General features: G+C 37.4%; 1 protein-coding gene and 1 pseudogene across 1 annotated transcript; both read right to left on the bottom strand.

Annotated features, from left to right (window-relative positions):
- Nucleotides 1–34,959: 34,959 nt before the first annotated feature.
- Nucleotides 34,960–123,265, bottom strand: HSD17B2 (hydroxysteroid 17-beta dehydrogenase 2). Its single transcript, XM_007476123.3, has 5 exons — nt 122,817–123,265; nt 88,966–89,178; nt 73,182–73,367; nt 49,270–49,407; nt 34,960–36,841 (listed from the first exon to the last, which is right to left on the bottom strand). Exons 1-5 carry the CDS (start codon nt 123,097–123,099, stop codon nt 36,510–36,512), a joined length of 1,152 nt encoding a protein of 383 aa, XP_007476185.2. The 5' UTR covers nt 123,100–123,265; the 3' UTR covers nt 34,960–36,509.
- A 1,871-nt stretch (nt 123,266–125,136) lies between these two features.
- Nucleotides 125,137–126,958, bottom strand: LOC100031811 (microphthalmia-associated transcription factor-like; annotated as a pseudogene).
- Between the last annotated feature and the right edge of the window lie 17,221 nt (nt 126,959–144,179).

Below are 144,179 nucleotides of genomic sequence, written 5' to 3'. Positions count from 1 at the left end.
TCCTACCTCTGATCCTTCTGGAACTATGGGACAACAAACTCTCCCCCTCAGTGTGCCCCACCCTTTCCTTTGTCATACCTACCCCATTGAGAATGGATCAAGAAGCTAGAAACAGAAACAGGAGTACCAAATAATTCAGATAGGTCATTCCCTTTAAGGGAAGTACCCACTTTTAATAAAAATGGAAACTTGGTATCTATACACCACCATACACCTTTTAACCCTGAAGATTTAAATAAATTCAAGAAAGATCTTCCATCATTTGAAGAAGAGCCAATATTAATTATAAAAAGATTGGAGAACATATTCAGAACTTTTGACCCCACTTGGATGGATGTTGAAAATTTATTAGAAAAATTTCTGACAAATAGAGAGAAAAATAATGTCATCTCTCTGGCTAATCAGAAGCAAGGTAGGAAAGGACATTACTGGCCAACTGAAGATCCACATTGGAATCCCAATTTTGAACCAGATTATACAAAACTAAACCAGGCCAGAGAAGCATTATTGACAGCCATGAGAGCATGCTCTGATAGACCTAAAAATGGTCAAAATTTGAAAGAACCCAACAAGAAATTGATGAGACCCCCTCCTAGTTTTTTGAAAGATTTATTGACATAGGGAATACATATATGGACCTTGATTTATCCAGAGAAAGGGACATTAGGCAAATATGTAGGCAATTCCTTGAGAATTGTTGTTTAGTGGTAAAAGACTACTTTAAAACTAACTGTCCTAATTGGGACTCTATGGACCTCGAGGAATTGAGGAGAATAGCAACCTATGTTTATAAGGGTCATGTAAAAAGACCCGAAGAACACAGTACATTAGTGGAACACTTAAAGAAAGAAATTGAAATGTTAAAGAGACAATTGAAATAAGGGAGAGACCATAGCCCCTTTGCAGGAATCCACAGATAGATCAGTAACCTGCCACTTCTGTGAGAAGAAGGGCCACAACATGGTAGAGTGTAGAGCTTTTCTCAAGATTATCAGAAGGAATACACAGTTTAATAACAACTACAGAAGTGATAGAAAGTTTTAGAAATAATAACTATAGAAATGACTGATAATGATCATAGAAACCACAATTTTAGAAATTATAGAAATAACTATAATGACTATAGAAATAAAAACTTTAGAAATCAAAATTATAGAAATAGAAATTGGGAAAATAATGACAATGCTCCAAATGAAGAAAATTATAATACCCAACACAATGCCCAACAACAATATATAAAAAATGGTGCTCAGCCAAAGAATACTCAAGGTGCTAATGCCCCTTGTAAACCTTAAAATTTCTTAGACTTATAAATGTTGGAAATTTCACCATTGGGAAATTTCATACTTGAAAAATTTCCTACTGATAGTCTATTGGAATGTGAACCCCCCTTGGCATGGGAGGGTCCTTCTCCTCCCTACTTAAGATTACTTTAGGACAGAAACCTTTTGCTGAACAATGGAAAGGGCTTTAACCTATACTTAAGCATAGAACAGGAAGTTCTTTGAGTCATGATTGATTTTAGAATTGATACTTGGAATAGAGATACTTGGAATGACAGAACCAGGTCTTGGAACTTACAATCTCCACCCTACTCAGTCCTAACAGGATTTAGGAAGGGCTGCAGCATAGATCAAAATTTAATTATTTGAGAATATGACCTTCAACAGACATGTGCAAAGGGGCAGACCTCTGGGAGGTCCTAGGTTAAGCTAGAGCCATCATTGGCACAGGGAAGACATGGACAGTGATTAGTAGATGTGAGAACTGAGGGGAGGGAACTTAGATGGTTTCCTTAAAGATAGCGGAGTCTGAGGACTGGAGGTGGTTGGAGAGGTTTTGCTCTGAGAGGTTGTGCTCTGAGGAGCTTGCTCTGAAGGAGGCTGGAGGTGGAGGCCCTGAGACTGTTTCTCCATTTTGGTCACGTGAGTGATAGGGACTGATCTCTTTTCTTTGCCTCAGCTATCTAAGGGCTTGGGCCTTTTGGCCCAGCCTAAACAGAGGGGGTATTTAAGCCCTATTCCCTTCTCTCCCCTTTCTCTCTCTCTCTCTCTCTCTCTCTCTCTCTCTCTCTCTCTCTCTCTCTCTCTCTCTCATACCTTTCTTCCTCCTGTTTGTAATTAAAACCTCCATAAAAGGTTGACTGCTGACTTGAGTTTCATTTAGGAATTACATAGCTGAATTCCTTGGCGACCTTAAATTAATATATATCAGTCTTTTAAAGTGATTTCCTTGTCACACCCTCAGGGGGCTGCCCTTCAGTGGGGTGCCCAAGGAACTTCCCAAACACAATGAAGGTGTCCAGGGGTGGGGGGCTGGGGCACAGGAATCAGAGGATTACAACCTTTGATTTTCCAGACCCTGATGTCCTACTACATGTTGTCCCTATCCACTGCCCTCCCCATACTAATGAACTCTATGTTACCTTAAAGGTGGGTAATACCTATTATTATTGTCTTTTAGACACTGGAACTACCAGGTCTGTATTAAAGAGTATACCTGATTTACATTGTTATTCTGTTGACTCACAAAGTATAGTGGGAGTATCAGGAATACCCCAAAGAGTTAAAAAAAACTTCCCCCTAGAATGGTACCTGTAGGACCCCTAGAGGTACAACATTCCTTCATTTTGATGCCTGACTCCCCTTTAAAATTGCTGGGGAGGGACCTTCTATGCAAACTCAGAGTCAAAAACACTTTCTTCCCAGATGATTCCTTATCATTGGAAGTACCAGAGGAATCTTTAAATTTACTCCCTGTACTTCTCTCAGAGAACCAGGAGGCAAAAGAGCCTTCCACCTTTGAAATATCTCCAGATATACTGGGGTCTCTTTGGGTCACATCTTCTTCCGATGTAGGTTTACTTAAGTTGGCTGTTCCTGTGCAGATTAAAACTAAATCTAGCCCACCTCCTTCCATTCCTCAGTAACCCCTCTCCAAAGAGGCAATTGAGAGTATTACCCCAGTTATTAAATCGTTAATTGAACAAGGAATAACAATCCCGTGTAAATATGAATACAACATGCCCATTCTGCCCATTAAAAAAAAAAAAAGAGGGCCTGATGGCAAGTACCTCTATAGATTCATACAGGATCTGAGGGCTGTGATAACAATCATGTTATAAAGAGACACTCTGTAGTTTCTAACATAAATACTATTATTTCCTCTATTCCTAGCACAGCTACATAGTTTACAGTAGTAGACTTGTGCTCAGCCTTCTTTTCCATACCCATATATGAGAACTCCAGGCATATCTTTGCTTTTATCTGGCAGGGCCTTGAGTACTCCTTGAGTCATCTGCCACAAGGTTTCATAGACAGCCTCAGTTTATTTGAACAAATTTTGAGCCAAGATACAGATAATATAAAATTTAAAAACAGCAAATTAATCAAATATGTAGATGATCTACTCTTGGCTTCAACAGATTCGGAAGCATGTCAGGAAGACAGCACACACCTTCTTTTGGAATTGCACAAAAGAGGACATAAGATACCAAAGCATAAGGTTCAGTGGTATCTCCCTAAAGTAGAATATTTGGGGTTCATCCTGACTGCAGGTGCTTATTATATTTCTCCCAAATGAATTGAAAATATTCAAAATTTTAAGCTCTCCTACTACTAAGAAACAGTTGAGAGCAGTTTTAGTAGCAACAAGGATGTGCAGACAATGGATTCCTTGCTATGGGGAAATTACTAAACCTCTTATAGCACTAACAAAGGATTTGGTCCCTGAACCCCTCAAATTAGAGCCTGAACACTTGTTAGCTCTATCAGATCTAAAACAGACTATCCTGTCTGCCCTTGCTCTAGGCATTCCAGATTACAACAAGCCATTTACTTTGTATGTACATGAGCAAAGAGGAGTAGCTTCAGGTGTTTTAACTCAGACTTTGGGACCTTCTCAGCCCCCAATTGCTTATTATTCTTCTCAACTGGACCCAGTAGCATCAGGAGCACCACCATGTCATAGAGGAGTAGCTGCTACAGCCTTACTGATGACAAAAACTGTTGATCTAGTATTGGGGTACCCATTAACAATTATGTTCCCAAATGAGATAGAAGCATTGTTACTAAGGCATATAACATAGGCATCCTCACATCAGAGAATTACAAGGTATGAAATAGCCTTGTTAAATAGTAAAAACATTACCTTGAAATGCTGTACAACCCTTAACCCTGCCACTTTGCTTCCAGATTTACCAACTTCAGGAGAACCATTACACAGTTGTGAAACACTAGTGTACATGGCAGAAAACCCTCAAGATAATCTCTTGGACACTCCTTTAAACAATCCAGATCTGGTGTTATTTACTGATGGTTCTTCTTTTATGAGGGATGGCATACGCTACACTGGAGCTACTGTAGTCTCAGAATTTGCCACTGAGTGGTCAGCATCATTGCTCTCTAACAGCACTCAAGGTGCAGAACTCATAGCTCTGAAGCACACTTGTATAAAAAGGAAACAATTTATATGGATTCTAGATATGCTTTTGGCATTTGTCACTCAGTCAGAATGCTATGGCTGTAGAGAGGATTTTTAACCTCAGCTGGAAAATCTATAGCTAATGCATAAATTATTGATGAAGTTCTTTCTGCTCTCTAGCTGCCTGAAGCCCTAGCTATAGTTCATTGTTTTGTCCATACAGGTGGCACTGACCCTGTCTCTAGGGGAAATGATCGAGCAGATGCCCCTGCAAAGCTAGCAGCCATAGAAGGGCCTGAATTAATTTTAACATTAACAAGTTAATGACTTAAATTTATCACTTTCTTATAATGAAAAGGAAGTGGAAAAATGGAAGCAAAAATTCAAAGCAAAACAGATTAATGGAGTATGGGTGTCATCTGAAGGAAAATCCCTACTCCTTAGAAGTTTCCATCACCAAATTTGCCAATCTATTCATAAAGATAATCACTTGGGTACCCAGGGCATCGTGGACTCTGTTAAGAGAGTATGGATAGCCCCTGGTATAACTACTATAACCTCTAAAGTATGTTCAGCCTGCTCTACCTGCCAAGCATATAACCAACATGCATTTCATGGAAAAGCCTTTGGTGGGCATCCTCTGGCTTCCACACCTCTTGAGCATCTACAGATAGATTTCATAACAATGCCAAAGGCTGGACGTTATAAGTTTTGTCTAGTCATAGTAGATCAACTAACCAGATGGCCAGAAGCATTTCCTGTGACCCAAGCCACAGAGGCTTTTGTTGCTCAGGTACTTTTAAAAGAAATTATTCCTCGCTTTGGCCTGCCAGCATGTAATGATTCAGATAGAGGAAGTCATTTTACTGATTCTGTCCTAAATCAGATATATTCTTGCTTGGAGATAATTCCCAAATTCCATGTTCCATATCATCCCCAAAGCTCAGGCCAAGTTGAGAGGATGAATAAAGAACTTAAAACTATGATTGGAAAATTATGTACTGAGACACATTTAAAATAGCCTGAAATTCTCCCTCTGGCCCTATTTTATCTTAGAAGCAGGCCTAGAGGAAGCCTACACATCTCACCATCTGAGATGCTTTTTGGACATCCACCTATACAGGATAAACCTTTCTCCTCTGCATATACATCACTATTAGGGGGAGATACTACTATTGCTACCTATATGCAGGAATTACAGCACAAACTGTGTGAACTTCATGAATCTGGAGCTGCAGTACAAGCCAGACCACTAGACTTTTCTCTTCATGACCTGAATCCAGGAGATAAAGTGTATATTAAGAATTTCCAGCATATTCCAAATATTGTTCACTACTCCAACATCTATAAAGGTTGGAGAGGACTCTTGGATTCATTGCTCATATGTGAAGAGAGCATCTTCTATTGAGACTACTGAGACTCTATCCTATCACATGAATTGGAGATAATAATCCATAGACAAGTGGATGCTGTTTTTTTGAGGACACATTGAATTACTGATTTTTTCCTTATATTTATTATTGCTTTTCTTTTCTTTTGATTAGAATATTTGATTTTCCCCCTTTTTCTCATTTCTTATACTAAAGGTATATACAACTAATATTATTTTTTCTGCAGTAATATAAGTTTAATATATTATACTTGCTATAATATCAATGCATACCCAAAAGCTTTAGACTTTTGAACCTGCCATTTATTGATAAAATGTTATGGGACTGTGATTAATGTTTGTATCTGATTCTCTGGAAAAGGGATAAAAGCAGGGAGCACAGACTTAACTTGAATAGTGCAAAAAGAGCACACAAAAAAACCTAATGTAGACTCGAGGTTGCAACGCTTGACATATGCTAAGTAGTAGGATTTCTTTGTATCTACACTATTTGTGAAGTACTCAGACAAGTACCAAAATTTGACTATTATGCTGGCTCCCTATATCCCTGAGAATGACAAAAAAATTGGACCAGGGAATGACACTTTCCTATCAAAATAGAATCCTAGTTCCTTTCCTTCTTATAGTATGGCAACTTCCTGTAATCTTGGCTGCAAGTGGGTAAATGAAATATTGCTGCATTCTGTCCTACAGACTTGTGGGATAGAAACTACTTTAAATTGGACCTATACAAGCTTCTGTTATAAATTAATTAAACCCAAATAAGGGCCTATTTTGGATTTTTTTCTTTTTTCTATCCATTTTTTCCCTTTCATTATGTTTTTGATTATTTTTCTATTCTTTTGATAATTGACTCACCCCCCCCCCCATAATTCAACCTTGCATCCTGAGCTGAACTGGATGTTTTAACACCCACTTCAGGGGGGGGGGTTGTATTTTAAGAAAATCCAAGATTTTGAATTTTTGGTTTGAGAAAAGATCTTCAAGGAAGAAGCTTGATAACTCCTAAATCCAGAGAATGAATTGTTGCAGAAAGATGCCAGAAAACCCACACTACATCAAGAAGATCCAGAACAAACTTTGGGTGTGGTTAATTGAACTGAAGTTTGATTGAAATTTATTTGTAAATATACACTTTTATGACAAGGGGGCTACCCCTAATTTGGCTTTCTGTCAATGCACCTAGCAAAACATTGGTTTTGCTTGCTTTATTTTCTGTTTCTCCCTAACTATTGTAATTCCTTCTTAGAAAATTGAATATTACATACATCTATAATTAGAAGTGTTTAGGACTATAAGATGATTATGTTAAATGATCAATGGGGAGACTAGTCTCCCAATGATCATCAGGGGGAATTGTGAACTTGGAAATTACTCCACCCTATTCAGACAGTGCCTTAGGGGAAGATAAAGTTGTAAACTCCTGATGGAACAATGAAAGTCCCTATAGTAAAGCTAGAACCTTAAGGTAGGTCTATTTTTAGATATAATACAAAAAGGTGTTAAGTACCTGTAAAGGTTAAATTAATCACAAAAAGGTCAAGTAACTTACAAAAGGCAAGCTTAACAGAAAGGTGTGAAGTACTCAGAAGATATAACCTAAACAGAGATGGTGAGAACCAAGGAAGATGAGAACTAAGAATGGGCAGTCCTGTGATTGGTAGACGTGAAAATTTAGGGGAGGTGACATAAGAGAAAATTCTCTTTAAAAGGAGGTCAGTTGAATTGAGGAGGAAAGCTGAACTCAATTCAAGAGATTCAGTGGAGGACTGGAGCTTGCTTGGAGACTGTCTTGTGGTGAGTAATAAGACTGACTCACTCTCCCTTAGGCTCAGGGAGGCCACTTTGGCCTAGGCCTTTAACTACTGCTTGGCTCAGTCTGAGCCAGAGAAGTTTAAATTAATATTCTCTCTCTCTCTCTCTCTCTCTTTCTCTCTCTCTCTCTCTCTCTCTTTCTCTCTCTCTCTCTCTCTCTCTCTCTCTCTCTCTCTCTCTCTCTCTCTCTCTCTCTCTCTCTCTCTCTCCCTCCCCTTTCCTTCTCTCTTTATTAATTAAAATATCCAGGGGACTTCCGGGTAATCATGGCTGCAATCTAGACGCGGCACGTTTCCTCTCCCCAGCACCGAACGAAATAGACTACATCAAAGGAGCATAAAATCACCTTTGGAGGAACAGAAGGACTCCCCAGTACCCCACAGAGGCAAAGGTACGTGGGGCTTGAACATTTCCACACTAAAATAAGAAGGAAAAGCTTGCACAGAAAAGTGAACTGAGCCGCCCTTCCCCCACCCCACCTCCCCCACTAAACCAGAGTGAGCTACCTGAGCGCTCACCGGGACAGCGAGTGAGTGGGGAGCGTCTCTGTCTGGGGGGGCACTCCAGGGTCCTTGGGATCTGGGGACTGCCAGGAAAAAACGTCTCAGGGCGCTTTCACTGGAGAAGCCAGCGGACTTCGGGCGGGCTGCGCTGAACAAGGCGCACGGATTATCTGGGCGGAGCTGAATACCTGGGCTCGGAGGCTGGGAAGAACTAGTCTGAAGCAACCTAAATTCACAGAAAAACCACTCTTATAACCCAGACCCCAGACCAAAAAGGAAAGGGAAATAAAACCACCAAAGGGATGGCTCACATGGCCCAAAATCAAGCCTCCAGGAAGAAAGGGAAAAAAGTGACTATTGAAAACTTTTATGGTGGAAGTACCCAAGGGAAAGAGGAGAATGAAGAGGAAATCCAAAAAAATTCAGAACACGCCTCCCAAAATGGAAACTATCAACAAGCTCTGGAAGATCTCAAACTGGAACTTATCCAAAAGATGGAAACCTTCTGGAAAGAAAAATGGGAGAAAGAGATCAGCTGTCTGACAGATAAGACTGCTCAATTGGAAAAAGAACTCGAAGCATCCAATACAAGGGCAGACAAGGCTGAAAAGCAAATCCAGTCCCTAATGACCAGAATCAAGCACCTAGAAGAAAGTGAGACGATAAAACAGCAAGAATCAATAAAGCAAACCCAAACAATTAATGAATTGGAAGAAAACATAAAATATCTCACTGAGAAGGTCACGGACCTGGAGAACAGAGGAAGACGAGAAAATCTCCGTATCATCGGTCTCCCAGAAAAACCAGAGGTAAACAACAAATTGGATTTTATTCTAGAGGAGATTATAAAAGAAAATTGCCCCCACGTTCTGGAGCAAGGGGACAAAATAGAAATAGAAAGGATTCATAGAACACCTTCTATACTAAATCCCCAAAAGACAACGCCTAGGAATGTAATTGCCAAATTCAAGAGCTTCCAAGTAAAGGAGAAAATCCTACAAGAAGCCAAGAAGAAGAGCTTCAGATATAAGGGGGCTCCCATAAGGATCACACATGACTTAGCGGCTAACACACTAAGAGACCGCAAAGCATGGAACACGATATTTAGAAAGGCAAGAGAGCTGGGTCTCCAACCAAGAATCAACTACCCAGCAAAACTGACTATATACTTCCAGGGGAAAGTATGGGCATTCAACAAAATAGAAGATTTCCAAGCATTTGCTAAGAAAAGACCAGAGCTCTGTGGAAAGTTCGATATCCAAGCACAGAAAGCAAGAGAAACATGAAAAGGTAAATATGAAAGAAAGGGAAAAGGAGATAAATCTTATCTTTCTCTTTAAGTCAAACTCTCTTCTATAAGGACTACATTTACATCTAATTATATATATTAATATGTGGGGAAAATGTTTTGTGTAACTCTCATAAATTGTATCATCATAAGAGTAGTTAGAAGAAACATGCATAGGGAAAGATTGGGGAATCAAGAAGATTTGGGGAAAGTTGGGGCAAAAAAAGGAAAAGGGAGGGGGGAACCGTGATAATACTAAGATTAACTTCAAGAAATAGGGGGGGAATCAATAGAATAAACTTTCCCATATAAAGATACACATGGGAAGGGGAGGGGAAGAACTCTCATATGAGAAGGAGAGGAAGAGAGCGTGAAGTGGAAGTACTTAAACCTTACTCTCAGTGAAATCAAATCTGAGAGGGAAGAACATCTAGATCCAGTGGGATCCTGAATTCTATCTTATCCATTAGGGCAAGAAAGAAAGGAAAATTAAGGAGGGGGAGGGGGGAGGGAGCACAAAAAGGGAGGGAAGGAGAGGGGGGAGGGGAAGGGAGCATAAAAAGGGAGGGGCTAGAAAGGGAAGCATCTCAAGGGAGGGGACTAGGGGGACTGACCTAAAGTAAATCACTGGTTCAAAAGGAGAAAGCTAAAGAAGAAAGGTCAGAACTAGGGGAAGACATCAAAATGCCAGCGAATCCACAAATAACAATCATAACTTTGAACGTGAATGGGATGAACTCACCCATAAAACGCAGACAAATAGCAGATTGGATTAGAACACAAAACCCTACCATATGTTGTCTTCAAGAAACACATATGAGACGGGTTGACACTCACAAGGTTAGAATTAAAGGTTGGAGTAAGACCTTTTGGGCCTCAACCGATAGAAAGAAGGCAGGAGTTGCAATCATGATATCTGACAAAGCCAAAGTACAAATAGACCTGATCAAAAGGGACAGGGAAGGTAAATATATTCTGCTAAAAGGAAGTATAGACAATGAGGAAATATCACTAATCAACATGTATGCACCAAATGGTATAGCATCCAAATTTTTAATAGAGAAACTAGGAGAATTGAAGGAGGAATTAGACAGTAAAACCATATTAGTGGGAGACTTGAACCAACCACTATCAAATTTAGATAAATCAAATCAAAAAATAAATAAGAAAGAGGTAAAAGAGGTGAATGAAATCTTAGAAAAATTAGAATTAATAGACATATGGAGAAAAATAAATAGGGACAAAAAAGAATACACCTTCTTTTCAGCACCACATGGCACATTCACAAAAATAGATCATACACTAGGTCATAGAAACATGGCACTTAAATGCAGAAAAGCAGAAATATTAACTGCAGCCTTTTCAGATCACAAGGCAATTAAAATATTGATCGGCAAGGGTACATGGAGACCCAAATCAAAAATTAATTGGAAATTAAATAACATGATACTCCAAAATCGGATAGTTAGAGAAGAAATCATAGAAACAATTAACAATTTCGTTGAAGAAAATGACAACGGCGAAACATCCTTTCAAACTTTATGGGATGCAGCCAAGGCAGTACTTAGAGGAAAATTCATATCCCTGAGTGCATATATTAACAAATTAGGGAGGACAGAGACCAAGGAATTGGAAATGCAAATCAAAAAACTTGAGAATGAACAAATTAAAAACCCCCAGAAGAAAACCATACTAGAGATCCTAAAAATTAAGGGAGAAATTAATAAAATAGAAAGTGACAGAACTATTGAGCTAATAAACAAGACTAGAAGCTGGTACTTTGAAAAAACAGACAAAATAGACAAAGTACTGGTTAATTTAATTAAAAAAAGGAAAGAAGAAAGGCAAATTAATAGCATCAAGGATGAAAAGGGGGATCTCACCTCAAATGAAGAGGAAATTAAGGCAATCATTAAAAACTACTTTGCCCAACTATATGGCAATAAATTTACCAATCTAGGTGATATGGATGAATATTTACAAAAATATAAATTGCCTAGACTAACAGAAGAAGAAATAGTTTTCTTAAATAATCCCATATCAGAAATTGAAATCCATCAAGCCATCAAAGAACTGCCTAAGAAAAAATCCCCAGGGCCTGATGGATTCACCAGTGAATTCTATCAAACATTCAGAGAACAGTTAACCCCAATATTATACAAACTATTCGACATAATAAGCAAAGAAGGAGTCCTACCAAACTCCTTTTATGACACAAGCATGGTACTAATTCCAAAGCCAGGCAGGCCAAAAACAGAGAAAGAAAACTATAGGCCAATCTCCCTAATGAATATAGATGCAAAAATCTTAAATAGGATACTAGCAAAAAGACTCCAGCAAGTGATTAGAAGGGTCATCCACCATGATCAAGTAGGATTCATACCAGGGATGCAGGGCTGGTTCAACATTAGGAAAACTATCCACATAATTGACCACATCAACAAGCAAACCAACAAGAATCACATGATTATCTCAATAGATGCAGAAAAAGCCTTTGATAAAATACAACACCCATTCCTACTAAAAACACTAGAAAGCATAGGAATAGAAGGGTCATTCCTAAAAATAATAAACAGTATATATCTAAAACCATCAGCTAATATCATCTGCAATGGGGATAAACTAAATCCATTCCCATTAAGATCAGGAGTGAAACAAGGATGCCCATTATCACCTCTATTATTTGACATTGTATTAGAAACACTAGCAGTAGCAATTAGAGAAGAAAAAGAAATTGAAGGCATCAAAATAGGCAAGGAGGAGAACAAATTATCACTCTTTGCAGATGACATGATGGTCTACTTAAAGAATCCTAGAGATTCAACCAAAAAGCTAATTGAAATAATCAACAACTTTAGCAAAGTTGCAGGATACAAAATAAACCCACATAAGTCATCAGCATTTCTATATAATTCCAACACAGCTCAGCAGCAAGAACTAGAAAGAGAAATCCCATTCAAAATTACCCAAGACAAAATAAAATACTTAGGAATCTATCTCCCGAGACAAACACAGGATCTATATGAACACAACTACAAAACACTTTCCACACAACTAAAACTAGACTTGAACAATTGGAAAAACATTAACTGCTCATGGGTAGGACGAGCCAATATAATAAAAATGACCATCCTACCCAAACTCATCTATCTATTTAGTGCCATACCCATGGAACTCCCAAAAATTTTTTTTACTGATTTAGAAAAAAACATAACAAAGTTCATTTGGAAAAACAAAAGATCAAGGATACCCAGGGAATTAATGAAAAAAAATACAAAGGAAGGGGGTCTTGCAGTCCCAGATCTCAGACTATATTATAAAGCAGCGGTCATCAAAACAATTTGGTACTGGCTAAGAGACAGAAAGGAGGATCAGTGGAATAGACTGGGGGCAAGCAACCTCAGCAAGACAGTATATGACAAACCCAAAGATCCCAGCTTTTGGGACAAAAATCCACTATTTCATAAAAACTGTTGGGAAAATTGGAGGACAGTGTGGGAAAGATTAGGCTTAGATCAACACCTCACACCCTACACCAAGATAAATTCAAAATGGATGAATGACTTGAACATAAAGAAGGAAACTATAAGAAAATTAGGCGAACACAGAATAGTATACATGTCAGACCTTTGGGAAGGGAAATACTTCAAAACCAAGCAAGAATTAGAAAGAATTACAAAATGCAAAATAAATAATCTGGATTACATCAAATTAAAAAGTTTTTGTACAAACAAAACCAATGTAACCAAAATCAGAAGGGTAGCAACAAATTGGGAAACAATCTTCATAAAAACCTCTGACAAGGGTTTAATTACTAAAATTTATAAAGAACTAAATCAATTGTACAAAAAATCAAGCCATTCTCCAATTGACAAATGGGCAAGGGACATGAACAGGCAATTCTCAGCCAAAGAAATCAAAACTATTAATAAGCACATGAAAAAGTGCTCTACATCTCTTATAATCAGAGAGATGCAAATCAAAACAACTCTGAGGTATCATCTCACACCTAGCAGATTGGCTAACATGACAGCTATGCAAAGTAATGAATGCTGGAGGGGATGTGGCAAAGTGGGGACATTAATTCATTGCTGGTGGAGTTGTGAATTGATCCAACCATTCTGGAGGGCAATTTGGAACTATGCCCAAAGGGCGATAAAAGACTGTCTGCCCTTTGATCCAGCCATAGCACTGCTGGGCTTGTACCCCAAAGAGATAATGGACAAAAAGACTTGTACAAAAATATTCATAGCTGCGCTCTTTGTGGTGGCCAAAAATTGGAAAATGAGGGGATGCCCCTCAATTGGGGAATGGCTAAACAAATTGTGGTATATGTTGGTGATGGAATATTATTGTGCTAAAAGGAATAATAAAGTGGAGGAATTCCATGTGAACTGGAACAACCTCCAGGAAGTGATGCAGAGCGAAAGGAGCAGAACCAGGAAAACATTATACACAGAGACTGATACATTGTGGTACAATCGAAGGTGATGGACTTCTCCATAAGTATCAATGCAATTTCCCTGAACAATCTGCAGGGATCTAAAAAAAAATACTACCCACAAGCAGAGGATAAACTGTGGGAGTAAAAACACCGCTGAAAAGCAACTGCTCGACCACAGGGTTGGAGGAGATAAGACTGAGGAGAGACTCTAAATGAACACTATAATGCAAACTCCAACAACAGGGAAATGGGTTCGAGTCAAGAACACATGTGATAACCAGTGGAATCATGCGTCGGCTATGGGAGAGGGAAAGGCGGGGGGGGGGGGGGGGAGGGGAGGAAAAGAAAACGATCTTTGTTTCCAGTGAATAATGTATGAAAACGACCAAATAAAATAATATTAAAAAAAAAAAAACTCTTTGGAATATGGACCTCAAAGTGTAACAAAAATAAATAAAATAAATATGAGATAAAAAAGAAAAAAAAAATATCCATAATCCCCAGCTGACTTGACTTGGGTATTTTCATATTTGGAATTTCCCATGGCAACCATCTACTTATAATTTAAGTCAAAACACTAAAATTATCCTCACAGTTTATATATTATATATATAAACTTATATATATATACATATATATATATATATATTAAGCTTCAATTGACTTTTATACTCGCCTCTTTCATCCTCATCAAGGGGCTTCTTAATTCTTCACTTTCTACAAGTTTGCTAAGGATGTGAATCAGTAATTATAACCTCATGATTATCAGTAATGTCAATATCTTTCTCGAATCTTTCTTCTGTGTATTTTTGCCAACTGTTCTTAATTTCTTCTACTTTTAAATCCCTACCATTTTTGTCTCATATGCCCATTTTTGCATAAAATGTTCCCTTGATGTCTCTGATTTTCTTGAAAAGGAGCCTCTTGTCTTTCCCATTCTGATGCTTTCTTCTCTTTCTTTTCATTCCTCATTTAAGAACATTTTCTTATCTCTCCTTGCTATTCCCTGAAATTCTACATTCAGTTCTATTCTGCTTAACCTTTTACTTTCCTTCTTTCCTCAGTTATTTGTAAAGCCTCATCAAATAGCCACTTTGCATTCTTGATCTTTTTATTCTTTGGAATTTTTTTTGTTGCTGCATGCTATAAATTATCATGAACCTCTGTCAATAGTTCTTCATACACTCTATCTACCTAATCTAATCACTTAAATTCTCTTCAACTCTTCGACTTCATATTACTAATGGATGTTATTTGGATCACACCTGCATGGTCTGATGGTTTTCCTATTTTTTTAAATTAAAACCCTTACCTTCCATCTTGGAATCAACACAGTGTATTAGTTCCAAGGCAGAAGAATGGTAAGGGCTAGGCAATGGCAGTCAAGTGACTTGCCCAGGGTCACACAATTAGGAAGTGTCTGAGGCCAGATATGAACCTAGGACCTCCAAGCTCTAGGCCTGGCTCTCAATCCATTGAGTCACCAAGTTTCCCCTCCCCCTGCCTACTTTTTAAAATTTTAATTTAAATATGAATTTTTCAATAAGAAGCTCATGGCCTGAGCCATAGTTGACTCTAGGTCTTGTTTTAACTCTTTAAAGGTTCTCAACTTTTGGCTGCAAAATATATAATCAAACTGATTTCTATATTGACCATCTGGTGATTTAGAGGTGTAGACTAGTGATTACAATCACATTAGGGAAAACAACACTAAAAAGCAGCTCAATTTAAATGTAGCAGGGGTAAGATAGTCAAATGGAAGAAGCAATAGATTTATAATTAAAGGACTTGCATTCAAACCCAACCATGCTGTTTACATTCTATGTGATGTTAGGCAAGTCATTTAATCTTTATGGGCTTCAGTGTCCTCCTCTGTAAAATGGAGTTATAGACATCCAGAGGCAAAAACTTTGGCCCCACTTTTCACCCATTTACCAGTTGTTGTTTTTTTAATTTAACATGTGCATAATTACTATTCCAATTTATTCTTTATATGCTATACTTAACGTCTACCATAGCATCCAGATTTACTGTTTTTGTCCTTTCCCTCCATTTTCAGTTTAAAGCTCTCTTGACTAACTACTTTGGCAAGCATCCAATCAAAGGTATCATTTCTAATTCTCATGAGATGCCAAAATCTCATCAATCATATCAACCTATAGTCTAAAAAATTGAATCCTGTTTCCCCATTCCACACCATAGACAAGAGTTCACCTCCCAAATCCTCTGATTTCTGATCTTTCAACTGGAAGAGATCATCTTTTTAAATCCTACCATCTACACTCCCCAAATCCTTTTGCTTCCTCTCCAGGATTTCGTTATCTCTACAGATATTATTAATGCCTACATGAAGAAGAATAAGTAGTACCTAGGAGGACCAAAGAATGCTGTGATCATAGATCCATGGTTGGAAGGGACTTAAGAGGTCATCTAATCCAATCTCCTCATTTTACAAGGGAAGATACAGCACCAAAGAGATTGAATGCCCAAAGCTGCATGAGAAATGTCAAATACAGGAAATGAAACTAAGTAATAGACCTCCTGAGAAGAGGAAATTATAGATGTGGGGTAGGTTCCCCTTCCAAAATGCTATTTACCTAATTTTTTGGTCATTTCCAAACATTATTCGTTGGAGACAAAGACCATTTTCTTTTCCCCCCACCCCCCCCCCACCTCTCACACTGCTAATGCGCGATTCCACTGGGTATCACATGTGTTCGTGATTTGAACCCATTTCCATGTTGTTGGTATTTGCATTAGAGTGTTGATTTAGAGTCTCTCCTCAGTTATATCCCCTCAATCCCTGTAGTCAAGCAGTTTCTTTTCCTCAGTGTTTTTACTCCCACAGTTTGTCCTCTGCTTTTGGATAATGTTTTTTCTCCTAGATCCCTACAGATTGTTCAGGGACATTGCATTGACACTAATGGAGAAGTCCATTACGTTCGATTGTACCACAGTGTATCAATCTCTGTGTACAATGTTTTCCTGGTTCTGCTCCTTTCGGTCTGCATCACTTCCTGGAGGTTGTTCCAGTCTCCATGGAATTCCTCCACTTTATTATTCCTTTTAGCACAATAGTATTCCATCACCAATATATACCACAATTTGTTCAGCCATTCTCCAATTGAAGGGCATCCCCTCATTTTCCAATTTTTGGCCACCACAAAGAGTGCAGCTATGAATATTCTTTTACAAGTCTTTTTCTTTATTATCTCTTTGGGGTACAAACCCAGCAGTGCTATGGCTGGATCAAAGGGCAAACAGTCTTTTAGCGCCCTTTGGACATAGTTCCAAATTGCCTTCCAGAATGGTTGGATCAATTCACAACTCCACCAGCAATGAATTAATGTCCCTATTTTGCCACATCCCCTCCAACATTCATTACTTTCCTTTGTTGTCATGTTAGCCAATCTGCTAGGTGTGAGGTGATACCTCAGAGTTGTTTTGATTTGCATCTCTCTGATTATAAGAGATTTAGAACACTTTTTCATGTGCTTACTAATACTTTTGATTTCTTTATCTGAAAACTGCCTATTCATGTCCCTTGCCAATTTATCAATTGGAGAATGGCTTGATTTTTTGTACAATTGATTTAGCTCTTTGTAAATTTGAGTAATTAAACCTTTGTCTGAGGTTTTTATGAGGATGCTTTCCCAATTTGTTACTTCCCTTCTGATTTTAGTTATATTGGTTTTGTTTATACAAAACCTTTTTAATTTGATGTAGTCAAAATTATTTATTTTACATTTTGTGACTCTTTCTAAGTATTGCTTGGTTTTAAAATCTTTCCCTTCCCAAAGGTCTGATATGTATACTATTCTGTGTTCACCTAATTTACTTATAGTTTCTTTCTTTATATTCAAGTCATTCACCCATTCTGAGTTTATCTTGGTGTAGGGTGTGAGGTGTTGATCCAAACCTAACCTCTCCCACACTGTCTTCCAGTTTTCCCAGCAGTGTTTGTCAAATAGTGGGTTTTTGTCCCAGAAGCTGGAATCTTTGGGTTTGTCATATACTATCTTGCTGAGGTCACTTACCCCAAGTCTATTCCCCTGATCCTCCTTTCTGCCTCTTATCCAGTACCAAATTGTTTTTATGACCACTGCTTTATAATATAGTTTGAGATCTGGGACTGCAGGGCCCCCTTCCTTTGTATTTTTTTTCATTATTTCCCTGGATATCCTTGATCCTTTGTTCTTCCAAATGAGCTTTGTTATGGTTTTTTCTAAATCAGTAAAAAAAATTTTTTAGAAGTTCAATGAGTATGGCACTAAATAGATGAATAAGTTTGGGTAGGATGGCCATTTTTATTATATTGGCTCGTCCTATCCATGAGCAGTTAATGTTTTTCCAATTGCTCAAGTCTAGTTTTAGTTGTGTGGAGAGTGTTTTGTAGTTGTATTCATACAGTTCCTGTGTTTGTCTCAAGAGATAGATTCCTAAGTATTTTATTTTGTCTAAGGTGATTTTGAATAGGATTTCTCTTTCTAATTCTTGCTGCTGAGCTGTGTTGGAAATATATAGAAATGCTGATGACTTATGTGGGTTTATTTTGTATCCTGCAACTTTGCTAAAGTTGTTGATTATTTCGATTAGCTTTTTGGTTGAATCTCCAGGATTCTTTAAGTAGACCATCATGTCATCTGCAAAGATTGATAACTTGGTGTCCTCCTTGCCTACTTTGATGCCTTCAATTTCTTTTTCTTCTCTAATTGCTACTGCTAGTGTTTCTAGTACAATGTCAAATAGTAGAGGTGATAATGGGCATCCTTGTTTGACTCCTGATCTTATTGGGAATACATCTAGTTTATCCCCATTGCAGATGATGTTAGCTGATAGTTTTAGATATATACTATTTATTATTTTTAGGAACAACCCTTCTATTCCTATGCTTTCTAGTGTTTTTAATAGGAATGGGTGTTGTATTTTATCAAAAGCTTTTTCTGCATCTATTGAGATAATCATGTGATTATTGTTGTTTTCTTGTTGATATGGTCAATTATGTAGATGGTTTTCCTAATATTGAACAGCCCTGCATCCCTGGTATAAATCCTACTTGATCATGTTGAATGACCTTTCTGATCACTTGCTGGAGTCTTTTTGCTAGTATCTTATTTAAGATTTTTGCATCTATATTCATTAGGGAGATTGGTCTATAATTTTATTTCTCTGTTTTTGACCTGCCTGGCTTTGGAATCAGTACCATGTTTGTGTCATAAAAGAAGTTTGGTAGAACTCCCTCTTTGCTTATTATGTCAAATAGTTTGTATAGTATTGGGATTAGTTATTCTTTGAATGTTTGATAGAATTCACTTGTGAATCCATCAGGCCCTGGTGATTTTTTCTTAGGGAGTTCTTTGATGGCCTGTTGGATTTCATTTTCTGATATGGGATTATTTAAGAATTCTATTTCTTCTTCTGTTAGTCTAGCCAATTTGTATTTTTGTAAATATTCTTCCATATAGCCTAGATTGGTAATTTATTGCCATATAATTGGGCAAAGTAGTTTTTAATGATGGCCTTAATTTCCTCTTTATTGGAGGTGATGTCCCCCTTTTCATCATTGATGCTGTTAATTTGCTTTTCTTCTTTCCTTTTTTTTAATTAGATTAACCAGTACTTTGTCTATTATGTTTGTTTTTTCAAAGTATCAGCTTCTAGTCTTATTTATTAGTTCAATAGTTCTGTCACTTTTGATTTTATTAATTTCTCCTTTAATTTTTAGGATCTCTAGTTTGGTTTTCTTCTGGGGGGTTTTAATTTGTTTGCTTTCAAGTTTTTTTTTAATTTGCATTTCCAATTCATTGATCTCTGCCCTCCCTAGTTTGTTCATATATGCACTCAGGGATATGAATTTTCCTCTGAGTATTGCTTTGGCTGTATCCCATAAGGTTTGAAAGGATATCTCACCATTGTCATTTTCCTCAATGAAATTATCAATTGGTTCTATGATTTGTTCTCCAACTAACTGATTTTGGAGTATCATATTATTTAATTTCCAATTAATTTTTTATTTGGCTCTCCATGTACCCTTCCTGGTCATTATTTTTATTGCCTTGTGATCTGAAAAGGCTGCATTTATTATTTCTGCATTTCTGCATTTGTATGCCATGTTTCTGTGACCTAGTGTATGGTCAATCTTTGTGAAAGTGCCATTAGGTGCTGAGAAGAAGGTATATTCCTTTTTTGTCCCTATTTAATTTCTCCATATGTCTTTTAACTCTAATTTTTCTAAGATTTCATTCCCTTCTTTTACCTCTTTCTTATTTATTTTTTGATTTGATTTATCTAAATTTGATAGTGGTTGCTTCAGATCTCCCACTAGTATAGTTTTATTATTTATTTCCTCCTTCAATTCTCCTAGTTTCTCCATTAGAAATTTGGGTGCTATACCATTTGGTGCATACATGTTGATTAGTGATATTTCCTAATTGTTTATACCCCCTTTTATCAGGATGTATTTGCCTTCCCTATCTCTTTTAATCAGGTCTATTTTTGCTTTGGCTTTGTCAGATATCATGATTGCAACTCCTGCCTTCTTTCTATCAGTTGAGGCCCAGAAGATCTTACTCCATCCTGTAATTCTGACCTTGTGAGTGTCTACCCACCTCATGTGTGTTTCTTGAAGACAACATATGGTAGGTTTGGGGATTTTAATACATTCTGCTATTCATCTACGTTTTATGGGTGAGTTCATCCCATTCACATTCAAAATTATGATCGTCATTTGTGGATTCCCTGGCATTTTGATATTCTCCCTAATTCTGACCTTTCTTCTTTAGCTATAACCTTTTAAGCCAATGATTTGCTTTAAATCAGTCCCCCTAGTCCCCTGCCTTGATATGTTTCCCTTTCTAGGCCCTCCCTTTTTGTTCCCTCCCTCTCCCCCCTCTCTTTCCCTCCCTTTTTGTGTTCCCTCCCCCCTTCACCCCCCCTTTTTTTTCCTTCTCCCTTACCCTGTTGGATAAGATAGAATTCAAGATCCCAATGGATCTAGATGTTCTTCCCTCTCAGAGTTGATTTCACTGAAAGTATGGTTTAAATAAAAACTTCCTCTTCTTCTTATAGGAGATTTCTTCCCCTCCCCTTCCCATATGTATCTTTGTGTGAGAATGATTATTCAATTTAGTTTTTTTTCTATTTCTTGGAGTATATCTAAGTACCATCAACAATTCCCCCCTCCCCTTTTATTTCTATCTCCCCCCTTTCTCCATATCATCTTGATGCCCCCAAACTTTCCCTATGCATGACTTTTCTTACTACTCTAATAATGCATACAATTTTTGGGAGTTACACATTACATTTTCCCCACATATTAATATATATTTTTCTCCTTTTCCCTTTCCTTCATATTTACCTTTTCAAGTATCTCTTGCTCTTTGTGTTTGGATGTCAAACTTTCCACAGAGCTCTGGTCTTTTCTTTACAAATACTTGGAAATCTTGTATTTTTTGAATGCCCATACTTTCCCATGGAAGTATATAGTCAGTTTTTATGGATAGCTGATTCTTGGTTGAAGACCCAGCTCTCTTGCTTTTCTGAATATCATGTTCCATGCCTTCCAGTCTTTCAGAGTAGAAATTTCTAGGTCCTCTGTGACCCTGATTGGTGTTCCTTTATATCTAAATTGTCTTTTTCTGGCTTCTTGTAAGATTCCAATCCGGACCAACCCAGTTGAACCTAATCCCATTAGGAACCCTCAGAGCTCAGGGAGGCCAGGACCCCTCCTCCCCAGAGTACAGGGTCTCTGAAAGGACAGGAACCTTGGGGTGGGCAAAGGCACTCAGATACCTTGCAGACAGTGCTGTGCCAGGCTCAGAGCATAGAACTAAGCCAGCAGAGAAGCAACTGGAGAAAACTGAGAGCAGTAACACCCAAAAAGCTGGCAGGCAGGGGAGGGCAGACCCTGGGCTTCCCCGGGAAGACAGCACAGATGTGGAGAATGGACAATTTGCCTGGTACTAAAGCCTCGAATCATCAGACAGATACACTGAGAGCCAATCCTCCTCACTCAGATTTCTGACTGGAAAGGGGAGGGAAAACCATAGATATGGCAAACAGTGCAGAGGTTCAACAGCCTCCAAACATCAAGAAAAGTAATAAGGGGATGACTTTGGACACATTTTATAGGGCAAAAATACAAAATACAGAGGAGATAGAAGAAGAAACACAAACAAATGCTCCAAAACCTTCCAAAAGAATTGGAAATACCCCCACAAGCTCTTGAAGAATTTAAATTGGAAATTATCAAAAAGATGGAAGCCTTCTGGCAGGAAAAATGGGAAACAATGCAAAAGGAACTCAGGAATCTGAGGGACTAAAATATGCAAATGCAGAAACAGCTCAAAGCCTCAAAAAACAGGTCAGACCAAATGGAAAAGGAAAACCAGTCTTTAAAGGTCAGAATCAGGCAACTGGAAGATAATGATCTTGCAAAAGAGCAAGAATTAATAAAGCAAAGTCAAAAGACTAAAGAATTAGAAGATAACATAAAATATCTCACTGACAAGGTGGCATACCTGGAAAACAGAGGAAGGAGAGACAATCTGAGAATCATTGGTCTACCAGAAAAGCCAGGTATAAACAGTAATCTTGATATTATAATACATGATATCATCAAAGAAAACTTCCCAGAGATTGTAGAACAAGGGGACAAAATATGCATTGAAAGAGTTCACAGAATACCCTCTACACTAAATCCCCAAAAGACAACTCCCAGGAATGTAATTGCCAAATTCCAAAGCTTCCAAGCAAAAGAAAAAATCTTACAAGAAGCCCTTCATGACTCTTATTAGATTTTTAAAAGAAATTAAAAGGTCAAAAGTTCTTAGCCTGTTGCTCTGTTATAAGGAATTTAGAGGAAGAAAATCAGGTTGGCAGCAAAGGGGAATGGAATTGGATGCACTTAGATAATCAGACATAAACCTGTTTAGAATTCTGGAAGGAAGGGATTTGAGGATTCGATCATCAAATTGGTTGGAGGCTTGAGGGTTGAAGCCAACTCTGGGACCCCACTCTGAGCTCCTGGTTATCTCTAACCTTCCCAAAAACCATTTCTGCTCTGTTTCTGTCATCAGCTGAAGCTGCTGCCTGATCCTTCTCTACTACTGCATACAAAGAGCTAACTTGAGAGGGGAAGAAGTTTGAACTGCTTAAGGGATCCTCTGAGAGGGTTTCCTCTCAGGGGTGAACCAGACCACTTGGACTCCGGGTTTCCTGAGCTACAAGTCTATTCTAACAAACTCAAACTCCTGTGTGTGTTTCAGTTAGGGTTAGACATTTAGCAAGGGGATCCATAGTTAGAGCAGTATTGAGTAGGCTTAGCCTGGCTAAGCAAAGAACAATCTTCCCTGAGAAGACAGAAAGGGGATATCAAGGTAGTCATTTTTAGACATACAGATTTCTCCTCAACCCACCTACCTAATAGCCTTCCCTAGCATCTTCCTGAATAAATCATTGTTATTCTAACATACAGTCAGGTCTACTTGTATTGGTCTAGGCTGAGGGCGACACCATCCCTGCTCTCAGCCAGTGGAGGGAACAGCCCCATCTGGCAAGATCTGTCAAATCCTTGCAATCCCTTACAACCATCATCACAGGATGGTCTCTGTCCCACATAGTTGTGTTACCCTTCCCACCAGATTGTACTAGCCTAGGACTGAGAATGTATTCATCTTTACTCTCTGCCTCAGAGGGAGTTACCTTGTGGGATCAGGTTATGCAAAATCCTGGTCAACTGTCTATTTTAATACTACAAGGTCTCCACCCCTTTTAACAGTTTACAGATTCCCAAAGTATTTATGGGTAGATTTCAAAGAGTCTATAATCTTGGGTGGGCAAAAAATTACATTTTTGATCACTAACTTCTAACTGAAATTTAGCATTTTCTTCAATTATTTGAAAACATTATCCTGAAAAGGTGTCTATTGACTTTCCCAGGCTGCAAATGGACCCATGACACACACCAGAAAAAGGTTATGAATTTAATTGATGCAAGAGAAGAAAATAAAGGCTGAATTTTAAAGAATGTCTCAGCTCTATAAGAATATTGTCAGGAGTTCTAAAGTTCTAAAGCTCAGAATAAATTGAGGCTGCTGATGAATTCTAAGGACAATAAAAAGGGCTTATTTCACTACTTTGAAAAAGAAGATGCTAAAAGTCTTGGGACCATTGCTCTGAACAGATTGGATGATAGGAGATAATATGATAATGATATGATATGAATATGAATATGATAATGATAAAAGGAGATAGAGAAGATCTAAATGCTCAGTTCTTTATTTCTTTCTTTTCTCTGCCAAGAAGAAAAATCTTTGAGCTGGAAAAGATAGAACAAAAATGGTTAATATAGAGGGTTAAAACCCAAATTAAGTAAGATACAGCAGGAGAGTACTTAGCTGCTTTTGATGAGTTCAGACCACCTGTCTTAGGTTCCACTCTCCTCCATCACCTTTCTTGACTCTTAATGAATCAGTTCAATTCTACATTGCCCTCTTAAATCCTTTGTCCCCAAATAATATCAAATCAGATGAAGTGAGATAATATTTGTAATTCACTTGTCACAGTTCTTGACACATCCTTGGTATTATATACTTATTTTCTTTATCCTTCCCGGTCCCCTATGGTCTAGTTTGCCCTTCCAAACCTCATCCATGAATTACTCCCACCATCCATTTATTTGCTCCTACTCAGGTGCTACAACTAAAGCTGGAGAATATACTGAAAGTGTGCTGACTGGAACTACTTCCAGTCTCAACTGGGTCCTCACTGCAGAAAGGTAATCCTTTATCCCTAATTGACTTACAATTCTAGTTACCAGGACCACTTTTCCAATTTTTTTCATTCCTCCTTAAATCTTCTAAAACTCCCCTTCCCAGGCCCTCTCAGCTTAGAACTTTGCCTCATATTTCACAGAAAAAAAATTGAGGCCATTCATCAAGAGCTTTCACTTATCCCTCTTCCTCATCTCAAATCTCTCATAAGCTTTCTACCACTATCTCCACCTTCACCTCTACCTCACATAACAAAGTGGTTCTTTTCCCTTTCAAGGCAAACTACTTTTCATGTACATCATTCCATTACCTCCTGTCTTTTCTAGAAGATCGTCCTTTTCATTATCCCCATTCTCTTGCTTATCTTCAATCTCTCCCTGTCTACAGTCTATTTCTCTGTTGCCTACAATCATGCCTGTCTCTCTACTATCCCAAAATCTTTATTTGATCTATCCATTTCTTTTCCTTATCATCCCAGATCTCTTTTCTGTTTTGTGGTCAAACTCCTTGAGGAGACTCTCTACAATCAATGGCTAAACTTCTTTTCCTCTCTCTTTAATCTTCTACAGTCTGACTTCTGATTTTATCATTCAACTAAAACTATTCTCTCCAGAGTTACTAGTGACATTTTAGTTGCCAAATCTAATGACCTTTTCTCTATGCATCCTTTTGTAAGATTTAAAATTAGGTTTGACTCAACATGAGACTTATAAAAGTAAGATTGTGGTGGATATTTATAAAATATTAGCACTTAAGTAAAAAATTACTGTTAGCAGCTTTTATTTACAAGAAGGTAGAGATATTAAAAGTGGAAAATGTAGGAAAGAGTCAGAGTCTTATCTAGCCTACTGGCCTAAGTGCTGATCTGGTGAAGTCCAGCTTAGCCCTGACAAGGGTCCCCTCGAGTCACAATATTCATGTGGAAGTGACAATGTCATTTTCAGTCAGAAATCCACCAATGTAAGCCTCTTCCTATAGCCTGAGTCACTCACCCAGCAAGCCTCTCCAGCACAGAATTAATCCAGGAAAAAGAGTGCCAGACCATGTTCAGGTTCACCTTTTATACCCCCTTTCCCACATCACTTCCTGTCTCTCCCCCTCTTCATAGGAAAAACCATAGCCTCCCAATTTGCCTATCACTGCCCAAGGGGAGGGTCAGTGCTTGTGGCCTTTGGGGGTGTGAACTAGTAAGTGATTCTAGTGACTTACCAAGTGCTAAGTAGGTGTGTCAGGGAAGTTCATCCCTCTCCCTCCTGGAGGGCCAACATACATCAATATAAGAGAGGGGGCAGGTCTTGTGGGGACCTTTGGATAAGCTCAGGGAGAAAGAGCAGGCAGGTAACAGGAGAGAGGAAGAGGTTAATAGAGACTAGGCTACATGTGGTCAGAGGGCCTAGAGTAAAGCATGAGATTTAAACTCTACTGATCTATTACTATTAATAAACTTTATGAAATTAATAACTGGGGAGATATGTTAATTTTCACTTATTACAGATGGCAAACAACGTTGGTTTTTTAGGACCTTTACTTTTCTTCTGAGACTTAAAAGTGTTTAGGATAGATTAAAGGGGTTTTTAGAGCAACTGCTCATCTGCTTTGATCACCCTGGCTGGGAGACAGAAGCCTGGTTTTCTTTTGAGTCAGCTTTCGTATGCAAAGCACACCTTGGCTACAACAGATGGCAGTTTCTCTTTTCACACCAGCCTCCCAATTGGATCTGATAGGTGAGACCTTCCTCCCTCACATTCCTTTACTTTAGCCCAGGGTGGGTTGGTAGAGTACAGGTCTGAGCCTTTTTTAACAGAACCAGGGGGTTTAGGACCCAGACAGGGAAGTTTGGCTTCTGTTTTTTCCAGATCCTTAAGGACTCTCCCCTCCAACCCCCCCTCCCATTTTAGAGGAGGGTGGGGTGGTAGAGGACAGGGAGGAAGCCTTTTGTGCAGACAGAAACTCAGCCCCTGACTTTCCTAGGTCCAGGGCGCTATCTGAGGCTGGGGGTTGGAGGTGGGGGTTAGAGTTAGGAGCTCCCTGCCCCTGAGACCAAGCACCAGTAACTTTGAAAACACGTGGCCACTGAAATTTCCCTCTGGGGGAGGGGAAAAAGACTAAATCTTTACAAGGAAGTTCTCTTTTGAATTTTCCTTCCTTCCTTCTCCCCATCAAACATTCTTTAGAACTGGGTTAAGAGGAAGAGCTTTTTGGGAGACTTCTCTCCTCTCCTTCCCCCCACCCTCAAACTTTCCACAAGGACTGGCTGCTCCCTCTAAGGCTTATTTGAAGCCACTTTTTAAATTTCTGTTCTCTTGTACTGTGTGTGTGTGTTTTTTTTTAAGTAAGACCAAACCCCTCAAGTGTGTTCCAGTCTACATGCAGTTATAGCACCACTCTGTGGTGAGAATTAAAACTGCAGGAAAATTAACAGTAAATTCCTCTGCCACTGCTAATAGTAATCCTGAATAATGGTATTAAATTGATTACATTTAAATAAAAGGATTATTAAAAATTAAATATTAATAATATTGAATTACAATTAAAGCCAAATTTCTAAAATTGAACAAAGCCAAAATTAATTCAAATTTAGTAAATGCAATATTGATACTTTTAGAACATAATAGTATTAATAATACTATCAATAACAATCATTATTAATTTTCCATAACTATTATTAGTCACTACCAACTATTATTGATTAATTATAATTATGATGGATAATTGATACTTGTTTATGATAATTTATTATTAATTATAACAATAATAATTATAATAAATACACATTCATTATTAGTACTATTTATTGCTGTGCAACATTTAGTTCCTTATATTAGCTTATTTTTTCTAAACCTATTCTCATTGCCTTCCACAATAACAATGAAGAAATTTATGTCACCACTTTTTATGTGTGTTTTAGAAACTTTTCATTGTTCAAGCTGACCATTTAACAATACTCAGACTAGCTTAAATAGGCAGATTAAGAGAGACAGAGTTGACACTTTGGGAAATACTACAATACATCAAGGGAAATCAGGAAAAATTCATCCAGATTCAACCCTGAATAAACTTTTTAATTGCTAGGGTTATTCTAATCTACCTAAGGAGAATTGGTTGACAAAAAATAAAGCTAAAAAATTTAGCAAGGATAGGATGGACATATCTTATATATGGCTAAAATGTGGCTCTTTTGACTTCAAGATCTTAAAAGACTTGAAGTTAGCCATTAAAATCAAAGATTCCAAAGATTTTAAATACTGGCTCTTGTGGGCATATAATGTTGACAAATCAACCATTCCCTCCAGTGAGGAAACCATTCTTTTTTTTGGAACCAAGCCATTCTAGCTTATCTCCTTCAGTTCCTCCTCCTGAACCCTTGCTTATGTCTAGCAAGAAACACACTCTATCATCCCACCTGGCCTGTGAGGAAGTTTATCCTCATATTGACCCAAACTAAGACTTGAACCCTTCAGTTCCTCTCCTTGTCACACCTCGCTTATCTCCTACTCCTCCCATCCCCTTTCCTCCCTATCTATCTCTCTACCCTCCTTTACCATCCCACTACTCATACCCTCCTTCTCACTATCCAGTGCCCACCCATTTTCCCTATAGCTACCTGAACCATTACTATCCTTATTCTCTTGACCATCCTTTTCCCTAACCTCCTCACCCTAACCTATCCCACCCACTTTACTATGACTCCTCCTCTACACCTCACCCATCCTACTCCTCTCCACCTCACCCCCAACCCCATACCCATTCCTCTACACCATGCCCCAGCCCCCTGGTCCTCTCCAACATACCCCCGAATCCCCCCAATCTTTTCAACCTGCCTCCCCATCCTCTGACCAACCCCTCCCTCTCCATTCACCCATTCCACCCCCCCTTGCCCTACTAGCCTCACTACAACCCACTCCATTGAACTACAGAAAACAGGCCACCAAGCAGCAGTTACCACAGTTGATTCAAATAAAGGTCTTTTTCCTCTAATGGATGTCCCTATCTAGGAGACATGGAGATTTAGTAAACATTAGACATCATACACCTTTCTCTCCATAGGACATTGAGAGATTCAAATAAAAATTAATTTCCTTTGAATGTGAGCCTATATTGCTCATAAATAAGGTTGAAAGCATTTTTTGCACATATAATCCCAAAATGGCTTGATGTGGAAGATTTGCTCCAGCCCTTGCTATCAGAAAGGAAAGAAATAAGGTTCTTTCTATTGTTAATCAGGCCCAGGGAGAGTGAACACCTAGTTGACCAACTGAAGATCCCAAATGGAACTCAAATTCAGAGCAAGATTACTTACCACTATGGCATACTATAAATTCATTGCTAAAAGCTATGAGAGATTGTTCTGGTAGGCCTAGTATGTGGACTAAATTTGAAAATCTTAAGCAAGAGGACAATTAAAATCCCTCTCAGTTTATGGATAGGCTTATTGAGCTGGGAGGAAGATACACAGAATTGGATCTTGCTAGGGAATGGGATATTAGACAAATCAGGATACAATTTATTTTTAAAACACAGTTGTAAGGTAGTTAAGAATTATTTTATGACTAGCTGTCCAAACTGGGCTACTATGGACCTTAAAGAATTGAAAAGTGTCAGTTTATGCTTTTGAGGGACATATGGAAAAGGAGAAGGAGAACACTGATTTAGTGGAAACATTAAGGAAGGAAATAAAGAAATTAACTGCTAAATACAGAGAGAAGGATAAAGAGAATGCTACTTTAGTGGAGTCATTGAGGAAGAAAATAAAAGAATTAACCGAAACAGAAAGATAAAGCAGGGAGAGGTCATAGCCCCCTTATAAGAATCCACAAAACAACCACGAACATGTTATTTTGTGGAAAAGTAGGTAATGTAATTATGAATTGTAAGAAGACGAATCAGAAAAATAGAACTAGTAGTTTCAGGAATAACAATATTGAAAGGAGGGATAGTTATTCAAATGAGACAAATCAGAACTCACACCCAAATATCTGTACTCAGTATGTGATCCCCCCAGTATGGGGGACCCCAGAAGTGTGGACAAAGGAATTTAGATGTCTGATGGTACTTGGGAGGGGAAGGAACCTCAAAGAGTCTGGAGGTTAATTTTAAGCCTTTTCAGACCTCATTGCTTTATTGATGCTAACTGTTTCAGTTTGTTCCCCTCCCCAGAATGAAGAAGTCTCTGTAACTCAATTCTTAATACAAGCTGTATGTAATATACTATTAAGTTTGATAACTTTATGTTATCAAAATTGAAATTTTGTTACACTGTCTTTATTTGTACCTCCCCTATGATTGTAGTGAAGAACATATTGTTGTAAAAAGCCCATGAACAGCCTTTTGTTCTTTTTTTTTTTACCTTTGTTAATTGTCCCACAGAGATGATGAATGGACTTGATCAAACTGGTTTCAACTTGTATAAAGGTTTTGGAGAATTTATTTATCTAATAATTTTAATTGATTTTAATGAGTTTTCAGAAGTGACTTTCAGATATCTGGGAGCATTCCTACCTCTGACTGATCATTTGCCTGCCTCTGAGTTGTTTGTAACAAGAAGTAAGGGTCCATTTGTAGCTGAGGTAGAGTGCAACAGAATTGTTGTATTTTCCCATCTCTGCATTTATTGAACATGTAATGGTTAATACATCTGAAGTTATTTTCACTTTTTGGTCCTCAGCTCCACATGAAAATGGGTGGGACATATTGGAGACAGTTCTGTTACATGGTTACAGTCTCATACCAAGAGGGAGGGAGATGCTCAAGTGGCTTGGGTACCCTGTGATGTGTTATGATCTCATCCAGGAGGTGGGAATAATTTTTCCTGTGAAGCCTAGTAGCTTCAAAATGGATTTATTATATTTGTAGATTTCTCTCCTACCAAATTTTGGAATAATGGTAATAATAGACTTTGTTAAAAAATATCTCATCCAAGGTTGAAAAAATGGCTAAATCTGTAGGACTTCTGACAAGTATTCATTTGTTCATAGGTTTTTTTGAATGTCACACAGTAACTCATGTGAACCCTAATGATAGTGAGTTTAGCTATTGTCATTAATGGGCTCTTATAATTTTGGTGATTTTTGGTACTTCTTAGATTCTGTATTAGTTGTTGTACTACTGTTTTTAAAAGGTTTTTCCCTGGTGAAAAAAAATTATGTACACTCACACTGTGGATCCTGGGCAAGTTAAGAGGGATATATATCTCATTTTTTTGAGTGAACACTTTTGTGTTGTGCCTCTGCTTGACTAACACATCGTCACATAGACTGTGATTTATGAAAGTATGATTTATTATTTTTTCTTTTCTCTCTGTATATTGCAATAGGATATTTGATTTTGTTTTCTTTCTTTTTTTCCTATCGTTGGTGATACTTGAAGTACATGAAATCAGTATTAATGCTTTTGACTTGAAGGATAAAGTTTATAGGTTAAGTTTACAATATCTATCAGCCCTAGTAACTATGCATACCTGAAAGCTTTAGACTATGGAAACCTGCTATTTATTAATAAATGGTATAGGACTAAGATTAATGATTGTGTCTGATTCCAGGAGAGGGGAACAAAAGAGCCAATATACAGTGCCAAGTAGCATGAGATCAAAAAGGACCAAACCAATTCAGGGAAGATTGTTGAACTTCTATGGCCAATACAAAAGGACTTGAACCTAGAGTGAGAATCGAGCTTGTAGCCCTTGACATATGCTAAGATGCAGGACTCCTCGAACCACACTCCTTGTGCAATATTTCGTCAAGTGCCTCAGGTTGGCTATCATCTTGGCTCCCTTTATCCCTGACAGTGAAGGTAAAATCAGACCAGGGAATTAATTTTCCCATTTGCTGCTGAAATATAGTCCTTTCTCTCTTACAGTTTTTTGTAGTCCTGGATGCAAATGGGTAAAGTGCTGTAATGCTGCTATTGTCCTACAGGCCTGTGGGACATAAGTCACTTTAATTGGACCTTGCTACTGATTCAAGGACCTGTTACAGGTTTATTTTTTACTCAGGATTTTATACACAAACGGTTTTTATTTTTTTTATCATTTCTGTAATTATTTTTTTATAGAATTTAATTTTTATTTTTTTTATTTGAGATTATTTTGGGGAAGTTTGTTTTTTTTTTGACAAACTCATAACTCAGTCATGTATCCCAGTGTGATTCTGATGTTGGTCAACACCCTTCTCAGGGGGGATTGTGTAATTCTCCTAAAATCCAAGATTTAGGAAAAGAAACTTGCCAACATCCCATATAAAGAAAGTGGATCCTTTTGGAGAAGATGCCATAAAGATGTCTGAAGAAGCCACACACTGCATCAAAAGATCCAGAATGAACTTTGAGATATAATGAACTGAACTGAAGAGGGTTGAGCATACTTATTCTGAATGTAAACTCTAATGCCAAAGTGGATTGTCCCCTAATTGACATTTGTGAATGTATCTATCAATCAGTTTTTGTATTTTTCTTCTCATATTTCCCTCTTATCTCTAACTATTGTAACTTCCTCTTAGTAAATGTAATATTGTATGTACTTTTAGCTAGAAGGTATTTAGAGGGATAAGATAGTTATGTTTAAATGATCCATTGGGGAGACTGGCCTCCCAAAGGATCAAAGGGTGATTGTGTCAGGGAAGTTCATTCCCTTCCCCTCCTGGAGGGCCAACCTGTTCATCCACATTCTCTAAATGCCAGTGTTTGTGTCTGTTATGTGCTGTACATCAATATAAGAGAGGGGCCAGGTCTTGTGGGGGCCTTTGGACAAGCTTGTGGAGAGAACAGGCAGGTAATGGGGAAGAGGAAGAGTTTAATGGAGACTAGACTCCATGTGATCAGAGAGCCGAGAGTAAAGGAAAATTTAAACTATGTTGGTCAACCTTCCTATTAATAAACTTCATGAAATTAATAATAAATATATTAAATAATAATCATTTCAACTAATAATAAGTATTTAGTAATTTTACTTCTTTAATAATAAATAATTATCAGTAATTAGTTAATAATAAAATAATAAATAAATATTAATTTTCACTTATTACATAGGGGCACTTCAAATTCTTGATTTGATTAAAGGTTGCTGACTGGTTACATTTTAAAATGAACTAAAATGGTCTAATTCTCTCTTCACACTTTGATACCGTCAATCACTCTCTTCTTGATCTTTTAAGTTTTGGAGCAGTATTTTCTCCTGGTTCTCTGATCTATCCTGTCTACTCCTTCTCAGTCTCCTTTGTTTAATCCTTGTCCAGGTCACATTCACTAACCATTGGTATCCTACAGACTCTATTTTGCTCCTTCTTCTATTCTCTCTATATACTTTTTTACTTGGTGATATCAGCTCCCATGGATTCAAGTATCTTCTCTATGCTGATGATTCTAAAATCTACTTATCCAGCTCTAGCCTCTACTTGTAGTCTTGCATCATCACCTGCTTATTGGACATCTCTAATTGGATGTCCCATAGATATCTTAAACTTAATACATCCAAAATTGAGGTCACTTTCCCCAAAAACTTTCCCCTCTTTCTAACTTCCCTATTATTTTGAGGATATTACCCTTTTCCCAGAGCCTGAGTCTTATAACCTCAGTGTTATTCTAGACTCCTCCCTTTCTTTAAACCCATGTCAAATCTATTACCAAATCTATCAATTTTTCCTTTACAACATCTCTTGTATATTTGTATTCCTTCTTTCCTCGGAAACTGCCACTACTTCTTGTCACTCACAACTAGGAAAGAACCTGCAGGTTTTTCTCTCTGCCATAAGATTCGCTAATCTTTTCTTTATTCAGCTGGCAAGTAAACTTCTAAAAGTTCAGACCAGACCTATACTTCCCCTACCCACTCTCACTCAAACTACAGGGGGTCCCTTTCAGCCCCAGGTTCAAATACCAAAACCTCCTATGTTTTGTGTTCAATGTCCTTCATAACCTGTCCCTCCATCTTTCCAATCTTCTCATCCCCTACATTTTTCAATATATTCCAAGATCACAAACACTGGCCTCCTCCCTGTTCCTTGAACAAGACACTCTGACTACCAACTCACAGAATTTTCACTAGCTTGGGATGTTCTTCTTTCCCATCTGTGCCTCCTGCCTTTCCTGGCTTCCTTAAAGTTCCACTTATTTACCATATTCTACAGGAAGTCTGTCCCAATTGCCATAAATGTTTGTGCTTTTCCTCTTTTGATTATCTCCAATTTATCCTGTATATAACTTGTTGGTATATAGTTGCTTGTACATTGTCTCCCCATCAAACTAAACTTCTTGAGATCAAAGGCGATCTTTTGCCTTTTTTGTATCCCTAGCCTTTAACATCGTGCCTGGCACATGGTAGATACTCAATAAATTTTTATCAAGTGACTCTCCTTGTGGAAAAGATGAAAAAACATATAGAATAAATTACCAAATAGAGCAATTCAGAACTGGTCAAAGACCAACTCAAAAAAAATTTAATGGATTGACCTGAGCTGAGGAGCTCTCTGCTGAAGTGATTTGTCCTTGTATTTACATTACTCAGTTGCTCAGATAAAGGTATTGATAGCACATTTACAAAATGTGCAGATAACACAAAGCTGAAAGGAATGGCAAACATATTGGATGACATAGTCAGAATCCAAAAATATTTGAGTAGGCTAGAAGACTTGACAGACTAAAATGAGAAGAAATTTAATAAATATTGATTTTAAGTACTATGAAACTAAAATTTTTAAAAAATATATCTGTAAATTTTGAGCACGCTAAGTAATGCAGTATATAGGGTGTCAGGCCTGGAGTCAGGAAGACCTCATTTCAAATCCAACCTTGGATACTTATAGCTGTGTGATCCTGAGTAAGTAATTTAATTTCATTTGCCTCCGTTTCCTCATCCATAAAATGAGCTAGAGAAGAAAATGACAAACCTTTCCAGTATCTTTGCCAAGAAACCCAAAAATATCACAAAGAATTGGACACAACTGAAATTACTGAACCATAACAACAACAAATACTATCTAGTCCTTCATTTCTGTAGTGGGAGCTTCGGTGGACTTCTGGGGCTATTACTCCTATTGAGGACATATCTTTGGTTCATCCCCACCAGGTACTTTGCCAGGCTAATGATTTGAATTCTAGAAATACTGGCTTAGCCACAAAGAAGACTGTCAGAAATATTGTCCTCAGCTGGAAATGACCTTCAGCACTTCCCTCAGTTCTTGACTATAGGCATATTTTATGTTTTTTAATTCCTGTATTTTTATACATTGGATTTTTCTTTTTTGTTAATATTTATTAATTTATTATTTATTTTATTTTCAATATTTTTTCTTTTGAAATTTTGAGTTCCTATTCTCTCCCATCCTCCCACCCCTCCCCTGAAAGGAAACGATGTGATATTAATTATTTATATGAAATCATGTAAAACATTTCCATATTAGCCACATTACAAAAAAGGGCCAAAAAATTAAAGAAAGTAAGAAAATCACATTTCAGTTTTCCCTCAGAACTCATTAGTTCTCTCTCTGGACGTGGATGGCATTTTTTGTCATGAGTCTTTTGGAATTATCTTGCAACATTGTATTGATCATTACACTTTATGGTTCATAAGTGCCTATTGCTAGCCAAAGAAACAAAACCAAAAATCCAAACCTCCTAAACCTACTGTCCAAATTCAGGCTTATCTCACAAAAACTTGGATTCAAAAAATCAGTTTCATAAATATAAAAATGGAAAAGCATCAGTAGAAAACAGTTCCTATGGGAAAAAATCTAGGAAATTTTTGTGTTCTTTAAGTTCAAAATGGGGGACTGTGTGATATAGCAGCCAAAAACTTTTTAACTTAAGTAGTATTGAGATGCATAGTGTCCAGAATGAAAGAGGTGATAATATCATTGAGCTATGATTGGTTAGAACACCACTGGAAGTACTGTGCTCTTTTCTGAGTGTGACATTCAAAAAGAACATTAGAGTAGCTGGGCATGGTGTAGAGAATTCTCTTTCAAATATGGGATGGACTGGGTGGTCTCTGAGGTTCTCTTCATTTGAGTATTTTTATTTCTATGAATTTATGATTGTTCTAGGCCAACTTGAACCTTTGGTAATGAACATCCTCCTTCCTCATAGTTGGTAGATCCAGTGTCTATGGATTTCTGCCATGAGTTCACTGGTATAAGACATTGGTGTGTTTATTTATGGTGGCCCAATTTCAGACTGGACAAAATCATTTAGGATTTGACCAAGGCAGTAAGCTGCCTAACAAATACGTCAAAAATATCTGAGCAGGTTTGGAAAGATGATGAAAGATAATGAAAACTACTGACTGAGTAATTTATTTGTCAGTCTGACTTTTTCCCAGTCTAACTTGCTTCTGATTTACCAGCCCTAAGAGGTAAGAGTGTCATATAAGTCATGAAAACAAGCTAATTTCCTGATTTCAGATTCAGCTTGGTAACTGCTCTGTGTCTTGGTATACTCAGAAATGGGGTAAAGATCTGAAATATTATTTGTCCTCAAAGCTTTTAGCATTCAATGTGTTGCACCACCTCAGAGCTACTTTCCCAACTCATACATTAGCGGATTGGATCCTCAGAGAATAGATGACTATAACTCTCCTTATGATTCTAGGAGTAACCCTGAGGGGCTTGGGATTGATTTCTAACACTATTGTTCACAAGCCCCATCCTGGGAATTGCCTTACCCTTGCTATTGATAATCAATGTGTCAGAGTTAATTAGCTTTTTTTTTTACTTTCTACTTTTTGAGTTTATTATTTTTTAATAATATTTTATTTGATCATTTCCAAGCATTATTCATTAAAGACAAAGATCTTTTCCTACCCCCGCCCCCATAGCCGACCCATGATTCCACTGGGTATCACATGTGTTCTTGATTCAAACTCATTGCCATGTTGTCTGCTTTTGAGTCATGTTAAAGCTTTGGGCAGAGTTTTAGTTGGGAACATTTTCTTTGAAGCATAATCAAAAACTGAAACAGGAAAATAGAAAATTAAGCAATGACATAGGTAAGAAAACATTCCTGCTGTGTATAAGAAAGATGGGTTCTTGCACAGGATGCCATTCAGTATGTCTGTGAATATGGGGGAGAAGTCTGTAGTGCATTTTTCTGAGGTTTGGAGGAAAGGCCAAATTGAAGAGTGGATGTAGTCTTGGCCATAAGCTTCTAGTACATCAGGGGATATATTGTCCAGGATGTTCTTCTCTTGCATGCCCAATGTTTCCTTTGTGCCAAATATGTCTGTGGTGAGAGAAAGGATAAATGTCAGAATTAGAAACAGGAACAGGAAATGATTTAAGCAGCTGGAAAAAAGGTTTAGCAAATGTGTCAGCAGGTCCTTGTATAATTCCATGGGAAAGGCTAGTAAAAACTCCAAGAAAGTTTAGATCCCTACTGAGATATCCTGGCAACCTCTTAATAATGCAGTTACTTTGTAATTTGCTCATTAAATCATAGATTTATAACTGGAAGAAACTTTGGAAGACATATAGTTCAACACCATCTTTTTGCAGATGAGGAAACTGAGGCCTAGAGGCATTAGGCGACTTCCCAAGGTCATGTAACTAATACATAGCAGATCGGGGATTTGAAACTTCACATATAAATCCAGCTTTTTAAAAAAATTTCTTTTGCTAATTCAATTTTATTTTGATTTCTGAATTCTCTCCCTACTACCCATTGAGAAAAAAACTAATTACAAATAGGTTTAGTCAACTGAAACCAAATTAGCCATGTCTCCTCTCTCTCTCATATAGATATTGGTTTATACATACATATATAATACATGTATATAGTCATATAGGTATATATATTACATATATGTGTACATGAACATTCATACATATGGATCTCTGTGCACTGCATATTGACAGTTTTAAAGTGTGCTATTGTCTAGGTTGTCATATATGTTGATATTATTGTGTTTTTATTTATTGTATTAAATATTTCCTGATAATACTTTAATCTGGTTCAGGGCACACTCAAAAAAAGTATTATAGATTACATGCAGCCCATGGTGCCACATGCTCAACCTCTCTGAAATAAATCATTCTCCTAGTTCTGTTCATTTTACTTTGAATCAGTTCATACCGATCTTTCTGGGATTTTCTAAAACCCTCCCCTTCATCATTTCTTATACAGCAATAACTTTATATCATATATGTATACCATAACCTGTTTAGCCATTCACCAGTTGATGGGTTCTCCAGTTCCCAATTCTTTACCTCATGACCTGTTATAAATACTTTTGTACATAAGGGTCCCTTTTCTATTTCTTTAATCTCTTTGGAATATAGACATGCAGCAATACCATTGGGTCAAAGTATAAGTATATGTATAATAGCTTCAAGGAGCTATACAGAAGGACTAGAACAGTAACGTCACCAACGGGGCATTTAATAGAAATTCTTTCCCATAGCTCCTCCAGCATTCATCATTTTTTCCTCTTTTTTGGCCTCTTTGCCAATCTTTATGATGTAGTTCTTCAGAATTGTTTTAATTTGCATTTCTCTAATTACTAGTGATTTAGAACATTGTTTTTGTGATGATTGAGAGGTTGGATTTCTCACACTGAAAATTACTTATACATATCCTTTGACCACTTAGAGAATGGCCCTTAATCTTACAAATTTGAATCAGTTTGTTATATATCTTAGAAATAAGACCTCTACCAAATAAATGTTGCAGCAAATTTTCCCCAATTTCCTGGATTTTTTCCCAATTTTTATTATATTGGTTTTATTTGTACAAAACCTTTAAAATTTTATGTATCCAAAACTATCCCGTTTATCTCTTATGAACATTCTTATCTCATATGGTCATGAATTCTTCCTCTATCCATAAATCTAAAGGGTAATTTCTTAATTCACCTCTAATTTATTACAAAGAATAATCATTTCTTTAAATCCTGTTCATATTAGAAGCTTGTCTTCGTTTACATTGTCAGATATTGTTCTACATATAGATTCTGTGAGACTACTTTCCAGTTCTTTTCAAGTTTTTATCAAATAATGAGTTCTTCTCCTAATAACTATGGGGTTTATCAAACAATTGGCTACTCTGTAGTTTGTATATATTGTATACCTAATCTGTTCCATTGATTGACCTCTCCATTTCTTACACAGTATGAAGTTATTTTTTTTAATCATTATTGCTTTGTAGTGTAATTTGAGATTTGATACAGCATGGCCACTTCCTTCTCATTTTTTGCATTAATTTCCTGATAGTCTTGACCTTTTATTCATCTAGCTGAACTGTGTTATATTTTTCTAACTCTCTAACATAATCCTTGGATATTTTTATTGAAAAGGCACAAATAAATTAATTTGAGTAGTATTATCATTTTTATTCTATTGATACAGCCTGCCTATACACAATTTGTATTTAACCAATTGTTTAGATCTGTCTTTATTTGTTGGGGAAACAAGAGCTTTTTGTCACTGTGTCCATGTTTCCTGTACATGTCTTGGCAGATAGATTCCCAAGTATTTTATACTCGCTATAGTTATTTTAAATTAAATTTTCTGTCTTTTGTATCCCCGGTGCTTAGCATTACCTACCACATAATAGGAGCTTAATAAATGTTTACTGATTAACAGATTGCATAATATACTGACATTTTGTTGTAGTTACCAATTGTTTCAACTACTTTTTAGTTGCCTCTCTAAGGTCTTCTAAATAAATTATATCATCTGCAAAGAGTAACCATTTTGTTTCTTATATTTATTCCTTCAATTTCCTTTTCTTGTCTTTTTGCTAAATATTTATAGTAAAATATTGACTAATAACAATGATAAAATGGACCTCTTTGTTTTACTTCAGATCAGATTTCTAGCTTATTCCCATTATAGCAGATGCTTGTTCTTTGTTTTGGATATTATTTATTATTTTAAGGAAAGTTTCATTTATTCTTCTGCTTTCTAGTGTTTTAATAGGAATGCATATTGGATCTTGGCAAAAGCTTTTTCTGCATCTATTGATATAACCATATATTTGTTTTGTTTTTGTTGCAAATATGGTATATCATATTTGTTTCTTAATATTGAGCCAGATTTGTATTCCTTGTAATAAATCCCAAATGGTGATAGTGTATGGTTTTGTGATTATATTGCTGAAGTCCCTTACTAACATTTTACTTTAAAATTTTGCATCAATATTCATTATGAATATTTGTGTATAGTTTTATTTCTCTGTTTTGCCTCTTCCTAGGTTAAGTAGAAAGACTATAATTGTATCATATGAAAAATTAGATGGAACATCTTCTTTTCATATTTTTTCAAACAATTTATATTGTGTTGGAATTAATTGTTCTTTAAATATTTGGTGGGATTTGCTTGTAAATCCATCTCATTTTAGGCTTTTCTTTTTTGAAAATTCATTTTTGGTTTGTTCAGATTCTTTTTATAAACTAGAGTATTTTAGATACTCTATTTCCTCTTCTGAAAATCTTGGCAATTTATATTTCTGAAAATATTTACCCATTTCATTTAGATTGTCAATTTTATCAGCATGTACTTGGATGAAAGAGCTCCTAATGATTAATTTAACTTCATTAGTTGTGAATTAACCTTTTATATTTTAAAAAAATGGTAACTTGGTTTTCTTTTCTTCAATAAATAATATCTACTCCCCCAGTCTTAGGGGCAAAATTAGGGTTGTTGACTGAATATATTATTTTAGTGGTCACCAGGGATTTAAATTTAATCCCAATAAAATAATCAAGTCAATTTGGGATTTTTATTGTGGTTTAATTACAATAGAAGGAAGAAATTAAGAAAAAGGAGAAGAGGGTAAGGGTAGGAGATTTTTTCTAGTCTGAAGTAAGTTAAAGGGAGTTCAGAGGCCTCAGCCAAGGGGCCTTCTCAGAAGATTAAATCTAGCTTGACTTCCAGCCCCTCCAAGATGAGGCACTGCCTCAGAGGATATTGCCTTTTTAGGAAGTCAAGGAAAGGAGGAATCAGCAGCCTTACCAATCACCAAGGTTGCTCAGGGAAGATGCCTCACCTAAACCATGCTTCAAAGCCAAAACCCACAAGCACACTGAAACACCACCCAGAGCTCTCAACATCACCGATCTAGCTCCCAAAGCCTGGTGAAAGCCCAATGTCGGAGGGGGGGAGGGGCGGGAGAGGGGGGAAGTGATGTGAAATATTATTTAGGCAGTTCTTTACATCACTTCTTGTGTCTCACATTTACCAATGGTAGCTTAAGCTTGGCTTAGGACAGCCCAGGGGGTCAGTCAGTTGTTTCTGATTTGTCACTTGCTAGCACATGTCAGTAATAGGCCATCCTCATCAGTTAATCCTTAAGTGGGGGTATATATATTCCTGGTTGCTAGAATTCTAAAGACTAAGTAGGGTGAAGTAAATCTAAAATTCACACCAGAAAAAGTTCCTAGTTTTATTTATTAATTCAGTGTTTTTTATTTGTTTCAATATTGTTATTCTATCATTTGATTTTCCAGATTTCTATTCTGGTGTTAAATGGAAACTTTTGAATTTTTTGCTTTTCTACTTTTTTAATTGCAAATCAGATTCATTTATATGCTCTTTCTCTCTCTTATTAATGATTCACTACATTTAGATATGAATTTTTCCTCTAGTTCTACTTTGACTTCATCCTACAATTTTGGTATGTTGCATGTCATTATTTTTAATGAAAATTAACATTTCTTTAACCTACCCATTCTTTAAGATTAAGTTATTTACTTTTCACTTAATTTTTAATCTCTGTATCCCTGGTCTTTTATTGCATATAATTTATATTTCATTGTGTTCAGTAAAAGTTGAATTTAATATTTCTGTCTTTCTGCATTTTTTGTGATATTTTAGGCCCTGATATAAGATCAATTTTTTTGAAGGTGCCAAACAGATGGGAAAAGATGTCCTTTCTGTTCTCATTAAATATTCACCAAAAGTCTCTCATATCTAAATTTTCTAAACTTCTATTCAGCTCTTCTATTTCTTTTTTGTTAATTTGTTTGTTTTTTGTTAAATTCATGTAGCTCTCATGGTATAAGTTGAGATTCTCCACTATTATAAATTTACTATCCCTATGACACACTTAACTTTTCTTTTAAGAAGTTAGATTCTATCTCATTTGGTGCCTATATATTTGGTATTGTAGAAAGGAAAACTGAAACAAGTTTTGGACTTTCTGCCACTCAGATGGAACAAACAGCAATTGGAATGTTAGAGAGAAGATATTGACAAGAATGATAGTCGGTAGGGGGAGGGGAACTTGGAGAGTGACAGTTGCTCTCAAAGTTCTCTCTTTCCTGACCCTCTGACTGTGAGCCTCTCTCCCTGTCTCTGGAAAGAAGTACCTCTATTCCTGATTTTCCCAACTGTGTGCTCTACCTGGATTCCTGTGATTATGTCATCGAACAAAAGGATAGAAGGGGAGCGGTTTGAACTGTAAGGCAGGTCTTTTAGGGGCATCAGACCAAAGAGACAGGCCTGACCAGCTCTGAAGGTCAGAATCTTTTCTTCCTCATGATGTCTACTGCTAAGACTTTGAACTTAAGAAAACTAGCAATGATTAGCATAGACAGAAATAAAAGAAACCCTCAACCAGCCTGCGACCCCTGGCCTCAGCTCAAAAACTGAGAGAGACTCAAACCCAACCTAGGGAAATCCTGATTCCCTTTTCCCTGATACCTCCCTAATCCACACTTGTTATTAAATTAGTCTTTATTTAAATAACCGCAGTCAGATAAGAGGACTATCATTTCAGGGAACATAGAGGGAGCTGAACCTAAGGACAGCCATTCAACCATAAACGGTCCTTATTGGACCCCTGCTGGGAGACTTTGGTCTGGGGGGAGGCTTGTCTCTCAGGAGGGTCCCTGCTTACCTGCTCTGGGGTATCTTCAACATCAATCAATAGAGAAGACATCCCCTCAGGCTATCATAGTTGGCCCATCTCTCGGGAACCCCCATTTTTCAAAGATTGTCTCTCAGTAGGGGGAATCTCTCTCCTTTTACCTCACTGGCAGCCATATTCCTTCTCTCCCTTCAACTTGTCCATTCCCTGTTACAAAACCTTCCTTATCCCCTGTACTTCTTTAATCCCCTGGAACTATCCCTCTAACTATTACAGTAGTGATCTTAATTCATTGTCTATGGTTTATTTTACCAAATATAATTTCTGATTTTCTCTTTCAATTAGGCCTATATTTGTTGTTACTTTATTTGAGATAATGAATTCTACCACTGTCTTTTTTATTGCAGCTGAAATGTAATGGATTTTGCTGCATCTTATTCTAATTCTGTATGTATATTTCTTTCTTTCTTTTTCTTTCTTTCTACTTCAAGTATGTTTCTTGTAAACAACACATTGTTGGATTCTGGTTTCTTATTCATTCTATTATCTTCTTCCATTTAATGAGTAAGTTTACTCTTTTCACAGTCACATTTAAATGACTGGTAACGTGTATTTTCCTCCATTCAGTTTTCTTATACTTTTCTTTATGTTTTTTCTACACCACCTCTTTAATAGAATATTTTGTTTCTGATTAATTCCACCCTCAATCTTCCCTCTCTCTTATTCCCTCTCTTTCCCTTTATTCATTTCCCTCATGTTTCTCCATTGGATGAAATGTATTTCTTACTGAACTCTGTGTACATTTCTATTCTTCCCTTTTTTGACCAGTTCAGATGAAAGCAAGGCTCAACAGTCACACACTCTTCCCCTCTACTCCCTCCCTTTTGTAATATAATTTTCTATTTTCCCACTCCATTTATGTGAGAGTTTCCTCATTCTTTCTCTTCCTTCCCTTTACCCCACTCCCACACCAGTGTGTCTCTCTTCACAACCATTTCCATTCATTTTTTAAAAGATTATTGATACATAATAGAATGATGCAGAGTAAAATAAGCAGAACCAGGAGACCATTATATGCAATAATTCCAATATTTTGTAATGATCAAATATGATAGGCTTTGCTACTAACAGCAATACAATGATCCAGGACAATTCTGAGGGACTTATGAAAAAGAATCCTATCCACCTCCAGATAAAGAAGTGTTGGAGTAGAAATACACATGAAAACATATGATTTATCACTTATTTATTTCAGTATACATTTGGGGGTTTTGGTTTTATAAGATTATAATAATATAGAAAAAAAACAAGTTGTACAATAGAAAAAATAACAGAATCACTATCAGGTAATTTTTTTAATTTAAACTCCGTATTTGATTTCTTTTGATAATAAAATTCAGAGGAGCTACATGTTTCACATCTCTCCATATAAGAATGCAACCAGTTTACCTTGCTTATTCATTTATCATTGCTTGATCACATTTACCTTTTCACGATTCTCTTTACTTCTATGTTTACAACTTGAAATTTTCCCTCAACTCTGATATTTCTTCATGAATGCTTAGCAGTTCTCTAATTCATTTACTCTCAAATTTTCCCCAGTAGGATTATACATAGGTTTTTGGGGGAAATGTGATACTTGAATCAGGGCAGAGTCAAGATATAAGAGAAGAAACTGGCACTCAACTATCTCTACCAAATTATCTTCCAAACAACTTTGAAAAAACATTTTAAAAGAAATTCAGGAGTGGCAACCACTTTTATTTAGTTCAGTGGTTCTTAAATTATCTCTCCTTGATCTGTTTTCTAGATCAGTTGTTTTTATAATGAGATATCTCACATTTTCTATTTTTGCAGAATTTTGACTTTACTATTTCTTTATGTCTCATGGAGTTATTAGCTTCTTTTTGGTGAATTCTAATTTTCATAAGAGGCAGTTAGGTAGCACCAGACTTGGAATCAGAAAAAAACTCATATTCCTAAATTCAAATCTAGCCTAAGACATTTACTGAGTGTATGACACACACCTAAACCCCCAGAAATTCACTTAATACTGTTTGCCTCAGTTCCTAATTTGAAAAATGAACTGAAGAAGTAATGGCAAACAACTCTAGTATCCTCTAGTTGCATGGCCATTTGTTCATCTGCCCTTTTTTTATTTTATTGATGCATGCATTTAGGGATATATAATTTCCCCTACATGCTGCTTTGGCTGTACCTCATAAATTTTAATTCATTGTGTCCTTGGTGTCATTTTCTCTCCTGAAAAATATATGATTTGTTCTTTGAATCACTCATTCCTTAGGATAAGTTTGTCCAATTCCCAATTAATTTCTAGCCTTTCATTCTGGAACCCTTTGTTGAATATAACTTTTATTGCATTAAGGATTCATTTAATAGTTCTGCTTTTCTAAATTTTATTGTGAGGCTTTTATGCCCTACTGCATGGCCAATTTTGGGGAAGGTGTCTTATAGTGATGAGAAAAAGATATGTTCTTTTCTATTCTCATTCCATTTTCTCCAGAAGTCTATCATATCTAATTTTTTTCAAAATTCTATTTACTTTCTTAACTTCTTTCTTACTTCCTTTTTGGTTGGATTTATCTAGTTCTTAGAGGGAAAATTTGAAGTCCCCACTAGTATAGTTTTGCTATCTATTTCTTCCTGTAACTTATGTAGCCATTCATTTAACAATTTAGATGCTATGCTATGTGGCATGTATATGTTTAGTTTTGATATTCCTTCATTGCCTATGATGCCTTTTATCAAGATATAATTTCTTTATCTCTACATTTCATCAGTTTTTATTTTTCTTTTTTTCTGAAATCATAATTGCTACCCCTGATTTTGTTTTTTACTTCAGATAAAGCAAAAAAGATTCTACTTCAGCTCTTTATCTTTACTTTGTGTGTGTCTCCCTGCTTTAAATGTGGTTCTTGTAGATAACATATTGTGGAATTTGGGTGTTTAATCCACTCTCCTATCCTTTTCTGTTCTATGGGTGAGTTCATCCCATTCACATTCACAGTTAAGATTCCTAATTATGTGTTTCATTCCATCTTACTCTTCTCATTTATCCTTTTCTCTTTCTCCATTTCAGATTTTCCCTGTTAATAAACATCTTATTTCTGATCACAACCTCCCCCAATTCATCCTCTCTTTTGTTTGTTCTCCCCTTTCTCTTATTCCCCCTTTTCTTCTATTTTTCTCTAGGGTAAGATAGATTTCTATAGCTACCCTAGTGTGGATGTTATTTATGCTTTGAAACAAATTCCTATGAGAATAAGTTTGAAGAGCTACCTGCCACCATCCACCTCACAGTTCTCCACTGAATTGACTCATGCATTTCCTCAAGTGAGATAATTTATCTCCATCTATATCTCCTTTGTTCTATTCTCTCCTTGGTTGTACATATGGGACATATGTGTGTATGTGAATATATATAGAAAGAGAAAGAGAGAGAAAAAACATGAATGTGTATATCTACATATGCATATATATAATATACACGTATATATATGAAGAGAAAAGCAAGATAGCACATGAGATTGACTATTACATTGTATAATTATAATTTTTCTCCCCAGAATTCTAAATCCCAGTTCGACATGCTCCTTCTCATGTTATATGAAAATGTAGGGAAGATATAATTTTTGTGTAGTTCCTCCCTCTGAGTCTCTTCTCCCAGAAACATGGCTATGGTGGTGGAATGAGTGCCAGGCAGGAGAATTTCACTCACATGGCTTTTACTTAGGCTTTTACTTTTGTTTGTTTGCTTCTTCTACTTCAAGTGATTATTAACAAATCTTATAAAATATAATACTTGGAGTTGTTGGATATTAATTTAAATCTTACAATAAAATGCTTTCTTTTTCTTCTTAGTACACAACTTAACATAACTTTAAAAGCTACTCTGTCTATAATTCTTCTTGTTTCATTTTGTTAGTCTAATATCTTTTTCTTGATACCCATCTTTACTGACCTTTCTAAAGCATTTGACAGCATGGAATAGCCCTTTCTTTCATTTCTTGGTTGAAATTCCCTTCTGGAAGGAAATTTACGAAAATGTTGATACTCTTTGAGCCAGAGATCCATTGCTATTTATATACCTCCAAGGAGGTTTGAGACAAAAGTAAAAAAAAAAGTTCCATTTATACAAAAAATATTTTAGTAGCATTTTGGGTAGTAATACAAAAAAACTGGAAGCAAATTTCATAATGGTTTGTGATACTTTAATATAATGGAATATTTCCCTATTGTAAGAAATGATAAAAGTTATCAATGAAAAGGAGCATGGAAAGACATATAATTGCATAAAGTAAAATAAGCAGACCAATAAAACAGTACACTCTGCATGATGGTTACAATAGTAAAAAATGGAAAGAAAAACAAAACAATTGAAAGTGAATGCTGGGATATAATGATCAAACTTGATCACAAAACAGATGCAAAAGATTATCTAACACCCTCTTCCTCATTTATGTAGGGGACTAAATTTCTCAAATGCTGCATATCATGTTAGACTTTTTCCTTAGGTTGGTTGGTTTTGTCGGACCATTTTTTAAATTCTATTTTATAGTGGATGACTCTCCAGTGAAGATAATAGGGAGGGATACCCTAATATGTAGGTGACATAAAAACAAAATATTTCAATACAGAAAAAAATTTTAACTCACTCCTCCAGATCCCATAATAGTCAACTGTCCAAGTTCCCCTCCAATTTCTTAAATTACTCCCTATCTCATCTTTCAAACTCTCATATCTGACATTTAAATACTGTCTTCTCTTCCTTTCTTTTTCATTTAGAACTCTTTTAGCTTTGGACAAACACTATGTGCAGCTGACTTCAAAATCTAAAATGATAATCCTATCTTCTAGGCTCATCTTTTCCTCCTTTGAGCTTTGCAACCACTTTGTACAACATTGTATCCACTGTGCCTCCTGGCTACATCAAAGCCCTTCATGCCCTAGCCACCTTTCCAGCTTTACTAAACACTATTGTCCTTAATATACTCTATACTTCTATTAAACAGGCCTTTTTAATTATTCTTCTTTCATTGCATTCCAGTTCTCATTCCCATGTTTCTTCCTTCAGCTCAAACACTACTTTTTACGTGATACTCAAGCAGACTTTTGAAGAAAACTAAGGATTCTAAGAGGTAAAAGATAAGTAGGGAATGCCTTCCAAACATGAGGGATGGCCAGTGAAAAAGGATAAAGAAAGGAAATAGAACATGCTGTATGAAAATCAGTGAGAAGTCTAGTTTAGCTGAAGTATAAAAGTATATAAAAGGAAATAATGTATCCAAAAGCTTATATGGTAAGTTGCAAAGGGTTTTTTAAAAAAAACTTTAACTTCTGTTTTACAATCAACATTCAGTATCAGATCAAAGGCAGAAGGGTGCTAAGGGCTAGACAATGGGGGTTAAGGGACTTGCCCAGGGTCACACAGCTAGGATGTGTCTGAGTCCTAATTTGAGTCCAGAACTTCCCATCTCTAAGTTTGACTCTCTATCCATTGAGCCACCTATCTGTCCTTGTGAAGGGCTTTAAAGGAGAAACAATGACATTTATATTATATCCTAGACATAGCAGTTTGTAGTTTGCTGAGCACTGGTGTTTCTTGGTAAATCACTTTGCCAGCTAAGTGGAGGATATCTTGGAGAAAGGAGAGATTTAAAGCAGGAATCCAATTGCAAGATTATTGCAATGGTCTAGGCAAGAAGTGATGAGAGTCTGAACTAGGGCAGTAGTTGTATGAATAGAGAGAAGGGGAAGATGTGAGAGGTATTGTGGAGGTAGAAACCAGATTTAGCAACTGAATAAATATATGTGAGGTGAGGGAAAGGGAAATTAGGAAAGAGGTTGAGATCACTAAGCTAGAAGATTTTAATGGTGTTAGTGCCATTGACAGAAAAAGGGATGTTTGGAAGAGGGTTACAACTGGTGGAAAAGATAATTAGTTCTCTTTTAGATATATTGAGTTTGAAGTGCCTACGAGACATCCAGTTTAGAAAGTCCAATAGGCAAACTGTCAATATGAAACTGGAACTCCAGAGGGAGGCTAGAGTTGGATACATCTAGATATGTAGATGCAGGATCCATTGAGATAGGGATGATGATTAAACCAATGGGATCTGATGAGTTCATTAAGTGAGAGAGTGGAGGGACATAAGTAGAAGGGTTCCAGGATACCGTCTTAGGGTGTATGCACAGGGGGCAGGATATGAAAGTGAATTAATGATAAAGAAAAGATACATTTTCTATGTTGTTGGGGGGCAGGTTAACTGAACTAATAAAAGTCACTCTTGATAACTGGTAAAATCTAGAATCAAAATGAAAGAAATAGATGTCCTAGTTGTCTTGGATTAGCCAAAATTGTGCCTTGTTCTCCCATTACATAGACCATTCAAAGCCAAGAAACAACAAGATATAATGGGAATGATAATGGCCTGGGAGGAAGGTGACCTCTCTCTGCCACTAAGTAGTTGTATGGCAACATAGTCTTTATTTTCTCTCCAAACTTCACTAGGGCATCCTATACAATGAGGCAATTGTACAAGAGGACCTCTTGTAATACACTACCATTCTGACAGGGAAGGAGACTGATTTCATTGATTATAGAGAACTCTTAAATGAGAAAATGCCTTTACCAATGAAGGTTGGCATCCTCTTTGCAACCTATGATCTTAGAGGCTTATCCAGAGCACTGAGAGGTTTAATGATGTGCCTAGGATTAAACAGTTTCTCTATCAGAGGCAAGATTTGAATCCACATCATCCTGACTCTGAAGCCAACTATCTATCCATTAAACCACCCCTTTTCAAGGTATGTCAGATACATACTTGTTTTGAAGCCTGCAGGATGAATTATAACCACTTTGATGCCCCATTTTTCAAGTTCCATTCTCATGACTGCAGAAAACATGGTCAGAGCTGCCTTGGATGCACAATATGCAGCTAAAAACTTCATGGGCATGGCTCCTGTAAAGAAACAAGAAAAAGAGATCATAGGATTTAAGAGGTAGTAGGGACCATGGAGACCTCCCAGGCCTCTTCTGAATCCATTCACCTCATCATTTCTTATAGCTGTAAGGGGAAATTTTAGGGTTGTGACTTAATGTAAATTTAATTGGTCAACATGGAAGGAATCCCAAATAAAATACCCAAGTCCATTTGGAAATTTTATGGTGGTTTAATTAATATAGAGGGAAGAAATTAAGGAGAAGAGAGAGGGAAAGGATATAGGATTTCTCCCTCCTGGCCTGTGCCAGGGGGAGTTCAAAGACCTCCACCATAAGGTATTTTCAGAAGATTAAAGGCTTTCCTAAGATGATAGTGTTTTGGAAGGTAAAGGAGAAAAGAATCAGCCTTAACTCCAAGAGAGCTCAGAGAAGACTCCTCACCTGAACTAGGTTACTAAGTTTCCCCAGTTGTGTATCAAGAACTCTCACCACTGTCTGCCCTTTGATCCAGCCATAGCACTGCTGGGTTTGTACCCCAAAGAGATAATAAGGAAAAAGACTTGTACAAGAATATTCATAGCTGCGCTCTTTGTGGTGGCCAAAAATTGGAAAATGAGGGGATACCCTTCAATTGGGGAATGGCTGAATAAATTGTGGTATATGTTGGTGATGGAATACTATTGTGCTAAAAGGAATAATAAAGTGGAGGAATTCCATGGAGACTGGAACAATCTCTAGGATGTGATGCAGAGCAAAAGGAGCAGAACCAGGAAAACATTGTAAACAGAGACTGAAACACTGTGGTACAATCGAAAGTAATGGACTTCTCCATTAGTGTCAATGCAATGTCCCTGAACAATCTGCAGGGATCTAGGAGAAAAAACACTATCCACAAGCAGCGGACAAACTGTGAGAGTAAAAACACTGAGGAAAAGCAACTGCTTGACTACAGGGGTTGAGGGGACATGTCTGAGGAGAGACTCTAAATGAATACTCTAATGCAAATACCAACAACAGGGAAATGGGTTCGAATCAAGAACACATGTGATACCCAGTGGAATCACACGTCGGCTATGGGATAGGTGGGGGTGGGGGGAAGAAAAGAAAATGATCTTTGTCTCCAATGAATAATGTTTGGAAATGACCAAATAAAATAATGTTTAAAAAAAAAAGAACTCTCACCGCCAAACCCAGACAATAGCTGCCGCCATGCCAAGATGCCAAGACACTCAGCACGCTGTCGCCAGCCACCTCTCCACACAAAGATCCCGAGAGAAGTTTTTACATCACTTTCCTGTGTCTCACATGTACCAATGGTAGCTTAAGCTTGACTTAGGATAGCCCAGGGATCTGTCGGTTGTTTCTGATTTGTGAGTTGTTAGCACATCTGTCATAGGCCATTCTTCTCAATACTTAATCCTTAAGTAGGGGTGTAGACATTCCTGTTTTGTTAGACTAAGCAGGGTGGAGTAAATCTAAAATTCACATAGCACAACAGTATTTAATCATAATCATATACCACAATTTGTTCATCCATTCCTCAATTGACAGGCATCTCCTCAGTTTCCAATTCCTTGCCACCACAAACATAGCTGCTAAAAATATTTTTTATTTATATTTTCTTTTCCTTTGATATTTTTTGGGACACAGGACTAGTATAGGTATGTTGGGTCCAAAAATATGCACAATTTTATAACCCTTTGGGAAGAGTTTCAAATTGTTTTCCAGAAAAGTTGGATTAGCTTACAATTTTATTGATAGTGCATTAGTGTACCTACTTTCCCACATTCCTTCTAGCATTTGTCTTTTTCTTTTTCTGTTTTGTTAGATAATCTGAAAAGTGTGAGGAAATATTTTAAAGTTGTTTTGATTTGCATTTCCCTAATCAATGATGATTTGGAGTATTTTTTTATATCACTTGATTTCTTCTGAAAACTGCCTGCTCATATCCTTTGACCCTTTACCAATTAGGGAATGGCCTTTATTTTATAAATTCAACCTCATTCCATCTGTATCTGAGAAATTAAATCCAAAAAAAAAAACTGGCTCTAAATTTTTTCCTCTAGTGTCCTGCTTTCCTTCTAATTTTTGGCCATATTGGTTTTATTTGTGTAAAATTTTTTTAATTTCATGTAATCAAAATTATCCATTTTGCTTCCTATGATCCTCTTTATCTCTTATAAACTCTCTCCTTATCCATCTATCTGACAGGTTAAATTTTCTCTTCTCTCCTAATTTGCTTAAAATATCAACCTTTATATCTTAATCATATATCCATTTTGACCTTGTTTTAGTAAGATTCTGATTTCTGCCTAATTTATGACAGACTACTTGTCTGTTTCTCCAAGCAATCTTTGTCAGGTTCTTGCCCCCAAATCTTGCATCTTTGAGTTTACAAACATAAGATTACTATGGCCATTTACTGGTGTATATTGTATATCTTCCCTTTTCCATTGATCTACCACTCTATTCCTTAATCAATATTAGATTGTTTTGATGATTATTACTTTATAACAGAGGTACCCAAACTTTTTACACAGGGGACCAGTTCATTGTCCCTCAGACCATGGGAAGGCAGGACTATAAAAACCTAGCCCTAACCCTAACCAGGCAGCAGTATACATAGTGCAGAATCCCCTCCCCCAGATTGCTCACTATACTGATGTCTTCCATTGTGCAGCAACATAATCCTTTGAGTGGTGCCTTAGAATAAGGATTATGTCATTGGAAGTAGTACTGTACATGAGCGATGCCACTTTGCAGCCCTGCCACGTACAGTGCTCCTCTCACTGACCACCAATGAAAGAGGTGCCCCTTCCAGCAGTGAGTGCAGTGGGCTCTGGATACATGGCCTCAGGGGGCCGCATGTGGCCTGCAGGCTATAGTTTGGGGACCCCTGTTTTATAATATGGTTTGAATTATGATACTGCCGGTCTCCCTTCCTTTACATGTTTTCTCTAGGTCCCTTGATATTCTTTACCTTTTGTTCTTCCAGATGAATTTTATTTTTATTTGATTTATTTTTATTTTTATTTATTTTTATTTTTCTAGCTCTACAAAATAATTCCTTAGTAGTATGATTGATAAGGGACTGAATAAATTAATTAATTTTAGTAGAATTGTCATTTTTCTTTTATTGTCTTGGCCTATTCATGAGAAAGTAATATTTCTTTAATTGTTTAGATGTCTTTATTTTTGCAAAAAGTAGTTTTTAATGATGTTTATAAATTATCTGCATTTGTCTTGACAGGTAGACTGTCAAATATTTTATATTACCTATCATTTTATTTTTAATAGAATTTTAAATATTTTAAACATAATTATTACCTTAAATAGAATTTTATTTTATTTTAAATAGAATTTTTCTTTCTATCTCCTCCTACTGTGTTTTGTTAGTAACATATAGAAATGGTTATAATTTATGTGGTTTATTTTATATCCTGCAACTTTATTAAAATTATTTGTCTTGATTAGCTTTTCAGTTGATTCTCTAGGATTCTCTAAGCATACATCATATCATCTGCAAAGGGTGATAGTTTTATTTCTTCATTGTCTATTCTCATTCTTTCAATTCATTTTCTTTTTATATAATTTTTGTAAAATTCAAGATTTAAATTTTTTTGTGAGAAATTTCAGGAAAAGAAGCTCGCTAGCTCCTCAAATCAAGACAGTGAACTATTTGGAGAAAGTGCCATAAAGCAGCCTGCAAAAACCACACACTGCATCGAAGATCCAGAATGAATGCAAAAACCACACACTGCATCGAAGATCCAGAATGAATGCAAAAACCACACACTGCATCGAAGATCCAGAATGAACTTTTGAAAATAGTAATGTAAACTCTTGGGGTGTATGGGGTGCTCAGGGAGGAGTAATATCTTTGGTATAGAAGGCTTGTCGTGCCCTCCTAGGGCAGTTCTCCAGCCTCTGACCCTCACCTGACACCCAGCTCTCACTTGTGGCTCCCAGTAGCTGCTAGCATGCGGCAGCGGCCACACCCTGGGCAACGGCTTCAACAGGCCGGCTAAACCTTGTGAGGGTAGCCATCGGGTCGTTGTGGACCCCTGGTGAACCAGGACTTTGCTCACCCAGCATGTGAAGACTGTTTCAGCGGAACAGGCGGAAGAAACCAATAAGAAGGTTCAACAGCTGAGATGGCAACGCAGCAAAGCACTGTGGAGTGCTTAGGGTGTGTAGGAGCACAAAAGACAACAGGGCCATCCAATGCATCCGAGGAAGTCTCCAGGTGTAACGACTTTTCGTGCCACTGGACCCAGGCTTCCAATGCTGAGAGAGTGGGACTGTCTCTGTGCATCGACTTTTCCACTTAAATCTTCATGCACAAGTGTCTTTGTGCACAAAAACACACAAAGACAATTGCCATCCTCGGTTACCAAGAGACTACTACTACTACTACTACTACTACTACTACTACTACTACTACTACTACTACTACTACTACTATTACTACTACTACTACTACTACTACTACTACTACTACTACTACTACTACTCCTACTACTAATGTAAACTCTTATGCCAAAGGGGATTATCCCCTAACTGGCTTTTTGTCAATCTCTCTCTTATATTTCCCTCTTATTTCCAATTATTGTAACTTCTTCTTAGAAAGTACAACATTGTGTGCACCTCTAGCTATAAAATCTTTAGAGATTATAAGATAGTTATGTGAAATGATTCATTGGGGAGGCTAGGCATGTAAATCTGGGAGATTTCAACATGCTTGTCTCCCAGTAGAATCACAGGGGGATTGTAAAAGGGAATTTCTTTATATTAACTGAATTAAGTACTTTGGAGTGCCCCACCCTTTTAACTCAATCAATCAGGAACTTGTGAATCCTTTGGATAAGAGTTCACACCCTCAGAGGATGGGAGATGGATTCCACAGACACTACCCATTGGACAGTGCTAGGCAAATTGGGAAGCTGTGATTGGTTCCTGTGAAGTGGGGGAGCAATAGGAAGTGATGTGGAAAGGGGGTTTTAAAAGGTGAGACTGAAAAGAACATTCATTTATTCCTTGGCTCTTCTACTAGGAGACTCTCCTGAGTAAGGAGGATTCTGCATGATTCTGCATTAGAGATTTTCTGGATGGATGACTGGAACTGAATGAAGAGGCTTACACTGGTGATATCCATATTGAAGAAGTTATCAGACTTCCACGTGGAGATTGGGACCTGAGGGAGCTTTTGTTGGAGTTGAGCTGAATTTCTTCAGATCAGCAATTATAGGGTATTTAGCTAGGATAATTAGCTAGGAAATATTTTCTACTTCGCTCTTACATTTTCGTATTACTATAGCTACTATTTCTAATCCAATATTAGTGGTGATAATGGACATCTTTGGTCCACTTGATGTTATTGGGAAAGGTTCTAGTTTATCCTCATTACAGATAATATTTGCTCTTTGTTATAGAAAGATACTACTTATCATTTTAAGAAAGAGTCCACCCCCCAAAAAAAATAATAATTAAATAAATGGGCATAGGTAGGTGGTTCATTGGATAGACAGCCTGACATGGAGATAGGAAGTCCTATGTTCAAATATGGCCTCAGACACTTTTAGCTGTGTGACTCTGGCAAATTACTTAACCCCAATTGCCTAACCATTACTGCTTTTGAAGGCACGGGTTGGAAGAAAAAGAAAGAGTCTATTGATTCCTATGTTTTCTAGCATTTTTTTAAATCCTTACCTTCTGTCTTGGAACCAATACTGTGTATTCCAAGGCAGAAAAGCAGTAAGGGCTAGGCAATGGGGGTTAAGTGACTTGCCCAGGGTCACACAGCTAGAAAGGGTCTGAGGCCAGATTTGAACCTAGGATGTCCCATCTCTAGGTCTGCTTTCTAGCATTTTAAATAGAAATGAGTGTTGCATTTTAACAAAAGCTTTTTCTGCCTTTACTGATATAATCATATGATTTATGTTGAGTTTTTTGTTGTTGCTATGGTCTAGTATGCTAATTGTTTTCATAATATTGAATAAATCCTACATTCCTTGTATAAATCCCACCTGGTCCTAGTATATTATCTTTGTGATATAGTGATAATCTCCTTGCTAGTATTTTATTTAAAAATTTTGCATATATATTCATTAGGGAAATTGGCCAATAGCATTTCCCCTGATTTTGCTCTCTCTCAGTTATCTATCTCTTGATTTCTCTTTTTTTTTAATTTTAAATTCTCTTTTTCATTATGAGCTTATTTACTAAACAAACACTTTTAATATACAAAGAACAAAAATTTTCACACAAATTGATATCTAACCACATTTCTCCCATACTGATTAATACAATTGACTTTTTAATCCAAATTAATTCATTATTAATTTCATCTAATAGAAATATTGTGGCATAGCAGTTCCTTGGCACAGTGGATAGAACCAAGCCTGAAGTTGGGCAGATACGAGGTCAAATGTAATATCGGATGTTTAAAAGCTATGTAAGTCAGACCCCGGGCAAATCACTCAATACTGTTTGTTTCAGTTTCCACACGTGTAAAATGGGATTATCAATAGTACCTCTCTCCTAGGATTGTCAGTGAGTATAAATGAGATAATCTTTGAAAAGGTGCCTAGAATATTGACATGGAAAAAGAGACAGACCTTTCTTTCCAGGATCAAATGAACTAATATTTGTGAAATACTTAGCTCAGTGCTTAGCACACAGTGGTTACTAATGCTAGTTATAATAATAACCATAACTATTGTTATCATTGCTATTGACAGAATCCTAGACCCATATAGAGTCAGAAAGATATGGGATCAATTTCCAGTTGTGATACTTGCCAGGTAAGTGTTCACTTAGCAAATCACTCAGTTTCTATATCCTTCAGGCAGTTTTCTAGGACTTAGCTACTATGTTATGAGGATTATAGCCTAAAATAGTGGAAGGAATTCTCATAGAATGAGATCCCTGTTTTGAAAAAATCACAGATCTTTTGCATATTCATGTAAATTTTATCTTATTAGCATCAAATGACTTATCATCCAATGTGTTAGCTATCCTAGATATGCATAATTTGTACACTTAATAAAAATGCTATCTATGTCTTCATCCAAGTCACTCAGAAAAACATGAAGTAATTTACAGGGACCAAAGTCAGATTTCTGAGACAAACCACTAAAAAACTCCTCAAGGCTGATGACGATTACTTAATGACTACTTTTTGTGTCTCATCATTCAACCAGTTATTAATCTATCTGTCTGTATTGTTGCCTAGTCCATATTCCTCTCTTTTGTTCCCAAAAGGATCAAATGCCTTTCTGAAACCCAGATATTCTGTTTATGGCATAGTACTGGTAAAGAGACACTGCCATTAAAGGAAATGAAGCTAGCATGACCGGTTGTTGATGAATCTATGAATCTAGAATGATTCAATGATTACCTTTTCCTTTTCTGAATGTTCATCCATTTAAGTCAAGATTGCAAGCCAATCTCCACTTCCCATGATTTTTCAGAGATTGCCAATAAGAGCTAGACAATCATGTCAACCAGTTCTTTGTGAACCTCATCCTTTCCGTTATTATACCAAAAAGATTAAATAAATAAAGATTCCTTGGTTAAGAAAGACTGAAATTTAGAGTTCATATTAGTTCTTCTTCTATCTTGAAGCATATATTCTGTAGACTTGGAACTGACAATTTTGGTCCTTAAAGAATCAATGCTTAAAACCTTGGGTTCAGTGGTTCTAACAACCTTATGGCTGGAGGTGATAGTCAGAACCAGAATGTTTGGTGGCAATGTTGGAGTCAGTGCATGGTGATGGTCTTGAGTCTGGTACATCCTGCCATAGTTTAGGCGTCTGTGGTTTCAGGACTTTTGTGCCATCTAAATCCTGGACATTTTTGTGCTGTGGGCTTTGCTTATGGCTTTAGTGTTGTTGGCCTGCATTTTCTTCAGCTCTTTATTCATATTCTTCTTAGCACAGCTTGTGACTCAGAAATTTGGGATTATATTATATTATATTGAGAGAGATTATTCCATTTCCAATTAATTTTTAACCTGCTAGTCCTCCACTAATATACTTTTCCTGTCTATTTTTTTTGTAATTCATTTAACTTTTCCTTTAAGAATTTGGATATTATGTCACTTGGTACATATAGGTTTGGTTTTGATATCCCTTCATTATCTATGGTCTTTTTAGCTAGATATAGTTTCTCCAATTGTCTCATTTAATTAGGTCTACTTTTGATTAGGCTTTGTCTGACATTATGATCGCTTCCCCTGCCTTTTTTGCTTCAGCTAAATAATAATAAATTTTGCTCCAGTCCTTTATTTTGATTCTGTTTCAAGTCTTTTGTCTTTCTGTTTCAAGTTTGTTTCTTATAAACAACATCTTATTGGATTCTCATTTCTAATTCATTCTGCTGTCTGTTTCTACTTTATGGGTGAGGTCATCTAATTCACATTCATGAATACTATCTGTAAATTTTCCTCCATCCAATTTTCTTCTGCTTCTCTTTTTACCCTATCCTTCTTCAAAAGCCTGTTTTACTTTTGACCATTTCATTCATTAATCTGCCCTCTCTCTTACCCAAATCCCATTTCTCTTATCCCTTCAACCTCCTACTTCACTGGGGAGTAATATAGATTTTTATATCCAATTAACTGTATGTGTACACATGTTAAATATGTGTATATATGTATATATACATTTGTGTATGTATTTCATTCCCTTTTCAAACCAGTTCATATGAGATTGAGATTCAAGTGTTGCCTGCCCCACCATTTCCCCCTATAATATAAAAAGTTCTTCCTTGTGTTCTTCTTTTATATAAAACAATTTTTCCTATTCTTTTCCCTTCCCTCTTTTTTTCTAGTGCATCCCTCTTTCTCACTCCACCATTTTTTTAGTTCATTCCAATATAATCAGCTTGTATTTATATAGTCTGGCTATGTAGACTCCTTCTAACTGTCTTAATAATAATAATAAAGTTCTTAGTGGATATATATCATCTTTCCATATAGAATACAAAGAATTTACCTTAAGTCCCTTACAATTTTTATTTTATTTATTTATTTTTATTTTATGTTTACCTTTTTTTTTTTGGCTTTTCTCTTAAATCTTTTGTTTGAATGTGATATTTTCTATTTGGCTCTGACCTTTTTTTTATCAGATAAGTTTAAATATCCTCTATTTCAATAATTTCTATTTCATAAATATCCATTTCTCTCCTCAAAGATTATGTTCAGTTTTGCTGAGGATGTTATTCTTAGTTGTAATCTTAGCTCTTTTGCTTTCGAGAATATCATATTACAAGCCATCTTCTCCTTTAATATGGCAACTGCTAAATAATGTGTGATCCTAACTATGGTTCCACAGCATGTGAATAATCTGGTTGTTTTCTTTCCTTGACTTTTGAGCTCTAGAATTTGACTATAACATTCCTTGGAGTTTTCATTTTAGAATCTCTTTAAATAAGAATAAGTGGTTTCTTTCAAATTTGATTTTACCTTATAGATTCAAGATTAAAAGGAAGTTTTCCTTTGTAATTCTTGAAATATGACATATAAGCTCTTTTTTAATTGTAGCTTTCAGATAGTCCAATAATTCTGTGTGTGTATGTATGTATGTATGTGTGTGTGTGTGCTAGTCCAATAAATCTTAAACAATCTCTCCTTAATCCACTCCCAATCAATTTCAGGTGAGTGTTTTTTTCTCAATGTGATATTGCATCTTACTCTATTTTTTCATTGTTTGGGTTTTGATTTTTTGTTTCTTAATGTTTTGTGGAATTCTTAGTTTCTACTTGCCCAATTCTAATTTTCTAGATATTATTTTCTTGAGGGAGATTTGTGCCTCTTTTTCTAGTTGGTCAATTCTGCTTTTAAGGCATTATTTTCATAGGTGAAATTTTGTAACTCTTTTATCAAGAAGTTCTTTCCTGCAGTGAGGTTTTATGTCTCTCTTACCATTTAATCAGTTCTATTTTTAAACTGTTATTTTCTTTAGGATTTTCATGCTACTTTTATCAAGCTATTGTTTCTTTTTAGTCACTCTCTTTTCCTCATTTTTTCTCTATCACTGATTTTTCAAATCATTTTATTTGGCTCTTCCAGGAATTCTTCTAGGGCTTGTATCAAGTCTGCATTTTTCTTTGAGGCTTTGCTTATATCTGCTTTCAGGTGATTGTCTCCTTCTGAGTTTGTGTCTTAGTCTTCCCTGTAACAGAGTAGGTTTTTTTACAGACAAATTCCTTTTTGATGTTTGATCATTTTTCTAGTTTATTTCTTGACTTTATGTTTATAGTAGTTGGGTTCTGCTTACCTGGGGATGGAAGGTGATGGCACTGTCTCAAACTTCAGGCTCTTTTCCAGAGCTGTTCTCATAGCTAGTTTTTAAGTTTTCAGTGTTTCCAAGGTGGTGTGATCTTTGGAGAAGTATTGTCATTGCTTTTCTGTTATACACTGTGATCCTTTCCCAGGAAGTGCCACTGTTCCATAATGACTGCGTATGCTACTGCTACTCTGAGTCCCTGATTTATTGTAGCTACAAGTACAAATATTATTCCTCAAGCTCCCTTCTCCTTTGTAGCTGAAAGTACTCCTCTCTGTTCTAGAATTGATTTTCCAAAGTGGGTATTATCAGTGGAGTTATCAGACAACATCCTATGCTCAGTGCTAGCACAGAAGTTCCCTATAATCTCTTCCCAACCAGTTATCCAACCGTCTCCAGGTTGAGAGTTCTCAAAATTGCTGCTGCTGCTGATATGACAACTTAAAGGCCAATAGCTACTGTTGCCATTAAGTATACTCTAAGCCAGTTCCCACCCCAATGTCACAGACCACTCCTGCTGATAGAAAAAATGTCTAATCTCAGTCTTTTGTTGGCTTTGCCACTCCAGAATTCAATTTGAGTCATTTAAAATTTATTTAGAGGGAAATGTCAGGAAAGCTGGGCTGAGCTAAATGCTTTCTCTACTTTTCCATCTTGACTCCACTTCCTAGACATTTTGCATGATAAAATTATAAACTTTATCTACATTATTGACATTTTTCCATTGTTTTCTAAAATCTAGACAACCAAGCAAACAATGAATCAAATCCTGATTTTTAGCATTTGCTGATCTCCAAAGTATAAATGTTAACACTGAAAATTTAACAAATGGCTCCTCCTGGTATGAGCCAGCTCTAGCATACTGCTGGATGGAAATCACTTTAATAGATCTAAAGTTACCAGGGACTTCAGAGACCATTCTAGTTCAACCTACTTATCATACAAATGAGGAAACTTATATAGATTAGATGATTTGCCCAAGATCAAACAAGCAATAAGCATTAGAGGTAAGATTTAACCTAGAGTCTCTGATTCCAGTCAGTCTACTACTCTTCCACTTTGCCAGGCTTCCTCCCAATAATTTAATCTTCTTATTTTACAGATAGGGAAACAGAAGCCAAATTAACTATTCTTAAGACAGTTATTTAATTTCTTCATATTTGGTTCCATTGGCATTCATTAACACATGTGACTTTGGACTATGTGCTGAATGAAGTCTGTGAACTAAGAACACCTGAGTTTTCTCTTGGTTCTATTAAAGATTTCCTTAAGATCTTTGGCAAGTCCTTCATCTTACTGCCCTGTTTTTCACCGTTATGGGGTTGGAGTGGGGAATATTCATTTAAAAGGGTTGATAAAAATATTTGAAAATAAAAAGTAAGGCTAATCTCTAACTGAAGACAAACTAGCACAGTGAGTAGAGTGCTGGGCTGGTAGTCTAGATGTCTTCCAATCCCACTTTTGACACTTACTAGCTATGTGACACCCAATTTGTATCAAGAAAATATAGACTGGTAATCTTTTTTTTTGTTGTTGAATTATAAGATCATACAACTTAAGAAGCCTAGGGAGGGAAAAAAACCTCAAGGGTCATTTAGACCAACCTATTCCAGAACAGGAATTCCTTACAGGAGTCATGGCAAGTGTCCACCAGCCTCCACATGAACCCAGTCATATAGAAGGCACCTCATCCTGTTGGATAGCTTTAATATTTAGGTAGTTCTTCCTTAGATTCATCCAAACCTGCATCCCTCTAACCTCTACCCATTACATATAGCTCTCTCTTTTGGGATCAAGCAGAATAAATCTAAAACTTCTTCCATTTTAATAGCCCTTCAAATTCTTGGACATCTGTCATTCCTCAAACTAGCCCAACCTCTGTGAATCTTAAAATTTCTCAGACTTGTGAATCTTAAAAATTCTCAGACTCTACTTCAGAAGATTTGATTAAGCTAAACCCATTTTAAACAATGAAGGTACTTGATCAGGAATGTGGGGACTTCTAACATTACTCCACCCATATTTAGGTATACCTTAAGGAGAAGATAAAGTTGTAAAACTCCTTACTGAACAATGAAAAAGTACTTAACCCATACTTATAGTAAGGCAAAAGCCCTTAAGCTAGGTCTCTTTTTAGATCTAATACAAAAAGGTGCTAAGTACCTATGAAGGTCAAATTAATCACTAAAAATTCAAGTAAGCTTAGCAAGAGGTATGAGGCTTTAGTCTACCCAGAGAAGGTGATAACAAGGTGTGAATTAAGAATGGTCATTCCTGTGAAAACATCTACTGTGATTGGTAGATGTGAAAACTTAGGGGAGGTGACATAGGAGAAATTTTTCTTTAAAAGGAAGAGGTTTAGGCCTCTGGGGGAATTCAGCTATGGACCTGAATTGGAGACTGGTCTCTGTCTCAGCGGCTGAAAAGGAGATTCAGCTTTGGAAGCTGAAGTGGAGCTCAGGAGCTGAACTGGTAGGTCTCTCTGAACACTAGAATCTTGCTTGGGACAAATCCTGTGGTAAGTGGATTAAAGACTGACTGATCTCTCTCTTAAGGTTTAAGTCAAGGCTGGCCTAGCCCTTTTCTCATTATTTCCTCTTACACTCTCTCTCCCTTTCATTAATTCCTTAATTTGTATTAATTAAAATCTCCACAAAACCCAGCTGACTTGGGTATTTAATATTTGGGAATTTTCCCATGGTGACCACTTTATTTTTTTATTTAACTCAAGACACTGTCTTGAAACCATATTTTCGCAGTCACAGTTTATGTCAATCACTCTTTTAACTGTAACACCTCTCACCCCATCCCTTCTCTTTTCTAGGATAAACTTCCCCAATTGTTTCAACCAATTTTCTTGTGATGAGGTCCCCATACTTTTCTAGTTGCCATCCTCTGGATACTCTTCAGGTAAGCAATATCTTTCCTAAAATGTGGCATCCAGAACAAAGCTCCAGATGTGATATAACCAGGGTTAGGCACTTCCCTTTCTCCTGATATTATGCCTATCTTAATGTAGTCTAAGATGGCCTTGGCTCTTTGGTTAGCCATATTACACTGCTGAGCCTGCACTGAACTAAAAAATCAAGGTCTTTTCCTTCCTATGAACTGTTTTTTTAACTAGTTTCTTCTATCCTGTATTTAAGGAGTCGATTTTTTAAATGCAAGATTAGAATTTCAGCTTTATTGGATTTTGTCCATAGTGCATTGAACCTCAGATGTCAATACCAGAGTCAACTACAAATATTGTATTAAAGCAATCAAACCCAATCTGGAGAAAATGCATGGATTTATCTTGAGAATTTGTTTGTCTGAAGATATATTATTCCTGACAGTTGGTACAAATAGGCATGTTTATCAGGCTACTAACTTTGGGAAATACTTTTAGAGTCTCTTAGAGTTCTAAAGCCCATGATTTAATCAGTGTCTTATGTCTGCTACCTACAGAGACTACCTACAGAGACTAATTTTTCCAAATGGGCTAATCCATGGATCCTAGTTCTTCTTAGGATCAAGCAGAAAAGCAAAGCAATCAGTTAATACCTGTCCTAAGACTTGTAAGAGCAATCAGAACAGTTTGGCAGCAGCATAGTGCATAACAAAAAATGTGTAATTCTTTCAAAGATAAATTTGTCCAAGAAAATTCCAAAGGAACCATAATGAAAATTACTATTCACCTCTAGTGAGAGAACTGGTGAATTCTGAGTGCAGATTGAAGAATATTTTTCTCTATATCTTTTGTTATGTTTCTTGTTTTGTGTTTTCTTTTGCAATATGACTAATATGGAAATATGTTTTACATGACTTCACATGTATAATCAGTGTCATATTGCTTGCTTTCTCAAGGGATCAGGGAGGGGGCAGAAAGGAGGAAGCGAATTTGGGAAAGAATGTTAAATGAATGTTAAATTTTTTATATTTAACTGATAAATATGTGATGAAATTATGAAAATAAATTATAAAAATAAAAAATAAGCTTTTAGGGTCCATCTTGAACTGAACACAATATTCCAGATGTGATCTGATTAGAATATGGGGCTATCACATCTCTATGATGCATTATCTCTTTTAACTGCCAGATTACAAGTTGACTGAGTCTCGACTTGAAATCCACTAAAATATTCCAATCATTTTTAGCCAAACTTTTATCTAGCCACACTTTATTCATCTAAGGCTCAAGGTGTTGATTATATTTTTTAAAGGCCAACTTAGTGTGTAGCTTTGTTCTTTCTATCATCACTTTCTAAAATCACCAGATTTTGGTTTCATCTAAACATATGCCTTAGGAGAAAGCCAGACATATTGTTGTACCTGCTATTCCTCATGAAAGCTCCTTTTTCTGTGTCTGACCATGCCTGGGATTCTCTTCCTCCTACTCTCTGCCTCTTAGAAGTTCTGGTGTCCTTCAAGATACATCTTAAATGTTACATGGTGCAGGAGGTCTTTCCCAGATCCCTCTGACTCATTTTACCACTCCACCCCAGATCTTTCCATACTAAAGTTATTTTTCATTTATTCTATTTGTATTTTGTATGTTCCTAGTTATTTACATGTTTTCCCCCATTGGGTTGTTAGCACCTTAGAGCAGAGAGAAGAGTTTTTGTTTCTTTTTTGGGTTTGTAACATATCCCATTTTTCACTCATGTCCAACACTTTATGCCCCTATTTGGTGATTTCTTGGCAAAGATACTGGAGTGATTTTCCATTTTCTTCTCCAGATCACTTTTACAGATGAGGAAACTGAAGCAAAGAGGGTAAGTGACTTGCCAATGGTCACATAGCTAGTAAGTGTGTGAGGCCAGATTCAAACTCAAGAAGATATCTTCCTGATGTTAGATCCAATATTCTATCCACTCAGCCACCTAGCTAACTCTGGCCCCAAGTTAGTGCTTAATATATGTTCACTGAGTGATTGGTGAGAGATAAAGCAGACAGCAACTAGCAACTGAACTTTTGGACTTGGGGGATCTAAAACTTCTATGACCCAGCTATATCCTCTCAAAAATTAAGGAATTCTGAGCCATCTGGATAGAACAGCCTCTCAATACTACCTGGGAAGATTCCTGTACCAAAGTTTACAAAAGTATTGTCTTAAAAGATTAGAATTCAGTGGATTGAGAACCTGGCCTGAAGATAGGAGGTCCTGGGTTCAAATCTGACCTCAGACACTTCCTAACTGTGTAGTCCTGGGCAAATCACTTAACCCCAAATGTCTAGCTCTTATCATTCTTCTTCCTTAGAACTAATACTTAGTAAGGATTCTAAGAGGGAAGAAAAAATATCCAAACTCCCCCATGAACTTAATTGACAAATATCTTTACCTAAAATATACTACTTTATCTGCTTAGTGTTCCTTCTATAAGCACGAGTGATACCTGCTCTAACTAATACTAGCTCTGTGACCAGGAACAAATCACTTCATCTCTGTGACTCAGTTTTCTCATCTGTAAAGTAGGGATAATATTACCTGCACAACCTATCCCAGCAAGTTGTTGTTGTAAAGAGGGCATTCATTCAGATTTAATCCCTATAAAATTATAAATTATGAGGTCCATAAGGGCAAGGGTCTCATCTTATTCTTCCTACCTTCTACTATGGAGTTTCGCAAAAGTGAGGCACTTAGGAAATACTGATTGATTTATATGAAGCATCTTGAAGACTACTGAAAATTTTTATTTCAATAGTGCTTCCAGGAAGGAGTGTCCACAGTGGAGACCAGAGGTCCCTAGTCTGACACCAGGGGATATGATTGTTATTATAATAATAGTATTTTTATAGTTCCTGCTATGTGTCAAACACAACAACCCAACAGGACAAGCATTTTTGTCCTCATATTAGAGGGAGCTAGATGGAGCAATGGATAAATTGCTGGGCCTGATATTCAGAAGATCTGAGTTCAAATCCAGCCCAGGACAATTACTAGTTGTGTAATGCTGTATCTCGGTTTCCTCGTTTCTAAAATGGAGATAATAATAGCACCTATTTCCCAGGGTTATTGTGAAGAAAAAAATGAGTGAATAATAATCAAGAAGGATTTTGAAAACTTTAAAGTAACATATAAATTCTAGCTACTATCTTAACAGGTTGCCAGCTACTATTCTGAAGTTTGATGGAGTCAAGAACTGAGTTGAAATCCAGAATCCAGTCTCAGACACTTATTAGCTCTATGTGACTCTGGCAAAGTCCTACTTTTTGTCTACCTCAGTTTCCTGATCTGTAAAGTGGAATAAAAATTGCACATATCTACCAAGGTTGTCATAAGGATCAAATCAGATCATTGTAAGGTGCTTAGCACAATACTTGACAGAGAGTAAGCATTATAGTATTATATGCTATTATTACAATTATCATTATTAGTTGTAGAAATTGAGACTCAGAGAGAAGAGCCTTTCCTCAGGTCACACAACTAGAAACAAGCAACCTCTTCTCTTGACTCTCACTCTAAGCCCATCACATCACATTCCTCTTTGAAGGAAATAAAATGGAAAACTGAAATGAAAACAGGAAGTGCCTAAAAGAAGATATACCAGGGGCAGTTGGGTGGCTCAGTGGAGAGAGAACCAGAATTGGAGACAGGAGACAGGAGGTCCTAACTTCAAATCTGGCCTTAGACACTTCCTAACTATGTGGCCCTAGGCAAAACACTCAAGCCCAATTGCCCAGCCCTTACCGCTCTTCTGCCTTGGAACAAATACACAATATTGATTCTAAGATGGAAGGTAAGAGTTTAAAAAAGACATACAAAGTGTGCATGTTGAAAATCATAAATATATGGAAGGGAGTGGTCATTTTTCCATACATCTAATAGAAAAACCCAGTTTAAAGTTGAGTTTAAAGAAGGTGGGAATTTATGGACAATTAGAAGGAAATATTTTCCAGCCTTCAGAATTACTGGCCTTCTGACAAGGCTGGCACTTGGATAAAGGGCACTTGGTACTAGACTGGTCCAAGCACTAAAGATTAGGTAGGGTGTAAGGAGTGACACCATAGGAAAGCAAACAGATGCTTGACAAAATAACAAGGCCAAAGGAGGTGGTTGGCAATGCACCAGAGCACAACCAAGTTACACCCTTTTTTCTCCTTTGTTGCCAGTTTCCTTTGAAAACATGAGAACCCAACTTCTCTAGGGAAATTTTGCAGATGAATACTCTTGTTTGGCTGTCAGTGACTCACAGATCAAAAGGTTCCTAATTGTCATCTCCCACCTCATTATCAATGACCAAAGGTTCAATCAGAGTCTGCAATTTGAAAAGCCTTCCACATCTAATGATTTGGGGCATTAATAGATGCAGAAGGTCCGGAATGAGGACGGTGACAGTTCTTTCTTCTTCTGTCCCTACTCAGGCCCTATCTGGGATATTGAGTTCAGTTCTGGCTAGAGAACACTTAGCATGGTGCCTGTCATAGAGCAGGTGTTAAATAAATGTTCATTGATTGACTGATTGATTACTACATTTGAAAAAAGGACATTGACAAGGACAATCACCAAGATGAGGAAGTGATTGGTAATGATGCCACCCGACACTCAGGTGAAAGAACCAAGATTACATAATAGAGAAAAGAGAAGACTAAATGTTCTCCAAAGTCACCTCATAGGGGCAGCTGGGTGACTCAGTGAATTGAGAAACAGCCCAGAGAAGGAGAGGTCCTGGGTTCAAATTTGACCTCAGACACTTCCTATCTGTGTGACCCTGGGAAGTCACTTAACCTCCACAGCCTAGCCCTTATCACTCTTCTGCTTGGAACCAATACACAGCATTGACTCTAAGATGAAAGGTAAGGGTTTAAAAACAAAATAGTCACCTTGTACAAAAACATTCAAAGCAGAAATCTCCTTTTCAGCATCCCTGCAGTGTTCTTTCTTCATCTCAGAGAGCAGCCCATTTCACTGAATGGCTTTCAGTGCTGAGCAGCCTTTCCTTATACCAAACTGAAATCTATTTCTCTGATATTTGTAGTCAGTGCTGATAGTTCTGTCTTTTGGGACCCCCACAAAGTAACTCAATTTCTCTTCTCTATTAAAGCCTTTCAAATGTTTAAGGGTACCTCTCATGGGTCCCCTGAATCTTCTTTCCTTCAAACTAAACATCCATTGGTTTCTTAACTCATCCTCCTATGGCATGGTCACCCTCAAATCTTTTACCATTCTGGTCATCCTCCTCTAGCTACTCCCTAACTTCTCTCTGTCCTTTATTAAATATGGCCTACAAAACTGAATATGATACTCTTGAAGCAGTATGCCCTGGGCAGAGATCATCCCCCACTTCTTCTGGACGTTGTGGACTCTTCTAATACAGCCTCTAATCATACCAGCCTTGTTATATGCCTTGTTGATGTATATTAAGATCGCATCCCAGAAGTAGCCAAGATTGTGGGGAAGGTACAAAGACCCACCTGATCACTACCAAATTACCCTCCAAAAAACATTAACACCTTAAAATGAATTCTGGAACAGCATAACCCACAAAAAGAGGAAGTGAAACATTTTTTTTCAGCCCAAAACAACTTAGAAGGCTGGCATAAAAGATCTAGAGCACCAGGGTAGAAGTAAAGTACAAAAGTAACATATCAAAGCAACCAGCCTTAGGGGCACCTGAATCACCAGCAAATACTTCCAGAGGTCTCAGCCACAGATAGTAAGGGGAGTCAGACAACTGCTCAGAAGATTACAGGGGACACTTCTCTGGCTCTGGATGCAAGACTCCTGGCGCATTGCCCAGATCTAGGTGGTAATCCTGGATTGCATTCTTAGGGCAAGGAGGAGCACTAGTACATACCAGTTCTTGTGGCCCCAGTGGAGTAGGAAATCCTGGTCATAGAGTTATTGATAGACCAGAGCACAGGCTGGGAGAGAATTAAAAATACCTCTCCTTACATCGTACCACCTTAGAAGAACTTAAAGCTTAAAGATCTCCAGAATAGCTCTGAAGACAGCTACACAAAGACCCTGAAACTTGGAACACTGTTCCCTTCACCACAGTTACATAGTCCAACTTTAACAGTTTTTAAAGTTAAAAGAAAAGAAAAAGGCCAGAAAATGAGCAAACAACAACAAAAACTCAACATAAAAATTATTTTGGTGGCAGGGAAGGCCAAAATGCAAACTCAGAAGACAACAAAGTTATTACTGCTTTATCCAAAGCCTCCAATAAATATACTCTCAAGCCCCAAAAAAGAATTAAAGAAGGAAGTCAAAAAGGATTTTAAAAATCAAATGAGAGAGGTAGAAGAAAAATTGGGAAAAGAAATAAGACTGATACAGGAAAATCATGAAAAAAGAGTCAACTGTTTGGTAAAGGAGGCACAAAAAGTACTGAAGAAGGGGGAAGCTGGGTGTCTCAGTGAATAGCGAGCCAGACCTGAAGTTGAAAGGTCCTGGGTTGAAATCTGACCTTAGACACTTCTTAGATGTGTCACTCTGGACAAGTCACTGAATACCAGTTGCTTAACTCTTACCATTCTTCTGCCTTGGAACCAATATTTAATATTGATTCTAAGACAGAAAGTAATGGCTTATTTTTGAAAGAAGAAGTAATAAGTTCCCCATCAGGAGAGATCTTAGAGAGGATATTGGATGGTGAGTTGCAGAAGGAACTCTTGCTCAGGTATAGATTGCAATCAGGGTCCCTTCTAGCCCAAGTATTTTATGACTTCCTGCCTCCTTCCATCAGACTACCTAAATGGTTAGGATGTTTGCTTACTTTTCTTTACTCATGCCCAGTGTTTTTTCTCACTCTTGGCTTCTCTATATATCCACATTACAATGATCCTGAATTTCTTCATTTGAAGGGATACGGTGTGGAATACAGTGGGAAGAGTACATACTGGATCTGGGTTGATATATTGACTTTGGAACCTACTGCTTATGTGACTTTGAACAAGTCACTCGCCAAGTCACTTGCCTCTCTGAGGCTCTATTTCCACATCTATATAATGAAGGGGTTGGATTTGATGACCTCTAATGTCTCTTTCAGCTCTAAATCTATGATCTACAGAATCCTGAAACATCAGAAATAGAAGGAAGCATAGAAATTATCTAGTACAACTCGCTTATTTTACAGATATAAAAACTAAGGCTAATCCATCACAATAGTTTGATTTCTTTCTCCTTACCTGAGGCAATGTGGCAAAACTGATCAAATATTGGACGTGGATTAAATATGACCTGCTTTCAAAGCCCAATTCTCGGCACTTACCTAACTGTACAACCAGGGACAAGTCATTTAACATCTCCAAGCCTCAGCTTCTTCACCAATAATGGGGCAAGGATAAACTTGAATTAGTTTACCTTAAAGGGATATAAATGTTAATATTGTTTTTCCCAGGGAAGGACATGAATATTGATACCACAATAATTATTTGCATAATCAAGATATAGAGAAGAGGGGTGCCCCTGGGAGGCCCCATACACTAATATCCCTACCTTATAACACATTGCTGATGGGAGATGGAGAGAGATGATTCCATCCCAAATGTCTGACACTTTTTAATAAAATATGTTTGGGGCCCATCAGTTCTCTGAGTCCTTAACTTAACTTTGATTTGAGAGGTAGTCAGAAATCACTTCAGAATTAGAAAAAGAGGCATTTGGTCCAAATGACATGCAGAAAATGAATTCTTCATGTTCTTGTCTGCTCTGCATGGGCAGAAAAGGATAGGCTGGGTAGTGTGGATGTCTAGATTTCCAAATTCCAATATTTGCCAACATGAGGATCAGACAAAGAAGAAGAGATAGGTCTAAAAAAGGTGGATTAGGCAGGAGGTAGTTAGTCAATAAACAATTATTTAGTCTTTACTAAGGGCCAGGCACTATACCAAACTTGGGATACAAAGGCAAAAAAAAAAGTTCCTGCCCTAACATTTTATGTTCATGGGGGAGGCAAAGTACATCTAAGCTAAGATTAAGACGTTTCTTACCCAGGTGCCATTGACCATAACTACATACTTACTAGTTAGACCCATCTCAGCTGTAGTCTGTTTCTTCCATAGTAATTTCAGATGTTATATTCCAGGGCTATAGTTGGTTGTGAGGCTCCAGGAAAACCTTTGGTCCTGGCACTCCTCTAGAAGAAGAAGCTGGGTTTTTATCCATTCATGCCTATATAGTTAACAGCAGCTGATTGGTCTACTAGACCCTGGTAAACCATTTTTAGATCCACCTCTGCCCTCTCTACATCTACCTCTAGTCAAGGAAAAAGACTTTCAGAGAGGTTATGGTTTGTTCCCAAGAGAAAAAAGTGGAAGTGGAAGTCTTCAAGCAAATGACTAGATGACCACTTGTCTTGGGTGAGTAGAGGACATTCCCATCCAAATACAACTTGGACCAGATGTCCTTTGGAGTCTTTTCTACCTATGGAATTCTATAATTTTGTGATTATAGGGAAATTAGACCAGGATAGACCCTCCACTCAACCACAACTTCTGCGCTTCTCAGAATATGTCCTTCCCTTTTAAAAGATAGCTTTTGACAGAAAGTCTGACTGTTAATCATTCATCTTTCTAAAAAAGATGCTAGCTATTGCTTCTGAGCTTGGTGGTCCCAGGCACACCATTTCACTCCTAACTTGGTAAGATGAGCACATATTGATCTGTACCATCACACACCAAATGTATTTTCTAGTTATGTTGCCACCTATTCAGTTTAGTCAGTTTGCTTATTCTATTGAATATCTATCTCCTTTCCCACGTGAATGCTTCCCCCATATCCTCTGCAATTCTCATCTGTACTTTTTAGTTTCACACTCCCCAGATGTGACCTCAATAGCTATGCTTCAGTTCCAGCCTCATTCCCAAAGATCCATTCAACAGGTGGCCCAATATGAACCAACATGGCCCTAGCTTTGGCCCAGATGAAAGAGCTCCCAGGAAACATACTGATTAAACCTGAGTATACCTGACCAAACACAAGGGACAAAGATTCAGACATTTTTAAAAGAGGCTAGGCTCTTATTTGATCTAAAAAGTATTAAAAGTTCACAAAATACAAAGTTTGCTCTTAAGACTGTGAAACTAAGAACACTAATCCTTGGTGGGACTTAAATGTCAAAATCCCTGCCAATGAAAAATAAGGCCCATAAATATTGTGCAAATAAGTTAGAACAACATGAAATTCTTTAGTAGGCTGAAGTCTACTGAATTACTACTAGATTACCTAATAGGCTGTTGATTCCGGGCTTCTTGTTCTAGAGTCATCACTGGCGTTAGGCAGATGAATGAGAAGAGTAAGGATAAGGGATAAGGGATAGGAAAAATGCAAAGATTGTCTTTAAGAGAAGAGAAGATAATTTAGCCACAAACCCTGGGAGAAGATTCTAGAAGGTAGAACTCTGCAGAAGGGGGTTTGGGGAGTTTACTGGGGAAAAAGTCACTCCTGGAAGTGCCTTCTCTCTGAGCTAGAAGGGAGAACAGCTGCTCCATCAACTCCTGGGAACTAAATAGTTTTGTGGAAAAACTAGTAGGTTCTTGATTCTGGAGGAATACCTGGGAAGAGATTTGTGTTTCCCTGAAGTGCTATGACAACCTGGCTGTAACAAATCTGGCTGTGATAATTTGGCTAAGGTAAACCAAAGGGTTTTACATCTGGGACTTTGAGTTTTACCTAGGAAGCCAACCCCATGTTTGGGGAAAGACTCAGTCCACCTGTGAGTACTGTCTCCTCAGGCTTTTAGAGATAATCTGGAATATTTAGTTTAGCAAGGTAGTCAGATGGTTTGGGGTCTAGACAGATCAGGGAGCTGTTAAGGAGGACTTGAGAAAAGCAGAAGGGCTTCCCCTTCAGGGGAAGCATAGAAAAGTGAGTGAAGGGGGAGCATAGAAAAATGGGTGGAGATTGAGCTTTTTAGAAACAGGGACCCTGTGAAGTTTATCTCTCAGCTTCCTTAACCTTCATAAGCTAAATAAACTTGGTTTCCTATAGTTTCAAGGGTTTTTGTGCTTTGCTGGCCCTGGAAAGGTCCCTGGGTAGGTTTTCCTCATCACCAATCCATTTAGGTCATTTCTAATCAAACATCTCCTTTGGGAGGTAGTTTTCTTTTTCAGTTGGCTCCCCTCACAGGGAAGCCCTTCTGGTTTATTTGGGTATTTTGGTTTTATATGAGTGTGTTCTTACAACAATGACCAATAATGAAGTGTGTTTTACCTGCTAAAAAAAATAAAATTTGAAGAATACTTTCAAAAGTGACTTTCCAAAGGAAACAGTGTCAGTGTATGTCTGAGGCAAGACTTTCCACCCAAGTCTTTCTGTCTCTAAAGTCAGCTCTCTAATCATAATACTGTGCTGCCTCTTCAGGTAATTATAATTATTATTATCATCCAATATCATGAAATTGGAGAAAGGTTGTCTTATTAAAATAGTAGTATTAATTGATGGTTATTGAATTTTGCAGATCCTGGAAGTTCTGGGTAGAGCCAGTCTGTCTTCTGCCTAGACAACAAAGAATGCTGTGTTCCTGGGATACAGCTGGGCTTGTGCAAAAGAATCAGAAGGTAGAAATTCAACTCACCTGCAAGACTACTCACATTGACAACCCTTCCCTTTGATTTCCGGAGGAGGGGCATAAAGGCCTTGGTCACCTCCACAGCTCCAAAGAAGTTCACATCCATGCATTGTCTGTAGACATCCATGGGAAGGAGCTCACCATCTCCTATGGAGCCTAAGATCCCGGCATTGTTGACAATAGCCCACAATCCTGAGGATAGAAAAGGGAGTTTGGGATAATATGAAACAGAATTCCAGGCATGTCCAAGATAAAGGAAATAACTGCTACGTTCAAAACCAAAAGACCCAGCTTTGAATGCTGGCTTTGAAACTTATGTGCTGAGTCATAAGATAAGAGATAGAAAGGAATTTAGAAGCCATATGTTCTGATTTACTGTCTTTATAGATTAAGGAATTTAGGCCAAGAAAGGCTGAGCATTCTAACCTAAGGTCACACAGGCAATTGATGGCTAGCATGTAAATAGGGCTTAAATGTTTGCATAACACTTTTCATGTTAACTTGATCTGAAGGTAATGAGTGACCTGTGCTATACACTAGGGATACAAATGAAAGGCAAATTAAATATATATATATATATATATATATATATATATATATTCCTTTCTTTCAAGGAGGTTTCATTCTAATGAGGGAGATAAAAATCACATTTATGTATGTATGTATATTCAAGACAAATAGACAGTGTAGTAGAAAACCTAAAGTCAGGAAGTCATCTTCCTGAGTTTAAATCTGGCCTCACACACTAAATTTATGACCCTCTTTAAGTCACTTAATCCTGTTTCAGTTTCCTCTTCTGTAAAATGAGGTGGAGAAGGAAATGGAACACCATTCCAGTATCACTGTCAAAAAACCCCCAAAAGGGGTCACTAAAAGTCTGACACAACTGAAAGGACTGAACACCAACAAAAATAAAAAGATCAAGATAGAGTAGCTAGAAGAGAAGACACTAACTAGCTAATGAGAAGGTCAGGAAAATTCTCCTGCAGAAGATAGTTTTTAAGCTAAATTTTGAAGGAACCCAGGGGTTCCAAGAGGCAGTGAATAGTCCACCATGAGGAACCTCAAAAACACTAAAATGGAAGATGGAATATTGTGTGAAAGGAATGGCAAGTAGACCAGTATGGCTAGAATGTCCAGAGTATGGAGGAGAGTAATACGTTAAAATATTTGAAAAATAGGAAGGGACCAAGTTATGAAGCATTCTAAATAAGATACACAGGAGTTTATATTTGATCTTAGAAGTAATAGAGAACCAGTGAATTTTGCTGAGTATGAATTTTGTCATAATGTTTTAGATAAACTGAAGCGGAGAAAAGACTTGAGGGACACAGATCAATGAAAAGGCTATTGCTGAAGTCCAGGCGAAGTGATGAGGGCTTTATCTGGACAGGTGACTTTGTGGATATAAAAAAGCAAAAATAAGTAAGAGAAATTTAAGAAAAAGAAATTACAAGATTTGGAAAGTGTTTGGATTTGTGGAATAAATAAGAGAGGGAAGATGAGAATTATAGTAGATCTCAAACCTGGAAAAGTAGAAGGTTGATGAAGAGTTCAGAAAAGGTGTGAAGGGTTAAATTTTGTGGGGCAGGAATTTGATCAAAAGTCAGTGCACAGTTTATTAAACCCAAAACATTTAGTTTATTAGGAAATATGGATAGGAACTAGGAAGGAGGAAAGTGAAAATAATCTTATAATATATATATATACTATATATATATATACATACTATATACTATACTATATATAATATATATATATACTATACCCAAGATCCCAATCCTAACTAAATTTTTCTAGAAAACTCTACATCTATCTGCCTCAGAGGGATAGGTTTGGACAGGGAGAAACATAATGCAAACTATTTTGAATATACAGAGTTTGAGAAATCTATGAGACATCCACTTTGAAATAACTAACAGGTAGCCAGTAAGCTCAGAATAGAGACTACACCTGGATAAATAGGTCTTCCATTCTATACCAGTCAAAATAATAGGGCCCATTAAAAGGGAGAAAGGTAATAGCACTGAGTCATATGAATCAATGAGTCATATTGAGGAGGTGGATTTCTGTTATTAATAGGACAGGGCCTCCTACATAACCTGAGGAAGAAAAAAAGAAAGATCCCCACAGTGGCCAATGGGCTTTGAATGGAGCTCTCTTTCTTGGTTTATATAAAATAGCTCATGTGATCTCAAGCAAGAATTAGCCCAACTAACAAAAAATTGGAAAATTAAGGGATGTCCCTCAACAGAGAATGGCAGAAAATTTTGTGGTATATGATGGTGATGGAATACTATTGTGCTGTAAGGATTGATGATCTGGTGGCTTTTTATATGAACTGAGAAAACCTCAATGAACTAATGCAGAGTGAAATGAGCAGATCCAGGAGAACACTGCACACAGAAACTGAAACATTGTGGAAAAATCCAATGTAATGAACTTTGCTACTAGTAGTGATGCAACAAGCCAGAACACTCCTAAAGGATTTATGGGAAAGAATGCTATCCATATTAAGAGAAGGAATTATGGGAGTAGAAATGGAAAAGCAAAACATATGACATCATTTATCATATGTGTATATGGGCATGTGATTTGGGATTTAGGCTTTTAAAAATTGCTCTGTAGCAAAAATAAATAATATGGAAATATATATCAAGTGATAACATTTGTACAACCTAGTGGAATTGCTTGTAGGCTCTGGGAGGAGAGAGGGGAGGGAAAGAAAATGAATCATAAACATGGTAAAAAAAATTTTAAACTTTTAAAAAAGAATTAGCCCAACTAAATTGATAAGAGATTATCTACTGCAATGCTATTCCTATCAATGTTATATACTATTTTATCTCATCTTGTATGCCCAGATAATTTGTGTAAGAGATAAGATAAATTAGGGATTAGGGAAATCAATAAAATAAACCATTGACTAATTTCATTTTTTAAAAAGAAAGAAGAAAACCAAATTATGAGTATCAAAAGTTAAAAGGGTGAATTCATAACCAATGAAGAAGAAATTAAAGCAATTTTAAGTTATTTTGCTCAATTATATGCCAATAAATCTGCAAACTAAGTGAAATAAATACTTTTAAATTTACAGACTAGCCAGATTAACAAAGGAAACAGAATGTTTCAAGAATCCCATCTCAGAAAAAGAAATTGAACAAACCATTAATGAAACCCTAAGAAAAAATCTCCAGGGCCAAATGGATTCACAAGTTAATTCTACCAAACAATTAACTCCAATTCTATATAAACTATTTGGGGAAATTGCTAAAGAATGAACCCAGCCATATTCCTTTCATGACATTAATATGGCGCTGATACCTAAACCAGGAAGAAGAAAAAAAAAACAGAAAGAAAACTATGGACCAATATTCCTGATGAATACTGATGCAAAAAATTTAAATGAAATACAAACAAGGATATTACAGAAGTATTTCACAAGGATCATACACTATGACCAGGTGGATTTTATTCCAGGAATGCTGAAATAGTTCAATACTAGGGAAACCATCAGCATAATTGACTATATCAATAATAAAACCAACAGAAACTATCCAAGTATCTCAATAGATGCAGAAAAAGCTTTTGACAAAATGGAATGTTCATTCCTATACACTAGAGAACATTGACATAATTGGAAAATTCCATAAAATGATGACTAGCATCTATTAAAACACAGCAAATCTTACCTTAAATGAGGTAAGCTAGAATCCTCCCCAATGAGATCAAGAATGAAGCAAGGATGCCCATTATTTTCACTACTATCCAACAATGCACTAGAAATGCAAGTCATAGCAATACAAAGAGAAGAAATTGAAGGAATTATAATAGGCAATAAGGAAATAAAGTTATCACTCTTTGCAGATGATATTATGCTATATATGATATTAGTCAAAATGGATACTTGATTTAGAAATAAAAGGTAATACTATAAATAAATTAGGGGAACGCAAAATAGTTTACCTGTCAGATCCTAGAGAATCAACAAAAACCCTAACTGAAATAATTTACAACTTTAGCAAAGTTGCAAGATATAAAATAAACTCACATAAGCCATTAGCATTTCTTTATACTACCAATAAAGTCCAACAGCAACGGAGAAAGAAATTCCATTTAAAATAACTGTAGACAACATAAAAAACCTGGGACTTTACCTGTTAAGACATACCCAAGAGCTATATGAACACAACTACAAAAACTTTTCACATATATAAAGTCAGATCTAAATAATTGGAAAAACATTAATTGCTCATTGAGTAAGCCATAAAACTGACAATTCTACCTAAATTAATTTACCTATTCACTGCCATATATATAATTGAAAATCTGTTACCCTAAAAAAGAACTACATTTCCCGGGAGCCCACTGACTTCCTGTCATTATGTACTTCCTCTAGATAGAGGATATTAGCAAGTGAGTGGTCCTCTTGGGTCTCTTTCTTGGGCTTGCAGCCAGCATGGTGGCAGTGGTAAACTAAGCGTGGGGGTTTTAAACAGACTAATCAGCCATGGACATGTGGTCTTTATTTTGTATTTTCTTTATTCCTTGATTTCTAATGATGCTTAATAAACCTCCTAAAATATAATATTTTTATTATTGAGATTTACTTTAAATTCTTACACATACCAATTAATCCACCCAGAAGTTATTTCATGGAGCTAGAAAAATTGTAATAAAGTTCACTTAGAAGGATAAAAGGCCAAGAAAATTAAAATAATTAATGAAAAAATATGGAGGAAGGTAGCATAGCTGTACTGGATCTCAAACTGTATTATAAACTAATCAAACCTATATATGTTATTATTATTTTATATATATATATAATATTATATATTATAAACTAATATAAAATATAATCAAACTAATCAGGTACTGGCAAAGAAAAAGAGTAGTGGATCATAGATTAGGCACTCAACACACAGTAGTAAATGACCATAGTGACCCAGTGCTTGAAAAACTCAAAGATTCAAGCCTTTGGAAGAACTTACTATTTGACAAAAAACTTCTGGGAAAACTGGAAAACATTTTGGCAGAAACTAGGCATAAACCAACATCTCATGCCATATACCAAGATAAAGTCAAAATGGATACTTGATTTAGAAATAAAAGGTAATATCATAAATAAATTAGGGGAACACAAAATAGTATACCTGTCAGATTTATGGATGAGGGAAGAATTTATGACCAAACAAGATGTAGAAAATGTGATGACATATAAAATAAATATTATGAATACATTAAATTTAAAAGGTTTTGCATAAACAAAAACAATTAAGCAAAGATTAGAAAGGAAACAAAAAACTGGGAGGGGGGAATTTTCATAGCAAGTATCCTTGAGAAGGGCCTCATTTTACAAATATTTAGAGAACTGCATCAAATATATAAGAATACAAGCTATTCCTCATAATCAAAGAATATGGACAGGCAGTTCTCAGATGAAGAAATTAAAACAATCTTTAGTCATGAAAAAATGTTCCAAAACATTACCAACTAGACAAAAGAAAATTAAAAGAACTTTGAGATACCACTTCCCACCTATCAGGCTGGCTAATATGACAAAAAAGGAAAATGATAAATGTTAGAGGGAACATGAGCAAATTGAAACACTAATTCACTGTTGGTGGAGCGGTAAACTGATACAATCATTCAGGAGAGCAAGTTGGAACCATTTCCAAAGGGTCATAGAACTCTGCATACCCTTTTACCCAGGAATACCACTACTAGATCTATATAACAAAGAGACTAAAGGCAAGGGGAAAGGATGTACTTGCACCAAAATATTTATAGTAGTTCTTTTTGTGGTGGCAAAGAATTGGAAACTGAAGGGACATCCATCAATCAGGGCATGGCTGAACAAGTTGTAGTATATGATTGTAATGGAATATTATTGTGCAATAAGAAATAACAGGACAATCACAAAAGATCTATATGAAGTGATGCAAAGTAAAATGAGCAGAACCAAGAGAATACTGTACATAGAAAAAGCAATGGCATATGATGACTTGCATTATTATCAGTAATGCAAAGTTCCAAGATAATTCCAAGGGATTCATGATGAAAAAGGCTATCTACCTCTATGAAAGCATTTATGGAGTCTGAATGCAAATTGGAGCATTCCATTTTCACTTTATTTCCTTTAGTTTTTTCTTATATAAGCAATTTGTGTCTTTCACAACATAATGAATGTGGAAATATGTATTGCATGATAGCACATGTAGAACCTATATCATATTATCTATAGTCTCAGGGAGGGAGAAGTGGCAGCCAGGAGGGAGAGAACATGAATTACAAAATTTCAGGAAATGATTAGTAAAAATTATGCTTACATTCAATTGGGGGAAATATAAATACATTTTTGGCACTTCTGGTCAAGATGGTGGCTTAGAGAAAGGTAAAGTCCAGGTCTCCTGAAACCCTTCCCTACCAAACTCAAACTATATGCTCCTAGGGCACTGAAATTCAAAACAATCAACAGCATAGACCCCAGGAGTCCTCCTCCTGGGCCTGGACCTGGATCAAAAGGTATGGCCCCCCCAAAAGCCAGAACCCGAGACCACTCGGACCTAAGGGGTAGGCAGAAGGAAGGTCCTAAGACCCATCCCCCCCAACCCAGAGCACTGAGTCTGAGGCAGCAGAGGCAACCTCAGAGCCCCACAGCCGGCTAATCTGAAGGCCACACCCTGAAAACAACCAGACCCAGTTGAAGGGGCACCCAGACAGCAGGGAAACTGAGAGAGACGGGGGAGCTTGTAACTCCCTGGGAGGAGCCCTCGGAGCTCCGGGAAGCCGCGGCCCCTCCCCCTCAGAGAGCAGGGTCGTCTAGAACAACACCAACCTTCAGGGCTGGCAAAAGGGCCTCGGGAGCCGGCTATTCTGAAGGCCACATCCTGAAAACAACCTGACCCAGTCAAGGGGGCCACCAGACAGCAGGGAAACAGAGAGAGATGGGGGAGCTTGTAACCCCCTGGCTGGATCCTTCCAACCGAGTCTCACGAAAAAAGTCCCAGTCTCAAGGCATACTCAGTTCAACCCAGGGAAAAGCTAATCTCATCACAAGGGCCAAGCCAGGATTAGAGCGTGGAAGTAAGGCAATGGAGAAGCATCTGGAGGGTGCCGAGGAGAAGAGGGCAGTAACAGGGACACACCAGCAATTCCTGGCTTCCCCGGGAAGACAGAACAACTGCATAGAATGGACAATCTGCCTAGGGCTAAAACCTCTGAATGCCAGACAGAGATAAGAAAAGCTAGTCCTCCCCACTCAGATAGAGATGGCAAACTCCACAGAAGCACAAAAGCCCCAAAATTAAAAAAAAAAAAAACACAAGAAGAAGGGGGCGATTTTGGACACATTTTATGGCGCAAAAATACAAAACACAGAGGATATAGAAGAGGAAACACAAGCAAATGCTCCGAAACCTTCCAAAGGAAATGGAAACTCTCCATAAACCCATGAAGAATTTGAAACTGAAATGATCAAAAAGATGGGAGGAAAAGTGGGAAATAATGCAAAAGAAATTCACGCATCTACAAAACCAGTTTGACCAAACTGAAAAAGAAAACCAGGCTTTAAAGCAAGAGCTAATAAAGCAAAGCCAAAAGACCAAGAAAGTAGAAGAAAACATAAAATATCTCACTGACAAAGTGACAGATTTGGAAAATAGAGGGAGAAGAGATAATTTAAGAATAATTGGACTTCCAGAAAAGCCAGAAATAAACGGCAAACTCGACATCGTAATACAAGATATAATCAAAGAAAATTTCCCAGAGATTCTAGAACAAGGGGGAAATACAGCCACTGACAGAGCTCACAGAACACCCTCTACACTAAACCCTCAAAAGACAACTCCCAGGAATGTAATTGCCAAGTTCCAAAACTCTCAAACAAAAGAAAAAATCCTACAAGAAGCCAGAAAAAGACAATTTAGATATAAAGGAATCCCAATCAGGGTCACACAAGACCTTGCAAGTTCTACTCTGAATGATCGTAAGGCATGGAACATGATCTTTAGAAAGGCAAGAGAGCTGGGTCTTCAACCAAGAATCAGCTATCCAGCAAAACTGACTATATACTTCCAAGGGAAAGTATGGGCATTCAACAAAATAGAAGATTTCCAACTTTTTGCAATGAAAAGACCAGAGCTCTGTGGAAAGTTTGATATCAAAAATCAAAGAGCATGGAATACCTGAAAAGGTAAATATGAAGGAAAGGGAAAAGGAGAAAAATGTTATCTTCTTCTTTTACTCAAACTCTCTTCTATAAGGACTACATTTATATCAATCTATGTATACTAACATGTGGGGGAAATGTAATGTGTAAATAGGGGCAAAAGAAAGACCAAATAGAATAATCTTTCTCACACAAAGATTCACATTGGAAGGGGAGGGGAAGAAAACTCCTATAAAAAGGAGAGGAAGAGAGTTTTTACTTAAAACTTACTCTCAGGGAAATCAACTCTGAGAGGGAAAAACATCCAGATCCATTGGGATCCTGAATTCTATCTTACCCAACAAGGGTAGGGAGAAGGGAAAACCAAGGGGGGTGGAGGGGGAGAGGGAAAACAAAAGGGAAGGGAAAGAGAGGGGGGAAGGGGAGGAAACAAAAAGGGATGGACTAAAAAGGGAAACATATCAAGGGAGGGGACAAGGGGGACCAATTTAAAGTAAATCACTGGACTAAAAGGTAGAGCCGAAGAAGAAAAGGTTAGAACCAGGGAAGAATATCAAAATGCCAGGGAGTCCACAAATGACAGTCATAACTTTGAACGTGAATGGGATGAACTCACCCATAAAATGTAGACGAATAGCAGAATGGATTAGAATCCAAAACCCTACCATATGTTGTCTTCAAGAAACACACATGAGGCGGGTTGACACCCACAAGGTCAGAATTAAAGGATGGAGTAAGACCTTCTGGGCCTCAACTGACAGAAAGAAGGCAGGAGTGGTAATCATGATATCTGATAAAGCCAAAGCAAAAATAGACCTGATCAAAAGGGATAGGGAAGGTAATTATATTTTGTTAAAAGGGACTTTAGACAATGAGGAAATATCATTAATCAACATGTATGCACCAAATAATATAGCTCCCAAATTTCTAATGGAGAAACTAGGAGAATTGAAGGAAGAAATAGACAGTAAAACCATATTAGTGGGAGACTTAAACCAACCATTATCAAATTTAGATAAATCAAATCAAAAAATAAATAAGAAAGAGGTAAAAGAAGTGAATGAAATCTTAGAAAAATTAGAATTAATAGACATATGGAGAAAAATAAATAGGGATAAAAAGGAATCCACCTTCTTCTCAGCACCACATGGCACATTCACAAAGATTGACCATACATTAGGTCACAGAAACATAGCACACAAATGCAGAAAAGCAGAAATAATAAATGCAGCCTTCTCAGATCACAAGGCAATAAAAATAATGATCAGAAAAGGTACATGGAAAACCAAATCAAAAACTAATTGGAAATTAAACAATATGATACTCCAAAATCGGTTAGTTAGAGAAGAAATCATAGAAACAATTAATAATTTTATCGAGGAAAATGACAATGGTGAGACATCCTTTCAAACCTTTTGGGATGCAGCCAAAAAAAATTCATATCCCTGAGGGCATATATTAACAAACTAGGGAGAGCAGAGATCAATCAATTGGAAATGCAAATAAAAAAACTCGAAAACAATCAAATTAAAAACCCCCAGCAGAAAACCAAACTAGAAATCCTAAAAATTAAGGGAGAAATTAATAAAATCGAAAGTGATAGAACTATTGATTTAATAAATAAGACAAGAAGCTGGTACTTTGAAAAAACAAACAAAATAGACAAAGTACTGGTCAATCTAATTTAAAAAAGGAAGGAAGAAAAACAAATCAACAGCATCAAAGATGAAAATGGGGACAGCACCTCCTATGAAGAGGAAATTAAGGCAATCATTAGAAAATACTTTGCCCAATTATATGGCAATAAATACACAAATTTAAGTGATATGGATGAATATATACAAAAATACAAACTGCCTAGACTAACAGAAGAAGAAATAGAATTCTTAAATAATCCCATATCAGAAAATGAAATCCAACAAGCCATCAAAGAACTTCCTAAGAAAAAATCCCCAGGGCCTGATGGATTCACCAGTGAATTCTATCAAACATTCAGAGAACAGTTAATCCCAATACTATACAAACTATTTGACATAATAAGCAAAGAGGGAGTTCTACCAAACTCCTTTTACGACACAAACATGGTACTGATTCCAAAACCAGGCAGATCAAAAACAGAGAAAGAAAACTATAGACCAATCTCCCTAATGAATACAGATGCAAAAATCTTAAATAGGATACTAGAAAAAAGACTCCAGCAAGTGATCAGAAGGGTCATCCACCATGATCAAATAGGATTTATACCAGGGATGCAGGGCTGGTTCAATATTAGGAAAACCATCCATATAATTGACCACATCAATAAACAAACCAACAAGAATCACATGATTATCTCAATAGATGCAGAAAAAGCCTTTGATAAAATACAACACCCATTCCTATTAAAAACACTAGAAAGCACAGGAATAGAAGGGTCGTTCCTAAAAATAATAAACAGTATATATCTAAAACCAACAGCTAATATCATCTGCAATGGGGATAAATTAGATGCATCCCCAATAAGATCAGGAGTGAAGCAAGGATGCCCATTATCACCTCTACTATTTGACATTGTACTAGAAACACTAGCAGTAGCAATTAGAGAAGAAAAAGAAATTGAAGGCATCAAAATAGGCAAGGAGGACACCAAGTTATCACTCTTTGCAGATGACATGATGGTCTACTTAAAGAATCCTCGAGATTCAACCAAAAAGCTAATTGAAATAATCAACAACTTTAGCAAAGTTGCAGGATACAAAATAAACCCACATAAGTCATCAGCTTTTCTATATATCTCCAACACAGCTCAGCAGCAAGAACTAGAAAGAGAAATCCCATTCAAAATCACCTTAGACAAAATAAAATACCTAGGAATCTATCTCCCGAGACAAACACAGGAACTATATGAACACAACTACAAAACACTCTCCACACAACTAAAACTAGACTTGAACAATTGGAAAAACATTAACTGCTCATGGATAAGATGAGCCAATATAATAAAAATGACCATCCTACCCAAACTTATTTATCTATTTAGTGCCATACCCATTGAACTCCCAAAATATTTCTTTACTGATTTAGAAAAAAACCATAACAAAGTTCATTTGGAAGAACAAAAGATCAAGGATATCCAGGGAAATAATGAAAAAAAAAAACACATATGATGGGGGCCTTGCAGTCCCTGACCTTAAACTATATTATAAAGCAGCAGTCATCAAAACAATTTGGTACTGGCTAAGAAACAGAAAGGAAGATCAATGGAATAGACTGGGGGAAAGCGACCTCAGCAAGACAGTATACAATAAACCCAAAGATCCCAGCTTTTGGGACAAAAATCCACTATTCGATAAAAAACTGCTGGGAAAATTTGAAGACAGTGTGGGAGAGACTAGGAATAGATCAACACCTCACACCCTACACCAAGATAAATTCAAAATGGGTGAGTGACTTAAACATAAAGAAGGAAACCATAAGTAAACTGGGCAAACACAGAATAGTATACATGTCAGACCTTTGGGAGGGGAAAGACTTTAAAACCAAGCAAGACATAGAAAGAATCACAAAAAGTAAAATAAATAATTTTGACTACATCAAACTAAAAAGCTTTTGTACAAACAAAACCAATGTAACTAAAATCAGAAGGGAAACAACAAATTGGGAAAAAATCTTCATAGAAACCTCTGACAAAGGTTTAATTACTCAAATTTATAAAGAGCCAAATCAATTGTACAAAAAATCAAGCCATTCTCCAATTGATAAATGGGCAAGGGACATGGATAGGCAATTCTCAGATAAAGAAATCAAAACTATTAATAAGCACATGAAGAAGTGTTCTAAATCTCTTATAATCAGAGAGATGCAAATCAAAACAACTCTGAGGTATCACCTCACACCAAGCAGATTGGCTAGCATGATAGCAAAGGAAAGTAATGAATGCTGGAGGGGGTGTGGCAAAGTAGGGACATTAATTCATTGCTGGTGGAGTTGTGAACTGATCCAACCATTCTGGAGGGCAATTTGGAACTATGCCCAAAGGGCGACAAAAGAATGTCTACCCTTTGATCCAGCCATAGCACTGCTGGGTCTGTACCCCAAAGAGATAATGGACAAAAAGACTTGTACAAAAATATTCATAGCTGCACTCTTTGTGGTGGTCAAAAACTGGAAAACGAGGGGATGCCCATCAATTGGGGAATGGCTAAGCAAATTGTGGTATATGTTGGTGATGGAATATTATGCAAAAAGGAATAATTAAGTGGAAGAATTCCATGGAGACTGGAATGACCTCCAGGAAGTGATGCAGAGCGAGAGGAGCTGAATCAGGAGAATATTGTACACAGAGACTGGTACACTGTGGTATAATCGAACGTAATGGACTTCTCCATTAGTGGCAGTGTAATGTCCCTGAACAATCTGCAGGGATCTAGGAGAAAAAACACCATAAGCAGAGGATAAACTGTGGGAGTAGAAACACCGAGGAAAAGCAAGTGCCTGACTACAGCGGTTGAGGGGACATGACAGAGGAGAGACTCTAAATGGAACTCTAATGCAAATATTAACAACATGGCCATGGGTTTGAATCAAGAACACATGTTACACCCAGTGGAATAACGCGTCGGCTATGGGGGGGTGGAGGGGAGGAAAAGAAAATGATCTTTGTCTTTAATGAATAATGCTTGGAAATGATCAAATAAAATATTATTTAAAAAAATATATATATATACATTTTTAAAATACTGATTTAGAATAGAATGCCAGGGACAAGGCATGTTAATTTCAGCAAGACATTGACAAAGGCCTTCATAAAAGCTTTGTGGACAAACTTAGAAATTGTGTTGAGGATAGTTGAGAGTACTAGAAAGATTTACAGTGGGTTGAATGAGTATACTACCCCCTTAAATTTTTTTGATTAATGGTTGCTGTTAACCTGGAAAGTGGTCTCTAGTGTTATATTAAAGATACATTTTTAGTCATATCTTGTTCCACATTGTTGTTTTTACCAATACCTTGAAGACATGGATGACAGCTTCTCAAACTTATGAGATTTTTTAGAGGATGCAAAATAAAAATAATTACAAATATGATAGAGGATAGAATGAACATTTAAAAATATTATAACATCCTAGAACAATGGATCGATGAGCAAGATGACATTTGATAACAAAAATATAAACTTCTATTCTTGGTTTCAAAAATATAAAATACAAAAGTATAGAAAGGGAAGTAAAAGCATTTTGATTTGGAAAAAGTTAGCAATATTTGGCTGTGATCTCAATTGTTATTGTTCATCCTTAATTTTTAAAGACAGCCATTGACATTATGGGTCAATGTCTTGATTTTCATGTTAATTGGAGTTAAGTGAGGCAGAGTTGCACAGTCATCTGTCTCAACCTCTCTTCTCAAAGTCCATTGGTAAGACAGTGGTATGAGGAGAGATTAACTGGGATGTATTAGATGATCTGGGCATCTTCAACATCTGAATAAGCTCTAAGTTTTCCACTGGGAGAAGGCTTCACATACTTGGGATGGACATACCCTAACTCATTAATGGATTGGAAACCTGTCAGATACTCTCAATCTAGTTTAGCTCATCTACTGAGATGGTTTTAACAGGATGTGGCCCCTGTTTGTGCTATAGCTTTTTAGAGCCACAAGTGAGATTTGGGTCAAAGGTAGATTCCAAAGGTGGATAAGCTAGCCTGAAAGGGGCTTGGCAAGCCCTCACACCAGAGGCACTAGTTCTCCTGGAACTCCATACAGCCCAAAATTAATATGAGTAAGGAAAAATGTATTATCTACACAAAGGCAAATGTGATAATAGTTTTCATTAATGGTACAGAACCAGCAAAAGTCCTCTACCAGTTTGGATACTGTCAATCCTCAGTAGAAGATTTAGAGAAAGACATGGAAAATATCACAAAGATATGGATGAATTATGACCTACAACCAATGGATGGGGTAGCCTTTCTGATGAGATCAGAGATCTATTTAAAAGATCACAGAGTCTTATATTTAAAGTAGGAAGGGGTCCCAGAGGCCAAGTAGGCCAAACACTTCCTTCTACTAATTCCCTCCACTAATGCAGCTCTTGTCCTGTTGTGCATTTTATGGTTTGATAAAGCCCAGAGTACTGTGAGATGAAATAATTTGCTCAGAGTCACAAAACTGGTGCCAGGTGAATTATCTATGTGGAAGAGGCATGAAGGAAGAGAGGATTTACAAGACAAGACAAGCATGCAAGACAAAGTAAAGGACCTCAACTGTCAATCAAGGTGAACATTCCAAAATAGATTGTTCCCAGGAAAGGCAGTTGGAGCCTGGCCAGGAGAGGAACTGAGAGACCTGGGTGGCTCTGGGAGAGTGGTGGAGAAGAAGCTGAAGATTTCTAGCGTTGAACTATTTCTCTTGGTTTTGGAGAGAGTCTTCTGTGGCTGCTGGCTGAAGTGGAAAGAAGCTGAGAAACTGATCCCTGTTAGCTTCTATCCCAGGTTGAAGGACCCTTGGGGGAGGGGGGAGCTTCTGGAGTTAGGCTGAGAAGAAATTAACTTTTGATGGTTGTTTTGTGTAATTGGAGGAAGAAAGAAGATATAATAATTGTCCTCCATCTCTCTGACTGTCCCTGAGTCACAGTTACGACAGGACTGACATTTCCTCCTATCCCTCATTATAGATTAGGGAAACCCTCATCCCTCTCACCTCATCTTACCTCAGTTCTCCATCCTGTTGTTCCCAATAAACCCCCTTACTTGAGAAAGGAAGAGAAAAGAATGTTTCCCCATAAACCTCAGAGTCCACTCAGGGGGGAGGGGGCAAAGCCAAAAGGTTTCAGAAGAGGGTGGTGAAGGGATTGAGGGAGGAGGAGAGTAGGAAAAATATTGATCTATTAGTCATCAGTAGTGATCAATAGGCAACCCCAAAATACCCACTCTAGTAGTTCTCTCTAGTCACTCCAGAATATCTCTCTCTCATAGTATCTCTCTATCTCTCAGAAGTATTTCTTTCTCCATTACAACTAGGCACCCTCAGGTTCCCCTAGTATCTCTCTAGTCACAACCAGAGTACATCATTCACTGCAACTAGAAATAGCTCCACAGATTATCTTTTCTAATACATCTATGTACTACTCCACACTGCCTGTTAAGAAAGGAATATAATCCCAATATTTCCCACTGTCTAACAGAAGAATGGGTTGTCTTGATGAGTACTCCTTCACAATGAGGTGCCGAAGCAGAGATAATGGCCACTTTATAGAAATATGGTAGAGGGAATTCTTGTATTAGGCGGAAGATTAAGCCAAATGATCTCTGACATCTCTTCCAATGCTAGGATTCTAATGATTCTGTAGTTGTATTTTTACTTTTTGTTGTCAGGAAATGAGGCCTCCCTGCCCAAATTGCAAAGTATTAAAAGGAGCATGAAAAAAGTAGAGACAAAAGAGAGGTCTCTTGCTTTTTTGCAAGTACTCTGACTCCAACTTGAAGAATGAAATCCTTCATTTTAAAGAATATAGTTCAAGTAATACAAGTTATTAAACTGATTACTGTTTCACTCCAAACTGTTTCCCATTTATGGTCTATCATGTCATGTATAATCAGAAGGACATCCCAATTCCCTACAACAAAAACAAGGTCCTAATACCTGTTTGTTGCACTTTTTCTGCAACTCGAGCTTGAACTTCTCTGATCTGGGCTGGTTTGGTTATATCCATTTGGAAAACTGAAGTTCTCTTGGAGCAAGTCTTCTTCAGTGCCTCTGCTCCAGGTCCTTTCTCATTCAGAACGCCAACAAATACAGTGAATCCCAACTCATCTAGATACTTTGACAGGGCATGGCCAATTCCAGAATCTCCACCTGAAAGCAACCAAACAATTCATCAGGTGAGGACTACTACCAAAATAAGCCCAACATGGAGGTTTACCTTCCCCCAAATCCTCTGTAGTAGTAGCTCTTTATTTTTTTAAGTAATTTCCATTTATTTTATAGCAAAATACAACAAAAAGGAAATATGAATGAAACACTTTATATTAATTTTCTTAAAAGATACTGTCAGCACTGGGACCTCTCACTCAGAGATATTACACTTCCCAATAAACATGGAGACATGGCTCAAACATGCTTGATTCACAGAATATGAAAGAGTAGGTTTTTATTGTTTTTAAGTAAACTGTAGTCAACATGGTATAGTATAAAGAACTTTGGTTTTGGAGGAGTCAGAGGAACTGGTCCCAATTCTGCTACTTATTGTCTCCTTGAGTCTGATCAACAAACTTAAATTCTCTCTCTGGGCTTCAAGTCCCTCATCCATAAAATGGATTTCAATTACATGACTTCTACTGTTGACTATTCCACTTTTATGGTCCTGTAATCATATTGAGAACAATTTGTAGAGAAAATTGTTTCATGTATTTTATTTGGTTTTGTTCTTTGTCAAAATAAGTTTTTATTGATACCTTCTATTTTTCATATGACCTTAGCTTTCCAAAGAATCCCTACCCCAACTGTCCCTAGAGAAAGTAGTAGCTCTTTAATAGGAAAGTGTTATCTTAAACTTTGGCAGTGGATAAGTTGAAGTTGGCTTAAGTTATTGTTTTGGGCGATGGTTCAAAGAGATGATCTCTCGACAGGTTCCTTCTATCTCTAAATTCTGTGATCCTACTATTTATTGTCTTCTTTCTCCCCCTCTCTCTTTGATAGGGGAGGAGAGTATGTTATCTCTCAATTATATAGAAAGGTGTGATCAAACTTAAAAATTCCAAGAACTAGGACATTTCATGATTGCCTCAAAGGAGTCTAGAATCGAAGTATATACGAATGAATTATAGCTGGATCACCTGGCTAATTTTCCTGAAAGAAAGAAGTAATTTTCATTTGGGGATCATTAGGGGAAGAGTTTATGACTAAACACTAAAGTTCATGACTAAAAAGTGATAGAGTCATACAAGCTTACAATGGACAAATATGAATATATAAAACATTTTTCTGGAAAAATATAATGTAATAAAAATTAGAAGGAAAATATAATAGGGGAAATCATTGAAACAGGTTTTTCTGATAAAAGTTTCAGTTCCAAGATGTAAAAGGAGCTGATTCAAATTTATATGACAAAAAGCTGGGAGGAAGGTGACAATATGGATCAAATAACTTCAGAAAACTTATGTGGAAATTTGTTATTACATGTAATTTGTAAATAAATAAATTTAAAAATATATATGACAAAACCACTTTTTCAGTAAGTATAAATGATCAAAGGACATGAATAGTTTTGAAAAAAAGAATTCAGACTATCAATAATCATATTTAAAAATGTGTTAAACTGCTAATAATTAAAGAAATACAAATTGCCTGACAAAAACAAAAAAAAGCAGAAAATGACCAATGTTAGAAAGACTATGGCAAAACATATTTACTAGTACACTGTTGGTAGAGTTATAAATTGGTACAGAAATCCTGGAAAGAAATTTAGAATGATGCCCAGACAATTACCAAACTGTTTATATTCTTTATCACAACTATACCATAATGAGACCTCTAGCAGTCTGACTACTTCCCATTTTCCTATGTCAGATCTTCATCCAGGTATTGTCCACTAAACCTGGATATCCCCCAAGGCTCTATCCTTAATTCCTTTCTCTTCTCCTTCTGTACTATTTTGCTTGGTGATTGATCTCATCAGTTCCCATAGATTCATTCATTATCTCTATGCTGATGATTCTCAGATTTACTTATCAAACACTAGCTACTCTCCTAACCATCATTCATTCTACATTTCCAATTGCCTATTAGACACCTGGAATTGAATGACCTGCATACATCTGAAACTTACCATGTCCCAAACTGAGCTCATTATCAATTCCCTCAAAGGTCTTCCTTCTTGACATTTTTCTGATAGTGTCAATGGAACTACCCTTTTAATCACCCAGGCTCACAGCCTAGGTATCGTCTTCAATTTTCTACTCTTACTCATCCCCCATATCTAATTAGTTTCCAAGTCTTGTGGATTCTACAAATTTATTCACTGAGTTACTTCTAGCTTCTGAAGTTATCCTCTTCTCAGTGCCCCTCGTATACTTCCTCTTCTCTCCTCTGATACTGCCACTACTCCAACACCAGCCTTTGTTACCAATGTCCGAACTATAGGTGAAACCCTGATTTTTGATCTGTTTTAAGGTTCTCCCCACACCAATCCATCCTCCACTCAGCTATCAAAGTGATCTTCATAAAGTACATATCTGATCATGTTATCCCCTTACTCAAAACTCCACTGATTCCCTATTATCTCAAATATCAATTATAAAATTCTGCTTGATTTTTAAGCCACTCATAACTTGTCCCTCGCTTACCTGCCCAGTTTTCTTATACCTTACTCCAACCATGTACTCTGAAATGCAGTGACAGTAGACAACTGACCTCCTTACTGTTCCTAACATGGATGTTCCTTCTTCAGACTCCAGACATTTCCACTAACTGTCCCCCATGTCTAGAGTATTGTCCATGCCTTTTCACTTTCCTGGCTTACTTTAGGCCTCTTAGTACCTTCCCTCTATTGATTATCTCCATTTTCCCTTTATATATATTGTTTGTATAAAATTGTAAACATATTATCTTACCAATGAGACTTTAAGATCTTTGAAAGCAGGGACTGATTTGTAAATATTCTTTCCTTTGTTTTGTTTCTTTGTTGTTGCTGATTTGGGGGCCTGCCTTTCTTTATATTCCCAGTATTTAGCATAGAACTTGGCACATAGTTGATGCCTAATTAATACTTGTTGATTTGACCTCAGCAAAACCAAAGAAAGAGGGAAAATGTCCATATATACAAAAAAAATTATAGTAGCTCTTTTTTGTGGTAGCCAAGAACTGAAAACTAAGGAAGAATTTTTCTATTGGAGAATGACTAAACAAATTGTGGAATTTGCATATGATGGAATATTACTGTGCCATAAGAAAGGATGAAGTGGATAATTTCAGAGGAAATTAAGAAGAATTTTATGAACTGTTGCAGTGCAAAGTGAATAGAACCAGGAGAACTATTTAGATAATGATAACATTATAGAGGGAAAACAACTTTGAAAGCATTGTAACTGATCAGCCTAATAATAACCCATACATCCAAAAGAACAAAACTTAAATATACCATTTGCCTTCTGACAGTGAGAGGTGATAACCTTAAAATTCATCAAGAGAGAGACTTACATTTTTAGTATGGCCAATGTGGTATATATTATGTAGGTATATGCTGAGGGGTCTAATTTTCATGTTTGACCTATTTATTTAATTTGCTCTACTAGGGGAGAGGTGGAGGGAAAGATAGGTTATAAAAATGCATTACTTGGAAAATAAAAATAATAAACTACTATTCAAAAAAAATTCAGGATACCCCAGACTCTGGGGGTGGTGATGGTATAGAATCAATAATCATGACTTATCTAATATGCTTAGTGAACTCAAAATTCACCTTGTCTGGGATAAGTTGTTTGGTTGGATAAGTTGCTTTAGATATATTTTTTACCTTTTATATATTTGATTTAAATAAGATATGCATATTTATATTTATATTAAGTAAATTTCTAAATTTAGTTTCTCTTTTCCCAATATTTTTCAAAAGACAATCTAAGATTTAGTCCTGTATTTGCAGAGGAGAAGAAAGGGAAACCAGGTACAGAAACTAATGCCTGGGTATTCAGGAAGGTATCAGTTGCAAAAGAATAAAACATGCCATTACAGATAGGTTGAAGAAGATTGGCTGAATCCAGAGATCTTAATAGTTTTGGAACTTAGAAGATCAAAAGACTCGGTCATCTCAAGTTTAGGATTAGAGGCATAACTGAAAGGGTAACAGATGTATGGAGGAGCAGAGTCATAGGCGTAGGCACAGGGGGATATTCAGAGCAAAAAAATTATATCAGACTGGAAATGAAAAGTTGATCCATTTGAGTATAGGCTCCCTGCTTCTGTATTGCCCAAGTTGTTCCACTGGTCAAACCTCAGGGTATTTCTAGAGTTCCATGTGGTCTTTTCTGTATTTAGATGACCAAGAAGCCCAACTGTAATGGGCAGAATATTAGCTCTAGAATCTGAAGAGTTTGATTAAAGATTTCTTCCTCTAGCAGTTTGGGTATGGGATATTGAGAGGGTTCTTTAACCTACTTCTATCTCACTTTCCTCATCTCTAAGGTGAAAGATTTAGACTCTATGGTTATTGGGGTCTCTTCTAGCTCTAAATCACTATATTATCCATAATCATAGATTTTGAGCTGGAAGGGAATTTAAGGGTTCATCTAGTCCAACATCTTCACTTTACCTTTCGATCTGTCCTCACAAAGATGGTCCCCAACAGACCGTCATTCAAAGGTATTAAATGCCTTATCATGGATCATGGATAACCAGATATGGTAGAGGAAATATCTACCAAAATCACTTTGACACGTGAGCTAGGCTCTTCTTTCCTTTAAAAGGTTTTGAAGAATTGCTTGTCAGCTCCAGGAGGAGGAACAGAAGAGGGGAGGGAGAGAACATGAATCATGTAACCATGAAAAAATATTCTAAATTAATTAAATAAATAAAATTTTCCAAAACCTAAACACAAAACAAAAAAAAATTGTGAGATGTACCACCAGACTCTCAATTTTGTTTCAATCCAGCCTGATGTTGTCTTCCTTGGCCTGTTATACTGGCTATACTCAGATCATCACTGCCTTTCAGACTTAATGTGGATGTTGGGGAGAGGGTGTCACTGAGAGGGAGAAAGTCATTACACAGTCCAGGGAGTCAATGGGAAGTTCAATGAAGTTAAGAACAATGGCTGAGCTTCTGAGTCATTCTTAGAAGTGGATTGGTCACCCATCTGGCAAGAAAAGGACTTCCAGGGCTGATCCACTAACACTTTCTTCTTTCCTTTTTAGCAGTAACCTTCTTTCCACCTCATTAGGTTTGATTGAGGATTAAGTCTTATTTTATTTACTGGGTGTAACTTTACTTCTTCCCATAGTATTTCTAGGCATTCAGCACTTTTCCCCCTCACGAATTCTTAAACAGAGACCAAAATGCAGGAGGCATTTCATCCCTTTGACTCAGCTCTGGAGTGCTCTTGGGAGCAATGAACAATGAAGCGATGAGAATCAAGCTCTGCCCATCCTGACTCAGAGCTCGTTCAGCACTATAGGGAATACCCTAACAAAGGAACTCAGCCTTCACCTTAAAAACAAGCACTAAAGTGGTGATGAGAAGAACCAAAATGAACTTGAACTTTGGTCAGCCTTCAATACAGGTTCAAGGTACAAATGGGGAATCCCGATTATCTCTTGAAGCCCAGATAAGTTCTCTCTCTACTTTGAAGCCTTCGCTTACCATTCATAGGTATTCTGTCTTTTCCCATCTCTGGACACCTGTATTAAACTGTTTGGCATCTGATCCCAACCCACTTTATGGTGCTTCTTGGGTGCTCTTTTCTCAACTATGCTCAAAGATTCCATATAGGTCAAGGATTGAGTTACTGTGTTTTGCCCTGATATTTTCTAACACATTTTTTATGTCTAGAGGGGTAGGGTGAGGGGATTGATGGAGAAGGGCTTTTTTTTTTTGCTTCCCCTTGGCAAGCAACTCCTCTTTAAACTGAGAAACTGAGAATGAGAAAATCAGTAAATGAAAAAGCTCTGTGAATTCTGATACAGAATGTTAAGAATAAGCTGAGGGATAAAGTTTTGACACCAATATCAACTAAATGAGAGGAATCAGCCTCTCTTTTATGGCTCTGTATAGGTACAAAAGGGAAAGGGCTCAGAACGATCATTTTTTAGGAAGGAACAATACCTAATAATACCTTTGCCTCAAATGCTTTGAAGTTTAATTTCACATGTGCTAATAAGGAAATTGATATTTTATATATGTTTGTTATTAAGTCATCTCAGTGTCCAACTCTTCATGACCCCATTTGGGATTTTTTGGCAGAGATATTGGCATGGTTTACCATTTCCTTCTTCAGCTCATTTTACAGATGAGGGAAATAAAGCAAATAGGGTTAAGAGCCTTTCCCAAGGTTACACAGCTACTAAGTGTCTGAAGCCAGATTTGAACAATTCTCTATCCACAATGCAACCTAATTGCCCAAATATACAGAATCACATTTCTATTTGAATTCAATATGAAGGTTTATATTTGACCCCAAATCCCATCTGTTGCATTCTCTATCAGAAGATCAGGTAAATGCCACAAATTGTTTCATTAGAACAGAAAAGCAATGTAAAGAGCAAAACAAATCCAATCATAGAATAATTCCAAAGTCTTCTCCCTTCCATCACTATTCAGATGCATACTTGCCATCTCCCACAGATTCCTGTGCTAGAATTCTAGGAAATACCCTGAGATAAGGACACATGTATTTTATGATGACCATGATATCTCCTGGGACTGAGTTGTTATGGCTCCATCATTAAGAAGCAAGTTGTATCTAACTGCTTCTCTGTTCTCCCTTCTCTTGGCTTCTTCCAAATGGCCTGGGGGTTTGTCTCCCACCAACACTCATCTGCCTCCTCATCTATCATTTCCTGGTACTCTTCCCTCTATGTTCTGTATCTACAAAAATCACTCGTTGCTTCTCCACTGAGTTGCTACAGTCAACTTGTGAAGTGGTCTTCTTCACTGCTCTGTACATCTTCTCTCCTCTGGTAGAACCACAACCGTGGCACAGATCCTTATCACCTTACACTTGGACTACTGCAAAAGCCTTCTGGAGATGGTTTCCCTGTCTCATGTCTCTCCATTCCAGTCCTTCCTCCATTCAGCTCTAAAAGTAAAGCTCAGGTCTATGTCACTTCCTGATCCAATATCCTCCTGTGCCTCTTAATTATCTCCAGGTTCAAATATTAAATCCTTGGTTTGGCATTTTTTAAGTCTTTTAAAACCCAGCCCCCTCCTACCTCTCTAGTCTCCTTACATTTTACTCCCATAATATGATTTGCAATCCAGGAATGCTATACTCCCAGTTATTACTAGCACAAGAAACTCTACCTTCAAACTCTATGCATTTTCATTTGATTGTCCTCTATTGCTAGAATTCTCTCCATCTCTTCTGTCTCCTGGCTTCATTCAAGTTCCAGCTAAATCCCCACTTTCTTCAAAAGTTCTTCTCAGTCTTCCCTAAATATAAAATTATCTTCAATTTATCCTGGTATATATTTTGTCAGCTACAGGTCTTCCCAGGCCTTAGCACAGTGCCTGAAAGGGAGCCCTAAAATGCTTGTTGATTGACTAACAAAAAAGCCATAAGCCAGGTAGGCTGCTCAATGGATAGGGAGCCAGGCCTAAAGATGAGAGGTTCTAGATTCAAATGTGGCCTCAGACACATCCTAGCTGTGTGACCCTGAGTAAATCACTTAACCAAGTTGCCTAGACCTCACTGCTCCTCTGTCAATATTTTGAACCATTAATATCAATCTAAAGACAAGAGGCAAGGATTGTTTTTGTTTGTTTTCTAAAGGGTCACTCTTGCAGCTCAAAGACTTAATTCCCTTTCTGCATTAAAAGTTCTCTAGCCCTCCCTAACAACTGAATTAGAGTGAATTTCTTTCCTTCCCTCCCTGTCCCAGAGTTCAGGCTATATCCTTCTACCCCCACTCCCAAGGAGGTCCACACCTTTCATTGAGTTTTTCTGATGCTAGGGATAAACATGCAGAGACCCTTTTTCATTTGTGCTTTTTATCCTGGTTATGGTCCAGCAACTAGTGTTAAGTCCAAAGAATCTAAACTTAAAGATTTGATGTCTTAATGGACATTAAACTAGTTTAAAAGGCTGTAGAAGAATCAGTGACCCTTGCCTAATATTGTGATATCCATAGCAGAGGCTATCATTGACCCTATATTTTTTATTTTTTGTTGATTCTATATTTTATTGACCATATTTTAAAAGAATATCTCTGGAGAGTATCACCTCATATCTAGCAAATTGGCCAATATGACAGCAAAAGAAAGTAATAAATGTTGGAAGGGATGTGGATAAATTGGGGCACTAATGCATTGCTGGTGGAGTTGTGAATTGATCCAACCATTCTGGAGGGCAATTTGGAACTAAGCCCAAAAGGCACTAAAAGACTGTCTGCCCTTTGATCCAGCCATAACACTGCTGGGTTTGTACCCCAAAGAGATAATAAGGAAAAAGACTTAATACAAAAACATTTCCATGCTCTTTGTGGTGGCAAAAAATTAGAAAATGAGGGAAAGCCCTTCGATTGGAGAATGATTGAACAAATTGTGGTATATGTTGGTGATGGAATACTATTATGCTAAAAGGAACAATGAATTGAGGAATTCCATGTGAACTGGAATGACCTCCAGGAATTGATGCAGAGTGAGAGGAGCAGAACCAGGAGAACATTGTACACAGAGACTGATACACTGTGGTACAATCGAGCATAATGGACTTCTCTACTAGCAGTAATGCAATGATCCAGGACAATTTTGAGGGACTTATGAGAAAGATGCTATCCACAATCAGAGGAAGAACTGTGGGAGTAGAAATGCAGAAGAAAAACATGATTGATCACATGGTTTATTGAGGATATGATTGGGGATTCTGACTTTAAATGATTACTCTATAGCAAATATTAATAAGATGGAAATAGGTTTTGAACAATGATACATGTAAAACCCAGTGAAATTGCTTGTTGGTTCCAGGAGGGGGAAAAAGGAGGGGAAGGAAAGAACATGAATCATATAACCATGGGGGGAAATCTAAATTAAATAAAGAATCAATTGATTAAATAAAAAAATATCTCTGGAGAACATTTGGTTGTTCAGTCATTTTCAGTGATGTCCAACTCTTCACAACCCCATTGGGTTTTTCTTGGCAAAAATACTAGAGTGGTTTGCCTTTTCCTTCTCCAGATCATTTTACAAATAAGCAAACTGAGGCATATAGGCCCAGGTTCACACATAACTGGTAAGTGTCTGAGATCAGATTTGAACTCAGACAGATAAGTGTTCCTGACTCCAGACTTGGCACTCTATTCACTGCACCAACTAGCTGCCCCATGGAGATCACCGGACTTGCTAAATTCAATCCAAAAGATCTTTGGGTTTTGTTTAACTTAGGATGTATGGCTGGGGCATTCCACCACCCTGATGACTATCGAGATTATAGCTTCCTGAAAGATGAATAAAAAAATCTGTTTGGGAACCAGATCTATAGCATCAAAGCAATAGTTTTACCAAAGACATGTTCAGATTTGGGCTCTGACTTTTCCCCTCCTTTTTGAAACAGTATAGAGAACAGGGAGGGCTAACAGGGAAAAAAAAAGGGTGAACACATTCCAGAGAAAGATTATTCCCAGGGCCCTAGAGTGATGAGTCTGCTGTTTGTCAGAACACTGGCTACATTTCCCCCAGAAGAAACTGACTGAAGTGCTGAAACAAAACCCATTTTCTGACTCCCTTTAGGTAAAGGTTCAGTGCAAATGTGCTCAAGATTATAATAAGCTTTTTGTGTTCTATTCCTGGCTGGAAAATACACACACAGGTGTGCATGCGCACGCGCGACTACATGATGCTGTGTGATGCTTCCCATCTTAGCAGCTGGGTTAAGCCAGGTTGAAGGTAACCAAAAGACCTCAAACCCATATGTGAGTTATGGGGATGTCTACCCCATGAAGACTTCCCCCCATCAGAATAGGCAGATGAGAACAATGTATTCCAGTGACCATGAAGGCAGCCAAGGCAGGTGCTGTGGAGGTTTAGAGTTTGGTCAGACATGGAAGTTGCCAAGATCATTCACTGGATCCCCAGCCATCCCCAGTTGTCTTGGCTTTTGTCTGATCACTGTACTTAGATGACTCTGGAAGAGATAGTGAGGCTGATGACTGTGCAACTCTGCCTCACTTAAATCCAATTCATGAAGAAATCAAGACATCACCCCATATGTTACTGGTCCTTTTCAACAAAGGATGAACAACATCCCTTCACTGTCTATAACCTGGATCATAGTGCTGCTGTTTTCACATTTATCTTTAATTAAGCAGTTGATTTTATTAGTCATAAGCTTAGCAGATGGGTTAAGCCAGGTTGAAGGTAACCAACAGACCTCAAGCCCATCTGTGAGTTATGGGGATGTCTACCCTGTGAAGACTTTCCCCATCAGAATAGGCAGATGAGAATAATGTGTTCCAATGACCATGAAGGCAGCCAAGGCATCAAGAGAAGGAAGGGATTTCAGAGATCAACAAGACTAAATTGTTCATTATATATAGGAGAAGATTAAAGAGCTAAATAACTTACCTAAGGTCACATAAGAAGCAAATAGCAGAACCAAGGTGAACACAGCTCCTCCTACTCTAAATCCAATAATCTATTCTCTCTGCTAGAGTTAATGTCCTGGTAGTAGTGTGGTAGAAACATGAAGAGAGAGAGGTTTTGCAGGACAAGCCAAGATGCAAGAACCAAGGCTGGGGACCTAGCTGTCAATCAAGAAGAAGGTTCCAAATGGAATGTTCCCAGGAATTGGCAGTTGAGGTTGGTGGAGGACCCTTGTGGAGCTGGCTTGATTTGGGGGCTCTTTGACCAAGGGAGAAACTTCTGTTCTCTCTGAGATTTGACTGATCAAGAGTTGGAGGAAAGCCAAGCTGAAGGAGAGACTTGTCTTGGTGGCTGACTGTTGGGGGGAAGCAGCTGAACTGATCTTATCAACTTCTGTCACAAACTGAAGGACCCTTGAAAGGGGTTTCTCGGGTTAAGCTGAGAGACCTTGCTGACTTTGTGAAGAAGATTTTAACTGTTGTCCTCCATCTCTGACTGTCCATCTGTCACAGTTGTGACTTCCCAAGTCACAACTCATAATCTTCATTTTAGATTAGGGACACCCTCATCCATTTTACCTCAGTTTCCCATCCTGTTTCCCAATAAAACCCCTGACTTGAAAAGGAAAAGAATATCTTTGTAGTTCACTCAGCGGGGAGGGAAGAAGCCAAAGGCTTCAAGAAGAACTGGGAGGTGAGGGAGACAGAGAGGAGAGGGTAAAGGAGGGAGGGAGAGAGGGTATGAGGAGATTAGGAGAACCCCAGAGCATTCCCAGGTCTCTATCTAGAGCAATCCCTTGTGGCAGCATCCCTGTGGCAGTGTCTCTCTCTATCTCTTTATCTCTGGAGTAGTAATTCTAATTAGGCATTGTAACTAAGCATCCCCAGGTCCCCATACTTAGTAGCAGCTCTCTCTAGTCATAAGCCAGAGCATTCAGTCACTGCAAAGAGTAATAGTGTCACACAGATTTACTTTTCTATTTCAACAAGTAATAGTTTCCACAGAATATCCTTTTCTAATTCAAGTGGTACCTCTAGTTTGACTTGAACCACATCCTTTTAAGGCAGGAAAGAAAGAAAGTAACTATGTTCAGACAAGTGGTTTTTGGAATTGTGATAATGGCAGCGATTGGCTGCTTTTGGTTTTACCACATTGTATACAGTAGGATAACCCATATGGTAGTGGATACTATAGAGTACATTGGCAGCGTTACAATGAATGCTTTACAATTGCCATTTCAACATGAATTGGTTCTCTGGCAAGTCCTGGCACAAGTATATGTAATCTTTATGGCTATGTTGCAGACTCTAACCCAAGTGAGGAAAGTATTCAGATTTGTAGTACCTCTTACGGTAGAGAAGATTATGGCCATTAACAACAACTTAGACAAGATGATTAAGGCTGTATTTGAACAACTGATCAAGGAAAAAGGTTTAGATCTAATTATGGGCAAGGGCAATGGGCAAACAGAGAAGGCACCTCAGGAAACTGAAGGTGACAGTAGAAATGAGAATCAGCCCGCTGGTGACCCTGAGAAAATCTGTCCTTTGAAGGAAGTCACCAAGCTAACCACTAATGCTGGTGTGATTCACTCAGAAGCCCACAGACAATTCTCCACTCAGGAACTGGAGTCCATAAAGTGCTGTTTCCCAAAATTTTTGGACAATCCTTTTAAATCCCAAAAGGAGCTTAAATGTGCATTCAGGATCTTTGATCCGGACTTCGAAGATGCACATTGTATAATTAGACAGATTTTCCCCCTTTAAATGATAAGCACATTATACAAAAAATTTCATCTTTCATTATCTTCAGGAAAGCACATTCCAAAGAACAGATTTTTTTCTTCACATCCTCCAGATTAAAAAAAAAATCAAATAACTCTTTCCACTATTCAGATAAGTCTTATCAGTAACTCCATTTCCTTGCCTATAAAGTAATATCATAGTAATAATATATGCCACCCCTACACATCTCAAAGGGAAAACAGATAGATAAATTAGGAAATTCATCCCCCTGAGCTGTTCAACTATGTACTATTCGGCAGTTATATTAATGACTTTGATAAAAGCATAAACAGTACCCTTATCAAAACTGCGGATGACCCAAGGGATAGCCAACATACTGGATAACCAAGTCAGGATCCAAAACTTGGTAGGTCAGAAAATTGGATGGAACCTAATAAGATGAAATTAAATAGAAACAAATACAATCTTCCAGTTGGGTTCAATAAATAGACTTCACAGGCATAATAAGTCCACAAATATTTATTAAGCAATCTACCATGTGCCAGTACTGTGATGAGTCTGAGAGAAACAAATACAAATTGAAATAGTTCTTGTCCTTAAGAAACTTACATTCTGTTGGGCTATACAATGTGTTCACAGATGAACAAATATTGTATTTACAAAAAATAAGACCACAACTATAAGCCGTGTCCAAGAGAAATACAGGTAAAGATGTCTAGCAGGCAGCTGAAAATATGGGACAGAAGCTCAAAAGACATATTAACCCTGATTATGTACATGTGGAAGGCATCTTCAGAGAAATCGAAATCCTCAGGGATTATCAAGGGAGTAAACCGGAAAAGAGAGGACCTAAAACAAAGTCCTAAGAAATGTTCCTGTTAAGGAGTTGTGACATAAATGACAATTTGCAAAGAAGTCAGAGAAGGATTTGTAGAGAAGTTTTAATTGAATGTTGGGATCAGAATCCATATTGCAAAGAGTTGAGAGGTGAATGAGAAGTGAGAACGGGGAGACAAAAAGTTTAAATGGTTGCAGCCCTTTTTGTGGTAGTAAAGAAATGAAAACTGAAGGGTTTCTCCATCAGTTGGAAAATAGCTAAACCAGTTGTGGCATATGATTGTGACAGAATGCTAATGTGCTATAAGAAATGACAAGCAGGATGATTTTGGAAAAATCTGGAAAGACACATGAACTGATGCAAGGGGAAATGAGTAGAATTAGAAGAACATTGTATTCAGTGACAACAATGTTTTTTGAAAAACTATGAATGACCTAGTTATTGTCAGCAATCCAGTGATCCAAGTCAATCCCAGACTCAAAAAAGAACTGACGGAGTCTGGATGTAGTCTGCAACATACTAGATTTCGCTTTCTTCCTACTTCTCCTTTTTTTGCTTTCCTTTGAAATCTCTCCCACCAAATTAGCGACATGGAAAGATGTTTTGCATGATTACACTTGTGAAATTTATATCAGATTGCTGGCCATCTCAGGGAAGGAGGAAAGGTGAAAGGAAATGTGGAAAAGAAGAGAATTTAGAATTCAAAACTTTAAAAGAAGTTTTAAATTGTTTTAACATGTAATTGTGAGGAAAATAAAATATTATTACATTTAGGGGGAAATTTCTATAAATCTGATTATTTCTACCCTCTTTCTGCACCTAGGTTCAGTGGGTAAAAGGCTGAACCTGGAGTCAGGAAGACCCAAGTTCAAATGCAGCCTCAGGAGTTTACAGTCTGTGTGATCCTGGGAAAATCACTTACTTACTATCTGCCTCAGTTTTCTCAACTTCAAAATGGGGATGATAATAATAGAACTTCCCTCTTAGGGCTATTGTGAGTATCAAATGAGAATATTAATAAAGGACTTAGCACAGTGCCTGACACATTTTTTTAAGTATAGATGACTTTTTCCTAAGGATTTTGGCTGTGAAGGGGTCAAAATAGCCTATGTTAGGAGGGTGATATTAGGGTCAAATGAAAGGTTTTTTTTTATTTAAATGTTTCTTTGTATGTCACATTAAAATACACAGTTAACCCCCCTCTTTTTCTCCCCCATTAGAGAAAGTATCATTTGACTAAAAGATATATGTATATATAAAATTATGTTTTGCTTCTTTCTATTTATTAGTTTTTTCTATGGAAGTGAACATGCAAAAGTAATTCTTCAAACAATATTTCTGTTGCTATATATATTGTCCTCTTGATCCTGCTTATTTCCTTCTTCATAATTTCATGTGAGTCTTTCCATGTATTTTTTAATTAACCTGTTCATCATTTCTTACAGCACAGAAATATTCCATCACAATCATATGCCACAACTTGTTTAACCATTACCCAGTTGATGAGTAGCCCTACATTTTCCAGTTCCTTGCCATCACAGAGAGCTGCTATAAATATTTTTGAACATATAGGTTATTTTTCTTTTTCCATGATCACCTTAGGAAACAAACCTAATGGTGTTAATGCTGGGTCTAAGCGTATATACAGTTTTATAACTCCTTGAGCATAATTCCAGATCTCCAAAAGTTAAAGGGTTAAAACTCCAAAAGGGCTAGATCAGTTCACAGTTCCACCAACAGTGTAGTAGTGTCATCATTTTTCCATATACCCCTCTAACATTTGTCATTTTGCCCTTTTGTCAATTTAGCCAATCCATACCTGATAGGTATGAGATGACATCTCAGAGTTGTTTTGATTTCCATTTAATTCAATTTTCAAATAAATAATGATTTAAAGTATTTTTCATATAATCATATATGTTTTTGATTTCTTCATTCATAAACTGTTCATATCAACTGGAGAATGATTTACATTCTTATAAATTTGACAAAATTTTCTTATATTTTTATATATGAGACTCCTATCTGAGAAACTGTCTATAAAATGTTTTCCAATTGATTGCTTTCTAATTTTGGTTACATTCGTTTTATTTATCTTAAGAATGGAGGAGATATATGCATGCGTGAACATGGCAGGAAAGAGTCAAATGAGGCTGCACATGAAGGAGAAAGTTTGATTATTCAGCAATTTATGAGATAGAAATATGCCAGGTGGTACTGTAGATCAATGGTATCAAACTCAAGTAGAAAAATGAATTTCTGTGGTCACATACTGAAGTAGAAAACTACAAATTAACATTTGTGTTGCATATTTTTATTTGTTTTGTTAAACATTTTCCAATAACATTTTAATCTAGTTCTGGCCTCATTTGGGAGTTTTTTGCAGACTGAATTCTCTGGTGTGGATTAGACACTTTTGTAATATGGACCTTTGATATGAATCAACAGAATAATAAAAGGTAGCCAAAAAAAGCTAATGCGATCTTGGACTACATTAAGAAAGATATACAGGAATAAGGAGATGATAATCCTGCTTTACTCTGCCCTATTCAAACCATGTTTGAAGTAGTGTTCAATTCTGGGTAGCACATTTTTGCTACAGATTTTTGTTGCATTCCCTACAGATGAGCAACTTTAGGATGATGGAGAACCATGAGCCTGACTGCAGAAGTGGCTCCCAATAAATCTGATAGTCTTGGACTTCCTCCTAGGACTACTCCACCTGACTGACAAGCTTATTTCCACATGTCCAATTGTTGACTATTTCTGCCTAAAGTGATTTCAGGAGCTCTGCTCGTTTACTAAATTCATCAGATAGAATATCAGTTCAATCACTTTTGCTCTGGATCTATCCCCAAGCATCTTCCAAGTTTTGACCCCATTCAAAAGAAGACAACCAGAATGTGAGGGAAGTGGACACCCAATCCTATGAGAATTAGTTGAAGGATCAGAAAATAAGAATACTTTGGGGTGCCATGATAGTTGTCTTTAATCATATGATGGATTGAATTGTTGCATAGAGATCATATGATTTGTTTGGCCCCAGAATAAAACTTGGAATGAGGGGCAGCTAGATGGCTCAGTGGATAGAGAGCCAGGCCTAGAGACAGGAGATCTTGGGCTCAAATCTTGCCTCAGATGCTTCCTAGCTACGTGACCCTGGGCAAGTCACTTAACCACCATTGCGGAGTCCTTTATATTCTTCTGCCTTATATATACAGTACTGACAATATGCAGCATTGATTCTAAGATGGAAGTTAAGGGCTTTTTGGCGGGGGGTGCGATGGAGATTAGGTGACTTGCCCAGGGTCACACAGCTGGGAAGTTTCTGAGGCCAGATTTGAACCTAAGACCTCCCATCTCTAGGCCTGGCTCCCAATCCACTGAGCTACCCAGCTGCCCCCTGGAAGTTAAGGGCTTTTAAAAAACTTAGAGCAATGTGTTGCAGATAACCAAATTTAGGATCAATGCAAAGAAGCACTTCCTGACATTCATGCTTCCCCAAAAGAGGAAAAGAATGCCTAACAAGATGAGTTCTGCACCAATGGAAATCTTCAATCAAAGTTTGCATATAACAGCTTTCATCCTTGGTCTCTTGCTTCCAAGCTAGTGATACCTAGGGCTGCCTGACCAAATTGGTGCAAATAAATGAAAGCAACAAGTAGTGACACACTTGATTATGTTGCACAGGGCATTTCTATTCAAGGATAGAGTTCATAGTATGAAAGATTCAGAGCCGAAAAGGACCCTTCATGGTCACCCCACTCAACCAACCAGTTTGTTTTTACAAATATTAAAATTGAGACACAGAAATGTTTAAGGGCTACCCAAGATCACACAGTTAAATTAGAACTAAAGCCCAAGGTCTTCATGTTCCAAACTTAACATTCTTTCCATTACACCATAACATGGGCTTGATAACTTCTGAATTCTCTTCCAACTCAGAGTCACTATGACCTTTCTGACATATTTTTATGTTTGTCTTTGACATGAAAACACCCTGGCACCTGGAAGGTGACTTCTAACATGTGACCTTCCTGACGTGAACATTGTCTTTTGGCATGATCCCCAGGAGTTCCGGATATGTATCATAACATAATCTTCTGACTCATTCATAGCCAGATGCTGCCACTATCTGCACTTCCCATTCCTTTGATGACTGTGGACACAGCCTTAATTATTTTTTATTGTTTCATGAATCATCCACAACTCTCCAATTTCACCTGAACTACTCTGTCAACCTTAAAGTGTGATATAAATGTGAGTAGTTGGTATATAATAGTTTATATCCTTTGGCTCTTGCCTCAAAGCTAGTGATACCCAGGGCTACGTGATCAAATTGGTACAAATAGATGATAGTAACAAATAGTAACTCAGACCCAACTAATTCCCCATTCCTAGAGAAATTGCCTGTTCTTGGAAAATAACTTCCCACTATTGCTTCTAGTGAGTTATTTGACCCTCCATGACTTGCTCTAATCCAACTGTTAAAAGGGATACCATTCCAGCATCAAAAAGGAAAAAAAAAAGTCTTATTGTACACCTGTAATTTACCAGGAAGTCTTTGATCTGGGTACTGGCTATAAAATTTAAAACTGCACTTCCCTTAAGTGTAAAGCATTGTTATTGATCATACTAAATGTTCTAAGTGCTTTAGCAATCGTCTCCTCAGCAGGGAATTTTTCTAGGATTCCATCCATACAAGTCTGGTCATTTCACAATCACATGAATTCAGGGTTGGGGCAAATACTTCCTCTAGATTACTTGCTCCATCTCCCATACTTCTTAAATTACTAGGTTCAGGTTTCATTACCACTTCTCAAAGTTATAACTAAGAAGAGGTGTCCGGAGCCTTCCCTAAGGACACCAAAATGGGAGGGAGACCCTTTCTCGCCTACGCCATATTTATGCTGGGTATATCCATCTCTAGGGGTGTATGGGGTGCTCAGGGAGGGGTAGTATCTCTGGTATGGAGGGCTTGTCATGCCCTCCTAGGGCAGCTCTCCAGCCTCTGACCCCCACCTGACACCCAGCTCTTACTTGTGACTCCCAGTAGCTGCTAGCATGCGGCAGCGGCCACACCCCGGGCAAGGGCTTCGACAGGCCAGCTAAACCTTATGAGGGTAGTCATCGGGTTGTCGACCCCTGGTGAACCAGGGCTTTGCTCACCCAGCATGTGAAGACTGCTTCGGGGGAACAGGCAGAAGAAACCAACAAGAAGGTTCAACGGCTGAGAGGGTGACGCAGCAAAGCACTGTGGAGTGCTTAGGGCATGTTGGAGCACAAAGGACAACACGGCCATCCAATGCAGCTGAGGAAGTCTCCAGGTGTAACAATTTTTCGTGCCAATGGACCCAGGCTTCCAACGCCGAGAGAGTGGGACTGTCTCTGCATTGACTTTTCCACTTAAATCTCCTTCACGCACAAGTGTTTTTGTGCACACTCATCTACATCACAGATGAAAGCGCACAAAGACAATCGTCATCCTCGGTTACCGAGAGACTACTACTAGACTAGACTATTCATCTATATAAGTACTCAATGTAAGGTCCTTCAGAGACTCACTTGTTTCATTCTTTCTATTAGTATCTTCAGTGCCTAGCACAGTGCTTAACACACAGTAGGCACTTAAATGCTTTTTGATGGATTCATTGGTCCTGAGACTATCATCCATGTACCTTTCACCCCAATTTGAGGAAGGATGGGAGCAAAACAGGTATTGCAAGAAAGCATAGGACCAGGGCAGTTATGTCACACAGAGGTTAGAGCACCAAGCCTGGAGTTGAGATGGTCTGGGTTCAAATTTTGCCTTTATTACTTTATTACTGCGTGACCCTAAGCATGTCACCTAATCCCAGTTGCCTAGCCTTTACTGTTCTTCTGTCATTGATACTGAGTATTGAGTCCAAGACAGAAAGTAAGACGGGGGCAGGGGGGAGAGGGGGGAGGAGAGAGAGAGGAGAGAGAGAAAAAGAGAAAGAGAGAAGAGAGGAGAGAGAGAGAGAGAGAGAAAGAGAGGAGAGAGAGAGAGAGAAAGAGAGGAGAGAGAGAGAGAGAGAGAGAGAGAGAGAGAGAGAGAGAGAGAGAGAGAGAGAGAGAGAGAGAGAGAGAGAGAGAGAGAGAGAGAGAATAAGACCAGGTACATTGACATTGGGATAGAGAATGAGTCATCCTTTCTTCTGAAGCCTGTGTTTGTACCTGTGTTTGGAAATGTCCTCAGTGTCCTGTCACTTTGTCCTCTGTACCCCCTGCCATCCCCCCCACAACTAAAACTCCAGGTGAAAAATTCCTAGCTATGCTTCTGCTACTGTGACTACTATCATTACAATGACTATTGATATTATTATTATCCTTCTGAAAGTATTGACAAAATTCTCCTCTCCAAGCTTTCTCTGTATAATCTCTTTTTACTAAGACAGCATGTATAAACATTGATTCTTACTATTATCATTTATCTTCACTAAATCACTTGGTCCCAGAGGCTTAATTATCCAAGGACCTTTAGTCTGCTTTCCTGGCTGCTATTGAGTGAAACTCCAAAATCTTCCCTGAACATATTGATTTCCCATTTCTCTGCTCTTATACCCAGGCTGGCATCTCTCCTGGTTCACCAGCCCATTGCTCTGCTATGGAATCCCATCATTCTTACTTCTGTGGCTTGCTGCGCAGCAAAACTCCCCAGTCCAACCCTGGCATCCCTGAGATCATTAATAGGAGTTTTCTCCCAAATCACCTTATAACTTGAAACCACAGACTTCTAAATTCTAATTTTATGAAAAACTGGAATAGGGATGTGGAACCCAAGATTTGACAGCCTTATTTCACTTCATAATCTTACCTGTCATAGAAAGACCAGAATTTAAGAATGCCTCAGGGGGCAGTTTTTAGTTTCAGTTAGATACTACTTTATCATTTTAAGAAAGAGTGCCCAAAATTAATTAATTACATCAATAAAAGGGAGCAGCTAGGTGTCTCAGTGAATTGAGAGCCAGGCCTAGAGATGGAAGGTTCTGGGTTCAAATCTATCCTCAGACACTTCCCAGCTGTGTGACCCTTAGTAAGTCACTTAGCTCCATTGCCTAGCCCTTATTTTGCTGCCTTGGAATCAATACATAGTATTGATTCTAAGACAAAAAGCAAGGATAAAAAATAATAAAGAAGACCTCAGAGATTCAAACTATGTCAATCAATGTAATACATTTGTTTTTCTATCCACAAGGCAAAGAAAGTATAAACAATAGGATTAAAATGCTACTTCAAAGTAAAACTTCCCTGGGCAATAATTTCCTTATCCATTAAAGGTAAGAATGGAACTAGCTGCTCTTAGCATTTCTTCTCAGTTCTACATCTATGACCATGTTAATAATAATACATATTTATAATATATATTATATTTATATATTTTATAAGAATAACAACTATATTATTTTTATAATAAAAATAACTATATTTTTATAATAACTATGTAACATACCCAATATAATAATTATACAACAACTGTTTTATAGTTTACCAAGTACCTTATATATACACACACACATTTGAGCTTCACAACAGCCTTGTGAATTGGTATCTTATCATTATTGTTATTAGCATTTTACAGATGAGGGAAAAAAGTATGAGCTCCAGGAGGGAGGGAGCTTTTATTTTGCCTCGGTATCTCTAGGACAGTGCCTAGCATATGACAGGTGCTTAATAAAGTTTTTGCTGGATTTCCCTTTGTGCACACTCTAAAAAATTCTATGATTTCATTAGTATAGTGTCTCCAATACTGCAGATCATAGTCCATCTTGCGTAATCATTTTCTATGCCCTTCCATAAAGTTAACATGGAGGTCTTCCTAATGTCTTGGAGAATTTCCTTAAGTTCTTTTCACATTGTATAGACACCATTGAAGCACATCTGTCTGGCTGTCTCTCAGTCCCTGGGTCACACCGTCTTTACCTTGCCATGTCCACCCTACCACCCTTCAACCTCCATATGACAAAATCCTTTATACCACTTAATTAGTATAATTCCTTATTTGTAATCTATTACAGCCTGTTCATTCCTATCCTGTGCCTCTTTGAGGCAGTTAGGTGAAGCAGTGGGCGGAGAACTGAGCCAGGAATCAAGATTTGGGTTCAAATGTAGGCTCAGAAACTTACTAGCTGTGTGATCCTGAGGAAGTCATTTAATCTTTGGAGGTCTATCTTAATAATGAGGTTGATAATAGTAACTACTGCACAGAGTTATTATGTTGATCAAATGAGATCATTTTTTATTTAAACTTATTTATTTGTTACATTAAAATACCCAATTAACTCCCTCCCTTTGTCCCCTCTTGATTTGACAAAAAGATATATGTATATGTAAAACTATGTCTTACTTATTTCTATTTATCAGTTCTCTCTTTGGAGATGAAAATACACAAGTCATTCTTCAAACAATATTTTTGTTACTGTATATAATGCTCTCTTGGTTCTACTTGCTTCACTTCATAATTTCTGTGGGTCTTTCCATATTTTTAAAAAATTAACTTGTTTGTCATTTCTTAGAGTTAGGTAATATTCCATCACAAGCATATGCCACAACTTGGTTTAGCCATTCCACAATTGAGGGGCATTCCTTCGATTTCCATTTCTTTGTCACCACAAAGAGAACTGCTACAAATATTTTAGAACATGTAGTTTCCCTCAGATACTTCCTAGCTGTGTGACCCTGGGCAAATCACTTAACCTTCATTTCCTATCCCTTATTACTCTCCTGCCTTGGAATCAATACTAAGTATTGATTCTAAGACAGAAGGTGAGGGTTTAAAAAAAAGAACAAGTAAATTCTTTTCCTTTTTCCCTAATCATCTTAGGAAGTAAACCTAACAGTGGTATTGCTGGGTCAAAAAGTATACACAGTTTTATGACTCTGAGCATATTTCCAGATTGTTCTCTAAAAATGGTTGGATCAGTTTACCAACAGTGAAATAATATCCTCATTTTTCTACATCCTTCCAACATTTGTCATTTTGCCTTTTTATCATTTTAGTCAATCTGATAGGGGTGAGATGATATCTCAGAGTTCTTTTGATTTTCATTTCTTTAATCAATGATTTGGAGCATTTTTCATATAGTTATATATGGTTTTGATTTCTTCATTCAAAAACTATCTGTTCATATCTTTTGACCATTTATCAATTAGAGAATGACTCATACACTTTCATATTTGACAAAATTCTTCATGTATTTTAGATATGAGACCTCTGTCCAAAAAAACTGTCTATAGAAATGTTTTCCAGCTTACTGCTTACCTTTGTAAAGGTCTTATCATAATGCCTGACACATAGTAAGCACTTGATAAATTAGTAGGCACTTATTCCTTTAACCTTCCCCTCTTTGACTAGTCTCTATTTTCTCTCTGAATTCTCAACTTCAGTTCTTTGAAAATTGTGATTTTCTATAATTTGTAGCCATAGGAAAATGCCTAAAGAATATTGATATTAAAAAGTGGGCCTCAGTTTCAGAGAGAAACTTGAGGGTGTTAAAAGAAGCATGCATTTTCTCAGTAGCAACCCAGTCCACTCTTTTCCTTTACATTTTTGGGCCCAATTTGTTATCCATGTGCCATGGCCTTCCAAGCCACATATAATGATGGACAAGTGCTATCCAAACCACTTTCACTGTCTGAAAAGTATCCTTCATCTACTTGATGTTCATATTTAAATAGCTTATCCACTCTCTTTTGAGTTATTATATCTCATTTGGGGGGGGGTGGTATTAGCAATGTTTTGGGCCTTGATACAATCAACACAGACATAAGAAAACATTCGGAACTGTCATGCAAATCATAAAATCATAGATCTGAGAGCTGGAAAGACCTTAGAGTTGCCTTATATGCCATTTGCTCAATCCCTCAATGTTATAGAGGAAGCAGAAAGGGGAGTGGCTTGCCCAACATCACCCAACAGCAAGTACCAAGGTGAAATTCAGGACCTTTGATTACAAATGCAGGATTCATACACTTCCTGAGTTCTGTAGGACTCTGAATGCCCCCTTATCATTATGTTAAGTATTAAGTAACATGCTCTTTGTTCATGGTGACTTTGCCCAAGGTCAGACAGCTCAGAAGTAGAATTCAAGTTAAGGTCTTTCTGACTCCAAATCTAGGACTCTATTCCACTTTACCATCTAGCTTCCTCTAGTGGAATAATTAGGCAGGACTGAGGATTTGATTGGTCCCTAGGAGAGTGTGATGGAAGGACTAGCCAAAAATGACAAGTCTCATAAATGTGCACAAATATTCCCAGCCTAGTTCCAGTCCAACAAAACCATGTGGAAACACGTTGAAGGGGTTGGAAGGAATCACTCTTGGCCATGTGGGGCTAAGGTGCTTGTATTCTCTGTTTAAAAGACTTTGAAGGACTAAGCCATATCAAATGGTGTGGTGCATTTTTTATCCTTAAGACAAGCAATTAGTAATAGTAGAATGAACATTTTTACTTCAAAGTAAGATTAAATGTTACTGAGTTACTCTCCTCAGGAAACTGTGGGTATTCAAGGGGATAGTGTGTCTCCAGTTTTTTTTTCTTTCTCTACTATTGTTCTTGTCATCCATTCTCAATAGATTTTTTTTTCTAAAAGACAATGGAGTTCAATTGGTTGATAGGTAATGAGATGCACACAGTCAGGGGCTCACAAATAAAAGTATTAGAAACCCTAGATTATCTGAAGAAAAAAACCCACTGAGAGTAGCAGTTGACCATGTTCTGGGAGCAAACTAGCCTCCCAATTTGAGTGAGAATTAATGAAGTAGACCCAGATGGACTGTGCACTAGCACTGGTAAATTATGAATCCCTCCACCCCCTGTCTTACTTGCTGCTTCCCAGAAGCAGTCTGGGAGTGCTTGATAACTGCTGAGAACTTGGCTACCATTAGATACAGCATAGAAGAAAATCCCAACTGGCAAAAGATTTTGCTTTAACCTTAAATAGTCAATTTGTACTCTGTAGCATATGGTATTGATCTCAATGATTTCCAGCGCTGAAGAGAGACAATTTCTTCCAGTTCCAACTATCAATGACCAGTTGAAAATAATGGCTCCCATATAAAAAGATTTGTGAAGCACTTTACACACATTATCCCATTTAATTCTCCAAATAACCCTGTACAATATTGTTAGTATCCTCATTTATCAAATGAGAAAACTAGGCTTAGGATGTTCAGGTGGGTTCCTGAGGTGGGAGACAGACCCAGGTCTTTTAGACTTCAATTGTGGCACTCTCCACTGTACAAACCTGACCCTGAGGTTATTCTATCCTCCCCCTTCACTTCTTTGACTAAACCTTCTACCTCATCTCTTCCTCTTTTCTTTACATTTCTTTTTGTTCCTTTTCTTCCTCCCACCTTTTTCTTTCTATTCTTGCTTCTGCTTTATCTCCCTACTTCATCTTTAAAAGGATTCTTGCATCCCTTCTGTATCACCCATCTATTATACCTATGTTCAACCCTCTCAATGATACGTCCAAGTAAGGTAGCTATTAGAAGTTCAAGTATCAGCTTTCTGAGGAATTTTGCCAGCAGGCTCCTTATATTTTACCTTCCCCTCTTCTTTTGTCTCCTCAGGAGAGATTTACAAGCCCAGACCTAAGAAGACTCTCACTCATTCCAAAGGAAGAGAACTGTAGTAATCAAGTCCTTCTTATAAAGGGGAAAGCAAAGAGAATGGATGATACTAAAGGCTAAAGACAAATGGTGCCATGGACAGAGCACTGAATTTAGAGTCAGAGGAAATAGTTTTGAACCTTACTACCTGTATTATCTTTGGACAAGCCAATTCCCTTCTGTTTTGTAAAATGAGAGAATGGAAACTCAGTGATTTTAAAATTACTTTTTGGATCTAAATTGATGCTCTTATGAATCTGACTACAAAATTGCAAAAGACAAGTCTTCCATGTAGACAATCATTGTACTAGATATTGCCACTCCATTACCCCTTGCCTGGCATGCACTCCCTTCTTACAGAAACCTAGAATCTCTCTTCCTTTAAGAAACAACACAAGGAAGACAGCTAGATGGCTCAGTGGATACACAGCCTGACTTGGAGGGAGAAGGTCCTGGCTTCAAATCTGACCTCAGACACTCCCTAGCTGTGTGATTTTTGAGCAAGTCTCTTAATCCCAACTGCCTAACCCTTACCACTCTTTTGCCTTGGAACTAATACAGTATCATTTCTGAGACAGAAGGTAAGGGGGGCTTTAAAAAAAAAAAGAAATATCCCTTGCACAATAATCTGCATTAAACTATTAAGCCCCAAATTCTAGTGACCTCCCTGCCAAAATATTTGATTATATTGTGTATGTTTGTACTTATTAACTTTATATTTATGCTCCATATTTTAATATAATTATTGTTTCCCCCATTTGAATATAAATTCCTTGCTTGCAGAAACTGTTTCATTCTTTGTGCTTGTACCTAACATAGTTCCTGGCACATAGGAGGTGCCTAATAAATCCTTGGTGATTGATTGATATTTGTTCATTCAAAAACCATTTCTTAAATCACTATGCTGCTGGTCTTGATAGATGAAAATAATTTGATGTGCATGTCCTTATTCAAGTAAATACCAAGGCAGTAGAAGGATTAAAATCCTCATACAGACAACTTCTTATTTGTGGTTCCTTTCTATATCCTGCTCACTATTTGCTCTACCTTTGAATAGAAGCTTAGACTGTCCTTCCACTTGCCTGTTTAAGGTGAGCAACAGAAATTAACTTGTTGGTGTCCCCCACCCCAGTAGTTTAATTCAATTCAATAAACATTAATTAAATGCTTACAATAAGGACATGTATAAGATGAACAGCCAAAGGAGGGCAACAAGGAGTATATGCCATAGGAAAAGGGTGAAGTTGAGTATTTTACTGTTAGAGGAGATATGCGAGCTATATTTAAGCATATGAAGGGCTATATATATATATTCAGAAGAGATTAAATTGTTGTTTGATCTGAGAGGGCATAAATAAGAGTAACAAGTGGATGAGGCAAAGGAGAAAACTTTAGCTGAATGTTAGAGTAAACTTCCTATAAGTTAGAGCTAATCAATTATGGAATGAATGGGCTGCCTCAAGAGGTGATGGGCTCCTCCTCAGGGGATGTGTTCAAGCAAAGGTTGGATGACCCCTTGTTGAGGGTGAGGCAAAGAGGATTCTTGCTCAGGTGCAGGTCAGAGGAAGTGAGGTCTCTTTCCAACTCCAATTAATCTGTGATTCTCTGCAGAGCACTATGTTATTCACTGAGGATAGAAAGAAGAGAATTTTCCTCAGGGAATATATATTCCATGATGGAGATAACTGTACAGAGATAAATAAATATAAGATCATTTGAAAAGAGACACTAAAAACTGGGGAAATGAGGAGATACAATAGGAAAGGGCTTAATGGAGGAGGTTCTGTGACTTCAGGATCAAAAAGGATTTGAAAAGACTAGAATGAGAAGACAGTGCATTCCAGATATAAGGGGAGACTGTGCAAAGATACAGAAATAAGAAGTGAAATGTTGAGTTCAGAGGACAGTGAGCCAACACATTTCACTGAAATACAGAGATTTTGAAGAGGAGTAGCACAAAATAAGGATGGAAAGGGAGGCCAAAACCAGATTGTATAGAATTAAGGAGTTGGTATTTTATTCTCTATGTCAAATTATGTTTTTGTTTTGTTTTTAACAGAGGTGTAATATGATCAGACCTATCTATGACTTGAGAAAATTATTTCAGCAGTTATGTGGGGGTAGATAAAAGAGGTGAGAGGCTAGAGACAAGTACAATTGAATGAGCCTAAATGAACATTGTGACCACTTAACTAGAGAAGAGGACAGAGGAAAGAGATGAAGGAATAAAATCGATGGCACTTGCCAGCTCATTGGATGCGGTAATAAGGAAAGGGAGGTAGAAGAAGAGTCAAAATGATTGGGACCATGTCCCCTACAGAAATAGAGAAGTTTTTTGAGGGTGGGACTTAAAGGAATAGGGAGAAGCTAATAAATTTTATATTGGACCTCTTGAGTTGAAGATATGAATAGAGCATACAGATGAAGATGCCTAGCTTGGCATTTAACAAAGTAGAACTGGAATTTAGAAGAAAGTGTAGAGCTAGACAAAAAGACTTTTTGGTTAACTCCATAGAAATGGTCATTGATTCCCTGGATACAGATAAGATCACCAAAAGTATGAGTATAGAAAGAGAAGAAGCCCTAGATAAGAGTCTTGGAGGATACTTATGCCTAGGGTATAATAGTTGAACGATGAACCAGAAAAGGAAAGTAAAAAGAAGTAGGGAGAGAGGCGGGACAGCGTTCAGGAGCAATATCACAGAAACCAAGGGAGTAAAGAGTATCTGGGCAGGGCAAGGAAAACAATGTCAAAAGCTATGGTGATCAAGGAGATTTAGGACTAAGACAAGACAATCAGAGTTTGCCATTAAGATCATTTTTTTTTTGAGAGAAGAGTTTCAGTAGAATAGTGGAACCAAAAGTTATATTCAAGGATTTAGAAAGTAAACAAGTAGTTAGAAAATGGAAACAGTAAATACCAACTGCTCTTTGTAGGATTATGGGATATTTGGCAGGAGGGCAATTGCCTGAATGTCTGAGACAGTCAAATGAAAGATTTTTTGTCAGTTTTAAGAATCATGGCAACCTAGGCATATTTGTAGACAGCAGTAAAGAAGTCAGTAGATAGGGAGACAGTCATGATAGAAGAAAGTGAATGATTAATAGAACAAGCTCCTGAGAGCAGTAGAATTAAGCAGACAAATAGATGGGTTCACTTTAACATAGGTAAAGAGCCACCTCTTCCTCTGAAACTGGAGTAATATTTCAATCTAGAAAATTCCATGTCTCATGCTCTAATTAACTAGATGAGTACAGACATAAAGTGGTTTCTGAGATACGATCAAAGCAGATGTAGACATTTTTGTGCCTACAGGAAAACAAAATGTAGCTACAGATGAGAGGAAGACCTGGGATACCATGAAGTTTATACAATGCTAAAGGAGGAAGAATTACATTGGAATAAGGTCATTGGTGCTACCAACACAATGGAAAGGGCATGCAGGAGAGAAATTTGGACCTATGGTAATCCTGTTATCCCTTCTAAATTACCCACTCTTGGATGAAACCCCAACTTCCACCTTAGTTATAGTTCTGAGTGGAGTTGATGACATGAAGGAGATCCCCACAAATGGCCTCAATTTTCTCAGTAAAGTAAAAGAGAGGTACTCTGCTCTTAGGTAAAGAGATGGGGCACCAGGAGCTGGAGGAGAAAGGAGAAGGTTTAGAACAGCCCTTGGAGAAAGAACAAGAGGATTGTGGTACAACAACATAAGCTCAATTAAGATTCAAATAACTTTATCTTGGCCTAATTAACTATAAAGAGAAACCATTTTCTCACACACACATGTACTTTCCCTTCAACTTCCCAGGAAAAAGGACAAACATCACGATGTGCTTGCAGGGCTAAGTCAAACAGACTCCAGGTGGCATCCTGTCATGATGCAATCAAACTCTTGACCTTACTTGGGGGAGGGGAGGGAGATGCCAGAAGAAGGCCTCATCTCTGGCTGTGCTCTCATCAGTGAAATAATGAATTTTCTCCAAATAATGAATCAGAGTAAGTAGAAGCCCTAACCAACTTTTCACTAATAGGGAGGTTATTAAATGGAGTGAATGTCAACATGTCTCATTTTTCCCCACATAAATGAGAACTTAAACACATAGCTGCACATGCATTCACTAAGGTCAGTCACCTGTTCCATAGAGAGGAGAAGAGAGAAAAAATCTGCAATGTCTTGAATATATATAATTTCCAATGATGGGCCTTGTACAACTAGAGAAAATAGTATTTCATCTTCTTTATCTGTCGTGGGAATATTCGTGTTGGACAAATATAAGGGTAAAAATCCCCATTGCCAAAAGGTAGAAAAGATTTTCTTCCTTCCTTTCTTTCTAAGCTTCTTTGTCTTTATTCATTTTCTCTTCAGCTTCATTCCCTCTCTCTTCTATAGAGGAATCCATCAAGGAAGAACTGGTCAGCCTCAATATTGAAATTCTAAAGCTGCAAAGAGATGATTACAACAGCATAGAAAATGCAAGAATCTACAGAAACCAATGTGGAAACACTGTGAACACATCAGCCAATGCTTCCTTATGATCTCCCTGCCATGCAGCCTATTCTCTAGCTAGTTCCAAAAGAAACTTGGACCCCTCCCTAATCCTCTGGGATTGTGATTGATGAGCATTCACCTTCTCTTACCCATTCTAAGCACCATTTCTTAACCATCTCCAAGCCACACTGTCTTATTTACAACCTCCTACTCCTGCTTTCCAGCTCCAGTTCTGAGAATAACCATCGAATCAAATCTAGGCCACCATTCCTGGAAAGGACACATCAGTCATTTTCTCTTTTGCTTCAGACCCCCTTCCTCTCTGAGTTGCTGTACAAAACACTCCTCCTAGATAATACTACTTTATATGTCTGTTATTTTCCCCTGTTCAAATGTACACTCCTTGAGGGGAGGTCTATCTTGCTTGCTATATCCTTAGAACTTAACTTGGTGGCATACACATAAATGCATGCTTTTTCATTCATTCATTCAATTTGGATTCTTATAAATGCATGTATAGGAGACATGAGTAAGGGCAGCCAATGGAAAATAAGTCCAAAAAGTAACATGATCCAGTAAAAACAGTGACAGTTACATAAAAGTTCAAAACAATTTGAGATTTTTGATGGATCATTGATTTAGACCTAGAAGGGAATTTAGAGGTCATCTAGCCCAACTCCCTCATTTTACAGATAAATAATTGAAGCCCAGAGGTGAAATGACTTTCCTTATACCATACTAGCAGGAAGAGCAAAAAAAGAAATTTGAGGCTGAATCCTCTGACTTGGAATCCATTCCATTCCTCTTTCCACTGCCCCATAGGGCTTTGTAAACTATAAGTAAAATCAAAATGGAGAATGGGACCACTGCTCTTAGTGAATAGTGTAATGAAAGTAGGTGACTGAAAGACAAAAGTTCTACTCAATTATTCCTTTGCTTCTATTTACCCTGTCATGAGGAATTATCCTCAAACTGAACTAGATTAAATTAAAATGGTTTTAAAACACCCATCATGAAACCTAAGATTAAAAAAAGAGATGATTAGGATACCTTGATGCCACAATGCATTTAAGTCATCAGGCCTGGATGAGTGCTTTATGCCCACGGGCACTGAAAGAATGGGCAAATGAAAATGATTGCTGAGACAATGTCAGTGTTTGTTAAGTAGTATAGGAATAGGAAAGATGCTGTGGGATTGGAAATGGTCACATTCTCCAATGTTCATAAGGACAATAATTTGAAGAAAATAAACTGGTGGATTTGATCTCCATTTCTAGCAAAATCCTAGAATGCCTAGGAGCATCTAGAAAGGAAAACTATGAATAAGAACTACCATGATTTCCCCAGGCCAGATTCACCTTACCTCCCTTTTTGGCAGGGTTACTAGACTGGTAAATTCAGAAGAATACTATCATATTGCCACTATTCACCTATATTTTGACTTGTAGATGAGATGGAGAAATAAGGGATAGAAGAGAGTTCAGTCATGTGCATTCAGAACTTGTTGAATTATCAGACCCAAAGAACGGGGTCATGTCATCTTGAAGATAGGGCTTTTGTGCATTTAGCAATCTATCCTTGGCCCTGTGCTAGTCAACATTTTTCAGTGATTTTGATGAAGGAATAAATTATATACTTAAAGTGGAAAATGACATGAAGTAGAGAAAGAGCTAACAGAGGGGATGTTAGGATCTAAAAAGATAATAGAAGGCTAGAAAAATGGGCTGAGTCTAAAGAGACAAAATTGTATACTTGGGTTCCAAAAATGACCTTATCAAGTACAAACTGAGGGAGGGCATAACTAGACAATGGATAGTGGTAAAAAGATCTGTATGTGTTATCAGGCTGTAGGATCAGTACGAGTTGACAATGTGGCTGGAAAGCCTAAAAAAGATAATGTCATCTTAGTTTGTGTTAAAAGAGGCATGTTGCCTTGAACAAGAGAGGTGATTGTTCCACTGTTTTGTCCCACTTAGACAACATCAGGAGCACTGAATTGAATTTTGGCTGCCACGTTTAAGGAAGGACATTGACAAATAGAAAAAAGCGTAAGATTAATGGTCATTTGATATGAGGATCAGTTGAGAGTGTTTGGGTTGTGTATTCTGGAGAAAAGCAAAGTTGGGAGAGGCATGGTAGAGGCCATGTTAGCTGCATATATTCAGGTAATATAAAAACACTACAGTAGCCTTGTTCTGCTTGAACTCAGAGGAGAAAATAAGGAACAATGGATAGAAGTTGTTAAAAGGAATATTTGATAATTAAGAAAGGGTTGAAAAAGGAAAAACTCCCTAACATTAATAGCTGTACAAAATGGAATGAGCTATGGCAGGCAGTGGGTTCTCCTTCACTTGAGGACTTTAGGGAACAGGTTCCATGTCAGTGGTGTCTTGGATTAAAATTCTGTTCAAGCAGTGATGGACCAAAAGCTTTCTGAGGTTCCTTTCAGCTCTGAGATTCTATGATACCTAAACCCACAGTGTCAGCAAAGCTATCCTATCCTCTAAGCAATCATCAAAAGATAAATGACAGGGGAGAAATGAAGCCACTGACCAGATTCCTGACCCACCTGGGCACTGAAAGAGAGGACACCAGTTCTCTAAAACAGGAAGATTCTAAAACATTTCACTGTTGCCCTGAAAGGTGTCAAAAGAGAGCCAAACTATCTCTACTGTGCCTTTTGCCTCTAATATTCTGCTAGTCTTCTTTGACAGAATGGTTCAGTGGAAAACTTGTATTTTAAGTCAGAGGGTGTAGGGTCAAATTGCAGGTATACCACTTACTCCTTTGTGTAACATTGTACAAGTCACAGCCTCTGTCCTGCAGTTTCTTCATTTGTAAAATGAGATGGTTGGACTAGATGACTTCCATGGTCCTTTATGATTCTAAATCTACCACTCTCTGTCTTGACTTAGGAATCATCATTAATTTCCTGGAATGTCTAGCTGCTAAAGTCACAACCATACTTCTGTTTAATGTTAGCATTTGTTAAGAGCAAAAGCAAAGTCACTGGGAATTGATTCCCCAGTATTGAGGCATATCAGAAACCTAATTGCATTTGTTTACGTCTCTACTACCTCTCTGTTATTTTTAACCTTCGTGTAGAAGAATTAAAAGGTATTGATTAAAAGTTGAACTGTTGTACTTGGGGGAAGAGTTTTAACCCTGTTTTCCACAGAAGATTGAACCTTTGAGATCATTATCATCATTCTACACAGTAAATGAGCAACCTTTGATTGAGTAAGTACAACACAGGTGTATCCAGATGAAAAGCAGAAAAGTTAATCAAGGATCACTCTTTCCATAGGAAGTCATATATTCACGGAGATTTTTTTTAAGTCAGCTGAATTTTATTCTTTGAGGAAGACATTGAGATTGATGCCAACTTCAATCAAGCTCATTTCTAGTTGCCCTGCTAAGGCTAATGTGATTTTACTGACCTAAGTGGCAAGGATTTCATAATTAGATTAAAATAAAAAATAACTCCAGTGTAAACCAGTTAATTGTCAAAGGGCTCTAAACTTCCTCTATCCTAATCCCATTCTTTCTTTGCCTGGCCTATTGATGACCTATAAGAAAAGAAACCTAAACTGCTGATGATGTGATTACCTCTCTTTTTAGTCTTTTGCTAAATAGGGTGACGCTTGGTAATCCTAATTAAGGTACTATACAGGCTCAAATTTACAACCAAACCAACCAGTTTTACAACTCACAGGAATTTAATCTGGCCCCAGAATTGCAGCTGAAAAACACAAAAGAACGAAAAAGTTGGTAACCCCACTCCAACTCTAACAATTCCCATTCAAACCAATAAAAACAGTTTTTATAAGTTCAAAATTGAAGTAAAATGAAAAATCCTGAAAAAAAGCAAGAAGGAATTAATTTATTGAAAGTGAAGAAATTTGAAACCCCCCCCCTGGAAGTAGATATCTTCAGTGGTTATGACACAGCCCAGTACTCAAAAGGGACTGTAAACATTTGGAAATATTTAGATATTGCTCATATGTTAAACATGATGAATAATCAGTCCCAACTTGCTGATATACATCACTACAGAATCATATCTATGCCCAGAGGGACATCTGTACCTTTTATGAGCAGAATAAAGGCAGCAAAGGACTACAAACATTGTTTCACATTCACAAAAAACAGTCATTGGGTTAACATCACACACACACACACACACACACACACACACACACACACACACACACCAATTTACCAAAAATTAGCAAGGACAGCTCCAGAAGAAAAAACATTCTAAGCAGAATTTGAATTTGATTTATGTCAATCAGGTCTTATTCTTTTTTATAAGGAAAGTCATTTAAATTCTCTGCCTCAGTTTCTTCATCTGTTAAATAAAGGGTTTAAACTAGATAATCTAGAAGGAGGTCTCTTCTCAATCTCAATCTCTGTTTAAGACCTATGGTTGAGGTGAGGCTAAGGCAATATCTGCTATGGCCTTTAGCCAGAACTACACTGGTCTTCCCTACTTACCGGTGATCAGCACAGCTCTCTTGTCCAAAGGTAGCATTTCTTGACTGGTTGAATAAGACAAAGAGATGCAACATGCCAGGGAGAAGAGAGTCCAACCCCAGAAGATCGAGAAACTGGAAAAGCAATAGATTCCCCAAAGGCAGAGCAGAACTGAGTGACAGAGCACCACTGGAGAGCTCCCAGTTCTGCTCTGACTCTTCTTAAATTTGTACAGAGCTATTGCTCCTAACATCACAGTAACACCCAAAGGGAGCAGCCTGCTTTCCCAAGAGAAAGGATTCATCCTCAAAGCCTAGAGGTCATACGTGTCTGTGTCTGTATAGAAGCTTCACCACCTAAGGCAGCCTAGGCAATGAGAGCAGAGGTGAAGGCAGAGCAAAATAAAGCACACCTTGAATGGGCATGGCCTGAGCCAAATCACAAAGGGGCATGTTTCAAGTGGGTTATCTAAGCTCCTGTCTACAGGGATACAAAGGCCAGTGTACTTCCTCTTCCCTTACTCTGCTCCTTCCAGCTCCACCTTTGGAGGGATAACCCTAGCTGGATAATGATTGACAGAGTTAGCCCTAAACAGTAACAAGCCCTAACCCAGGAGGAAATGAGGCTACTCCACTTTCCATCATAGACTCATAGGACCATGGGACTTTAGGGGGTAAGCCCCTATTCCAACCTGCCCCCTTTTATAAATAAAGAAACAGGAGCTCTGATGGGAAGAGGGGTTACCCAAGTTGACACAGGTCAAAAGTGGCAGAGCCAGGATTCAAATACAGGTGTCTCACTACAGGCAGGAAAGAATATAATAATCATCCTAACTGATTTACATGCCACTTTGTCTATAAAGTCCTTTATACAATATCACTTCCTTTAAACCTCACAGCAATACTGTGGAGTGGATACTGCACATATTATCACCCCCATTTTACAGATCAAGAAAATGATTCTTAAAGGCTAATTGCTCCCAGACATAGTTACTAATTGCTGGAGGTAAGATCTGAATCCAAGTGCCCCTGACTCAAAGTTCTTTCTGCTACACTATGAATTTGTCAAGATCAATGTTGAGATAAAATCATTTCATTATATAACAAAGGCTCCCTCTTTTCCCTCTTTAACAACTCTCCACTTTTGGACAACTTGTAAGAAAAATATGAATTTTTACAATAATAATAAATTCTTACATTTGTAAAGTTTTTTACATTAATTATTTTATGTAAAATTATTTTAAAGTTTTTGAGTCACTTTCACAGATATGATCTTATATGATTCTACATCAAGCCAATGAAGAAGGTGACAAAAATACTATTCCCCCCATTTTACAAATGAAGAAACTAAGATCCAGAGTGAAGTAGCAATTTGCCTACTCTCATACTGTTGGCAAGTGACTGAGTGAGAAATAGAATCCAGATATTCTGGTTTCAACTGTTTTTTTCCACTACTCCAAATTGCCTGTCTTTCAAAGCTATAAAGGATATCTGACAAATAGGATGAAGGAAATCCTGTCTCAAGACTCCAATAGAGCAGGACCTGACAGTACATTGGAAACCATATGCTCCTTTTTTTTCAGACATGGAACCATTTTGGGTAGCCAAAGGGTCAGATAAAGTCTTCCATAGTCCTTTCCTGGCCTAAAGAAAATGGAATTGAACTCTATTTATTAATTTAAAAGCTCTGCCCTTCATCAACCAGAAAAAATTAAGACGGGATTCCACAGATGATGGATAACTCAGTCAAGTATTCTTCTATAACCCATTAAATTAGATCCATACAGGAAAAGATATATCTACCTAAATGAGAAAAAAAGAAACAAGTTTGGACTAACATGGATTGCTAAGTGCTATTATTCTTTTTGTCTTCCAGGTTGTTGTTTTTTTTTTTTAATGCTGGAAGGATATTGTATTTTAAGGAAACACTAATAAACCAATACATTTACAAAATGGCAAAGGGCTTTTTGGTTGCTTTACATTCTTCCATTAAACTCTTGTGTTTCATTTCCAAGTAAAGAACTAGCACGAAATCTCAAACTAAGTTTCACCTGAATAAAAGTTGACCATAATTTTGATACAAAATTCTATTGCTCAGAATTCTAAAGTTCACAGTGAATCCAGTTCACAGATATTGTACGTGTCTTATACAATACTTTGGAGGCATTGGTAATTTTAAAACAGAATATATGACTTTTCACAAAATTCTAAAAACTAAAATATAGACTGTGCTATCAATGAAACATGAAAAATTCCTGTATTAAAGGGAAATTATCAAGAAAACCCCCAAAGGTAAAATCATTAAATCTACTGATCAGGAAGTAAAGCAGTTTGTGAGAAGGTCAATCACACATTTGCCAACAGGCATGATCAGTATCTTCCGTACTCATGATGCTCCTCTGGCTACTTGCTTTGGAAGCTCTAGGAGATACCAAAAAGAGAAGTGGATCAGAGAGAGAGGACACATCTTCCAGTCTGGAGCCACTTTTGTAGAGACACTGTAGGCAGTTGTTGTTTCAGTTCCACTCCCCAAATTATTACTGAAAGTGAGGGTGCTGTCTTTAAAATCAAGAATGGTTGAACAGGTAAGGTCTGAGTGATGTGGAAGGACACCCTGACTACAATTTTCAAGAATTGGTTCTTTTTTGATGACATCGTTCACCAGTTCTGGAGAGCAAAGTCCCATAGATGGAATGAGGGCAAGTCCGTGTGCATCAGCCAGCATCTCAGGTTCCTGTATTTATTCTGAGCAAAAGATACCTGATGGTATGTTCCAGTTTCTATTTTCAAGTTCTTTGCCTGCTGCTGCTCTCCCTGAAGTTTTTGGATGTAATTCACAGATGCTTTCAAAATAGTTTCCTTATGGACTTATGGGGAAAAGTGCTATCTACATCCTCAGAAAGAACTGTGGGAGTAGAAATACAGAAGAAAAACAAATGCTTGATCACATGGTTCTATGGGGATATGATTGAGGATGTAGACTCTAAAATGATCACCCTAGTACAAATATTAATAATATGGAAATAGATCTTGATCAGTGACATATGTAAAACACAGTAGAATTGCTCATTGACTACAGGAGGGGGGTGGAAGGAGGGGAGGGAAAAAACATGATTCATGTAACCGAGGGAAAATATTCTTAATTAACTAAAAATTTTTAAAAACCATTCCCTTATTCCAAAGCATATCTGGGTCATTTGACTTTGGTATCAAAGTGCCTAGCTCTTTAATTCGGTCATTGATACTAAATCTCCTCCATTGTTGGATTAAGTTGTGATTGTCCTTTTTTTGTCTCTCTTTGGCCAATGCTCCTGCTTCTGATTCTGTGAGTTCCCTTTTGATAATGGGAAGATTGACTAGACAGGAGTTGCTGATTACCAGCCCTGGAGGTGGCATGCCTTGGTTGCCATAAAGGTCAATCAAATTTCCAGAAACAGGTAACCTGTTGGCCATTTGCAATGCTGGATCCATCAGGCCTAGGATTTCTTCTATAGCTTGACTCAAGTCTAATTCTGTCATCAATTACATTATCCATCTGCAAGCAGGCATTCATATTTGGATACTCACTCTCAACCCTGTTCTGCTCTTCAAACTTATAAAATCCCCCCTTTTCACAGTTGGAGTTAAGTGTGAGCATAGCCATGGGATGATTTGGTGGCTGCTCCCAGGTACGGGTGGCATGACATGGTCCCAAGGCTGGTTGGGACAAGGCAAACTCAAGACTTGATTGGCATGTTTATTGGCTAAAGTGGTAGAAAGGTACTGCTTTACCTGTTGCCTTTGGGCTTGCTGAATGTGATACTTGGTGGGGTTTTCTATATGGGTCTGAACCTTAAGGACTTCCATTGGCACCTGGGTGGCTAGTGGGGACAGTGACATTAATAGCTGGTGTCTGACTCACGGGGACTCTGTTGCGTGAACAGGACAGCTTGCTCTTTCCATTGCTACTCTTGGCGTTCTCGCTCCTGCATCTGCTCACCCATGAGTTTCTGGCTTAGCAAAATCCGTGGTCATACTGGAGGAGTTTAGGGGAGCCTTGGAAGCCTCAGATTGCTCTGCGGAACAGCTGCATTGACTCTTCAGCTCCTAGTAATAGGTCTTGGACTCCTCATGAAAATCCTCCCCGACATTGGAATCTGGCACTATCTTTGATTCAGACTGCATGATTCCTGGCCAAGCGGCACCTGCCAGGAGCTGAAGCACAGCAGCAGCAGCCACAGCCTTAGCAGTGGCACCCTGGGAGCCAGGGAGGGGGTTCGGGGTGCAGCTGTCTTCCAGTTCTCATAATGTAAGTGAACTGGGTTTGGAGACAGAGGATCTAGCTCTACCACTTTACAGACTATGTGCTCTTAAGCAAGCAAAAATGTCATTGGGTCTTAGTTTTCTCATTTATAAAAGAAGGATTTTGAATTCCATAATCTTTAAATTTCAGACCAAACTCTAAATCTCAATCTGACAATCATTTTTATCACCTGAAAAAATCAAATCTTTTCAAACAGTCCAGTTCTTTAGTGATGACAGCAATTCAGAATGAGTGAATGTATTTTTATGCCATGTGATCAAGAGACCAAAGGTAATCAAATTTAAGTAGGCAAAATATGTCATAGTTTCCAAATTCTCTTTTTAGTATTTTATTGCTATTCCATGCCTGGCAACATTCTTTACAGACACTCGGATCCTGGTGGACCCCACAAAGATCTGGAAAAAATCACGTGTGACCCCCCTCCAAATCCCCCCCATCATTTGCCTATATTGTCCTCCATCACTCTCTCTGGAATCTTCTCAACCTCTATCTCCTACTCTTCCTTGGGAGTGAAAGTATGCAAAACCAGGATCCCTATTTTAAATAATCTTGACCATTTTTCCTAGTAGAAAGGACCATTTCAGGCCTGGGACTTTCGGCAGAGAATCATGAAATCATAGATCTAGAGTTTGACAGAACCATGAAACCCAAACTTTTGATTTTATAGCTAAGGAAAATTGAGGGCCAGAGAGACTTAAATGTCATGCCCAAAGTCACACAGGGAATAAAAGAGCCATGATTCTTTAAAATTATCTTATTTTAATTGACATCTTTTATTTTTGAATCACATTTGTTTCTGGATATTCCTCCTGCTTTTCTTACCCCACAAACTATCCCTCCTAACATTTTTTTAATGCAATTTAAAAGTGTTCATCAAAACTAACCAAAACTTTGACCATGACTGACAATGCAATAGTCCATACCTATCTTCTTCTCCCTCTCCAATGATGTAGAGGAAGGTAAATTTTCTCAACCTTTTTTGGGGACCAAGCTTATTCAATGCACAGAAATCAATTTTGTGGCATTCTTTTTATTTACATTTTATTTTCATTTTATATCTTATTTCCTCTGTTCTGCTTCACTTCATTCTGAATCAGTTTTCTCATACTTAAATGAATTCTTCAGTTTTTTTGTATTTCTTATGGCATTATAACATTCTATTATGCTTGTGTATCACAATTTGTTAACCATTCCTCAAATAAAAGGCAACTACTTTGTTTCCAGTCCTTTGCTACTACAAAAATCATTGCATCCAATATTTTTATATGAGATCAGCCTTTTTGCCATTGCCTTCCTTGTGGCATATGCCTCCCAATGTGATTTCTAGATCAAAGAGTATATAGTCACTTTTTATACCAATTCCAATTTTCTTCTAGAATAGTTGAACCAATGTTACGGTTCCACCAATAGAATATTAGTGTTCCTATCACGCCAAAGATCCTCCGACACTGACTACAGTGTAGTAGGGCTCCCTTATCTAAGGTTTCACTTTTGCTTAGTCAACCTGAAGCACTGGAGGTTTGCCTCAGAAAGAAAAGTTCACCTGCAGCAGTGGCAGCAGCAATCTGCCAAATGCAGTAGCCTCTTCTGCTTCCACTTTTGCTTTTTTTTTTTTTTTTGAGTTTAGAGAGTAGAGGGAGGCCATGGAGCACTACAGTCAAAGGGCAGGAGAAAAAGAGAAAACACATTTTTCTGAACATACTTATTTTGCATATATGGAAACATTTAATACAAAATCCAGTGTTTGCCAAGTATTGGCAAATACCAAGTTAGGCAACCCACAATTTACCAACTAAACACATACTTTTGATAGAAATTGGTTCTTATGAGAGGTGGAGCTAACATGGTTCAGTAGAGACATGGAAAGTTTGAACCTCTCTGAGAATCCTCTCCAACCAACTTTAAAATAACACTTCAGGGGGGCAGCTGGGTAGCTCAGTGGATTAAGAGCCAGTCCTAGAGACGGGAGGTCCTAGGTTCAAATCTGACCTCAGCCACTTCCTAGCTGTGTGACCTTGGGCAAGTCACTTGACCCCCATTGCCTAGCCCTTACCACTCTTCTGCCTTGGAGCCAATACACAGTATTGACTCCAAGATGGAAGGTAAGGGTTTAAAAAAAAATAACACTTCAGAACAAATATTGGGGCATTGTGAGAAGATGGCAGAGAAGGGTTGGAAGCTTTCTTGCCCTCTTAAAATGCCCCCAAACAACATATATGAGTCTGGAGAGAAGCTAAACAGCTAAGAACAACTAGGGAGAAAGGTTTCTGACTTTCTCAGTCAGAATCTCAGGGGGCAGGAACAGACCAAACATAGGGAATCCACAAAGCAGACCTGGAGGGCAGCATTAGCAACCTCACCTTGTTTACTGAGGATATCCCTGGAACTTGGATCCAGGCAAACAGAGGGACCTAAGAGTAGCTGTGTCTGCTCCAGACTCAGATTCAGAGACCCCAGCTGGCCTGTGGCTAGGGAACGGGTGGACACCTTAGAGTAGATGGGTACCAGACCCTAGGGGCAGGAACTCAAGCACCATTGCTATCAACCAAAGGACTTTGGAGGCCCCCAAAATGTGGACTGGACACCTCCTCTGTCCTGGGCTGAGACAGTAAAAGAGGAAGGAGTGCACACAGGTAAGTGTGTTTGCTAGGGGATTGGGATCCTATCAGCTGGGGATATTCCCAGGAGAGTGGAGTCTCTGCTTGTTGCCACAGGGGAAGGCAGGCTGAGTGTCTGCATTTGCCATAGCAGAATTGCTGGTAAGCCCTGGATAAAGAACCTGAGATCAATCATGGTATGACTAAGTGGCACTTGAGTAGGGAGTAGGAGTACATCCTACTCTAAACTATAAAAACTGGGGAGAGAGAAGATCTCAGCTCAAACTCAGAGAAGAGTGAAGTAAAAATACTGCCTTCAAAAACAGAAAAGAAATACACTAAATGGACACAAGCTCAAAAAGAGCTTTTGGAAGAGCTTTAAAAAGACCTCAAGAACTAAATGAGAGAGGTGGAAGAAAAAAATAGGAAAAAAATAAGAGCAATGCAAGAAAATCAAGAAAACTATGAAAGATCACTCAAATGAAAAAAGAGATCTAAAAACCTTGAAGAGAAAATAACATATTAATTAGAATTATACAAAGGGATGCTAACAATATTCTAAGACAAAAAATAATAAAGTAAAATCAAAAGAATAAAATAATAGAGAAGAATATGAAGCATCTTATTAAAAAACTGAATTGGAAAAGAGATCAAGAAAAGACAATATAAAAATAATTGGACTTCCAGAAAGTTAGTTTTTAAAAAAAGTTTAGACACCATGATCCAAGAAATCATCAAAGAGAACTGCCCAGAAATTTTAGAATCAAAGCATAAAATAGAAATTGAAAGAATTCATCAATCACCACCTCAAAGAGACACAAAGATGAAAATGCATTGGAACATCCTTGCTATGTTCCATAGCCCCTAGGTTAAGGAAAAAAGACTATAAGAAACAAGAGGGGGAAAAATTTTACCATGGAGCCAAAGTCAGAATAACACAAGACTTAGAATCTGATTATTAAAAGACCATAGGACATGGACACAACATTTTACAGAGCAGAAGAACTAGGCTTACAACCAAGAATAACATATTCAGCAAAGTGATTCCCTTGTTACAAAAGAAAAGCATAAATATAAGAGGGGAAAATGGATACTTAACAAACTAAAGGCATTTCAACTATTCCTAGAGAAAAACCCAGCACTCAGCAGAAATTTTGATCTATAAGAACTATACAAAGGTAATGAAAAACTAATCATAATCAACCCAAAAGTTCAAATTGTTTGATTCTGTATGGGAAAATGTTTATAACCCCTGAGAAGGGCATCATTGCCAGGGTATTTTGAATGGGGTGGGATTTGGATAGTAGACTTGAACTAAAGGAAATGGAATGGAATGGGCTGAAGTGGCAGTAGAATAGACCATGAGGAGGCAGGGTGGAATGGCTATCCCATATGCAGAAAGAATGAGTGGAAGAACTGCCAAGGAGAAGATGAGGGAGTGGAAGGCTGGGAGGACTAGAATGCAACTCTCATCAGACCTAGGATAAAGAGAGAACAACATGCACAATTAGAAGGGTAAAAAAAAAATTTTAGTATACAGAAAAACAGGAAGATGGGGTGAAGGAATAAGGGAGAGACTGGGAGTCCCTTGGGGGATTGAGGGAATAAGAGAAAGAAGGGTGGGTTAAGAGAAAGGAGGACAAGGGAATAAGAAAAGGGAGGGAAGGGAAAAATACAAAAGAGAGGGGGAGTGCATATCAAGAGGTAGAAGGTAAGATGAGGGAGAAGAGAATCAAGAAGTTGGAAGGTACAGTTGGGAGATAAGGAAAGGATTTTGAGAAAGGTGGACAGAGTAAGAATTTAAAGGTAAGGGGAAGGAATAAGGGACTGACCTTTGGAAAGGTGAGTCAGTTTGGAACTAGGAGGACAAGGGGAGCAAATAAGGGAGGATTTGGGGGAAATGATATAAATAGGAGAGATGTTAGTCAATGGAAATTGGACAGCTGAGGAGGTATCCATCAAAAAGAAAGGAAAAGAGGGACAGTGAGGAGGAATGGAGTGGATGGAAATGTACAACTATTAACTAAAACATTGAATGGAATGGGATGAATTCATTCATTCAAAGAAAATGGATAGTGGAAAGGATAAAAAATCAGAGCCTGACAATGTGTTGTCAAAAGAAACACACTGAAAATGAGAGAAAAACGTAGTGAAAGTGAGGGACTAGAGCAAAATATACTATGCCTCAACGAATCCAGAGAAGGCAGAAGTAATAATCATGATTTCTGACAGAATTGGGGCTAAAATAGATAGAGTTGGAAGGGATGACCAGGATAACCATATTATATTGGCAGGTTACTATAAATAATGAAGTATTATCAGTATTGGACTTGTAGGCCATAAGTATTTCAGTACCCAGATTTTTTAAAGAAAAACTAAATGAGATACACATGGAAACAGATAACAAAATAATAATAGCAGTGGACTTTAATTTTTCCCTCTCCGGACTAGATAAGTCTAAACAAGAAAGAAAGAAAGAAAGAAAGAAAGAAAGAAAGAAAGAAAGAGAGAGAGAGAGAGAGAGAGAGAGAGAGAGAGAGAGAGAGAGAGAGAGAGAGAGAGAGAGAGAGAGAGAGAGAGAGAGAGAGAGAGAGAGAGAGAGAGAGAGAGAGAGAGAGAGAGAGAGAGAGAGAGAGAGAGAGAGAGAGAGAGAGAGAGAGAGAGAGAGAGAGAGAGGGGGGGGGGGGGAGGGGGGAAGGAAGGAAGGAAGGAAGAAGATGCATAGAACCTTAAATGAGTAAATGAGATAGATATCTGAAAAGCCCACACACACAGCTGCATAAGATTAGTAGGAGATCTAAGCCTAAGCCTGAACCTACACACAATCTAAACATAGTTTCTGGTAGGATAACAATGGCATAGAGAGCATAAATATTCTGCAAAGTCTTACTTCAATATCATACTATAGAAATAAACCTGCATCCCGGAGGGGTTGTGCACTGGAACAAAAGTTCCACTGGCTATGACCAAACTGGAATGATTTGTTTTGGAAAGAGTATGGTCCTGGCAACAGATTGTCTCTTTTGCCTAAGAAAAAATCTAGCAAAATATGTCCTGGTAATATGTGCTAACTGAGAAACACATAAATTAAAGTGATTAAATTAAATGTTGATAGGAACATGGAGAAACAACTCTAAAATTACATTGCTAGAGCAGCTCTGAATTTTTTTAGAAAACAATTTGGAAATAAACATTAAAAGCTATAAAACTATTCATGCTTATTTACCTAGAGATCTTATTGCCAAGGTTAGACTCTAATGGCATTATTGAAAAGGTAAAAAGTTTTGTATGTATGAAAATATTCCTGGAAGCTTTGTTTATTATGACAAAATAACTGGAAATAAATTCAATGACTGGGAGAATAGCTGAAAAGATTATTATATTTAAATGTAATGGATTGTATTATTTATTAGAAATTACAAATATTGAAAATATAAAGAAAATAAGAAAACTATATAAAGAGATAAAAACAGAAGTATCCAATTAAAATAAATCCAAAGGGAACTCAAAAGTAGATGTTTATATTAGCATACATAATTTATATATTTTTAAACATTGTAAAGTTTGCAGTGTTGCACATCATTTTTATGCATTTTTTTAGTTAAATGTGGTGGTGGTGGTGGTGATTACAAAGTATATGATAAATAAGTAATGAATATGGGGCTGACATAATGAATAAGGGGACAGAGTGAAGCAATTTTCCTGCAGAAAACAATTTGAGAGGTAGACAAAGAGGGTTTCACTGGAGATGTTCATTGATTGGAGAATGGCTGAACAAATTATGATCTATGGTGGTGATTGAATACTATTGTGCTATAAGAAATGATAAGCATGATGATTTCAGAAAAAGCTACATGAAGTGATGCAGAGTGAAATAAGCAGAACCAGGAAAACATTGTACACAGAAACAGCAATATTGTGGAATGATCAACTGTGAGAGATTTAGCTACTCTCGGCAAAACAATGATCTAGGACAATTCTGAAAGACTGAGTTTAAATAATGTTATCCACTTTCAGAGAAATAACAGAGTCAGAATGCAGGTCAAAGCATACTATTTATCACTTTAGTTTATGTTTTTATTTTGAGGTTTTGGTTTTATTTGAGTATTCTCTTACAACAATGACCAATATGGAAGTAAGATTTGCATGACAATACCTGTATAACTCAGATCAGATTGCTTACCATCTACAGGAGGGAGGAAGAGAAACAATTTGTATCTTATAATTATAGAAAACATGTTGAAAATTGCTATTACATGTAATTGAGAAAATAAAATATTTTAATTACTCATATTTGCCTTGCATTTGCATATATATATACACCATATATGAAAATTCATGTAAAATATCCTGATTATTTGTAAACCCATTTAACATTTTCCCCCTCCCCTCCAAAAAAGTTTCCACTGTCCTTATTCTACTACAAATTTTAGCACTAAATCTTAATCTTCTCTCCTATAAAATAATGAACTGGGCTTGCCCTTTCAGTTCACTGATTTCCTAATTTCCCTCCATCTCTGAAGTTCTATGATCTACAAAGCACATGTGTTTAAAAGTCAAACAGTAATATATCTCTACTGGAGTTATCTCTATGGGGAATCATGTAGATAATTTGATGAGTTTTCAGGGTACAGAACAATTCAATCCACAGAGACCCAGCCCTCTCATATGTCATCAAACTATCTTTTGAAAAGATTTCCTTCAGGATGACTAGAAAATAATAGCTGGGGGGTGGCTCAGAAATTGAGCTAAACATCTATCCACAGTGGTGATCTTCTGTCCAACACAAGAGGATATTCTCTACCATCATTTCACATAGACAATCTGCATGAGGTCCAGGTGGAAATGATTTATTTGTGGTTAGTGGCATGTTCAGTCTAGGCTCAGGGTTATTATTCTGTAAAATGACCTCTGTCTATAACTTCATTCTCTTTTCATATGATGTTCATTCTCTATCAAGTATGTGAGCATGTAGTTTCTGGCATTACTATTCCTTGTCGGCCTTACTTCTTCCCTATATAGGTATAACTTTTTTTCTTAAGGTCATTACACTAGCATTCTTGATTTTGTATGCCATTGCATCAAATTTTCTTGCACTGAAGAAAATGTACACATTCAAAGTCATTTAAAAAGTCCTCGGGAATATAATGAGTCAGGCACAATGCTAAAATTCCTTCAGACAATTAAGAAAGTGGTTATATCAGTGCCCGAAACTCCTAAAAACCAATATTTTTTTGGAGGAAGATAACCACTGTGAAAGGAAATTCTTGGTCCTCTTTGCCTATTCTGAATTTACACTTATAAAAAAGGGAATCCTGTATTCTCTTTGCCTAGTTGGAGTTAACACTTTGGTTGGCAATAACTTAAAAGTAGTCCTGCTTGGGCTGGGTGAAGGAACTTGCAAACCACTTGGGAGTTCACACCTCAGTCAGCCAGGGCTCTGTGGACTCTTTTGATGAGTATTCACCTCTCCAGAGGGTGAGATTTAGAGCATTCACACCCTTATCTGTGAACCTTTTGATGAAAAATTGACCTTCAGAGGTCTTTGATAAGAGTTGACACCTTCAAGAAGGAAGTCAACTTCAGGAAGAAGGTCAGCTCAAGGAAGACAGTCGGCCTCAGGAGTCACCTTCAGCTCCAATCATTGTCTTGACCTGCCTCTTGGAGGGAACTTGGGTGAATGAATAGCTGACTGTCCTTTACTGACCTCTAGAGAGAGTTTAATTCCAGTTGAAGAACAACAAGTCCTGGCTGAGTCAAGTACCAAAGCAATATTTAGTTAGATAGGCTAAATACCTTCTCTACCTTTGTATTTCTCTACTTTCACTCTTTCCACCTCTTTTGTAAATAAAAGCTATTAAAGTCATTTTCGACTCAGCATATATTTCAATCAAACCATTTAAATTCAACCCTTTCACCTTCTTTGATTTTAAATGACAATTTAAAAAAAGGCAATAGTCTTTATTCAAAACCATAAATTTCCTCTTCTTTGTGTGCACATACCACAGTTAAGAATAAATTTTAAAGTTAATTTACATTATTTTTCTTGTAATTACCACTTATTCACTTATTCTTAATTACCACTTATACTGACTCACTAATAGAAAGCAAGTTTGATATATTCAAATCCTTCATATGCTAGCTGGCCTATTCTTTTTATCTGATCTCTGGCATCTGGAATTAGCTGCACAGGTTCAGTGGTGAGCTGAACATGCACTAACTGCAACTAAATCATTTCCACCTGGGCCTCATGCAGATTGTCTATGTGAAATGATGGTAGAAGATGTCCTTTTGTATTGGACAGAAGATCACCACTGTGGATAGATGTTCAGTTCAACTGCTGGGCCACCCCACCCCACCCCACCCCCAGCTATGATTTTTTTAGTCATCCTGTAGGAAGTATTTTCAAAAGATGGTTTGAAAATATTTTATACAGACCATAGTTATCTATTGCCTGAGGGTGAAATGAGGGGAAGAACCTTTTCTAGCAAATTATGGAAGAACAAATGAGAGTTGCTGCCTAAAACTTGCAACCAAACTTATCTTTGTGATCTTTATTTAATAATTCCTTTTATATATAGAAGGTTTTAGCATTGAGAAATCTGGTGATTCAAATTGATTTTTCCAAGGCTTGGAAGGGAAATCTTTAGTGTTCATAGCCAGACTGTCTTGATTTTATCAAATGGAGATTTTCCTGCCATCATCTCAAGAGCCCACAAATATACAATGAAACTGTATTCTTCTCATTTTAGGGTTTCTTATGTAATATAATTTGGTGTCTCACAAAAAAATTTTGGTTGTTTCACAGGAGTCCAAACCTTGTCTGTGCATGCTTAAATCTATTCTTTTAATGCGACCTTTGAAAGCAAAAAAAAAGTCCCAGTAGATTTCATTAATACAGGAAATTCAAACAATATTTCAGCAACATAAAACCTGAGATGTTCTTTCAGAAGATTTCTTTGCCTTTGTCTGTGGAACATGAGATCCTCTTAGTTCTAATGCCCTATGATAAGGAACTTGATGTTGTTTAGAAGCAGGAATATAAGCCAACAAGGAATGGGTTACTGGATGACTGTTCAAATACACGCCTCAAGTCTGTATACAATCCATGTCTTCATCACTATGGGCCAATTTCTTTTGTGATTATTTTCATGGCATAGCCATTCTTTAAAATAACTCCCCTATCCAAAAACTTTTCTTAAGTCAAAGCTCAGGTAGCCTGAGAATCTGAGATATTTTAATTTCATCTGCTTCATTAATAACTGACTTAATGTATTTAAAATCTTCTTCAATGCAGTTGTGTTTCCAGGTTGTGGGAATACAATCATGTCCATTCCTTTCTTCTGAAAAAAAAATTGACTTCATTACTTTTATCATGTATATGAGATTTTGGATTTTTATCATCTTTTTGAGGTTCAAATCAACATGTCTTTTTCAGGGGGCAATGATTATGTAACCATATTTAGAGACCAGTAGTTTATAATTAGTATATTTGTAGCCTAGCCTTCAAACACCCTATATCCTTTCATTGTAGTGGCCTGCTATTATAAAGTGTTTCACTGAAAACAGATACCTATTTACTTCCTCTATTTTCTAGCTCCTTGGTGGTAGATTGATTTGACTTCCCTCAGTAGGATATTACTAGCTTCTCTAGAATGATGAGGATGATGAGTTCTTCATCTCTATGTTCACTGTACTGGCAAAAGCTTCTTCTATTTCCATATGAAAAAATATGATGCATGGGTCATTGTCATTGATCCATCTGAAGGTCATAAAGTTCCTCAGATATGATTTATAAATCCAGCATAGCCCAATACTAGATCTTGAGCACTAAAAGTGTCAAAGAACTGACATTCCCAAAAGAGTTTAAGATGCCACTAATAAAGAGAAATACAAATATTCTATTGGTGGAGCATCTTTATGTAAGAGTGATGTCTTCTTATCCTTGAGCATTCACCTAAAAGGTATAACTGAGTCTATGGCAGTCCACATGATATAACTTATTATAATATTATATATTAATTATTATTATATTATATATTAATAAAATACAGAATCCCAGTATTATGCTGTCCTACTCAGTGGAGTAGCAGTTAAGTAATCCTTTATCCTAATAATAATATAGAGGAATTATGAAATATGGAATAGAGGAAGATAACTAGAGTCAGGAGGAACTAGATTTAGTCTGACAAATAATAGTTGCATGACACTGGACAAAACATTTAAACTCTTAGTGCCCCAGGCAACTAAGACTATAGATTGAAGAACATTGATAATCTACAATTGTAAGGGCAATTTCCTCTCCAGGAATATTATAAACAATGGTATCCAAAATTTTGATCATGTACCTGTACAGCAAAAAACTTTGAGCACAAAATCCCCTGTATAAGAATATTTATAATTTTTTTATTTACTATTTGTTTAATCCTTTTCAGTCATGTCCAACTCTTCATGGCCTCATTTGTGGTTTTCTTGGCAAAGATACTGGAGTAGTTTTCTATTTCCTTCTCCAGCTCATTTTACAGATGAGAAAACTTAGACAAACAGGATTTGTCCAGACACACAGCTATTAAGTATCTGAAATCAGATTTGAACTCAGGTCTTCCCAACTCCAGAGCTGTCACTCTGTCCACTTTGTCATCCAGCTGCCCTATTCGCTACTTATTAATACATTATATGAATCATGATAGATATGCAATAATACAAATAAGGAGGATGAAGTAAAAATAACAAATAATATTTTAAATATTCTTTATTTTACTTATTAATATGCAAAAATTTCTGCTTTCACTAAAATATTATTAACAATAACATTTTTGGTTAGAAGGGTGATAGGATCTACTTCATTAATTTTGAGAATCTTAGTTTAACACAGTGATAGAGCAACTTGGATGTATGGTTCAAAGGCTACTTTATTTTGATACAAGACGTGAGAAAAATTTCTTAAGTATTTATAGTTTTACATAGTTTATATATTTTTTTGAATGGTTTAAAGCTATCGCTAGCTCATATCTTGAGAAAGAATGGAAACTTATAGTTAGGTTCATTATTAATGATAGTGGATATGTACCCATATTCCAAATAATCTTAATAATTTCTCATATTTTTGTCAAATCTAATTAGATGCCATTGTTTTTACTCCGTGGTAGGGTTGACACAGAGGTCCTTCTCAAATTAAAAGTGTCAGCTCCACTCTTATATTATTCACACATTCTCACAGCATTAGTATTATCTTCAAATCTTGTCTTTTTTGCCAGATTCTCTTTAAGCCATTTTGTTGTGAGGGTTAGTTTAGGTAAAACTAGACAATGTAATTTGTAGCCCCACTTAACTAGGCGCATATAAATTGGGATATATTGTGATCATTATTGTTTATGCTTTGTCTTCAAAGAGGCCTATTACATTACAGGGTGGTCTTGACTTGTGCATGAATTAGATTCAAGTGAGGCAGTATTGCACAAAGTTGTCTAATTCTTTTCCAGAGTCATGCAAGTCCAGTGCCAAGACAAAAGTCAGGACAACTGGTGATGGCCAAGGATGCAATGGATGGTCTTGGTGTCTTTGACCTCTGACCAAGCTCTAAGCACTCCACATGACCTGTTCCAACCACCATCAGGATCATTAGACAAATTGCTCTCATCTACTCATTTCACCAAAGAAAATATTCATGTTTGGGTAGACATCCCCTTAACTCACCAAAGGGTTCATGTTTATCAATTATCCTAAAATGGTTTAGGTCATTTGCCAAGAGGGTTTACTGGGATGTAGCTACTATGCATGCTATAGTTTCTTGGAGCCCCAAGTAAGAGTTGAGTACCAGGTCAATGCCAAAGGTGGATGGACAGCTCTTAAAAGGGATCAGCCAGTCCTCCCACCAGAGGAGCTAGTCCTCTTTGAACATCTAAATACCCCAGAATACATTGTAATACATTAAAAGAAAAAACAAATAAGGACACCACTGTCAATACAATCACCCTGGATCCTCAGGATTCCTCACATACTGATAGCAAAGTGATGTGTAACTAACTATTTGAAATGTAGATCAGATGAGGGTCTTAGTGTCAATCTATATTCTAAATATTAGTAAATCTTAATTTATTTCTTTTTTTAGATGAAAACATGGGGAAATATGAATATTTTCTTCCCATATCCAAGTAAATTATTAAGTGTATTCCTTGCGGTACACATACTCCAATTTGGAGACCACTGCCATACCAGGATGAATTGCAGCTCCTAAGCCCTCTCCAAAAGAAGTACTATATATGTAGATCATGGGTAAGTACTTAGATGAATAGATGCAAGTAATTGTTACCAAGGACAGATGGGAATTAGGCTAGCCCTAAAAAATCTTGGGCATGTTGGTCTTTAACAGAAGCCTTAGGTTTAAGCTCAGCTATATAACTTTGGGCCAGGTTTTAAGGACTTAATCTTTCTAAGCATACCTGTAAAATAGAGACATGGATTGGGTATTTTAGGGTTTTCGACATTTTAGAGTTTTTTTAATAGAAAATTTTTTATTTAATTAATTAATTTAGAATATTTTTCCATGGTTACATGATTCATTTTCTTCCCTCCCCTTCCCTGCTCCCCAGTAGCCAACTGGGTTTGACATGTGTCATTGATCAAGACCTATTTACATATTATTAATATTTGCACTAGAGTGATTGCTCATGGTCTACATCCCCAATCATATCCCCATTGACCCATGTGATCAAGCAGTTGCTTTTTTCTTCTGTGTTTCTACTCCTACAGTTCTTTCTCTGGATGTGAATAGTGTTCTTTCTTGTAAGTCCCTCAGAATTGTCTTGGATCATCGCGTGTGCCACAATGTATCCTTCTCTGTGTATAATGTTCTGGTTCTGATCCTTTCGCTCTGCATTGATTACTGGAGGTTGTTCCAGTCTCCATGGAACTCCTCCACTTTATTATTCCTTTGAGCACAATAGTATTCCATTACCAACAGATACCACAATTTGTTCTGCCATTCCCCAATTGAAAGGCAGCCCCTCATTTTACAATTTTTTGCCACTACAAAGAGCACAGCTATAAATATTTTTGTACACATATTTTTCCCTATTATCCCTTTGGGGTACAAAACCAGCAGTGCTATGGGTGGATCAAAGGGCAGACAGTCTTTTAAAGCCCTTTGGGCATAGTTCCAAATTGCCCTCCAGACTGGTTGGACCAATTCACAACTCCACCAGCAATGCATTAATGTCCCAATTTTGCCACATCCCCTCCAACATTCATTACTTGCCTTTGCTGTCTTTTTAGCCAATCCACTAGGTATGAGGTGATACCTCAGAGTTGTTTTGATTTGCATTTCTCTGATTTTAAGAGATTTAGAGCACTTTTTCATATGCTTATTGATAGTTTTGAATTCTTCATTTGAAAATTGCGTATTCATGTCCCTTGCCCATCTATCAAATGGGGAATGGCTTGATTTTTTGTACAATTGATTTAGCTCCTTATAAATTTGAGTAATTAGGCCTTTGTCAGAGGTTTTTATTATAAAGATTTTCCCCCCTGATGATTCTTATTATTAACATCATTCAACAAGCATTTGAGTTCCTACTGTGTGCAGCACTGCAGTGCTCCCCACTGGGCAAGAAACAAAAAACAAAATTTAGCTAAGACATAGTCACTGCTCTTGTAAAAATCATAATCTAAGTAAGGGGATTAGATGTCACTACCAATCATTGTTCATTCAGCAAACACTTATTAAGAATTCATTTTGTGCAGAGTACTGTGATGGGTAGTAGGAAAAATACAAAATTGGATAAAATGTGGTCCCTTCCTCACAAAGAAAACAGACTAGGAGAGGGATTAAACACAACAAAGACACTGATATCAATCAATCAGCATTTTTCCAATGTCCACTGTAAGCTGGGAGAGGAAATGTCAAGAATTAAGCTGTCCCTGCCCTCAAGGAGACAATATTCCATGGAGAGGAATAGAGTGTATCCATATATGTAAATACAAAGTGCATACCAAGCAAATGCAATGCAATTTCAGGAGTTAGAGGGATACTAGAAGCTGAGAGGTGGTGGTGATCAGAAAAAGGTTTCTAGAGAAGGTGGAACCTAAACTAAACTCTGAAGCAAGAGTCAAGAGTCAGAATTGAGGAGGGAATGCAAGCCAGGCCTGGGGAACAGCCTGTACAAATGTACAAAAATGGGAGATAGTGTATCCCGGGTGAGGAACAGCAAATAGCCCAATATGCCTGGGACATGGTGTGCATGAAGGAGAACAAAGTACAATAAATATGAAAGGCATGCTAGGGTCAGATTGGGAAGCTTTTTTAATTTTGAAGGAGTTTATATTTGATCCCAAAGGCACTAGAGAGCCATTGAGGTTTTCTGAGCAGGGAAGTGACTTGGTCAGACTAGAGTTGGTTATTAGATAAGTACTTGGACAACCCATGTGTTATGGGAGGGAGCAGCTCAGAGTATAGAGAGTAAGACCTGGAGACAGGAAGTCCTAGGTTCAAATCTGACCTCAGACACTTCCTAGCTGTGGGACTCTGGGCAAATCATTCAACCCAGTTTGCCTGGTCCTTACTCTCTTCTGCCTTGGAACTGATAGTACACATTCTAAGTCAGAAGGTAAAGATTTAAGAGAGAGAAGCAGACAACGGCAAAGAGAGATAGTATTACGAGAGGTTGGAAGAGGACAATCACTATGGGGGACATCAAAGGTGGAATCTGAATTGCACTTTAAAATATAGAAATAAAGCAGGTAAGTATTTGAATGATATTGTCCCAGGAATAAAGCTCTGGCTTCATACATAGTAGGTTCCATCTTGCAGCATCTTACAACTACTCTTTTTAGCTTAGGCCCCTGCCCTGGGTGTCCCCTGGTAACATCAAAATTTAGCTCATCTAGGTCTCAAAAAAAAAAAGTTCCGTCAGTGCCTTTTGCAAGCCCTCATGCTAACAATGCATCAAATATAAGATTTTTTCCCTTTCCTTTTCATTTCATCTAAATGAAAACACAAAGCCTCCCAGCAAAGGTCATAAACAATCAAAACAATTCCTCTGGTGAACCCCCAGGTCCCCACCCCACCCAAGGACATTCCAGTTTAGGAAATCAAAACCTGATCCCAGCATGCCGTTCCAGACTTATCACACTTGTTCCTCTTCATGCACACTCTGTTCCAGACTTATTACACATTACTACCCTTTGTGCACACTATTGACCAATTTGCTTTTCCTCATTCATGATACTCTATCTCCCATGTCCATGCATTTGTACAGGCTGTTTCCCAGGCCTGGAATTTATTCCCTCCTCATTTCTGACACCTGGAGGATCTGTCTTCTTTCAGAATTTAGTTTAAGTTCCATTTCCTGCATGAAGCTCTTTCTGATCGCCATCTCCCAGCACTTAGTATCCCTCTCTCTCACCCTTGTAATGACCTTGTATTTACATCTCTGTATTGACTTACATAGGTACATGCTATGCTTGATATGCACCCATATAAGTTCCCAGTTCCAACTAGAGGTTAGCCTTCCTCCCTTCTTCCCTCAAAAGAGAATAGCACTCTGAGTAGAGAGGTTCAGCCTCTTTTTCATTTCATCCTCTATAGGCAAGACAATCCCTAACCCCAAAGAGAACTAGTGCTCAGAGAAGAAAAACATGTCAACTAGACCTTCACACACACCCAGCACTGCTCATATGTCTATAATGGAAGCCACCAAGAAAATGAGCCCTCCCTTCTGTATAATAATAATAACAACAGCAGCAGCAGCAACAACAACAACAACAACTGGCATTTATGTGGCACTCTAGGGTTTTAGCAAATGTTATATAATAGCTTTGCAATTCAATGCTATTATTATCATCTTTTCAGAAAAGGAAACAGAGACTGCTAAAGACAAAGTGACTTTCCAGGGTCATATAGTTTATAAGTATTCTTGTCAGAATTTGAACTCAGGTCTTCCTGGCTCAAGGTCCAACACTCTAACCACTGCACCACCTAGGTAACTTTATCACCAACATCCCTCAGACTCCATATTACCTTTCTATGACTTCTCCTTTATTTGTTCCCTCCAGGGTTTTCCCAAATGCATCCCAAACAGATTTTACCTATATAAAGATTATTTGTTTGGCCCATGTTCCCTAGAGATAACTCTGCTCCTAGCCCTCCCAACAAACCCACCAGGTCATTCCAGTTCTGCAATCCTAATTTCATCTTTTCATATCTCTAGTGTTTGTACCACCCAGGAAAGCCTCATTCTTCCTACCCCAGTCATTACACCTGGGCCAGTTCTTAGGCCAACAAACATGGTTCCATAGGAGACATCCAGGCTTCTCTCTCACTTTCCAAAAGAAACGTGAGCATGAGGAAAAGTACTAATTATAATTCTTTTTGTCTTCGTAAGCCTTGGTTTTCTCATTTTTTGAAAGATCACTTCTGTGCAGAGGTATATTGATACATATTTAACAACCATCTGAGAAAAAAATCAACATATGACATATTTATAAG

The sequence above is a fragment of the Monodelphis domestica genome, chromosome 1, assembly GCF_027887165.1.
Source record: "Monodelphis domestica isolate mMonDom1 chromosome 1, mMonDom1.pri, whole genome shotgun sequence".
Classification (NCBI taxonomy): domain Eukaryota; kingdom Metazoa; phylum Chordata; class Mammalia; order Didelphimorphia; family Didelphidae; genus Monodelphis; species Monodelphis domestica.
Note: the sequence above shows the minus strand (reverse complement) of the source record. Positions and strands in the feature narration are given on the sequence as shown.

Coding starts and splice junctions, on each gene's coding strand:
- HSD17B2 (XM_007476123.3), bottom strand. CDS start 123,099: ATGAATCCTTTCTCTTGGGAAAGCAGGCTGCTCCCTTTGGGTGTTACT. Junction 73,368..88,965: donor AGAAAAAGTGCAACAAACAG/GTATTAGGACCT, acceptor TTCTATCCTCAG/GATTGTGGGCTATTGTCAAC. Junction 49,408..73,181: donor CAATGTGAGTAGTCTTGCAG/GTGAGTTGAATT, acceptor GTTTCTTTACAG/GAGCCATGCCCATGAAGTTT.